Source organism: Polypterus senegalus, chromosome 6 (assembly GCF_016835505.1).
Source record: "Polypterus senegalus isolate Bchr_013 chromosome 6, ASM1683550v1, whole genome shotgun sequence".
NCBI lineage: Eukaryota > Metazoa > Chordata > Cladistia > Polypteriformes > Polypteridae > Polypterus > Polypterus senegalus.
In genome coordinates this window covers 53,943,955-54,067,954 of record NC_053159.1, presented here as the reverse complement: position 1 = coordinate 54,067,954, position 124,000 = coordinate 53,943,955, and the positions used below count along the sequence as shown (strand labels likewise).

At 38.6% G+C, this 124,000-nt stretch overlaps 7 protein-coding genes across 12 annotated transcripts in view; 3 read left to right on the top strand and 4 right to left on the bottom strand.

Annotated features, from left to right (window-relative positions):
* Positions 1–12,419: 12,419 nt before the first annotated feature.
* Positions 12,420–57,327, bottom strand: ssu72 (SSU72 homolog, RNA polymerase II CTD phosphatase). The gene is made up of 5 exons (XM_039756022.1): positions 57,135–57,327; positions 37,173–37,316; positions 14,384–14,523; positions 14,150–14,268; positions 12,420–13,401 (listed from the first exon to the last, which is right to left on the bottom strand). The coding sequence occupies exons 1-5, from the start codon at positions 57,212–57,214 to the stop codon at positions 13,300–13,302; spliced, it is 585 nt and encodes a 194-aa protein (XP_039611956.1). The 5' UTR covers positions 57,215–57,327; the 3' UTR covers positions 12,420–13,299.
* A 3,776-nt stretch (positions 57,328–61,103) lies between these two features.
* Positions 61,104–63,511, bottom strand: fndc10 (fibronectin type III domain containing 10). The gene has a single exon (XM_039756020.1). It carries the CDS (start codon positions 62,824–62,826, stop codon positions 62,035–62,037), a length of 792 nt encoding a protein of 263 aa, XP_039611954.1. The 5' UTR covers positions 62,827–63,511; the 3' UTR covers positions 61,104–62,034.
* Positions 63,512–64,827: 1,316 nt separating this feature from the next.
* Positions 64,828–86,639, bottom strand: LOC120531041 (Golgi integral membrane protein 4-like). Of its 3 annotated transcripts, none has more exons than XM_039756017.1 (12): positions 86,233–86,639; positions 76,433–76,507; positions 76,295–76,344; positions 76,140–76,193; positions 75,436–75,586; positions 75,275–75,372; positions 74,589–74,731; positions 70,210–70,373; positions 69,951–70,015; positions 69,718–69,870; positions 65,369–65,464; positions 64,828–65,239 (listed from the first exon to the last, which is right to left on the bottom strand). In XM_039756017.1, exons 1-12 carry the CDS (start codon positions 86,417–86,419, stop codon positions 65,144–65,146), a joined length of 1,332 nt encoding a protein of 443 aa, XP_039611951.1. In that variant the 5' UTR covers positions 86,420–86,639; the 3' UTR covers positions 64,828–65,143. The 3 variants fall into 3 exon arrangements, with proteins under 3 accessions (XP_039611951.1, XP_039611953.1, XP_039611952.1); XM_039756019.1 differs by having other exon boundaries at positions 75,275–75,357; positions 75,472–75,586; positions 86,233–86,638; XM_039756018.1 differs by having other exon boundaries at positions 75,275–75,357; positions 86,233–86,637.
* Positions 86,640–92,261: 5,622 nt separating this feature from the next.
* LOC120530525 (olfactory receptor class A-like protein 4) lies at positions 92,262–98,249 on the top strand. Its single transcript, XM_039754950.1, has 2 exons — positions 92,262–92,581; positions 97,326–98,249. The coding sequence occupies exons 1-2, from the start codon at positions 92,495–92,497 to the stop codon at positions 98,202–98,204; spliced, it is 966 nt and encodes a 321-aa protein (XP_039610884.1). The 5' UTR covers positions 92,262–92,494; the 3' UTR covers positions 98,205–98,249.
* Positions 98,250–98,860: 611 nt separating this feature from the next.
* Positions 98,861–115,736, top strand: otud3 (OTU deubiquitinase 3). Of its 4 annotated transcripts, none has more exons than XM_039756015.1 (9): positions 98,861–98,944; positions 100,114–100,579; positions 107,026–107,174; positions 107,258–107,370; positions 107,496–107,618; positions 107,698–107,850; positions 107,938–108,031; positions 114,582–114,748; positions 114,956–115,736. In XM_039756015.1, the coding sequence occupies exons 2-9, from the start codon at positions 100,371–100,373 to the stop codon at positions 115,124–115,126; spliced, it is 1,179 nt and encodes a 392-aa protein (XP_039611949.1). In that variant the 5' UTR covers positions 98,861–98,944; positions 100,114–100,370; the 3' UTR covers positions 115,127–115,736. The 4 variants fall into 4 exon arrangements, with proteins under 4 accessions (XP_039611949.1, XP_039611947.1, XP_039611950.1 ...); XM_039756013.1 differs by lacking the exon at positions 98,861–98,944 and adding an exon at positions 98,951–99,159; XM_039756014.1 differs by lacking the exon at positions 98,861–98,944 and adding an exon at positions 99,176–99,908.
* Positions 115,737–115,780: 44 nt separating this feature from the next.
* Positions 115,781–118,070, bottom strand: LOC120530619 (olfactory receptor class A-like protein 4). Its single transcript, XM_039755041.1, has 4 exons — positions 117,852–118,070; positions 116,638–116,880; positions 116,188–116,430; positions 115,781–116,025 (listed from the first exon to the last, which is right to left on the bottom strand). The coding sequence occupies exons 1-4, from the start codon at positions 118,068–118,070 to the stop codon at positions 115,792–115,794; spliced, it is 939 nt and encodes a 312-aa protein (XP_039610975.1). The 3' UTR covers positions 115,781–115,791.
* Positions 118,071–121,636: 3,566 nt separating this feature from the next.
* tmco4 (transmembrane and coiled-coil domains 4) overlaps positions 121,637–124,000 on the top strand; it is a 13,329-nt gene continuing 10,965 nt past the window's right edge. The window contains exons 1-2 of the mRNA XM_039756012.1: positions 121,637–121,742; positions 122,384–122,492. Coding sequence (XP_039611946.1) covers positions 121,703–121,742; positions 122,384–122,492 — 149 coding nt within the window. The 5' untranslated portion in view covers positions 121,637–121,702. The remainder of the gene's footprint in view (positions 121,743–122,383; positions 122,493–124,000) is intronic.

The following is a 124,000-nucleotide window of genomic DNA, read 5'->3' as shown; positions in this document are numbered from 1 at the left end:
AATTTTTACAAAAATAGGATTGAAAACAAATCAACCCCCAAATCTTCTTCTTCTTCTTATTATTATTATTGTACATCATTGGTTATTGACTTACATCTTCCCAGGTTTGCATTCAGCTTGCCACAAAAGTGTAATTGATTGAATGATCAGGAAATAAGTTATTATTTTGTTGTCATCATCATCATCATTGTTTTCTTTCCTCTTTTCCTGGTGAGTGCCGCAGTAACAGTACACTGCTCTGGGGTAACAAGACCAGGCCTCATTGTCCCCTACAAATTTCTCCAGACTTTTCCTGGGAAATTCTTAGATGCTTCCAGGACAATCATCTGCATCTTGGGTTTTCTTCACAATGCCTGTGCCTTGGACACCACCAAGGGAAGCACCCAGGAGCATTCAGATTAAAAGGCCACAACTTTTGACCTGGTGATTCTACTCTCGGGTTCTCCCATGTTGCTGAGTAACTTTATAAAGGAACATCATTTTGGTTGCTTGAACCCATTTGTTTCTCACCACTCATAGCATGTGACCAGAGAGACAAGGACTGGGTGTAGATTAACTAGCAAATAAACGGTTTTGTTCAGAGACGTAGCTGTCACTTCACCACCATAGGCTGGTACAAAATTCATGAAACTGACTCGGCTGGCCCAAGTCATTGGTCATCCTCACAATAACAACTACCTTCCCTTATGAGGAAGACACCAAGGTATTTGAACTCCTGCACATGAGACAGCTGCTCGCCCCTTACCTGAAGGCACTGTTTTCTAGGAGAGGATCATGATTATGAAGGGGATGATTCTAAACCCAACCATATTACAGTCAGTTTTTGCACCATACACCGGAGATAACAGTCTGATGAGGCCAAGAGGACATGAAATCTGCATACAACATAGGTGCAATGCCCAGGACCTCAAAATAGATAATCTTCAAACTTTAGCTGTGCCTTGACATCATGGCCATGAAAATCATGAGGAAGAGAGGAGACAAGACACCCTCTGAGTCAAGTCCAACGACCAGAATTTAGTGGACTCAACACCATGTAAGCCAAAAAATGCTGGGACTAAATGGCACAAAGCAGTGGCCTCCAGGACCCCATACTCATACAACTTATATGGTCATAAGCATTTCCAAGTCCACACAGTTAGGCTGACCAGACGTTCTGTGTAAAAACAGGATTACTATCCATCCATTCATTTTCCAACCCGTTGAGTCGGAACACAGGGTCAAGGGGTCTGCTGGAGCCAATCCCAGCCAACACAGGGCGCAAGGAAGGAACCAATCCTGGGCAGGGCACCAACCCACAGCACACACTAGGGACAATTATAGAATCGCCAATCCACCTAACCTGCTTGTCTTTGGACTGTGGGAGGAAACTGTAGTACCCGGAGGAAACCCACACAGACATGGGGAGAACAAGCGAACAAGAACAAGCGAACCCGGGTCTCCTAACTGCAAGGCAGCAGCGCTACCACTGCACCACCGTGCCGCCCTACTGGATTACTAAATATCCAATTTTTAACTGGCTGGTCATTTAATAACCTGCAAGAGCAACCCCCCTGCTAATTAAGTTGTTAATGAGTTATATTCTGTGAGTCTAAAAATCTGGTCAGCCTAACACAGCACTAGTAGACAGGACTGGCCATGACCCCTGGGCAAGGACAAAGAGCTGGTCTACTGCTTCATGGATCAAGACTAAATTCACATTGCTCTTCCTGAATGTGAGGTTCAGCTCTACAATGGAGGGCTCATTTTCATTCCATGGCTTAGGTTTTTACTCTGTCTTCGCCTTTCTGAAAGTAGGAACCACCACGCCCGTCTGCCAGTCCTGAGGTATTGTCCCCTGCCTGCCATGTTATGTTGTGTTCTAGGCAGAACGACCTCCACAATATCCAGCACTTTCAGCATTTCCGGTCAGATGTCATTCCCCTTACCATTATAAATCATTTTCATCACTGCAGTGAGAGACCCTACTGTGACCGATTGCTCTGGCTCTACCTTCACCAGTAAGGGCATATCCACCAGGTTTAGGAGTTCTTCAGAGTGTTCTTTACACCTCGTGGCAACTGCCCAGTTGAGGTCAGCTTTACACACCCTTGCTGGGGTGATGTTCCACCTTCCCTTCCTGTGTCATCAAATGGTTTGTTTGAACCAAACTCTCTCCAGCCTCAATCCACAAATCGGTCTTCATTTTGGTCAGTTCTGTCGTCTGCTGCTAAGTCTTAGTCATACCCCTTGCTAACATTGTATGGAAGACCTCTTTTTTCAACTCAACAGTTTCCATTAATGTTGATGTCAACCAGCAGGTCCATGACAAACACCGACAAACTTTTCCGCCCTTAGGTCCTTGCAGCAGCCACCACTACTAGGTCATGAACAAGATTTATTTGGATTTCAAACCCAAGATCTCTCCTGAGATGCAGAAGCAGATCCTTCAGATGTGAGTGATGAACACACTTTGAGGCATTTGCTAGCTATTCCCAGGCCACCATCACTACCCATTTGGATATTGCAGGTCTGCCCAGTCTGCACACCAACTCAGCAGCTCTCTTTACTCAAGTGTCCAAATTAGACTTCAGAGTCAGTAGATGGAACATCAAATTCAGTGTTTGAAAAAAGCAAATTCCTCTAAATTGGTGTTTTTGGTACATTTGATGCATGCAAATGACAAGCAGAACTCTTCAACTCCAAGTCACTTTGAGTCCATCCTCTTGTCTTCTGGGGCAATCTCCAGCTAAATAGAATCTGGCCAGGGGCTTCTGAATATACCCACATCTTTCTGAGTAGGAGTTAGACCACCTTTGATCAAAGAGGTTGATCCCAGAGTCAATGCTGTATGTAGCAGCAACTCTGACGATATCCAACCAGTCATTGTCAACCTCTTGTCTGAGCTCTGACTCCTTCTCCTCCTGAGAAATAATGTTCCATGTCCCAAGATCCAATTTTCATTGCCAAGTTCTAGCATGCCTGGGTCCACCGCACTCTTGCTTGTCACTTGACTGGCATTGCACCATCATCCTTCTGGGTGGTGAGCCCACACGACAGTGCTGTGCAGCTTTTCTGGGCTAAGCATGACCAGTCTTTGCAGGTCACCTAGCTTTGAGGCTCTCCCAGGCTTGGCTCCAGAGGTGGTTCCTTTTGTCTCTGGTCCAGAATATTCATGAGGGTCAGATTATGGATGGTCATTTATCAGGCCTCTTCCGTTAGGCAGGTTGCTACAGGTTATCCCATTAACACATCTTCAGGCAACATGGCCCTAAGGATCTTTGAGGCCAACACACCACAAACCACAGGAAGGTATTATTTTAATTAATATCATTATTACTACTGGCAATAATCTTTCATGCAGAGACATGAATCTTTTATCTCAAAATTGTTGTTGGAATTCTAAGAGAAGTAAATTAAAATTGATTTTCTGAGAACAGTAATACAAATTAGGCTGTAAAATGAAGAAACACAAAACACATATGAAGTTTCTGGATGTACTGCTGCCAGAGGGACATTTAGCAGACCATATTTGAGCAAGGTGGGACACGAGATGTTTCATTTATCAAGTGAGGGCCTGTAATCAAAAGAACAAACAATCAAATCCACAAACATCAAAAGTTAACGGAGAGATGTGAAAGTAAGTATTTGCAAAAAGGTTTTGAAAACGTATCCACAAACTTGGACAGTGAGAAACACGCAGTACTGGTTTATTTATTCATGGTCCAATGACGGCAACTTCCCAGGACCACAAGTCCTTACAGTGACTTGTACCAGACAACCAAAATGACAAAAGATAAAATGGCGTGATGATGTTTCAAAATATAACGATTAAGAAACATGGAACAGAAGCAGAAAAAAAATAATAATAGCATGTAAGAGGGACCCTCTGTCCACTCTGCCTTGACTCTGTCACTTGCCCATAAGCATCAGTCATCACTCAAGTCAAGACAACTCTCATTTTGCTATGAAGGAGCAGTAGGCCTGAATTTCGCTAGGTAAAGTAGGCCAACGTTCCATTAGTTACCAGTGGCTTACTCCATTAATGGCCAGTGGGACACAGTCCCCCATATGTGGTGAATTGTAAGTGATAAGCTTCCCTCTGTAATTTAACTCATTGTTAAAATATTTATAATAATCCTCAACTTTATCTTCTTAAGCAGTTTTCATCCAATTTTGCTTAATGTAGCTTATTTAGTACTACATTAAATTGTTTTCACGCTATTTCTAGCTGAGGGACTGGACCCTTTGGCCCTGCAGTATATGGTTCCACATGCACAACTCAAGTTTTCCATTTCAGCAGTGGGACTTGAAGGCTAGCGTTCTTTATTCCTGGCCTTAAAATGAGGGCTAAGCAAAGATGAAGTGTTGGGACACTGGCTGGTAAGGTCGAAAATCAAAAAAAGAAACCAGCAAAGGTTCAATAATGCACAGTTCATAGGCTTTTGCTGTTACTAACGTCTTCCCACAGGCAAATCCAAAATAAGAGTGATTTGTTTTTAAGAGGCTTTTGGAGGAAGAGGCAGAGTTAAAGGGGCGAAGCTTGTTTCCAGAGGCGGAAGTGACCTCGAAACCCTTCTGCTCAACAATTTTCAGTTGTGGAGATGAAAAAGAGCAAGCAGCACCAGACTGGGGCGATGGTTCACTGTTTATCATGGCAATGACTCAAAATTTACAATCAAGTCAAAGCTGGAGTGGCTTTGTGACAAGTCTGTGATTGTCCCCAAGTGTGGCCCAGAGAGACTTAAACCCCATAGAACATCTGTGGAGAGAACCTGAAGATGGCAGTTTACAGACACTTCCCATACAGTCTATGGAACTGCCAGGAAGGATGGGATAAATGGCCCAAATCCAGATGTGCCAAGCTTGTAGACGCAAAGCTGTAACTGCTAGAAAAGAGGCTTTTACAAAGTACTGCATTAAGGATTTGAATACTTGGTACACCATTTCCATTTTAAAAATGTTTTCACTTTGTCATTATCAGTTATCTGAGTTAATATTGAATGGACCTGTGACAATACGCTTAGTTTCCTTTCTGCGTAGAGAGGTGAATGACAGCTTTTAAAAATATTCCAAGAACACCTGAAAAAAGCAAAAGCCATTGCTTAAGTGTGTTTATTGCGATTTATACCCACAAAGGGCAAAGGAACCCGTAAGTAGCAAAAATAGTAGTAAATGACTTGCGGGTAAACGCAGACAGAGGCCATTTATCTGTTCTCATCTTCTTAGATCTGAGTGCCGCATTTGACACCATTGATCACAACATTCTTAGAAATCATCTTATTCAATGGGTGGGCCTCTCTGGCAGTGTCTTAAATTGGTTTGAATCCTACCTGGCAGGTAGAAAATTCTTTGTTAGTTGTGGTAATTATACTTCAAAGACACATGGTATTCTATACGGTGTTCCACAAGGCTCTATCCTGGGTACACTGCGCTTTTCGATTTACATGCTTCCGTTAGGTCAGATTATCTCGGGGCATAACGTGAACTACCACAGCTATGCTGATGACACACAACTGTATTTATCAATTGCACCTGATGACCCCGATTCTCTTGATTCACTAACACAATGTCTGACTTGTGTTTGTAATTGGATGAATAGTAATTTTCTCAAGCTAAATAAAGAGAAAACTGAAATTTTAGTGATTGGCAATAATGGATATATTGAAGTTATTAGAAATAAACTTGATGCATTAGGATTAAAAGTCGAGGTTAAGAATTTAGAGGTAATTGTTGACTGTAATCTGAATTTTAAATCGCATATTAATCAGAACACTAGGACAGCATTTTTTCACTTAAGAAACATAAGTAAAGTTAGACCTCTTATATCACTGAAAGATGCTGAGAAATTAGTTCACGCGTTTGTTTTCAGTCGACTAGATTACTGTAACGCACTCCTCTCAGGACTACCCAAAAAAGACATAAATCGTTTGCAACTAGTGCAGAATGAAGCTGCTAGAATCCTAACCAGGAAAAGAAAATCAGAACACATCTCTCCAGTTTTGATGTCACTACACTGGTTACCTGTGTCATTCAGGATTGACTTTAAAATTCTGCTTATGGTTTACAAAGCCTTAAATAATCTCGCCCCATCTTATATATTGGAGTGTCTGACATCTTATATTCCAAATCGTAACCTTAGATCCTCAAATGAGTGTCTCCTTACAATTCCAAAAGCTAAACTTAAAAGAAGTGGTGAGGCGGCCTTCTGCTGCTATGCACCTAAAATCTGGAATAGCCTGCCAATAGGAATTCGCCAGGCTAATACAGTGGAGCACTTTAAAACACTGCTGAAAACACATTACTTTAACATGGCCTTTTCATAACTTCACTTAATTTAATCCTGATACTCTGTATATTCAATTCATTATAATAAGTATTCATGGTGGCTCTAAAATATATACTAACCCCTTCTCTTTCTTCTATTTCTTTTCCTGGTTTTCTGTGGTAGCGATCTGCGCCACCACCACCTAATCAAAGCACCATGATGTTCCTACATTGATGGATTAAAAGCCAGAAGTCTACATGACCCCCATCATCATCATCAAGTCCTTCCATGAGGACCCTAAATAGGGTGCAGCAGAAATAACTCCCACATTTCTAAGGGGGATTGAAAAAAAAATGGTATGAGGTATCACCAAAAACTTTTTATTTCCCAAATGTAGATATAAAAAAGTTTTTTTACTTTAAGTTTTAAAAATGATATCATCCAAATGGTGGCCTTGACGGCCAATACACATTTGGAGCCATTCTTGGAAGTTTTCCATCACTCTCACTAGCATGTTGGGCGAAATACCTTCAATTTCTTCTTGAATGGCCTCCTTTAGTTGGTCCAAGGACTGAGGACAAGGAACCCCCACAGAAAAAAGTCACAGGGACTTAAATCAGGCGAGCGCGGTGGCCACGGAACTGCCTCGCGTAAGGAGACCACTCGACCCGGGAACATCTCCTGCAAAAGATCCCATTACAGCAATCCATACGTCTTCCCCAGTCTACTGGAGACTACTGGAGACAATTCCTGACCAATTATAATCTTGTATGGGTGTAAATGAAGGTCAGTATGCAAAATTCGCCTCACAGTTCTTTCCGAAATCCGAAGAACTGAGACATGTTTCCATGCTGAACGCGTTGGAGACCGCTCAATCGATGCCCTCACTGCAGCGATCTTTTCGGGTGTTCTCACATTTTTGGTACGTCCGGGTGGTTTTCTCTTCAGTGCAGATCCTGTTGCCCTTACTCTCTGAACCCACAGCAAAATCGTTTTCTGGTCTGGAACACTTTCATTAGCACGTAAACTGAACCACGTGCGAAACACCCTCTTTGTCGCAGTTAGAGATTCGCCATTTTTGAAAAAAGCCTCCACTACAAAGCTTCGATGCTCACCCAACCACGGCATGGTGACGACTGACTTTATTATGTACCATATCTAACGGAATGGACTGCACCCCTCTACCTGCTTTGGGAACCCCCAGAGTGATTTTTCAAAATGTGGGAGTTATTTCTGCTGCACCCTTGTACAAAGAGGACGGTTTCATTTACGTTAGGTAGAATGCCCAGAGGGGGCCGGGCAGTCTCATAGTCTGGAACCCCTCCAGCCATCTGGAGTTTTTTTTTTGTTTTTTCTGTCCTCCCTGGCCATTGGACCTTACTCTTATTCTATGTTAATTAGTGTTGTCTTGTTTTATTTCTTACTTTGTCTTTTATTTCTCATGTAAAGCACTTTGAATTACATTATTTGTATGAAAATGTGCTATATAAATGTTGTTTATTAAGGGGACTATTAAACTCTCTAATCTATCTAACTTATGAGACCACCATAATGGTACAGCTTACAGCCTATGGCCACATATCCCGTACTAAACTTTACATATTCTCCTTGTGCAGATCGTGGACTCTAAATTGGTAATGGACTCTGCGTTGGACTGGACCCCCACCCGTAGTTGCAGTAATTGCAGTCTTCAATCCAGGGCTGCCAGAACACACTACAGCTGTCCATGACCCAATAACGGGAATAACTCGATCTGGCAAATTAATGAGGATCAGTCTGAAGCTCAGTTCACCTGTGAGCACACGTCAGATAAGAGGATGAACAGACGGTGACTCATAAATACATGTCATCCCCATTTATAAAGAGCATGAAGTTTCACTTCCTGCACTTGCAAACAAAGCAAAACACCTGAGTTGCATGACTGCAGTATCTGGGAGAAAAAAAAAAAAAAACTGTGAACTTGGGTCTGCGTGATTGAGTTTAAGTGTTCTGCAGCTCATAATGGATGAACCATTCAAGACTATCTGGAGAGCTGAAACCTCTGATTAAGTGTGAACATATCTAGAAGACTGGCGATGAATTGCCCATCTAAGGCCATAAAGAATGGACCCTTGGGAACAAAAATCCTGGCTCAGCAGTTAATTGCTGAAATGCTCTTCTCGCCTGACTGCAAACCCAGCTTACGTGATTGGTGGATTGTGAAATGCAGGCTTCTGGCACCAGACAGACAGACAGCAGATATTCCTCTCTTTGTAGGCTCAGGGTGTCACTGCTGACTGCAGCTCAATGGTTTGATTACACCAGAGAGCTAGGAGGGAAGGTCAGGAAACTGGGGGAAGGTTATTCTCAGGTCACAATACCCACCTTTACACAATACAAGCCCTAAAGTCCATTCATCTGTCTGTCCATTACTTAATCCACTTCAGGCTTACAGGAGATGAAGCTTTCCTTAGTAGCAGCAAGAAGGAAACAACCCTGGGTGGAGCTGTAGGCAGGGCTGGTGCCACCATTAAGGCAAATTAGGCATTCACCTAGGGTGCCGATCATAATGGGGGGGAACCCAGAGGGAAAAAAAAAACACACACAAAGTGAGAGCATGCAAACCTCATCCACATGGCCATCCGGGCGGAACTGAAATTAGGACTCTGAACTGCATTACTCCCCTCGGCCATACTTTGTAGGTGTGGGCCACTAGAATTCAGAACTGTGAGCGGCCATTACTACTTCTTAAGTGGAGGTGCCATGCACTGTCGATGCTCCTGAAATAAGGGCTTTTTCATGTGTGGCCCACATTTAATTATTGGAAATGGTCCTAAGCTGACACTGGATGGGAAACTATGAGCTCAGGTTTAGCTAAGCAGGACTGACCCCTGCTCACTTAAGAGTGATCGAGTTCCCCTGTCTCCAGTTCACATTACACAATAACATTTATCTATCAAACCAAAACCCTGCAACGTTCTCATAAGAAATAAACAAAAATACTGGCATCGAATCAAATGAGCCATAAAACCTGTCACTACTATGAAGATGTATCTGGCAAAAAGAGAAAAAAAGCAAGCAAGCTTTCTCCACTTTTATGATCGTTTATAATTGATTCTAATTTGGCAAATCCTCAACCTGAATCTCACATACAGTGGTGTGAAAAACTATTTGCCCCCTTCCTGATTTCTTATTCTTTTGCATGTTTGTCACACAAAATGTTTCTGATCATCAAACACATTTAACCATTAGTCAAATATAACACAAGTAAACACAAAATGCAGTTTTTAAATGATGGTTTTTATTATTTAGGGAGAAAAAATCCAAACCTACATGGCCCTGTGTGAAAAAGTAATTGCCCCCTGAACCTAATAACTGATTGGGCCACCCTTAGCAGCAATAACTGCAATCAAGCGTTTGCGATAACTTGCAATGAGTCTTTTACAGCGCTCTGGAGGAATTTTGGCCCACTCATCTTTGCAGAATTGTTGTAATTCAGCTTTATTTGAGGGTTTTCTAGCATGAACCGCCTTTTTAAGGTCATGCCATAGCATCTCAATTGGATTCAGGTCAGGACTTTGACTAGGCCACTCCAAAGTCTTCATTTTGTTTTTCATCAGCCATTCAGAGGTAGATTTGCTGGTGTGTTTTGGGTCATTGTCCTGTTGCAGCACCCAAGATCGCTTCAGCTTGAGTTGACGAACAGATGGCCGGACATTCTCCTTCAGGATTTTTTGGTAGACAGTAGAATTCATGGTTCCATCTATCACAGCAAGCCTTCCAGGTCCTGAAGCAGCAACACAACCCCAGACCATCATACTACCACCACCATATTTTACTGTTGGTATGATGTTCTTTTTCTGAAATGCTGTGTTCCTTTTACGCCAGATGTAACGGGACATTTGCCTTCCAAAAGGTTCAACTTTTGTCTCATCAGTCCACAAGGTATTTTCCCAAAAGTCTTGGCAAACATTGAGACGTTTCTTAGCAAAATTGAGACAAGCCCTAATGTTCTTTTTGCTTAACAGTGGTTTGCGTCTTGGAAATCAGCCATGCAGGCCATTTTTGCCCAGTCTCTTTCTTATGGTGGAGTCGTGAACACTGACCTTAATTGAGGTCTGCAGTTCTTTAGACGTTGTCCTGGGGTCTTTTGTGACCTCTCGGATGAGTCGTCTCTGCGCTCTTGGGGTAATTTTGGTTGGCCGGCCACTCCTGGGAAGGTTCACCACTGTTCCATGTTTTTGCCATTTGTGGATAATGGCTCTCACTGTGGTTCGCTGGAGTCCCAAAGCTTTAGAAATGACTTTATAACCTTTACCAGACTGATAGATCTCAATTACTTCTGTTCTCATTTGTTCCTGAATTTCTTTGGATCTTGGCATGATGTCTAGCTTTTGATAGATAGATAGATAGATACTTTATTAATCCCAAGGGGAAATTCACATAATCCAGCAGCAGTATACTGATACAAAGAAACAATATTAAATTAAATAGTAATAAAAATGAAAAAAATTAAAATAAAATTAATGATAGCATTTACTCCCCCGGGTGGAATTGAAGAGTCGCATAGTGTGGGGGAGGAACAATCTCCTCAGTCTGTCACTGAAGCTACTCCTCTGTCTGGAGATGACACTGTTAAGTGGATGCAGTGGATTCTTCGTGATTGACAGGAGTTTGCTTAGTGCCCGTCTCTCTGCCACAGATGTTAAACTGTCCAACTTTACTCCTACAATAGAGCCTGCCTTCTTAACAAGTTTGTCCAGGCGTGAGGCGTCTCTCATCTTTATGCTGCCACTCCAGCACACCACCGCGTAGAAGAGGGCACTCGCCACAACCGTCTGGTAGAACATCTGCAGCATCTTACTGCAGATGTTGAAGGACGCCAACCTTCTCAGAAGGTTTGAGGTGCTTTTGGTCTACTTCTCTGTGTCAGGCAGCTCCTATTTAAGTGATTTCTTGATCGAAACAGGTGTGGCAGTAATCAGGCCTGGGGGTGGCTACGGAAATTGAACTCAGGTGTGATACACCACAGTTAGGTTATTTTTTAACAAGGGGGCAATTACTTTTTCACACAGGGCCATGTAGGTTTGGATTTTTTTTCTCCCAAAATAATAAAAACCATCATTTAAAAACTGCATTTTGTGTTTACTTGTGTTATATTTGACTAATGGTTAAATGTGTTTGATGATCAGAAACATTTTGTGTGACAAACATGCAAAAGAATAAGAAATCAGGAAGGGGGCAAATAGTTTTTCACACCACTGTATGTGGTTTTCAAAAACTAAGGTTGTTCAGGGCCGGTCAGTACTTGTATGGGAGACCATCTAGGAAAAACTTGGGCTGCTGCTAAAAGAGGATTTGCCGAGACAGCAGGGGGCGCTTACCTTGTGCTCCGAGTGTGGATTCCAATGTCCCAGTGCAGTGACGAGAACTCTGTAATGTAAAAATGGCTCTGGACTTCGCTTGAGGTCCCGATTCTCTGTGGTCATTAAAGATTCCTGGCATCCTTTGTAAAGAGTGGGGTGTATCCCAATGTCCTGGCTAAATTGCCCATCTTTCCCCCAATCATCCCCGATCTCAATCACCACCTACCAGCTATTGTGTGGTTAGCATACTGGCACAAAAATTGCTGCCGTCACATCATCCCGGTGGGTGCTACACACTGGTGGTAGTTTAAGTGGCTCCCCACTCCTTTGAGTAATGAGGAAAGTGTTATATAAAGTCTAAAGAATTATTATACTAGGGGGTTCCCCCCTGCTTGCTTTGCTACTAAACTCAATGGCCTGCACTTTTCTTCTTCCTGGCATCCCGGCTGGGAAGCAAAAAAGATTCTCTCACTCAACCGATATTAAACTTGGCATCACTTGGGTCTTGTTCATTGCTTTAAAATTACCAGCATTACTGAAGGTAAAAAACTGAAAACCGAGTTATCACACCCCCCTTTCCCATAGAGTGGGTGGTAAATGGACGCCACTTCATTGCTTCCGTTATGACAGTGCTGTTTACATTTGTGTCCAAGGTCAGAAGGCTTACAAATTCATGAATGAAATTTCTAATTTTCCTCAGCAAACTGCCACAATCTGCTTTCCTGCAGGAAATTAAACATGGAAATGAAAAACTGTTCAACACGGGACAATGTTGGAGGTCCTAGGCAGAAAGTAGTGCAAAAATGAACCACTGGGAAGTACAAGTGTTTCTGTTTCATAGAAGTTTTATTTATGTACACACACGTCCACATACATTATTCCCCCGCTCGCTATTCTCTTCCTGGAAAGCAGTGAACTGCATGGATATCACTTTCCAAGAAATCCAGTTTAAATATAGAGAAGCCAAGTTTTACAGGTCAAACCAAGCTTCCCTCCACATCTGTCAGCTCAATAGTTCATATATACATGGAGACAGATTGATGGCAAACCAAACACTCAACCTGCTCCAACTCAACTCATTTACTTCTGCTTCCCACACACACAACTTTCAGATGTGCAGAGGAATTCTGCAGAGGTCTTAAAAAGGGATGCATAAATATGAGGCAGACAGTGAGTGGGCCTCACCCTTTCTCACAATTTCATCGAGAAGCCTACCATAGCAGCTGTCTCCTTAGACGGTGTATGAGCTGGTCAACAGAGGTATTAAGTGCTCGCATCCACACTTGATAGTGAGCTGGGACACACAAAGTGCACCAAGGCTGCTCCAAGCTCAAATGTCCACATTGCAACCCGACACAGAGTCCATGCCCACACATGGGGCTCCTTTAGGGGTAATGTTTGAAAATCAACTGCACATTCAATGTGTCCCTGTGCCCACTGAACTTACCATTTCCATTACTGGGGTGGGGAGGGGGTCAAAGGCATTTAGCAAAGTCTGCTGTTTTTGGTCAGATACTGGGGCAGCTCATCTAGTAGCTCACGTGCACCATTAGAAGACAAGGACCACCACCTTCTTTTCACCACAAGACACAGTCCAGCCCAGCCATTCAATTTGAGTTTTTTTTTTTTTTCCTTTTGGTCACAGAGTGCAGAAAGAGGGCTGGGGTCACCCAGCTGGAGAGTGGAAATGGAGCTTGAGGTCACCTTTCAGTAAAAGCAGACCGTGTGCAGGAAAGGACGGCTGCTTTTTTCTTCAAATTCCTGTAGAAGTTCATCAATTTCATTATCCATATCCTCAGTGTGCTGAATCTGGGGAAAAAAAACACAAAAATACAGTTTCACCTTCCACATTAATAAAAGGACAAGTGTCCTTGTAGTTGTGTGTCCATTCCATTTCCAGGATTAGGAAAATTTGAAAAACAGGAAATAAATAGAAGGCTACAAATACAAACAATACAGAATAATAAAAATTCCAAGCAAGAAAAATGGTCTTATCGGCCTATTCTGGTCAACTTTCTTGCACCTCCTCTGGGCATGTGAACCAAGTTTATAGCTGTAATACTAATGACTGATACAGTACCTTTACATAGTGGACAATGGATGAGTAAGTGAAAAGAATGATAAATCAATGCACATGCCAGGAAACCAGCACCAAAAACACAACATTCCCAGGCTATAGTCGCTAAGCCAGGCCAATGCAGTAGTGTTGACCGCCACATTACTCCAGCAAAATACTTCAACTGGAAGAATGGTCAGGATGACAAGCAGTGGCGAGAAGTGGCCAAAATTGGGGGGTCGGTCCAAAAAATGGAATCAGCAACCGCAAGGGAAATGGATTGGACGTGTATTATACCAGACCAAACGGACAAGGCATGCAGCCAAAAAAAAAAAAAACACTAAGGTCTATATTGATTACTTCGATTTCAACCCATCTTAGGTGGAATCACAGCTAGAATTATATAGCAGAAAAAATAAAGACTGAGCAAAAGCAATTTTTTTCACCCATTTAATGCAGGAATACGTGAGATGTCCAAAAGTTAAGGCTAAGACTACTTACACATTGGCAAAGCTCACAGATGAGGAATGCGCCTAATGTGGCCTCTTCATGGTTATCCTGAATGTCTACATTAATGACATGCACCGGCTGAAAAGTCTCCTGTTCCCGAGAGTTCAAATCTAAGAGAAAAGATGGAAAAAAAGAAAAAGAAAAAAAAAAGTAAATAAACAAAAGTAATGCACACCGTCATGAAGCACGTCAGTCTCTCTTCCACTGCAATCTGCTCCCATTTACCTTCTAGCACCTGGTCATAGACTCGCTCTTCACAAGTGATCACAAGGTCAAACTGATCTTTGCAGCTCTGGAAGCGCTCCGGCCGTGGCTTGATGCGCTTGTTGCGGTCCAGCATGTGCAGGATACCATTCTGTGTATATCTGAGAGTTCTGAATTAAGGAAGAAACTGGTACTGTTGACAAAAACAATGAACACCCAGCAAAACCTGTGCACTCTGCTCATTTTGATAGGGCATACCCCCTAAGGAGGGCCATGGGTCACTTAGGTAAGGACTTCTGCCATTCACACAAGTAAACTGCTCCATTAAATGATGCAGGGCAGTCGTGTGTGACTGTGCCCTTCAGGGAGGACGACGGGCTCATTAGACACGGATTCATTCTTAGCTATAAAGTATTGGGCTGGCCTGCAATGTCCACAGTTGACAGATCTATAGATGGCTCCCATATGTCCATACAGAAGACATATTTACAGAACAGAGTGTTACTTCTGGACAACTTTAAGCAGTAACTGACTGACCTCGGGTGGGCCAAGCTTTTATATAATGTGACTGGAACTGCAAGTGTGGTCCTTTTTCCCCTCCAGGCCAGGTAATATTAAGGAATCACAGGCGAACAAGAAACATCATTCCACCAAAGAGAACCTAAAGATGGCTCTTTGAGAAACATGGACGTTTTCTACAAACATCACACAAGGTCAACTGTAGATGAGCTACAGCAATTCACTGTTGCAAACTTAACTGCAGTTTTTATTATCAACAATGGTATACTTCGAAATCTGTGAAAAACTCAAGGATCTGTCATTGATTTGCAGCAGCTAGTGCTATGCTGATGAGCTTTCAATATTACGTGGAGGAGAGTGTAGCAACTATTTGCCTTTTACAAAAATTCAGTCAATTCATCACCACTGGCAGAGAATTGTCACTCAATAGACACATACATATCAGCTGGACTGTTTACTGTCCACTAAAAGTACTCAATCCATGTATCTGTCATGGAACCTGTAGATATCACAACCAAAAGTCCTCTGAAACCAGCAGCAGCAGTTGTTTGGGTCACCACCTGAAACAGAGGGGTCTCACTGAGGACTCATGAAACATACAGGCAGGGAGTGTAGTGGTTAAAGATTTGGACTTCAAACCCCGAGGTTGTTGGTTCAAATCCTGCCACTGAGTGACCTTGAGCAAGTCACTTGACCTGCCTGTGCTCTAATTAGAAAAAGAAATGTAACCAATTGTGTCATAAACATGAAAAGTCGCTTTGGATAAAGGCATCAGCCAAATACGTAAATGTACCAGGGGTCATTTAGGTGCCTGTCATAATTATGAAGTCCCAAGATCTATGGTTAAATATTAACAGTCCAATTTGAGCTGCTGAGTAAATAAGAGAAATTAATCCAACTTAGGAACTTCCCGGCATGTCTAAAACGTTGCGCATTAACCTGTTTCCACACCCACTTCATTTCACAGTTGTAGCACTGCAGGCCTTCATCCTCCTGCCATGAAGAAGAAAAAAAAATCATTGGCTTCTTTCAACTTGAAGTCCTTATCTGCAGTCCACACGGTAGGCCATCATTAAAAGCCTCAGCAGGGTAAGCAGACTAGCGTCATGAAACTCAGCAATGCATTCGACATAGGTCAGACAATGGAGCGCTTTCCTCAGGACACAAAACGTGAATGGTACGGATCACAACAGGACAGGTGGCTTTCTATAATGATCAATGTTTTTTAGGCCTTGTTAAAAGCAGTTTGGACTGTTTAATAGTGGTACGACATGCTTAAAGTGTACTTTGTTGAGTTGGGTCTCACAGGGTACAGATCATCAAGTTTGTGTTTGCTTTAAGGTAGTAAAACCAACTTGAAATTGCTCATCACGCTTAAGCCCGAGTCCACCCACACAGTGAGTGTTGGATGTCTGAACACAGCTGATGCTGAACTGTTTGGAATATTTTTCTGATGAGGGTTTTCTGTCGGTTTAAAAGGTCATTAGAAAAATCAGTACCAAACAGCTATGAATATAAGCCATGCTTACTGAACACTTTGTCCTCAGATGAGCATTTGCCTTTGGACTATTCTTTATTGGCAAGAAAGTTGCCACGGATGACATGCAGAGAATTATCAATCCGCGCAGCTCTGAAATCAAGACTCCTCTAAAATATGAATGTCTTTATAAAAACATACTTCTATATTATGAATAATGATTTATTAAGGACTTTATTTTACAAAATGTTATCACAAAAATAAAATATATATATGGAACACAATGGTATAAGCCAAACACAAACTCCTCTTAAGATTATTTTTTATTGCTTTCAGAAGTAAGGTTTTTAACAATGTGTCTTTCCACATTGGAAGCAGTGGCTAATTTTTCTGCATAATTAACCTATATTTCAGGTTGGAAATTTTACATAGAGTTGTGCTTGAAAAATAATTCTTGTTTTAAACACAAAATAAACCCCAACTTTAGTGCAAAAGGGGATAAAACTCAAACTCCTGAGTCAGTTGCACAATGACCAAACTACCCATTTCAAACTTCCTTACCCAAGTCAAGAAGGTGATGTCTGTCATGGCAGCAGTGTACTCAAGAGGTCCAACACAAGGAGCACTCACAAACATACAAACACTAACCCACTAATTTAGACACGCCAATCAACCTATTGCTTAAGAAAAATACGTGAGAATGGGAAAACTCAACTCAGATTTTTATGAAACCCCCTCATTCTGGAAATAATGAGAAGTTGCACCATTCCACTGGCCAGCATGCCACTCCTAACACTCTGGTCAACATTGATAAAAAATTATTTAATCGTAATGGTAAACCGCATAAACTTATGAAGTTAAATAAAGGCAAGGAAGTTATCAAATGACATTGTAGTAGCACAACAATATACTACTAAAGACGCATACTCACATTTTTTGTATTACATGGATTAATAAACAGAACGACTGATTAAATCATCTCATCTAACAGCAGTCAGTAAACAGAATGCGCCACTGTGAATGTCATCACCCAACATTCAGGCCATCATATTCCGCTCACCAATATTCACAAGGAGCAATACCAATGGTGCGACTAAAAGTAAGAGAAAATGTTACCGGCTAATTATAATTTATATCATGGAGTACAAAGGCACCCACCTTGGTAATAACACAAAAGATCTATCAATTAAGGACACACATTTGCCATGTTGCACTACGATGGCATTCCATGCAGGGTTGTGTCCTCCTTTAATGAATACTCAAAAAAAAAAAAATTCTTTATTATGTTACTTACCCCATGCACTTTGCAGTTGTGACCGAGAACAATTTTTAATCTCATGTTTTCATACAGTATGGAGAAAAAATTATCTGAACTGAAGACAGGACTCTTGACCAATAAAGGGGAGGGAGAGGTAGTTCTTCAATTAAAAAAGTCAATCCCATGAAGCTTTAGATTTCTTGTTTATGTGTGTGTCAATAACTGCTGAGGAAGTAAGTACATCAATTCCAAAAATGTTGGGATGCTGTGTAAAGTGTAAATAAACAAAATGCAATAAATTTGAATATTTCAAACCTATATTTTATTCAGAACAGGACATAGAAAACATATCAAATGTTGAAAGTTGGAATATTAGCTTATTTTGAAAGTGATGGCAGCAACACATCTCAAAAAAAGTTGGGACAATGGTAACAAAAGTGGTACTAAAAGGAAACAGCTGGAGGAACATTTTGCAACTAATTAGGATAACTGGCAAAAGGTCAGAAACATGATTGGGTATAAAAAGAGCATCTTAGAGAGACAGTCTCTCAGAAGAAAAGATGGGCAGAGGTTCACCAATCTTTGAAAAACTGGGTCTACAAATTGTGGACCAATTTCAGAATAATGTTCCTCAGCGTAAAATTGCAAAGACTTTGAATATCTCATCAACTACAGTACATATCACCAAAAGATTCAGAAAATCGGGAGAAATTTCCAAGGGACAAGGCTGAAAAATCAATACTGGATTTCTGTGATCTTTGGGCCCTCGGGTGGCACTGCATTAACAACAGGCCTGGTTCTGTCATGAAAATCACTGCATGGACTCAGGAACACTCCTAGAAATCACCGTCTGTGAACACAGTTCAGTGTGCCATGCACAATTGCAGGTTTAAGCTCTGTCATGCAGAGACCATATGCAAACATGACCCAGAAAAGCCACTATCTTCTCTGGGCCAAAGCTTATTTAATATAGATTGAGGCAAAGTGGAAAACTGTTCTGTGGTCAGACAAATCAATATTCTAAATTTTCGGAAAACATGGACAATGTGTTGTCTGAACTAAAGGGGAGAGGGACCATCCAGCTTCTTATCAGTGCAAAGTTCAAAAGCCTGCATATCTGATGGTGTGGTGGTGCATTAGTGCCTATGGAATTGGCAGCCTGCACATCTGGAAAGGCACCATCAATGCTGAAAGGTATATACAGCTCTTAGCGGAAATACATGCTCCAATGCAGACATCTTTTTCAGGGAAGGCCTTGTATTTTTCAGCAAGACAATGCTAAACTGCATAGTGCATCTATAACAGCAGCATGGCAACTGGTCTTCATAGTTCCCAGATGTTTAAGGACTGTTAAAAGAAGAGGGAGCGCTACACAGTAGTAAACACAGCCCTATCCCAACTTTGAAATGGGTAGCTGCCATCAAATTCAAAATGACCTTACTCTGTTCTTAAAGTGGCACATTTTCTCACTTTCAACATTAGATATTATTTCTGTGTTCTACTGTAAATAAAAGTATGGGTTTATGAGATTTGCAAAACATTGCATTCTGTTTACATTTTACACAGCATTCCAACCTTTTTTGGAATGGGGGGGTGCACGTAACAGTATTTTAGCATGCATATTACACACATTTACAGCATAATGACATGGGGTAACAGACTTCAAGAATTCCTGCCCCCATGGACGTTTTTCACACGTGTTACCATGGTCACTATTGCCTCTAAACTATTCTTTCCATTCCGCATGAGATTAAAAAATTTTCCTGATCAGCAATACAAAGTGGGAGAAAGGAACACAAAAAATCTTTGTGTGGAATATTCCTTTATGGAAGAGTAGCTCTGTTACATATCTAAGACAGGCTAAAAGTAAAGTAATAAATTTAGCCTGTTTGCAATTCACCATCTATTACAATGTATTCTGTAATGCATGTAGTAATAAAAATGCTTTGCATTTGTTATTCGAATAGAAGGAGCCTCACAAACGTGTATTAATAAAATGCATTGCTATGAATGTTTGTGATGTGCCATCTGATGGAATGACAGACACACGGCACCCGGACAGACACATAGTTGTCCAGGAGCTACACTCTGTTGGATGTACGCAGTGAAGTGTGTCCAAGCAGTTGGTATCTTTGTTACATGCCATTGGGTACAGGATTCATAAAATGCAGTGCTAATGTTTGTGATGTGCCATCTGTTTGATTACAGAGACCGAGCCAACACACAGACACTTCGCTAACTGGAGACCCCCTCACAAACTCTGGGACTAAAAGGCTTCAAGAACTGATGTAGGGCTCATGCAGCGTTCTTAATCTAACTAAAAATAAACATTACCCTGCCTCCTTACTTTTATGTTGTCTGTCTGTATATGTGTGTGTATAAATATATATATTTTTTTTTTTTGAGGATAGCAGAGCAGGTTACAAAAAATGGAGAACCAAGTGTGGAGGTATAAGCAGGAATGAAGAAAAACAGAAAAACAGTGGATTAGTAACCCCTTTACTCTATATGTATGACATGCTTCAACTTGGAGCATACCAGGGAATCACATAATAGCACAATATAAAAAAATTCCACTGCTCACAGGCAAAAGTAAATGGCCGATAATGGGGCAAACCTTTGTTGCAGTCTATTGCTTCCATTATCAGATATGGCTCCAATAAGATGTCAAAAAAGGTAAACTATCTCCAAATAGGGGACTGGGATGGTGGTGGATGCTCAGCCCTTATGATCAAATTATAACAGGCTTCAAATCAGAAAGTAGTGGATCATGCAGGCAAATATATTCAATTATTTCAGTCTATGCGACTGTGATAAATCTCAGTCTGAAACTGACACACATTAAATGGTTTGAAAAGGGGTTCTAAAAAGACCCTGAAGAGAGTAAAAAAAAAAAAAAAAAATACTCCTGCATAAAGCAGCACACAAGACAAAGGTCACCAACTTTGACAAATGTTCTATAGGGTGATCCAGATCTAATTATGCAATTTTCATTATGCTATATCTTAATTTGATTACATAGAAAATCACCTGAAAAATCCCGGACCATCAAGAAGTGTGAAAACCGACGACATGAAGAATCATCTTTGTGCTGAACTGGAATCATCCACGCATAAATCACAGTCATCCAGACAATCTGGATCTGCATAATTAGATCTGGACCACCCTGTATTTAAGATTTTACACTTCACACGTTTAGAGCCCCGAATTTGAAATGTAGCTTGGTCACTGCATGGAATTTGCTTGTTCTATGGTTTTCTTACTGAACTGCAAAGATGCACGACTTAGATTGGTAGCATGCAATACACACTCCGAGCCTGGACACAACGAAGAAATGCTTTAAAAAACACAACACTGAATTGAGTATGTGATTTAGCCAAGATTGCACTGGAGAAGCACAAACAACCCTAACAGAACACCTGGGTGATCTAGATAATACAGTACTAGTTAACATCTTGCAGACTATGCTGCATTACTTAACTGCTCAGCTATGGTATCACAAGGTTTGCAGGGGTGTAACTACCATCATATCTAGGGAAATGACACAGGTGCAATAACATTGCAATGGAATTGAAGGTGATTCAAAAAATTTCATGGAAAGGTTAAAGAATTAATCTAAGCCAATTTTAAAGGCACTTGTTTTTTCTTCTTAATCTTATAAATAGTATGTGACCCTTGTATCACACATCAATTCTGTAGTCTAACTCAACTTCAACCTTCGTAGTATATCAAACCAATGGTTTGACATAGCAGCAATAAGGTGTTCCTTCATTCTTCAAGCAACAAAAATTTTAGAGCAAAAAAAATGTAGAGCATACTATATGCATTTTATACTTCACACATTTAGGAAAGATTTTAAATCAGTGAAAGAAACAATACAGGTGCACATAAGAAAAAAAGTGATTGTTTCATTGCATTATGCTTTGCTGCTTGACGGATGGTAACTTTCTGCCTAGTTTTTCCTTTGATTCCATCTTTTTTGGCTTTAAGGGAAAACTACATATTAACATTTACAAACCACCCATTTAATACAGGGTTTCCTTTTCATAAAAGCTACAATCTCCTTTAAAAAGGTAATCACTGAAAATGTTTTTCAATTTATCCATTGTTTAATACAATCTAGCCATTTCTGTTAAGGGTTAAACACAGGGATAGGAAGATGAGCCTATGGTATCCTGAAAGGTGTATTACCTGTGGAGCTGACTGCTGTTTGTGAGACTTGGGCACCGTTTCTGTTATATGGATGTGAGCAACACTGGTGCAGCACAAGGAACATTCCCATCTCCTTCCTCTTCACTCACGACTATTCATGTAACACTTGGTTACATCACATGCATAAAGTCTGAGCTGACTCTGCACTACTACAGTGTCTTAATAAGGGGATGAGTCACAGTATAGAAATCAGATGGAGAACTTTAGTTGTTTTTCAGGTGCAGACCAGCTTGCAACCGATCAAGAAAACCATGGAACTTTCCCAAAAGTGCCTCTACACTCATTCCCTATTCAGGAAGTGGATGTAGATATAGTACACTCCAACAATTACTTGGGTGTCCACATCAATCACAGGTTGGACAGGTCTCATAACACAGAGGAAGGGTAGGGGAGGCTTTTTTCTTAGGCGATTGCACTCCTTTAATGTGAGTGGTGACATCCTTTACATCTTCTAGAACTATGATGGCCAGTGTAATTTTCTACACTGTGGTGTGCTGGGGTCACATTACTTCAACAGAGGCACAATTAATCAACAAGCTAGGCTCAGTTATGGGATGTACTGTGGACCCACTTAGAAGTAGTATTTTAAAAAAAAAAAAAAAAAAAGGAGGAGAGAATGAAGACAAATCCGAGTGCCATTATGAACATTGCTTGCACAATCTCTCTCAGACACATGGAGGACTTTCAGCATGCCAAGAAACACTACTGGGGACAATATGCCTGTATAATGCTTCACTGGGATTGCCAAGTCAGTTTTTTCTTTTTAATTTTATTTCTTTTTAGTCATTCTGGTATGTGTTCTGACCATTGTGGGTCTATACTTTATTTAATGAGCTTAGGTAAAATGCAAAGTTTCTCCTTGAAGACAAATATTGAATTCCTCCTACTCATTCATTTGGTGTCCTTACCAAAATATTTCACCTCAACTTGGTGGGAAGGCAAACACACAGGCAATTGCTTTTTGGAAAGTTTTGGATATCGAGAACGAGACAAATTCAAGGCCATAAGAAATGAACAACTATTGATTAAGAGCATTACAGTTTTACATGGAGTAGGAACGGTGTCTGTTGGTTTCAATGCTATTCATACCTAGTGGCATTAGATGCTCTTATTTTACCTCCATTGACACATGTATCATTTTACATATTCAGAAATGTGACAGTTTAGCAAAGCACTGTATATAACACAAGGTGATCCAAAAAGAAGTATCACATTTCAAATGTTTATTCTACAAAAACGCTACAAGATAAAATTTCATGACAAGAAAGGGTATACAAAATAGATTTTTTTTTTCACCGCATTTTAAAAACGATGGCCTCAAGGTGGTGGCCATAATTAGCAATATACTCTTTTGAGACGATTTCTGAACACTTGCATGACTCGTTCTGGCATTTCAAGTGGAATACTGGCGATTTTATGGCGACACTTGCATGACTCTTTCTGGCATTTCAAGAGAAATACTGGTGATTGTGGCAAATAGCATCCTTGAGGGCTTCAAGGTTTTGAGATTGGTATGTCTACACCTTTGACTTGAATAACCCCAAAGAAATTGCAGAGTGAGATCAGGCAAACGTGAAGGCAACCCCAACATCACCACACAGGGAGATCAGCTTCCCCAAAAACCATCTCCTGCAAAACCTGCATGATATGGTGCGCCATCCTGTTCAAACCAAGGATCCACCACATCCATTTCCTTCAGTTGGGGCCAAAATAAGTTCTCTAGGCATTTTCAAAGTAACGGTGACCGTTGCTCCTCCCTCCTCAAAAAAGCAAGGGCCTACAATGCAATGCAGTGCACCAAACTGTAAAACACTCACAGTCCAGAGATCTCTGATGAAGTTCACAAAGGTTAGTTTCGACCCAGTAGCAGAAGTTATGTATATTTACACAACCATGTAAATGAAAATGTCTTGACTCTGCACATAACAGCATCTCATTTTACAAAATGCTCTCCCAGTGAGTTCCTGAACTACCATCATTTTGTATGGTTAGAAATTAAAGGTCCTCGTGCAAAATCCTTGTCAAAAAAGTGTTGAAAATGCTTAAGGCAGAAGCATATTTGCATGCTGAACATCTAGGAAACTGCAAAATTGATGCCCTTACAGCCTGGATGCTTTCAGGCGTTCATACAGTCCGAGTGTGGACTTGAGATTTTCTGTTCAATGTTGTACCCGTCTGTCTAAATGTAGCCACCAACTGAAGAATTGACATCACCGTTAGAAGGAATGCTGAAATGCATTCAGAAGGTGCGCTGTAGTGATGAATTTGTTGTTTTCAACAGCGTAAGCATGGTGCACACCGGACCAAGGCATGTTGCCAACTGAAAACTAGAAGGGCTTGCCTATCAAAGGACCCCAGTCCACTCAGCTGCCTCTACCGCCCTCAATGACCTTGAGAAATGTGGTACTTCATTTGGCTCACCCTGTACATTATAACCATGCCATTAAACAACTTTTATATAGTTTTTACATATGGCAGAAGACAATCCATTCAATTGCATATTGCTGATACTTAGGAAACACATTTTCTAGTGGCTCCCTCAAAGTGGTAGTCCCCAGTGTAGCAATAAGGAAAAGAAAACACTTGTTGAATTGGCCAAGATGACATCCTTTCATCTGATTAAACAGTTTTGAATATTTAAGTTATAAATGGCATGTGTGGTTGTTTTGTATTTGGAGAGATGCAATGTATGTTTAATGAATTTAATTTGTATTTTATATTGATCAAAAATTAAGGTAAACCTCAATTGCTTTTTAGTGGACTAAGCAGGAAAGCAATGACCTCCTGTTTCTACAAAAAAAAAAAAAAAAAAAGCTGACTGGAAAGTCTTGTGAATTTCCCTGGAAATACACACAAATTTAACAGTGCTGCTAAGATATTGTACAGGCAAAAGCCATTATAGTAAGACTGGAAGAAAATTAAGTCACTATAAAATTTAACGAGGAAGTCTTGCCTTAAGAACTTTTCATTTTTATTCCACATATTCATTAAGTCTGCTCCCTTAATTGCATCCATCTTCCCTTCAAATTGAAGATTAAACAGCAGGCCTCACTGCAAATTACAATTTGTCTGAAATAGGAGATGCTTATTCAGTTCCATTCGTGCCCATGTACTCACCAGGCAGCTGTTTTGATAATAGCCAGTATTCAACATAGCCTTTACAAGTAAGCTGGTGGAAACTCATCTGCTCGTGACATTTGCTACCATTCCTTTGAAACATGAAAGTGGAGAAAAACTTGAATGTTAAAAAAACAAAGACAGTAATTAACCCAAGAAAGGCTCAGAAATCCAGCCAATGGCAGGAATTGAGAAAAAAAAAAAAAACAGCTAGTGCGAGCTAAACCAAGTAGCTGTAAAGCCTTGTCTATTAGCAGTTTAAAATGTCCAGCTGTATCAGTAACATTGGGAATTCACAGCAAATTCCTTGACAATTTGTTGAAAGCAGTAAGAAATGGCAGCCAAAAGAGAAGAGGATTTGGGCAGACGTTATGCTAGACAACATCTAAGGCTTGCACCAAGTTATTAAGTTACTTATCACGTTTCATAATTCTATGATAATGCATTCTACTAAACTCGCCATAAAGATTTTATTGATATTTATGTATAGATTTTATATTCCTCTTAAATGCAGAGTTCTGAAGCATTGCAACTACGGATTTCACTACATATTGTAATGTATGCATAATTTGAGGCGGATAAAAACTACTTAACCAAGAACAACTACTTTAATATATTTCCTTCCCTTACAACAAAAGGGACAGTGCCAATGCACATCAGTAATTCTCCGGAGCTTCAACCCTGTCATTTTGGAAGCGAGTTCTGGAAAGTTCAGTAATTTTAATTGCTAAAACCACTCCAACACAACCATCCTACCGAAGTGCTAAAATAAGCATCTGCTACTTATATTGCAACACCTTAGAATAGGTACCAAATGCATATTACTCTGGAATAAGTATTTAATTGCAGTTCAGATGGAGTGGAACAGTGTGAGGCTTTTTATGGTGGCTGATGTGCCAATTCTGCCAGCAACCCCCAAGTTTTTCCCTACAGGTTGGAGGGCCTACATGCAGGGATGGATGCAGATTAACGTCATACCCAGGACAGAGCAATTGCAGGTTAAGGGCCTTTTGCTCAAGGGCCCAACAGAACAGAGTCCCTTTGGGCATTTACAGGATTCGAACCGGCAACCTTAAGGCGTACTGGGAATTGTGTAGAATACAATGAACATTATACACAAGTCTTTTTTGAGTGGGAGTTAGAGAGAGGTTTGTCGTGTGGTGGGTGCAGCAATGTGCTTATCAGTGCATGCTTCTAATCTCTCTCTCACCCCCCACTCAAAAAAGACTTGTGTATAATGTTCATTGTACTCTACACTAGCCCCAGTACACATGTATGCAATGTTGCCCTGCAAAGGATTAGCACTGCAGGATTGGCTCATGCCTTTTGCTTCATCCTACAAAGACAGTCTGAAATTGAATTGGTTTAAAGAAAAAAAAAAAAAAAAAAAAGGGACAACCTACTACGCTTCTGGTCCTAGGCCATGCTCCATTCTTTTACATATGGCCATTTATATCTCATTCAAATAATCTTTAGCCATCTTAACTCTCACCAGTTCAAATGGAAAATGGCTATTTTTTTAAATGGCCATATTATAAAATCTGTTAGATCTCCAAAGACAATCACAACATTGATATTTTTTGCAAGAAAATTGAACTGATTGTTTTTAAATTTATCAAGACTGTGGTTAAAGCAGCATATTATTAAATAGTTTGTCAATATGGTGCTATTACATAAATGTGTTGTCTGCCTTTTGAGACAAGTTTCAAGAATCAGCTTAGCCCAAGATACAACTTTCAGAGCGTTGAAAGCTTTTCCAGAAGTGTCAGAAAAGTTTAGATGTAAATTCTAATCTCTAACCATAATCTGTACTCAGTTGGTTTGTCTACATTTTTGACATGTATGGCTGTATAATTATGGCTGCTTTCTTTTATAATTTTATTACTTGCAAGCTGCCACGATTCAGCAAGATAAGCAGTCCCTCTGCCACCCTCTATAACAAAGCAATAAACTACCAGTCAGTCAACATATACTTGTAATTTATTGAAACTTACCTTCCAGAATCTGAACTCTGCACAGGTACTCAACAGCTTCAAAAACAAGTGACACTGTGAAGGCTCTCAGTACCTTCTGTTTCCATTAATAGTATGTCTCAGCAGGGCATAACCGTGACATTTACATGGAGAAAAAAAAGTTACCAAAAAAAAAAAAAAGATGCCAAATGCCGCAACACAGTGAGCATCTGGCAATCCATAACAAAACAGATGTGGATTTTACATTCTGGCAAAAATCAGTTAAACCAACCCAAAATGTGTACACAAAAGTATTACTTTACTACAGAGAGCTTTGAACAGGATTGGCCCCATTTCATATTGTTTACAATGATGTCTTTTACACTAGATGGTAGCCAGATGACTCATTAATGGAAAAGATCAACGTATGACATATGAGCTTCACTTACAAGCCTACCAGGGTAAGTGAGCATATGCAGTGTTGGCCAAATTATTATATTTGATCTTTGAGAAGTTTATCATAAATTTTCTATCTGAATCAAATGATGTCGTTAGTATTTTCACTATTATCACTCAGATTGTGTTGCAAATGGATATTAATATGATTAAGAATTGTTTTTGTATGTCTTTGTCTGAAAATATTTTTTGTGACACAAAGGGATTAAAATTTGTCCTATTTCTGTGTTTTGAAGACAACTTTACAACATGACATTTTCGCTATTTCTGCACACCTTTTAAAACGGTTTGAGCTTATATATAAATAAGCCAGCACATGCAAAAAAATTCTAACACACAAATTTAGTTTTTGCGGAAGTTTGACGCGAATCTTCTCTGGAACTTGTACGAAAGCAAGAATGAGTTAAAAAAGCGACATCAGCCCACGAAAAAAAGGCCAGGTTAGAGTTTTGCTGGAAGAAACGACTATGACCCAGGTGGAAATTGCTAAGAAACTTGTTTTTTCTCAAGCATTTGTCAGTATTTGTCGAAGGAAGTTGAAAGGCAACCAAGGATTCTCTCCAAAACGTGAAGGTTCGTGCGGCAGGAACCGCCTATCAACATCCAGAGATGACTGGAGGCTGGTCAACATCTGTCTCCATCACAGGAAAGCCTCCTCAAAGCTACCGAAATAGATGTGGCAGGATCATGGAGTTGCAGCCAGTTCAAGGACAGTGCGTTGCCGGCTTTTTACAGCCGGTTTGAAGGCATTTCGGCCCTTGAAAAAACCTCTTCTTACGACGACAATGAAGAGGAAGAGGTTGGACTGGGCGAAAAAGTATTCTGACTGGACTACACAAGACTGGTCAAAGGTAAGAATTGCTTCAGAACACATCTGGAATATTTTCAATAATTTTGTGACAATTATCTAAAATCTAATTAACTAAATAAATAACTGAACACACATTGAAATTTTTTTTTTTTTTTTAAACAGGTTGTTTTTTCAGATGAAAGTTCGATGCATGTCCTTGAGGACCGTGCTCAATTTGTGCGCCGACGTCCTGGTGAGGAATTCCACCCAGATTGTGTTAGACAGTTAAGTACCCACTTTGATGGTTTGGGATGCCATCAGTGTTCACGGCGTGAGTCGTCTCCACATCGTGGAAGGAACGATGCGCCAGGATCAATGTCTACAAGTCCTGGAAACACGGCTCCTTTCTCAGTTATGGGACTGGACTCAAGGATCTAAATATATGTTGAAAACCTATTTGGTTTGTGTTTTACATAAGTAACTACAAATACGAAGAATTGCATGTCATATAATAATGCACCATATTGGTAATGTTTAGCTTTGAATCGACAAAAACTGCAGAAAACCAAAATATTATAATAATTTGGCCAACACTGTACCAAACCATTTTAATATCTGCTGCTTGAACAAGCAAGCTAAAGCAACACTCACTTTCCTCAAAGAAATTCAAAATAAAAATTACGACATGCCTTATTACACATCTTATTCCTTCTTGTCTATATTAATCCATAGAGACCAAGTGCTGGCATAATTTTCTCAATACTGTTTTCAGCAGCTCAAAAATTTTCAGAAGTAGCATTGTAATTTACATGCAGAGCAATCACTTTACGCACATCTGTAACAGACAAATACTGGCTGCTCTATAGCATTGTATACCTTGAAATCCAATAATGAAAACCTATTCCCCCATCACTGCATGGAAGAGTGAGGAGTGCCAAAATGTGACATGGTTGACATTGTGGCAAGAAATTGGTCCCTTTTAAACTACTGACATTTCAAAAATAGACTTTTTGGGGAAAGTAATGCCAAACCTGATCTTCCCTACATATTAGATAGTTTGATACATTAGTACTTTGCAGAAAAGCTTTAGAAAATCCAAGCAAAAAATACTAAAATGGTTTGGTGCAATGACAATGTCTGGTATTGAGTCTAAATGTCAAGAGTGTGATATTTAACTTGGACATGTCAGAATTAAAGTCAAATGTGTTTGCATAAAGTATGCTGCATAACTTCATGCAACCTCCGGCACCTTCATTAGAGCCAGTTTGGTTCAAAATAAACATCAGCACTATGGACTTTGAAAATGGTTTTGTCTTGTAATTAGACTTAACAGTTGAATATCTATCCTGAGGTAGAATATTCAACAAGTCTAAAACTGAACTGTTCAACAAAGGGATGCTATGCTGCACTCTGGCCAAATATACTAGATTTCAGAAAAGCAGAAGGCCCAGTAAAACCCAAAACCTGGCTGGATGCAGATTTTGAATCTTTACAATTTAAAAAAAAAGTTAAAAGGAGACCAGGGCATTATTCAGATGTGCACAGCCTTAATGCTCAACACCCAAGTACACTGTAGAGCAGGGGTGTCAAACTCCAGTCCTGGAGGGCCGCAGTAGCTGAAGGTTTTCATTCTAACCATCTTCTTAATTAGTGATCAGCTTTTGCTGCTAATATACTTTAACTTGAGTCCAGCCCCTTAGTTTTTTTCCCCCCTTAATTAGTAGGTAAACAATGAGACACAACACAAGCCACCACACAACCAGCTCACCTGTGCCCATCACACAATATCTGAAAATAAAGAAAGGTGAAGGTCTCAGTAAGTTTGATCTCTCAGGTCACCAAAACATTTTGACAGTGTTCTTAGGAAAAACAGAAAATCAGCAGTTTTGAAAATGTCTGCTGTGGCAGAATGAGACCAACAAGTCATGATATTCAATAACGGGCTTAATTAACAGCAAGAATCAGCTTCTCATTAAGAAACTGTTTGGAGTTTGTAGTCCCAATTTAGCTGGTCATCTGGTGGCTCGTTTCACATCTCATTTCTGTTTGGGTACTATTTAATAAAGAAATAAATCAATTCAGAGGACTGAATCTTTAAAAACAGGGCTATTAGAATGAAGGAAAAAGGAGTTCATTGAAAACCTGCAGCCACTGCGGCCCTCCAGGCCTGGAGTTTGACACCTCTGCTTTAGAGGCAAATGCAGCAGCAGGTAATTTCAGGAATGCTTTAATCAGAGTTCAATCCGTCACTTGAACGAAACACTCGTGTTTTTTTATATAAAAAAAGTCACTTAGAACTTAGATGCTACTCTTCTTAAAGACCACATAAAGATTGACAATTAACCCTTTGACAGGCACATTTTACAGTACAGCTATAAACAAAATGTAGTGGAAGTGAACGTAATACTATGCCTTCAAGTGTACAAACACAAAATGTGGTTGAATGAGGACTAAGTCCTCAATGCAGTTAACATTCCTGAACAAATCAACCAAACTAGAAGACAACTTGACATTTTACTGAAACAGTCTTAAGATCACGGCAATGAGCCAATAAAGCTTAACTATAATGAACCTAGGCAACTCTTAACACCAGCTTTGTTTCCAGACAGCCTTACTAATGACATATAGTGTACAAACACATTTGAAATACAACCCTGCAGAACAGGAAGAAAAAACTATGCTACTCTTGCAGACTAGAAAAAAGACTGAAAAAAGTGAAAATTAAGATTTTTTTGTCTTAACATAGCCCAGAACTTTTCCCTCAAATTCCTGGGGGGTCAATGGATAGGGATACTAGAAATACCAGGATATACTTTGAAAAAGTCTAAACACAAAACAATCTAAAACACAAACTAAACATTCTCAGTTTTTAAAAAGCATTACCAAGACAGGATGACTAAACATAAGAAAATAAACCTCAGGCTGCAATCAACGTACCTAAGCACAAGAGAAATTGGCTCATCAAAAAATGGCCTTAGTGTCTAATACTGTTGCAGTCGACAGAATTGGTCCATTAGAAAACCAATAATAAGGGGACAGGCTTCCACTGCCGAGTCTAGTGCAGCATCCACAAGTACTATACACAAACCTACAAATGACAAATACAGAACATTATGAGAGTTCCACTTGTCTTGATCATTCCATTTGTCTCTCAGTCCTTGAAGTATTTTCCACACAACAGCCTTGATTTTGGAGAACAGCCACAAATCATAAGGGGCCAGGTCAGGCATCTAAAAGGTTGACCCCAGAGGCACCAATGAAAAGAATTGTCTTGGTGGCTCAATAAGCAAGAGCACTGTCAGGAAGAAGACAACTAGTTTCTCAATTTGCACTTGGGGCAACATCTGAGATTTTGAAAGACATAACCCAAACATTTTTGTATATACGCCCAAAACTGGGCAAATCACTTCAGGACAGCTTTATATTGTTGTGTGGTCAACAAGACAGACAATCTTCCAACTTCATGAAGTTTTCTGCCCGATGATCCAGATAAAAATGAGGTAGAGCACTTTTTAGTACTCATTCAGGGGTTGGGGTTAGAGAGAGAGTGAGATTCACTCACAAGCAAGCACCAGGGTTACTTTAACATTCATTTGTTGTCTCCATGATGGCCTTTAACTCAAACTTTCAGGTAGATTTTTTGAAGAGCAGAATAAGATTCCGGAGGAGATGGAAAACATCCCATAGGGAACAAAGTCAAAAGTCCATATGAATGGACATTTCAAACCTCCCTCAAATAAATCCGGCAGTAATCACTGGGCCACGAAAAATTTACTGTCATTGACAATGGCATTTGTTGGTATTTGGGTAAAACAAAAATGGCAATTCTTACATTAATCTGGAAGTGAATGAGCAGTTATCACCGTGCCTGTTCCTATGCAGGATACCTTACAAAACAACTCAAAAGCAAAACTGAAATCCAAGTACACGTAAAATTCTAGTTCAGATAGAAATCACATTCATTCTTGAAAGCAGGTTAAAACACACCTTAGACGCACAGTGCTGCAAGTATGAGGCTAAAGCAGAAGCTCCAGAAGTTGTGCAGGTACCAGGGATACATAGTATGTAATTAAGTTAACCTTTTATTGTCCTAACCAAAGGGAGCTATGCTAAGGCATACCTAGGGATGTCAAAATTCGTATACCTTGATAAAACGGATCAGGACATCTTTCAGACACCAGCAGAAATTTAAAAACTGTGTCCAAGGCATACGCTTACATATTGGATGGTCTCCCCACACTCGGTTATACTACCACAATATACAGCAGCAGTTTAACATTTTTTCCTCCAAGGATCCCCAATGTACCATGAGGATGCGAGGCCCCACTACAAAAGCCATAATTACCATTCTGTACTTTTTCTAGTCTTTTGCACTTGCTTGAAATTGAAGTTAACAAAAGCATGCTTGCTATCAATGCCATTACACTGCCCGAATTTTTTATTTTATTTTTTTTTTTTAAAACACAATATAAAAGAGGCCAATTAAACTGCTTGCTTTTACTCAAGTTTTTAAAAACTAGTGCTTGAATTCCCTAAGCTGCTATATAATAAAAACATTTGTTACAACATTGCTAAGAGGGACTGGACAAAATAGGACATTTGAGCTTGAAAAGGACGAGGAGAAGTAAAGGCGCATGGGTCATGCTGAAAAAAGCGCTTTCAAAGGTGAAAATAAAACTGGACAGAAGGCAAGAACAGCATTTTGAAAGAGTGTGAGAGGCAGGCTTTTGGGAATGTGTGGTTGAAAAGACATACAAACACATGCTGAAAACACACATAGGGCAGAAGATAGAACATTTTTTAAAAAATCTGTCATTACAGTGGTGCTGTGGCTAGTATAACATAAAACTAGGCTTTTTGCATAAATAACCATTACCAAAACAATCTGTCTCCACAGGAAAAAAAGTTGCTTATGACTAATTCAGATTCAGCTTAAAATGAACAACATGGATTAAGTATTTTTTGGGGGAAAAAAAAAAACCTGTATCAGTCAGTTTAAACCTAATACTATGAATTTGATGCCACAAACGTTCATGACTACAGAAGCTACATCATTATCCTCTGAATTCAGCATTCAGTCATTTCCATTGGCCACAGCCATATTTTAATACACATGGAAATATTTTTTCTATTCACATAAAACGCAGGGAAAAAAAAAAATTATCATGTAATGCTATGACAGTGCTCAAAAGTCACAAAAGTGTAGCCAGACTTGAAGCCTATGCTGCTTTAAAAATGTGAACCTAACAATTCCTTCATAAAAAACTGAAATATTTGCCATCACACTAACACACATAGCAAGACACCACTAACCCCAAACTGCTGTCAGTATGTGTGGAGTCCATCCAATCTCTGCTGGGAGTTGTGGATAATAGAGACAAATTTCATTGCCAGGTGTAAGTGTAATACAGATAAATTATACTGCACAGATACAATCTATATATGATTGACATAAAGGGGGCCTTTAAGAAAAGTTATTGCTGGCAGTATAGAACATCTAGAATATTGATGAAGCAAGCTGAATTCAAAAAGATCCCCAAGGCCTCAAGTTTTAGATCCCTGCTGTAAAGTTTACGTATTTTGTTGCTATTTCATAATTATTGCCGGTCACCTTGTGGCACCCTGTAACGTGTTTGGGCCGAGAACCACCGGTATATAGCAAGTGTGAACTCCAGCTTAGGTTATGAATGCCATGCTGGTTCTCCACCTCAAGCTCAAAATTACTGGCTTACGGTTTTATTTTAAATATTGGCAAAACTGTTGGAAATAATTACATAAATACTCTTTAGAAGAGAGAGGGAACCCTCCAGGTTAGTAAACCTTGACCTTCCAAGAATTGCCTCCAAAAGCATCCATGACCGTGAGACATGCTGATCATGAATACTTTATCATTTTATCAAGAACTGCTCCTGGCAATCTACCTGAATTACATGCCTTTGCTGCAAGTACACAAAATAATTTCTTAGTTTTCACCAACATAATCCATGGTTGTGCTTTAGTGGGCTGATCTCCATATAAACATGACTGAAAAATTTCAGATTGGCATAAAGAAAAGGTAGAGTATGGAGTTGATAAAAGCTTTTCTAGAATAGTATTTGTACATACTCAACAAGTACTTGATACCTATTATTTTCAAGGACAGAATTTAAAATAAAAAAGATACCTACAAATGAGCTTTGCTCTTGTATCAGTGTCCCTTTCAGCAAGTAGTCACCTAGCAGCATAGGTTAAGCCAATTTTAATTTCCTTCTTTTACTCTCCAAATGGCTGCTCAGAGACAAGACTGAGCACTGCTGTAACAAGATACAGTAAAATGTGAATTTTTCAATCTTTCTACCCTAATTCACGATTATTGACTATACACTGCAGTTGATTGTTAAATGGTAACCTAAGCCTTAAGCAAATTCTTACCTAAACACCTGCAGTTTTTTTAGTTCAAGAGGATTTACAAACAAGGACAGCAAGAAAACAGTGCAAATAGTATCTGCAATGCATTTGGCTCATTAATGGTCATCATTCCACCCTCAAAGCCAAAATCAGTATTCCAGAGGGGAGCTTAATACATATCACCTAAAGAAAAAAGTTCAGAACACTGAAACTTAGGACTGTGCTTTGCATTTTACAGCTAAAGACACCTCATCTATACCAGATTAGTTACTTGATGCCCTAACTCCACAATCTTGACAAAAAGCCAAGAAAAAGTGGGAGCAGGTGCAATGGAGTGGTTAGGATAGAGACAAAACATAACCACAAAATGTTATCTAGAAACCAAAACTAACCATAGAAAACAGTTTATGGAAGAGAAACAATCTGGAGTGGAACATTCTACAATGCTTACAAGAATTTATTTTACAAATAAAGGTTTACGGCAAACTACATCTGTAATCCATTCACTTCCACCACTTCAGTAAAGCAGCGTTTCCCAAACTCGTTCCTGGGGACACCATGTGGCTGTAGGTTTTTGTTCCAACCGGATTCCTAATCAGTGACAATACCTTATAACAGTAATCTCATTAGCTTTTTTTTTTTTTCCTTTTATTCGACATTCAGAAAAGCACAGCAGCATGACTTACATTTATACGACATTTAGAAATATTTCTACTTTTGCTATTGATTTAAATGCTTAAATCTTTTGTTGATTTCATTATACTTTGCCCTTTTTCTGTTCAGTTTCTCCCCTTTGTTGTATCTTAATAATGACAATTTAAAATAAGCAGATCAGACACCCAGGCAAACACTGAATAATCAAAGGCTGCAACTACTTTAGAATCAGACCCACTAATTAGTAAAAAAATGGATTAAACAATTAGATCTAGAAAAGTAGAATGAAAATCAAGATGAAAATACTATTAAAAAAAATAAAATGCGTTACAGTGATCCCTCGCTATATCACACTACGACTTTCACGGCCTCACTTCATCGCGGATTTTAAATGTAAGCATATCTAAATATATATCACGGATGTTTCGCTGGTTCGTGGATTTCTGCGGACAATGGGTCTTTTAATTTTATGGTACATGCTTTTTGATGGTTTGCTTTTCTCTGCCTTTCTCACTCTCTCGGACATTCTCTGCTCATGACGGAGGGGGTGCGAGCAGAGGGGCTGTTTGCTTAGAAGATACGGACGCTCCTCTAAAAATGCTGAAAGACTCCCTTCACATTGATCCCTTCCTTGTGGTGCTTCCACTTAAAAGCCCAACAGCCCTATTGATTTTTGATTGTTTACTTTTCTCTCTCTCTCTCTGACATTCTCTGCTCCTGACGCGCACTTCTTTGAAGAGGAAGGTATGTTTGCATTCTTTTAATTGTGAGAACTGCCATCTCTGTCTTGACATGGAGCACAGTTTAAACTTTTGACTAAAGGCTGTTATTTCATGTCTAGAGGGCTCTAATAATGTTAAAAAATGTATTTAGAAGGTTGTAAAACAGGTTTTCTATGCTCTAACTGCAAAAATATTAGATTTCTAAATAAAGAATCCTACTTCGCGGAAATTCATTTATCACAGTAGAGTCTGCAACGGATTAACCGCGATAAACTAGGGTTTAATGTATTCCTATATAATTGGTACATTATTTTTTTTTAAGCACACTTAGTTTTCTAACTTCTATATTGTTCCCTAAACACAGAACTTGAGGAAATATCAGTTCACTTAATTAGCCCAGGAGTTCAAGTAAAAACAGAAGCTGGTTGGAACAAAAATCTGCAGCCACATGGGGTCCCCAGGACCGAGTTTGGGAAACACTGATGTAAAGTATTTTTACCCACTGGGAACAACGATTTGTGGTAAATTCTAAAGAACTCATAAAACCATTATGATAATTACATGCAAACAGTGTTAAAAATAGCACCCATTTTGGTATACTAATTTAATAGTGCCAAATTATATAAGCAATATAATTGCCATAAGCAAATATTCTGAGAGAGATTTCAAGTTAAGCCAAAATAGGTACTACCTCAACTGAATATTGCATAAAAATAAAATGAGGTAGTCAAAGGGTTAAGAGAACAGCTGCATTTCTGAAAGATGTCCTCCAAGAGGTCATTTGGGTTCCTGCACAAGAAGGTCATTTCCAATGTTGGTACCTACTCTAACAAAGATCTATCACTTAATCTAAAGCTCAACTGTTTAAAACCTTAATGCTGGCAACACTGTGCCTCTGACAGACATTTCAGATTCTAATAAAACTGCACAGAAAGCAATCTCTTCCATACCAAAAAAATGCACGCAATGAGAGAATTCCTCATCTAGTGCTAAACATTCCCATGCCTGGTTGGGCGACTCTGGGCAGTGCAGATGTGACTGCTATCTTCTCTAACCTGTACTGTTTATAGCATCCTCTGAAGGGCTCACCTCTCCTGTATTTGGACATCAGGCCTGGTGACATCAAGGTAGAACCTCACCCAAGTGACAAATTTTATCACACAGGTATACTTCAAAATGAGCAGGCAGAGTGGATGCCAGTATGCCCCTTCCCCTCCCCAAACCCTCATTTTTGTTTATACACCACTCTCTCCTGCCTGCGGATACAGTTCTTTGTCCTTCTTAACAAGGTCATTATACATCTGTTCATAAGTGGTTTTGAAATCATAGACGTTGGGCTTGTCTGGAGCAGGCCCAGGCAGCTTTACATGTGTTCCTGTTCCAAATGATCGCACTTCAAAGCCACGCTTGCTGTAAAACAAAAAAGAGAAAAAAGAAAAACCAGCCATTAGAAAACATGCAGGACAAGCAGGGGAATACTTCATAGTAAAAAATATTAAACTGCAACTCAGTACAGTTTTTCTCTTTTCCATCAAATCATTAAGTTGTAACATTGTTATGGTTATACAATAATCAATTGTTAGTGTTAAGTAATTCTAATCAGATGAACTGGATGCATTAACTAATCACTAAAATTCACTAAACTAAAAATAGACCCTAGGTCGTTTAAATTCTAGGACACACATACAACAAGCTAACTATAAGTAAAGTCCCAAGTGACTGTTGCTGAATTGAATTCATCACCTCATAAAAAATTACTATTAGTATTAGTTACAATTTCTAGGCCTAGCATTAATGTCAGAAATACTTTTATATACAGTGCATCCGGAAAGCATTCACAGCGCATCACTTTTTCCACATTGTTATGTTACAGTCTTATTCCAAAATGGATTAAATTCATTTTTTCCTCAGAACTCTACACACAACACCCATAATGACGACGTGAAAAAAGTTTACTTGGTTTTTGCAAATTTATTAAAAATAAAAAATGAGAAATCACATGTACATAAGTATTCACAGCCTTTGCCATGAAGCTCAAAATTGAACTCAAGTGCATCCTGTTTCCCTTGATCATCCTTGAGATGTTTCTGCAGCTTAATTGGAGTTCACCTGTGGTAAATTCAGTTGATTTGACATGATTTTGAAAGGCACATGCCTGTCTATATAAAGGTCCCACAGTTGACAGTTCATGTCAGAGTTCAAACCAAGCATAGTCAAAGGAAATGTCTGTAGACCTCCGAGACAGGATTGTCTCGAGGCACAAATCTGGGGAAGGTTACAGAAATTTCTGTTGCTTTGAAGGTCCCAATGAGCACAGTGGCCTCCATCATCCGTAAGTGGAAGTTCGAAACCACCAGGACTCTTCCTAGAGCTGGCCGGCCATCTAAACTGAGCGATCGGGGGAGAAGGGCCTTTGTCAGAACCAGATGGTCACTCTGTCAAGGCTCCAGAGGTGCACTGTGGAGAGAGGAGAACCTTCCAGAAGGACAACCATCTCTGTAGCAATCCACCAATCAGGCCTGTATGGTAGAGTGGCCAGACGGAAGCCACTCCTCAGTAAAAGGCACATGGCAGCCCGCCTGGAGTTTGCCAAAAAGGGACCTGAAGGACTCTCAGACAATGAGAAACAAAATTCTCTGGTCTGATGAGACAAAGATTAAACTCTTTGGTGTGAATGCCAGGCGTCACGTTTGGAGGAAACCAGGCACTGCTCATCACCAGGCCAATACCATCCCTACAGTGAAGCATGGTGGTGGTAGCATCATGCTGTGGGGAGGTTTTCCAGCAGCAGGAACTGGGAGACTAGTCAGGATAAAGGGAAAGATGACTGCAGCAATGTACAGAAACATCCTGGATGAAAACCTGCTCCACAGTGCTCTTGACCTCAGACTGAGGCGACGGTTCATCTTTCAGCAGGACAACGTCCCTAAGCACACAGCCAAGATATCAAAGGAGTGGCTTCAGGGCAACTCTGTGAATGTCCTTGAGTGGCCCAGCTAGAGCCCAGACTTGAATCTGATTTAACATCTCTGGAGAGATATTAAAATGGCTGTGCACTGACGCTTCCCATCCAACTTGATGGAGCTTAAGAGGTGCTGCAGAGAGGAATGAGCGAAACTGGCCAAGGATAGGTGTGCCAAGCTTGTGGCATCATATTCAAAAAGACTTGAGGCTGTAATTGCTGCCAAAGGTGCATCGACAAAGTATTAAGCAAAAGCTGTGAATACTTATGTACATGCGATTTCTTAGTTTTTTAATAAATTTGCAAAAATCTCAAGTAAACTTTCACATTGTCATTATGGGGTGTTGTGTGTAGAATTCTGAGGGGAAATAAATTTAATCCATTTTGGAATAAGGCTGTAACATGAAATGTGGAAAAAGTGATGCACTGTGAATACTTTCCGGATGCACTGTAACGTTTGGGCCAGTTTACCCTTTACCTATGGTAACAGCATATAATTTTCACCATGTCTGAAGTTTTCTATTTTACGAGTTTTCGTAGGCTTTGGTAATTCTAGTGTTTGAGAACAAAACTTAACTTTGACTTAATAAAGTATCATCTTGTTTTTTTTTTTTTTTAAAATACAACACTTAGCGAATTTAAAATGGACTTTTGTTAAAAATTATAACTTTCAACCAATTTTAGGTTTTAGCAGCATTTTTAAGAGCTTCAATTTGTTACTGTATTCAAGAGTCTCCATACTTATTTTGTATTCAAGTTAAGAACTTATTTTCATTTTAGGTGCTGTACTTCAAGCAATTATCAAAACACTAGCGGGCAGATTGTTTTCTGCTAAAAAATATATGTAATAAAAAAAGACTCAAATGTCCTTAAAGTACATTATATTTTAAAATGCATTATATTTCAAGTTATAATCTGCAGTGGCAACCCCTAAGGGGAGCCTCTGAAAAAAAGATTACATTTCAGGTTAAGGTTTAATACGCAGTGTTGTTTAAGATTACTACTACTCTAGCGAGAGCACCTATTGTTAGCAATGGGCATGTTAACATACACGCACAAAACTGGAATAAGGCGAGTAACCCAGTTATAACAGAAACCTGATGCGACAGTGCAGGTCCTGCTCCATGCTGCCACTTCTCTTCAGAGAGCCCCACGAACCCAAGGCAAGGGGAAAAAGTGCAAAAATGCTTTTATTAAAAACTAACACAACCAAACAGTGTTCAAATAAATAGTGTAGTGTTCCAACAAACAGTCAATAAATAATCCATGAAACAAGTGCAAAAAAGTGGAGGTTAAAATAAAAAAACCTTTAAAACAAGGTTAAAGCAGTCAGGAAGCGGTCCTTCAAAAAAAGAATCTGCTGCCTTTACCTCCTAACTGGCGGCTCCCCTGCTCATCCCATACAGGCCTTGCAGGATGGAGTCGCTCTATCACCGTAGGTGCAGCGGACCTTCCAAACTGGTCTGGTAGCCTTCCATCCCCTGGCTAAGTGCAGCTCCTACTGGACCGAGACTTAGGTCGTTTCCTCCCCACCCCTGCAAAACGGCCACTTCTTCCTCTAACCGCTGCCCTCTGTTTTTCATTTTTCCCCCCTTTCTTAGAAGCCCATACTTGTATGACTCCGTGGGCACAGTGTCTTAATCACATACCGCAGGAAGCCGATGAAGCAATTGAGAATGATCGCACCCTCACAAGCGACTCACCCCAATTATCTCATTAACTCCCACACGAGCATGCAATTGCACCCACAGAGACGGACATGACTATTTGGATTATTTAAAACTGCCCATTCTTTTGAAGCCATGGTTCCTGCTATACCATACCTGGTTTATTAAAAATCTGCACTTACCCTGGGACAACGCTATTGGTGGGCTTGCACGTGTAAAACACTCTTAATGTCATTAAACTACACAAAAAAAGGCATGGAGCCTGCATCACCCTAGCTGTGTGGGGAATATTTTTAAAACAGTTACATTACTCATTACTTACAAAAAGGCATGTTACCTAGTTACTATAAAATGTAATGATAAACCGTGCACGTGTACCTTCTTTTATATGGAAAACCTGCATACTCTACTGGTCATATTGTTATTAATCCCTAAACCCATATATAAACCTTCATAAACCTGACCAGAAATACAGTTAAATGTGTTTAAAACATAACTTCAGCACTTCACGTGCTGTGAGGTAATTTATACATCTTTTTAAATCCCTCACTCGAGCCATATAACTCTCGGTATGGACATTGCATCATCCTATCACATTGTTTTAAACACATCAAAAGCAAATGGCTTGATTAAAACTAAACTGACACTATCAGTATGTTACCAGATAGCATGCAGCACATGCTTTTCTGCTCAGCTATGCAACCGAGTCCTGCAAAGGAACAGCACAGCAGTAGGTCTACTTCTTGCATTAAACCCAAGGATAAGAAAGCAAGCATTTTTTGCTTCAATAAAATAAGTGATAGGTTACTAGATTCTTCAAGTAGTAATCTGACGACTTACCACACTGTAAACTTTTAATGCGTTGCTCCAACAGTGCTTAGGGGATCACACTGCTGAGATCATCAGCATAAATTTAGCACTTAACACAGAAAAAATTTGAACGTTAAGGTTGTGTTCCCACCATTCATAAATCATGATTTAATACGTGCCAAATGCTCCAATCAATGCATTACTTAAGATAGGAGAAGAAATAAAGGAACAACACAGTTTTAAGTGGGTCCTGAATTGGTACAACACTGAAAACGCTGAATGGTTGATTTCAGTAAGACTGAACAGAACGCAGTTTTACTTAGGATACAAACTAAATTTAAGTTACAGGTGTTACCAATTGTTTCAAAGAGGATTTGTTAATATATAAGGAATGATACTTTGAAAGAGAAGAGGAGATTTTGGAAGAACATTTAACTGTTAATATTCTCATATAAAATGAACTTTTGAAAATCCAAAAGAAAAAACTTCAGTGCTTTATATTAAAAAAAATACTGAACTGTAAGTCCCAAGTATGTGTACCTTAACCAAGATTAAGAAAAATGTTAAAATTTAGGTGTACCAGAAAAGCTCCTCCTTTAATTGAAATGCTGAAGATAAACCATTGTACATGCTGTTAGAGTTGTGTGTGTTAATGAGATGATGCATTCAATTTTCTCATGTAAAACTGATTTGTAAGTAATGATTTATGTAAACTGCACATGTACTTAAATAAATGTCTCGCTCCACTAACAAAAGTTTCCAGAATGTACAGCAGTATAAGGTAATACAACTTAAGGTTTTTTAAAAAAAAAAAACCACTTAACTACAAATGACAGCTATAAAGGCTAGAAGCAAAAACTCAATCACATATTAAAAAAATGTAAGACACAGGTGTGATCATAAAGCAGAGAGTACCAATGACGGCAAGCGTCAGGGTGAATGTGTTTCAAGACTATCCACAAATAGCTTATATTTGACAATTTAATGAATGCCTTTTTGAAGCAATTTTGGGAAACTGCATCTTTACTCACCCCAAGTCCATCACTCGCTGTCACTGATTAAGGCATTCACATTCATAGTCAATCTGCTTTCTTCCGAAGTAGGAGAGGATTCATTACTTTGTTCCAATTTCCAGTTATTTTGGATGCATCAAACACATCTGTATGTCTATCTTAGGTGAATTCACACTTTTCTTCACTGTATTGAGCTAAATGCACCATGCTAACACCCCCACCCCAACTCATTAGGTGTGAATGAGATTCCCTAATTACCAATAGGTGATGCTTAGCATACACAATTTCATGCATAAACCATAGTATTTCATGTAGTTAGATTGGTCCAGTGCCACATTCCATTCATACCTTAAGTGAACCGCTCCAGGGTTTACCTGATACCACACTAAAAGCAGCCATTCCAAAGAGTCTTGGTACTTCTTGGAGTGCGCAAAAGAAACACATAAAAGGTAGACCTTCCCAAACATCACTTTGTAATATTTAATAAAACCTATTTTTCTATAAATAAGGAGTGTGTCATGGGAAGTGCAGGACTGCAGTTCTACTGGAACAGGCCTACACACAGTGGGGTAATTTTTTATTCAAGTCCTTCCCATATAATTAGCTGAATGCATAAACCACCAGATATCTGTACAGAATAGAGTGAAGGAGTTCAATGATAAATGCCAAACAATCTAGGTGCAGCATTCAAAAAGCAACCAACCTACTGCTTAAAACTAAGAATTATTTTCATTACCAAAAGGATAATGAAAAATAGAATGCAAACTGGAACTTAAATTTGAATGTCACAAATCCCTACACAAACACTTTACAAATATGAAAAAATTTAATGTAAAAGGTGCAAATGAAACAGATGTGCAGGTAATCTGTATGGGAAACTGTCTGGGAATCACTAACAGTTATAAACCATGATACTTTATTCACAAAAATCTTTCCTATTTGAAGAGACTCCACTCAGTTTATCAAGTTCCAACAGTTTCACAAGCAGCAAGCAAAACACCCCTGCAAAAGTAAACTGTAAACAGAGGACACACAATTATGTAGGCAGTACTGCTGGATCGGTTCTATAGTTTTGACAGTGGTTATCAACACTAGCTTTCAAACCTCAGTACCAAATTGGTACTGAAGCAAATATCACAACTCCTAATCACTATTTCACAGTGACCTCACTGCGCTTCACAAATCAATATAATGAGCACCACAACGCTCCCCTAGAGTCTCAAGAGCCTTTATACTAATTTATATGGCGAGAAAGTTGGGGTGCTAAAGAACTGCGATTGCACTAATACATGACTGAGTGCGAGGTGCTTGAAAACTAGTTACGGTACCGGAAGTAAATGGTAAAGTGTTAGTACCATATAGTTTTAAAAATTGGGTTTTTCTGTACATTCAAGTAATGGTATACTATGCAATAGGCAGACAAATCTTTAAGTTTTAAAAATTTTGTGAGTCAAACTACATAAATCTTTAGATATAAATTTGAAGGACAAAAGGGCATGCAAATAACACCCTAAAGATCCAGTATTCAGGAGTGCCTCCAATAAGAACCTATGAAACGCAACCATAAGCCTTTAACAATTGTCTAACACACGGAGCCAGCACTGGCAAACTCTACATTGTTAAATACCCAAGAATAAAAAGGATGGGTCAATGTTTAATGGCCAAGATGTTAGACTTCAAGACAAAGTTGGACTGTCACCAGAGTTCTCCTTTCCAGATTTTGGTACTGGCTCTCTTCAGTAGGTTTAGGGGGCAATCATTCATCTGACTATAAAAACAAACTTGCCACCTTACAATAAACAAAAGGCATCTCACATACCCCTTAATTTTAGTACACTAGATTCTAGATCACAGAAATGAAGTCAACTCCACCAATAGGTCTTTCCTTTGCCCCACAAAAATGGTTAAGCCTCCTGAACTTTAAAGTATGCCTTCCATCTTATAATGGGCAGCAATTCCAACTACAATTGCAAAGTAAAGGCTATCCTTTCAAGCAAGCTGCTTTTCATAACCTCAAACCTGACACAAACTTAACTTTTGCCACTGTCTTCTAGGACTGCAAGTAACACTACTGGCTCAAGTGATATCCTTCTGATTGCTACTCCACATGCTTCCCTTGAATTCCTTTAATTCTAATATCAAAAAATCTCACGGGTACAACAGCCACAAATGAGCTTTTTATCATGACTCCTAGCAACCTTCACTACAAAGTTAATACCTCTTTATTCAAAACTTCCAAAAAATACAGCTTCAGACAACCACAATATGACCAATGAAAGCCAAAAGCGCTGAGGTAGAATGAACAGAGTATCAATTAGGGCTGGGCAATACAGACATAAGTTGACATTGTGATGAATTTGACCCCAAATGAGATGACTGATATTTATCAATAGGTTTTCAAAACACCTTAAAACAATGAAAATCTACATTCAAAAATGTAAATATATGCTTGAAACAGAACCCAAAACCTAGTATATGTTCTCAAAATTATTAGACACTTACAAAAACTCCAAAAATGTCCAGTGTCCAAGCCTGGACTGAAAGTCATTGCTGCCTTTATTCATTGGCAAAACATGGAACGAGGGATGTAATGGTGAAAATGTCCAATACAGAGAGAAAGACAGACAAAGCAGCCATACCACATGCACTTCAGAAGAGATCATCCACCTGAAGCTAAGCATGTTTGGGCCTGGCCGGTACATGGACGGGACACCAAAAACCTTAGGCTGCGGCTGGAAGAGGTTTTGGTGAGGCAGTGGGCAATTTAACTGTGGTCTGAATACAGATCCCAATGCCCCAGTGCATGGACAGGGACACAGTGCTGTAATTAGGGAAATGGAAAAATAAAAAAAAGTTGCTGTAATTCAGATGAGACATACAACTAAGGTACTGACTCTGAATCATAAATGACCCTTGGCAGCCTTCCTAAAGAGTTGGGTGTATCCCAATGTCCAGGCTAAACTGCCCTTCATGGCCTAGTCATTCTGGCCTCCTAATCATCCCTTGTATCTAATGGTCTCTCTCTCACCACTTCACCAGCAAAAAGCTAATGTGTGGGAGTGCACTGGTTCAAAAATGGCTTCCATCACATCATCCAGGTAGAGGCCACAAATTAGTGGTTGTTGAAGTGGCTCCCCACTTAGTAGGAAAAGCGCCAAATGTAAAGAACTTAAGAGGACTAGCATACCTGGTGGAGGGGTTCAAAATTGCATGAAATGATTAAAACAGACCGACTTACCATTGTGTCCATTTTACTATGCTAGTATGAAATATTAGAAGGAAACATTTGGATAAAAACTACTTTGTGCCTCAAAGTAACAGCTCAAAGACACCGCATCCCACATGCTTATTTCACATGTGCTCTACTTACTTGAGCTTATTGGATGAACTGTATTTAACATCTTATAGATTTTCACTGATACTGAACTGCACTATAACTAAATTCTAGTAAAAAAGGGAATTGACTTCCTCCAATTCACAAATAATGAATAATTAAAAAATACAAAAAACTATTAAGGTTGCAATTTTCAATACCACTGCTAACTTCAGTACTGCACAGACAACAAAATGGACTGATGGGAACTTACATTGGACTGACAATGCATTTTGAGAGAATTAAATGTTAATATAGTTACCTGAACACTAACAAGCATTTTCATGGAACACATTAAACAGGGAAAAGTGTTTGGCAATATGGCAAATCAATGGAGTTCTCTTTCCACCTGTTACTTGTCCAATCATATGCCAAGTGTACATTTTATTAAACTTTTCTTAGCAGAGACTTGAGACTATTATACTTTTAATGTTTATTTATATCACTGACAAGTTGAAAGGCATTTGCAAATATGGCACAAAGGCCACAACCCGCAAATTTACCTCTTCTACATCAGCACAAACTTTTGAACAGACCAACAGAGTGATGTTCCCATATACCAGCACAAGTACTCACTACAGAACTAGAAATAGTACTGAACAGTGATCAAGGCTGGTTCGAGAACACATTATGAGCACAAGCGCTACTACACCTAGCTAGTACTTTTGCTTCCCACAAAATTCATGCTTCTCTCACCCTACCAGTGAATAAAAAGGTTGCATTTTCAAATGCCCAAACAATGTGGGCATTTCCACATTTGTGTGCTTGTGCATTTAAGGGGACTAAACAAACCAATCTGTGAATTTGTTTCCTTGAGATGTATTAGCCCTAGATAACTCATTATTTCATAACATTATTAAATACATAAATGTAATATTTAGGCCTTAAATTCAAACACTCTTCAATATAAAAATTACCCAATAATTAGCAATATCAGCAACATGCCACAAGGATTACTGCTGTCAGTAAGTTAACTGACTTAACCTTACAATCAGATTACAATGATGCACGTGTAAAAATAGGGCCCAAAAAAACAAAAAGTGAATATCGCTGGCATCAGAAAGACTGACAGCCTATTCATTTCTATTTATCCACTGCACCAAAAGCTATGAAGGAAAAAACACTACACACCTGCAACACAACTTCTGATAAAAATGTAACCTCCTTATCATTGTAGTTTTGTTCGTGGTTTAATATTACGACGTTTGCAACTTAAATATAAAAAAAGGCCACAACAGCATTGCTACAGCCTTCAAACCAAAACTTTAACAGGTTAGGGTGCTAAACAGTAGCCTGATGATTTACATTGACAGTGATTTAGATTAGTAGGCTGTGAAAGATGGGGAGCCAGAGTTAAAATGGCAAGAGAGCTCCTGAATTCATCACAAGAAAGGGGCAGTTGAAAGAGTCAATACCACATACCAAATTAAGGCTTAACTTTTCAAAACCAAACAATATTGAATGACTCCGGGGTTTAAGAATCTAAGTGCAAGCCATGGGTGCTTCAACAGCAAGGATTCCCCATCCAGACTTGCTGCTGTGAGAGGGCGACCACCGCTTCTTACTACAAAAAGACTGACAAGATACTGGGCAATTTTTTTTCACAACATCACTTACTCACAGCACGAGTCATTTATATGATTAACTTTAACACTGTACCCGATCTTCTGCAGAGAATGCATCCTCTTCACATACACACAAACCACATTTTTCAGTAAAATCTTACCCATGAATACACAAAGTCGCTGTATTTTTTTTTTTTTTTTTACTAAGGTATGTTTTAATATTTATATGTAAACAATCAAATTAGAGTTGCTATCATGGTATTAGAAATGAAGCCCACTCCACTGAACTCAATGGTAATATTCTTCAAAGAATACACCACCTAATTTTTTTTTTTTCATCCATTACTTAGGTGTTGCTTGCAGTGATGACTAAAGGGGGGAAAAAACAGTTAATCTCAAGTTTTCACAGATAATGGAAATAAATCTAACAATACAAGTCAATGGAGTCCAACATTAAATAACCATAAATATCAAAACATCAAAAACATTGTCAGGTTACTCAAGAAGGTTAGCCCACTGATCAGGTATCCAATCATGTGCTACATGCATTTCAGCTAAAATATTGCCAATTAAACCATATCTGGAAAGCTTGACTCATGAAAAACTAAGGTGTATTAAAATGGAATCAAACCTTTGTATTGAAGACCTCATTTGTTGGTCATTAAGAGAAATCAGTACTTACAGATTTTTCCATCGATTGAAATTGCAGTGATGAATTAATCTTCCATTTATTGACTCGTCTTACAAACATGGTGCTTTACATTTTCTCTCATTCACACAAATTTAGCTTTTATTCTCTAGCTGTACACATACATCTCAGACCACACGAAGCAGGTGGTAGCACCAATGTATGAATGCTGGTATTTAATTAAAAGCTCCTTTGTCTCAGTGCACTCTACAGAAAGGGGTTTTCAACAAATGGTTAACTTACCAATATACTTTTGCTAAATAATGATTTTTTTAATAGAAATCTTGATATGGTTTTGCTGTCTTTAAGCTAGGTCCCCATTTACTTTTACTGTATCCGGAATTTGTAATTTCCATTCTCCATAAACATGAAAACCTTGTCAATCTACAAATATGGGTTAAATGACAGATCTCTGGGACAGAGAACTCATTCAATTGAGCCCAGCAACTCTTTACACTGTTGGGTACAAGGATTGGACCAGGGGTTTTCAAACTCAGTCCCGAGGACCCACTGTGGCTGCAGGTTTTTGTTCCAACCAGCTTCTGCTTTTAATTGGACTCCAGGGCTAATTAAGTGAATTATTTCCCAGATTCTGTGTTTTGGGAACAATACAGAAATACTAAGTTTGGTTAAAAAAAATGTACTAAGCAGCTATATGGGAATAATGTTTTTTGTTTCCATTTTAATATTTTCTTCTTGAGTTTCATTCTACTCTTCCTAAGTATACTAATTGTTTACTTACTAATTAGTGGGTGTGATGCTAAAGTAGTTGCAGCTTTTCATGATTCAGTGCTGTTTGCCTGCTCTGCCAGTTAATTGTCATTAAGAGCGCACACTGCACAGAGAAACAGCAAAATATAATTAAAACAAAAGAATTAAACATTTAAATCTACAGCGAAAATACAAATATTTCCCAATGTCTTATAAATGTAAAAATCGTGCTGCTGTGCTTCTCTGAATATAGAGAAAAAAAAAAAAACAGCTCATTAAACGAGATCAGTGTTATCAGTTGCCTGAAAGCCTCTGGATTGGACAGCAGCAAATCTATCAGTTCCTATAGGTAACTATGTCTGTTGCCAATGTCAGAAACAAATCACTCTTGAACTAAAGAAAACAAGTTACTACTTGATAAAAGAAACTTGTAGACACAGATTACTTACTATAAACACATCTGAAGTTGTCTAATATAGGAAGACATTGTGGATAAAATATATGTACATAGTTATGGGAGATTTTTTTTTTTTGTAAAACTATGGATACCAGCTCCAATAACTTGAAAATTCAATAAAACAAAAGTTATTTTGGTTGATTACTTCAGAACTGACCAAAACAACATACCTCTTCATTATCTAATATAGGGGGGTTGGAGAAGTATATGAGCTGTAGCAATGGATCACTAATCCAAAATTAAGATTATCACTCCTTAGTACAAAAAAAAAGGAAGATTTGATTTACGATCCATTTAGAAGGTAAATACGGAATCCACCTAGCTGTCTTGCAGGTTTTTTCAACACAAATAATTTTATAAAAAGCTGCATAAAGTATATTAGAAACCAAACCATGCCTTCTGATAAAAATGTAACCTCCTTAACATTGTAATTTATTTTTTGTTACTAGACATTTGCAACTTAAGTATAAAAAAAGCCACAACATCGCTACAGCCTTTAAACCCAAACTTCAACAGGTTAGGGTGCTAAACAGTAACCTGACGATTCACATTGACAGTGATAAACTGTTTTTTGTCTTGCATATAGTGTGCAACATAATACACTACCATTCAAAAGTTTGGGTCACCAAGAAATTGTCCTTTTTGACAGAAATGCAACCCTTAACCAAGATATCATGAAATTTATTTAAAAATATAGCCAAAGTAATACTAGTGTGTTTAAAGGCCATTACTGCTGGTAAGGACTGAATTTTTTTTTTTTTTTTATTCACACATGGCTGCAAAGCTCCATTTTCAGCAGCAAGTCCTTCAGTCTCTTAATGGTAAACTCTCTAAGGTTACCTTAGTTACATTTACATGCATATTGGTTATTAAAAGAAATATTACAACCGATGAAACCAGTTATTCCATTCATTTTTATTGAAATGTAGTGTCATTTAAAAAGTTCAGTTATGGGTTCAAAAATAGACAAAATAAAACAGCTTTCTAAAGAATCATGTCAGTCTATTGTTTGTTTGCAGAATGAAGGCTATTTTATTATTCCCAAAGAAACTGAAGACTTCATAGAAAGGTGTCCATTACTATCTTGAGAGAAGAAGGTAAACTGGATCTAAATCAGTACAGAAAAAGGGGAAGGCCAAGATGAACTAATGCATAAGATAAGGACATCAGAATCTGCAGGTTGCTTCTCAGATGCCTTGCTGGTTTCTCAAAGGACTTAATGATAAACACCAGTGTCATGTGAAAAGACGACTGTGCAATGCTGGATTCAGAGGCAGAGTTTAATAATAATAATGCCATAAATGATTAAAATTGGCAAAATAAGACAATGAACAAACAATGACTGGATAGGTAAATTGTCATTATTCCAGAGTCTCCTTTTCTCTGTTGCAGAGAACACTGATACTTGCTGTGTATTTAATAAAGACAACAGTGAAAGACTAGTAATGAAATTCTAAAAATACACACTCTGATGTCTTAATTCTCTTATGAAGTTGTCCATCTTGGCCTCCTTCTCTATCCTGGTCAGATTCAGTTTACCCTCTTCTGAAGACAGTAATAGAGACCTTTGCATGAAATCTTCAGTTTCTTAGCAATTGTCACATCGAATAACCTTCCTTCTGTAAAAACAGTAATAGACAGACATATTTCTTGTGAAAGCCATTTAATTTTGGGTATTTCTGAGCCCTGACCTGAACTTTAGGAATGCCAGTACCTTTAAACACAAGTTAACAGTGTTATGTGGTGCTAATGCAGTTAAAACTGATTAAAACCTAAATGTAGGTATGATAAAGTTGCCTCTACTACAGTGTACTGGTAATGCTGTCCAATATCCAACTACCATTAACATTTCTAAAACTTCAATTTTAAAAGAACATTATCAAACAGAATAAGAATTATAAAAAAAAATTAAATAATTTGACAGCTGAAGCACATAAAAGTGAAATGGCTTGGATTTCAACAGCAACAAGTCTTGATCACTGGGATATGATATGATGCTGGCAGTAAAACCTTTTAAATAATAATTTTAATTCTAATTAACATTTGCCCAGTTAAAGGATGGCAGGCAGCAGCAATGAGAGGGCTTGAAGCATACATCAGTTGGAGAGAAAATTTCAGTTTTTCTTCCAACAAATGTTGAAAGAAAATATTCTACTTCTGTATTAAAGCAGTTAATTTTTAAGGTATTTGCACACTACTACATACCTCTGGGCATTCTTGAAACATGTAAGGTGTACTAATGGTCACTATTTTTCCTAATTTTTATTTTTTATCTTCACACCAGAAACAATAAGGTTTCAAGCAGTCATAAAATCAAGTAAATATTTAATCTAAAAATTACTGTAGTGTCATAATATTCTGGACAAAATGTCACAATTCAGAACAAAAATACTTTTTTAAATTAAAAGTGTGTACACTCAAAACATTTGCTTATTAGTTGTTTTGTGCAAAAAGTAGCAATCATTTTTCTCAAATCTCATCTTTGGAGTGGTTACATTTCAGGTGTTTCCTTGCAAAAACAATTTCACTTCACATGAAAAGTAGACTCCATACCCACCCGATTTAGGTAGCCACAAGCCATTACTGCTATTTAATATGGAGCATTGCCCATTAAAGAAATGTGTTGTCCCCGAGAGGAGAGATAACCAGACATGCAAAAAGTTTCCTTATTACACGTAAATTATTTTTGTTCAGGGACCAGTGATAAAAAGCAAAGCATGACAGCTAAGAACTTGGCTTTGAAAATGTGGCACAAACACTGAATGATTCTATTCACATTTTCTTAAATTACATACAGTACTCTTATAAAACAAACAGACAAAGACTACAAAATTTCACCATTTTCCAACTCTCTCATCTGCTGGCCTCCAGAAATGCGAGTCAAGCTCAATTTTTGTTTTTATCCACTCTCCATTTAATTCTATGTTCTTTACCAATTTACATGTATAGTAAACTCATAAAGAGCCAGAACTGAGTGTCAATCTGAAAAATGCAAAACATTGAATTGTTTAATTGAATCCAAGCATATCTGTGCATTATTTTTATGCCAAAATATATGAGTGGGTGTATGAATACCGTCAAAAATTAGACTGAAGAAGACTGGCCAAGGAAAGAGGCTGCCAACGTTGTATAGCAGAAGCAAAACCTTTTCATAATAGAAAATTGCACACATTTGAAGGGTGGTAACATTGTGTTCTATAAACTTGTGCAATACAAAGCAACAAGAAAGCATTTAGCTAATCTGAAAGAATGTGGAGTACAATAAAACTACATTTATAAAAGGCATTGCATGTAGCTGTTAAACACACAGTGGACCAAGAAGATTAACACAATTTGCAAACTGTGTATTAATACGTAGTCTAGATTCCACCTGTTTAATAGAGAGGGTTATATCAGAAACAGCTTTCACTTAACACTATCAGCAATTTAACATTAGGGTGACTTTGTTGATGAAACTAGTAACACGAGTTGTGATCATACAGTTCACCTCATGCAGGCTGCCAATTAAAGTATTTACCATATTTTTCTCTCCTTAAGACGCACCTAGGTTTAGAGGAGGAAAACAAGAAAAATATTCTGAACCAAATGGTGTACCAATATATTTAATAAAATATAGCGGAATAATATTTCAACCATGTAAAGGCAACAGCTGTATTAAGAACCATCATCACTGTCATTAACAAATGAGAAGAAACTAAGGTTAAAGCACTCTTCTAGTTTTCTGGAAACCCCAAGATCTCATCACTAGTGTCAGAATTTATGAAGCTCAGTTGCTCACAATCACTGATATCACTTTCTTCGCTATCTTCATGTATGATACTATCTTCAGTTCCATGTAAGGCATTGCTATTGGCAGCTTTCACCTGCAGATATAGACCCTTCAGTACGCGAGCAACTCTCCACATTAGTGCTTAGATCTGGATGGTGCATGCGCCCATAACATTAACATTTATATGTTACTTACATTAATCATGGTAAATAACATTCGATCTGGCTTTTATTTACTTACTTTCTACAGTGCAAAGTCACAAGTAGACTGCAGAGCTTCCTGTGTTTGATTTACAAGGGCATCTCACAAAATACATGTGTAATGCCACAAAAAGTGCACACTGACACTTCAGTTTGTAAGCAATGGTACGAGAATGCAGTCAGACTTCTTTTTTGGGCACATTCACCATCCAGATCTCAAAACTAGCGTGGACAGTCGCTTGCGTACTGAAGAGTCTATAGCTGCAGGTGAAAGCTGCCGTTGCTATACTTTGTATACAACAGCCAGATCGAATGTTATTTACCTTGATTAATTTACTTAATCTTCCTATAGCGTAAAGTCACAAGTAGACTGCAGAGGCTCCCGTGTACATATAAAGTACAGCAATGGCAAAAGGGCGACGTGCCTTCTTTCTCCGATGTAGAATCCTCGTCATCATCTGAGTTCACCTCAGTTGACTTCTCACTCTATACAACTCCAAGCAACTGACATGCAGGTAAACAGACTTGAGCTGAGAAAACTGTGCGTCGGTGGGGTGATGAGATAGCAGGCTACTTGCTGCTTACTGACACATTTACAAGACAGAAGACGCTGAAGGGGAGGTGCGAAGGGATTTAAGGTGGGATGGATTTACAACTTTTTTCATAGTCTTTGGTAATTCTAGAGTTAAGCGTCCCTAGGGGTTTCTCGTGGGCCTACCACTTCCTCTTCCAACAGCTGTCGCTACCACTGACAGGTCAGGTAATACACATCACGGTCTGTGACGCAATATTTGCTCCATTAGACCAAAGACATTTCCACCAACTTATGGGGGGGTGGACGGAGGGGGTTTGATGTACATCTTATGGAGCAAAAAATACGTTACTTTACAAAATATAAGTCATCTCCTTTACTAGCTGCTGCAGTAAAAGTCTGATATTCCATTCCAGACAAAACATAAAAAAAGCACTAATAGACTGGATGTTTTATCTATATACTACTTGCGTAGAGGTGCAATTTCAATGAAATGTTTGCTTACTTCCACTCAAGATCTAGATGCAGTTATTTAAAAACCTTATCAGAAAATATGCACAGAAGTAACAGAATTTGAATTGCATCAATATTATACAAGACTTGAAAACGGTGCTCTGGTGGCTGTATAACTTACAATAGGTTAATTACTCATTTGGGGCTTGAGACTGATGCAATATTCCAATACAAATAAAGTCCTCATTTAATTTCTGATTCACAATTATGCCTTAAAAGTGCAGAAGCAACAGATTTCAGAAAACAGAACTTCATCTAGCACAGTATGACCATGCAGGACCAGACAATATAAAAGCCAAACGCAAGTTGTACTGATCCATGATTTAAATTGGTACCAACAGTTTGCTTTTCCAATCAAAACCCAACTGCAGGTTTTACAATACGAAAGAGCATACTATGGCAAGAAAGTGGGAGGTGACTGTAGTATTGACACTATACTGCCTGAAGAACTGCACTGATACTGCTTGTTGAGAACCAACCATTTACCTTATTGAATAAAAAATACAAAATGTAGAAGATTATAAAACCTTAAATACTGAGATAAGCAAGGAGAATGATGCTGCATATTACATAATCTCATGATCAGCTCTAGAGCATCACCAATAACTCAATGATGTCCTTTCCCTTGAACACATAGATTTACATTTAAAAGGTATGGTAGAAAGTAAAAACATTTATGCTCATGGGACAAATGCTACCAAAACATTTTTTTACATATATACATACATAGGAAAAACAAAATTTGCATTCACACTATTACCTGATCTGTGTCCACTCAGGATGGCTTCAACGCTGTACATTCACATACTGTATTTTTCCCTTAATGAGAACTTTATATTAATCTATCTTCAAGGTCTATCCAGCTAACACACTACTTAATCTTAAAGTTTCACAGTCTAGAGAGCCTGACCCCAAAGCATCAAGCACAAGAAAGGAACAAACTCAGGAAAGAACATGCCCAAGTTTAATTACCAAAACATGTCATGTCTACAGATGAATAAACAAAAATGTTATAAAAGAAATTATTCCATGTGGATGCAGTTTTGTTTATTTCATACAGAACACATCAAAACTATGTACAATGCCTACTACACTGCTAAACAAATTAACAACTAATTGCATTCAACTGGAAATGTTTGCAAAAAGCAGGCAATATGAGATGCAAAATGCCATAAGCAGAACAAGTGCGTGGAAAATTTGTCTATACACCACAAAATATTTTTTTAATTGGGATTCAGCAGTTACCGGAAAATGACTCAACTTTAAAGCTTTCAGACACAAAGGCACCTGGGAAACAAGATCATCCTTCAAACAAGGGGTTGGGGCTTGACCTGTGTGCACTGCAACTGAATTAAATGTTCAGCAGAAGACAACAGTTATCTAATGGTGCAATTGTAACTGCACCGGCAGTCATTTTTGGTGAAGAGAAGTAAATAGAGGGGGGGGAAAAAAAAACACACACTGAAAAAAGGTGAGGAATGTCATTCTTCTGGAAAAATGGGTTTGGATAATGTAATGGGGGGTACCATTAGTGGAATTTTACTCAGAGCTGCTAGATAAAACCCATTATATCCTTATGACCGACCACGAATGTTTTGCACTCAAGCATCTTAGAAATGTGATATACATAGGGATACTGCTGTGGTTCCAACCTCTTCCTTTAACAATTTATGTGTGTACAATCAATTCATATAATAAATGACTTATCTATGAATGCATCACATGGAATCTATTTTCCTGGAAGCAGGTTCAGGACCCTTGATATAATTTCATCATAGGCAACACATGCAAACACATAATCATGGCTGCCAAATACAGTACTCTTGTAGCAGGTCCTGCGGATTAATACTTGAAAAAAGGCAAGTTTTAGAACATGCATGGTCCACAAAGAATATATTTTGTTGGAAAATTAGGTGGTTGTAAATACGGAGGCAACTTTACTCACTGTGCCACAATTACTTCTACTTAAAGAAGGAAAACGTAATAAAATATTTTGTTTTCTACCGTTTCAAATATAATTACCCATAAAAGGTGCTCAATCAAGCAATTAAAAACTGGAAATTACTATCATGGACAGTGGGGTAGAACCTTTTTGGGTGCAGTTGTCACAAGAAAGACTAACCCATATACAAAAAAAAACATTTTATGACAATGACTTACCTAAAGCACCGTTTTATTCAGATGTAACCATTTACTAACGCCTGCGAGGCTTTTAATATAAACGCGTATACACAGTACCATATTACGGTAGTGTACAATTTAAATAACACTGCGACGGTGTTTACCACACATAGGCCATTACGCGAAACAAAGGCAAGTTGGACTTGTTCAGGAAAGTAAAGAAATTCTCGAAATTTCCAATTCCGACCTTCAAAAATATTCCCTTACCACTTAAGTTTACGTACTGTGTTGTGAATTTACAAATCATGCATTGCATATAATTAGAATCCATAACATCTGGCTCATTCAGTACACAACGAATGTTTTTTCCTAAGTGGAAAGGATTTCGAAACTTTTCTTTTGATCTTCCAAAACGGAGAGGTATCTACCCCACTGCATAATCATATTTCGCGACTCTACCGCCCTTCTCTTCTTAAATAACAGATTGTCATTATTTGGTGGTAAAAAAAAGCCGGACCTTTTCGCAAGTCTCGGAAACGCTACCGCCATTTGCCTATCTGCATACAATTACCTCGGATTTGGAGGCCCTTCGCTCATGGCCTACTTTTACATCCCCAGCTCTTGCTTATTTCTGGTCCCGTACGAACGATGTACATGACTCTAAACGACACGCGGTTTGTCTCGCTACTCCGAAATCATATCTTCCGGCTTATTTCGGGTTTTCACACCGTTCGTACTGTATTTCACTTTAGGCCTCTCCCGAACTAGGGGCCCGTATACTTGGCCTATAAAGCTCGGATTTCCTAGTACGTCTTGTTCAATTTCGCCCGCCCCTTTTCACTTGTACCTGAGGATGTTATGCGCCTCCATACTACGGTTCTGGTTGCTGGAGCAGACCACAGCTACTCGCAGCGGGTGAGACGGCATTTCGACGCCGGTGTTTCGGTATTCGAATGCACCTCGTTGAAACAACAACCGGTCCTCTAGAAGCTGAAGGAAATGGCGGCGAGCAAACTGACAAAACCAATGGGCGTGTAATTTCGAGTCATGTGACCGAGTGACGATAAACCGTGACGGGAATCGGTCGCGCCAATCAGCACTCAGCAAGGCGTGTATCAGCGTGAGTCAACGTTTACCGATCGGTTTGTATTAGGAAGCAGTCGTAACCTTATTTTCCTTAACGGCGCCTTTAAAAAAAATCGCTCATGTTTGGCATTATTTTCACTCCTCCTTTTTTGAAGAGGGGCGTGGGAATGGCAGATTGATTCATTCTCGATTGATGACCAAACTACTCACCCTCAACAACGTCCTTGGAATTCACTGACGGACCTAAGCAATGGATACTTACTTAGGCGGTCGCCTAGGGCGTCATTTATGAAAGTTAAAGGGGGCGGGCTCAGTACACCGAAGATTAACATTACTGAATATGTGTTATGGACACCAAGGGGTTCCGTTTCTTAATCCCACTCCTCTCTCCGTCTGCGCTATATACACCGAGGGAAAACAGTCTAGGGCTCCATATGGGCTTCGACCAGCTAAGTATAAACAGACTTTGAGAGGTACGATTCACACCGGATGATTGTGTGTTCCAGGGGTTTCCGAATAAAAGCTCCAGTCAATTCAACTGGCAAAAAATCCGATGGGTGGGATGAGCTTCAGATAAACAATGTGATGCAAAAGAGACACATTACATGTACTTTGCTATACATAAGCCAAGGCACAAGCTTTGAATTAGGTGTATGAAAAACTGAAGAGAACAAAAGAGGGAGACAGAATGTTTTTTTTTAGAATAGCAAGGGCAGGAACAAGGATGGGAAGGATTTTAGTCAGATAAAGCTGTGGAAGGTGTGGCCTTGATTAAGCTTGATAGGATCAAGAATAGATGGAAAAGGTACTTAGAAAAGCTGTTGAATAAAGATAGTCCAAAGATAGTATTTGGGGAAAACGGATGATTGTGTGTTCCAGGGGTTTCCGAATAAAAGCTCCAGTCAATTCAACTGGCAAAAAATCCGATCGGTGGGATGAGCTTCAGATAAACAATGTGATGCAAAAGAGACACATTACATGTACTTTGCTATACATAAGCCAAGGCACAAGCTTTGAATTAGGTGTATGAAAAACTGAAGAGAACAAAAGAGGGAGACAGAATGGTTTTTTTTAGAATAGCAAGGGCAGGAACAAGGATGGGAAGGATTTTAGTCAGATAAAGCTGTGGAAGGTGTGGCCTTGATTAAGCTTGATAGGATCAAGAATAGATGGAAGAGGTACTTAGAAAAGCTGTTGAATGAAGATAGTCCAAAGATAGTATTTGGGGATGGAGTCCCAAATAAAGAGCAAGTGCAAAGAATAAGGAGGGAGGAAGGAGGCACTGATAGGAATGAAAAGAGAAAAGGCAACAGGACTGGAGGAAATACCTACCATCTAATGCAGATAATCTTTGAACAAGAGGGAATACCAGAGGAGTAAAGGAATAGTGTGATTGTACCTATTTATAAAGATAAGGGTAATATTCAGGATTGTGGAAACTATTGAGGAATAAAACTGATGTCACACACAATGAAAATGTTGGAAAGGGTTATAAGAGAGAAGACTTAGGGATCATCATAGAGTAAGAGCAGCTTGATTTTATGTCAAGGAGAGGAACAACTGATTCAGTCTTTACATTGAGACAGCTCATGGAAAAGAATTGAGAAAAATAGACACATTTGCATATAGTGTTGATTGATATGGAGAAAGCTTATGCACCACATCAAGATGTCTGGAGGTGCATGAGAGAGAAAGGAGTACCAGAGAAGTATATGAGGATTGTCCACGATATGTATGAGGGTGAGGACTCAGGTTAAAAGCAGTTTTGGGGTAACAGACAAAATCCAATTCTGAGCAGGTTGGCACCAGCAATCTTCTTTAAGTCCTCACCTCTTTGACCTGGTTATGGATGTGTGAGTCTCCCTGGTGCATTCTTTTCACTGATGACATTGTGTTATGTAGAGGAAGAGGAAGAGGAAATGGAGAGGAAGTTGGAAGAATGGAGAAAGTCGATGTAAGATAGAGGCGTGAACATAAATAAGGAAGAAGACAGAATATGTTAGGTTTAAATGATCAGGATTCAGAAGTTAGCCTGCAGAAAGAGCTATTGAAAAGAGAATATTTTTTTTTTTATATATATTTTTAAATATCTAGGATCAGTGGTAGTCCAAGATGGAAAACTAGATGCAGAGGTAACCTATAATGGGCAGGGTGGATATGACAATTGGAATAGGGTATCAGGGTTATTGTGTGAGAAAAAATTTAAAATGAAGGTTAAAGGTGAGGTTTTTAAGACAGTGGTAAGACCCGCAATGATGTATGGAACTGAGGAATGGGCAGTAAAGGGAGCACAGGAGAAGAAGTTAGATGTGGCAGAAATGAGAATGATGAGATGGAGCTACTAAAAAGGGCAGAATAAAGAGTGAGAGAGTCAGAAACACAACAAAAGTGGAAGAGATATTTAAGAAAGTACAGGAAATTAGGTTGAAGTGGTATAGACAAGAGATGAGGACAGATGATGAATAGATGGGCGAAAGAGTGATGGGAACGGAAGTATAGTGCAAGAGAAAGCAAGAGAGGCCAAAGTGGAGGTGGATTGATAAAGTAAAAGAAGATCTGAAAGAAAAGGGCTTGACTAGTGAAAAGGTTCAGGACCTAGCTGTTTGGAGAAGGTTGATCAAACACATTGACCCCAGAAATAGAAGTAGATGATGAGGAAGAAGATGCCATACATAGTTAAACAGACTTCCACAAGATTATATCATTAGTTCAGGGCTTCTATATGCACAGTTCAAGTAAGGAAAATGGTCCAACTGCAGTGACACCACTCTTGACATGCATATTGATGTCAATCACAACACACCTGGTTATTTCTGTGGCCCATCATGACTGTTATCAATTTATTGATAAAAATCAACATAGTGGACTAAAAAACAGAATAAGATAACCCTACTTAAATCTTATCCTTAATAGTAATTAAGCAATTGCATCCAACCCTGTAGCGCTGAGGGTTTGGAAATGGCATGAGTTGGATCAGATCTGACTCCACCCCTAGGATTTTTGGCTCTGCAAAAAGCAGCAGTTGCAACTGTCTCTTCTCAATCAAGAGGACCTCTAGTATTACTGGATTTGTCACCCATACATAATTACACTGCACAGGCAGGGCCAGTTAACCTTTTGGGCAATCAGGTTAGTGCTCTAGGCACTACAACCTTGGGGTACACCAGCACCACAAACCTAAACCTGAAGCACTGGACACGCACTTTACAAGAATCTCGCTGGCTGTGTCTACACATCTGTATTCACAAATGGGTTCACCAAAAGGGTGAGCATAGGAGAGGGTAGGGAAAAATTATTTTAAAAGCTGTTTTATAAAACAGATTTTTATGCCCCAAGAATCTTTGCCTTATGAAGAACATGCATTACTATAAACCATGTTCACACATTTAAGAGGACTCTCTTGATTATGAAGTCCTTTCATGCATAAATTAATTTAAACAAAATACATGTTATTTTGACTAGTGAATGCAAGATGCCATGTAACTGTGTATGGATACGTGCAACAGTATGCATTTTAGCGTACTGCCAGCCTGTCCAGCTTTTCCATCAATGCTGTCAGGATTGGTGCTTGCTCCTCACAATTGAAACAACAGGTTTCAGAAATTGGATGGATGAATAAACCAGTCAACTTTGTGATATGATCTGACTTATATGAGATTACATTCTAAAAAGTTATTATGTAACAGCACTAGCAATCAAAAAACCTACAGCTCTTTGGTTGTGGGCATCTTTTATATTGTAGAATTTGTAATAATTGACAAGACTTCCAAAAGAACTGCATAGATTCCGCTTCATATTCTGTATTCAGTTCTTCTCTGGTCAGCATGATGGTAGATTTCAGCTTCCCTGTGGAGCAGTAAGTTAAACATGTCTCCAGTTGTTTTGATGACTACACAGTGCTAATGCACAGGACGCAGTTAAACTATATCCATAAAAGTCACTCAGGTCACACCATGCACCTGACTGAGCTGTTTAAATGACAGCTAATAGAACTGGTTAAACAATCAAATTACTCAATACATGATACCACTGCCATGTTTATTTAATCTAATTTGGAATACAACAGTAAAGCTATGATCAATATTACTAAGTCCTACTTCCATACTGGAAAAGCATGCTGATTGGCATGCCCCTTTAAATTCAGCTGGGAAGTACCAAAATGTCAAGAGCTAGGAAAATGCAGCAAGATCCAAAAGCATGTTTCACAAACTCATTTGGCTCACAACTTGTCAGATTTTAAAGAAATTATCTGTCCAGGAAAATTCATCTGCAAAAAAGACAAGTTTTTACTCCAGGCACCCAGTCCAGTTACATGACAGCTGTGTCACTGGAAACCATTCAATGCTGTACTGTGCCAGAGCCAAGAGACAGTTGGCCTGCTTCCAGTATGGTTTCTACTCTATCAGGAGCTGAATCTATTCTAATCTAGCAATAACAAAGCTTGACTGGGCACACAATGTGAGAGAAGGAAACACACACACACTTGTGACCATCCAGGGGCTTTGTGAGGCCCTTCAGTCTTAATGACTCTGTGGCACTGCAGACCCTGAGGTGACAATACCGAGCTGAACTTTCATCCGTTCAAAGGGAGGTCGCTCACCATAGTGGAACACAATGGCGCAATTCTACGTAAGGTCCACACCAGACGTCATACACAGTAACTACAGCATGCCCGCCTTGTGCAGTTCACTGTCTGGCTCCTCCCGCACAACCAGCGCCAGCCTTGCACGTCTGTCCGTCTGGGTGCTGGCACTTGCCCGCAGCGGGCCTCCACCTTTGAATGCAGGATGCATAAGATTTTCCGTGATGTAAGCCACCAACAGGCAAATGATCACCAACATGACGCAGATGGAGCCCCCCACCGCCGTCATGGCGATGACGATATCCCGCATGCCAGCTGGTTCGGCGCTGAAGTCCACGCAGTCTCCGGGTCCGCCGTTGCTGGCGTTCGCGGCGTACAGCGGCCGTAGGCAGATACGATAACGCACGCTATCGTGCACGTCTGCAAGCAGGTAATCGGAGCACCCTGCGCCCAACCACACGCTGTCGCACTGGAACTGTGTATGTGTGCCGTTCCACCAACAGCCCAGCTGAAAACCTCGCAGCCCTGAAATCGCCGGGAACCGCCACTGCAGAAGTGCACTGCCGTTCTTTAGCACGTTGGCTACAAGCGTGCCGCGTCCTGCTGAGCGATACCTGGTACAGAGCTTTTCCTGGCATCGGAAGCCGCGCTCTGGGGTCCGAAAGCAAAGGCCGCCACTAGTGCCGGTATGCAGGAGCTTGTAAGCGCAGGTTGCGAGAGGACCGTCCACATCACTCCGTCGCTGCCGCCGCGGCTCCGAATTGCGCGTCCGGCCGCTCTCCGAGCTGCAGGCCCCCGCAAAGGAGGAGACCAGTGCCCATTCCCGGCACACAGTGGCGAGGAGCAGGAGGCAGTGTAGCGAGGCGGACATCGTGTCGCTAACGGCAACAAAAGCAACCTAGATCACCGGAGACACATCGGTCCGTTACGACGCGCCGGAGCAGAGTCCCCAGTGTCAGCAGCACGACTCACGCACAGGCGCAGCGGCATTGAAAAGGAGGGGCGGACGGGGGGCACGAAGGGTAGAGGACTTTAAGGAGGGGGTACAAACCAAGAGGACACAAAGAATGACACAAACAAAGTAGGGAAAGGAAACATCCAGGACGTGGTACCACGGTACCTGTTTCTAGTACCAGAGAATGAGGCCTACTAGTTAAATATTTGGAAAACAAGCAAAGTGTATATCCTGTAGAAGCCAAACTGACCATTTTATACTTTGGGGTGACTGCAGTCTTTGTGAAAGGCTGTTTAAATTTGATGATTCACACACATACACGTTATAATCTCTCTCTCTCTCTCTCTCTCTCCATATATGCACAAAAAAACTATATAACTGAAATTATTTAAGGGGACTTGAAAGTGCATGGTAATGTGTAATTTGCATTAAAGTCTTTCCTTCATGTAACATTTTGCAGGTGTAAGATTCATATCTGAATGATTAAATAAATGAGTAAAAATATTCAAAAGTTATATTATCCAGACTTTACAGGGAAGGATTTGCATAACATATATGAATTTTGAATTTCATGTACAAGCCAGCACATACATATTTTCTGTTGTCTGTATTAAATAAATATTTTCAAGTGATTTCACTTTTACAGAATTTTTTTTTTTAGCTTGTATTAAATCATTTTCAAATGATTTTACTTTTGTTTTCCTCATAAACCATTAAAATCTTTTAACTTATGTCTATACTTTTATATAATATATTGGTCTGGGTGTGTAGGGGGCATGTATAAATTTATATATATAGTAATACAGAGAGAGACTTTAAGACAGTGTCCCGTACTTCTAATTTTCTAATCTGGCAACCTATGTATGCCACATCCACTGACCCCAGGGTTTGACCCCTAATGGAAAAAGAAGGGTCAAAATGACTGGTTTTCAAATTAATTTTGAAATAAATTTGGGTATGTGAAGTGTTGTTTTTTGCTATTATGAGGTGGCTGATCATGTATATGATAATATTTTTGGCATTTGAGTCTTTATGGTCTTAGCCCTCTAAAAAGCACACCCAGAAGGTTAAAAATGACAAATTTCAAACCTAAGCATTTAAGGTATTCTTTAGACTATTTTAAGGTAATTGATTACAAATTTACAACCCTAAATTAAGGTGAATTATGCTATTTCAGACGTTTTGTTTAGTATGACAGATTGCTTTTATATTAAGTATTAGTATAGCTCACCAGTATGCAACTGACAAATTCTGCTTACCTTATTAGTTTGCTATTATGCATGTGCATTCCAAATTTTAGAAGTTACATAAAGAGGTCTCATGAAGCTCTTGTGCTTAAAGTAGGAAGTGACAAATACACATCTCACAGCATTCTATAGCATCTCACTTACTGAAAGCATAATTTATTAATTCATTTTAAAAGCTGAATGGTATGCTGTTGGTGTTTCAGTTGGCTGAAAACTGTGCTCCAATAGCTCACATCCTGTGACCTACAGAAGTACCAGTTTGTTAAAACGCATTAATAATTCTTTAAAAGTCTGGTAAGATTTTTGACTTCACATAAGACAAGTCTACAATATTGTCAACTTTTATAACACTTCTACTTGATAAGCTATTTTTTTTTACCTTTTTAATTATGAGTGCAGTTTCTGCCATCACATATTGTTATTCAGTAAAATTAATTTTCATATGTGAAGTCACTGACACCTTCATTAATATTAATTTTCTAAATCAAGGTCCAGGTTGCCTGCAAGAGCTGAAATTATCAAAATCTACAACACAAATCTCCCCTGTAAGAAAAAGCACTTCATGAAGGTCACATATATTTCAAATATAACTTACATACTGTATATTACAAGTCCCTGAGGATGGACTTCTAAGACTAAATGGGAAAAAATCCATACAAAGAACAAAACATTGGTTAATACAAAAGTGGTTTTATTTCAAGTACAAAGATGATCATTTGGGAATTGGGATAAACACTATATACACAGGAAGGGGCATCAAATTGTTCTCTAGCCTATCAGACTGGACACTTTAGTCCTGTGAAGTGTCTGCAGAAACACTCAAAACAAGTAGTCAGATCCACAGCATATATGATGTGGCCACTCTCATAAAGAATGTGTTTACAAAAATAAAAGGATGAACTGCAATAGAGAAGTGTGGCAACTCAATGACCAACTGAGCCTTGTTTTTCTCTAACACTAACAAACATTTTGGCTGTTGATAGATATTAGTAGCTGTCTCTCTCCTCAGCTGCTCCCCTCTTTTTCACAGACTTCATCTGCACTACCTCCAAATCCTCGTCAACTTCACCACCATTATCATCCTTCAAAAAAGCAAACGTTAATGGTTGATGGAAACAACAAACAGAACACATCAATAAAGATAAGAATGTGTGAAGTAGACACATTGGTTAAGAATATACTGGAGAAATTTACATTTTTAAATATCTTACATTTTCAATCTCCTGATCCTCCTCATATTCTTCTTCAGCATGTTGGTGACCAACAGGTACAGTAACAGGAAACAGTGGGTTCTCTAAGCCTGCACCCTATAAATTCAAATGTATTTATATTTATGGCATACTTATTCATCTGTGCACTTCTCATTTCTATGAATACTTAATGCATCAGACAACCATTGTTCTTCACGACATCCAAACACATGCAGTAATTACCCAGTCCCTCATATAAGCTGTAACACATCACATACTGTATTTAATTTTACCATTGAGAAAATACAGTATATCCAGAGGGAACATCCATGGTTATAGTGCTTTGTGTTAACTCATGCCTGTAATTAATTGTCTGGACACCAAAAGAATCAGGCACCATTTGTTTTTTTTCTAAAAATGTAATTCTTGTTTAGTCCAACTTTAAAAGTTAACTGTTGTTTCTCTCAATGTGGTTAAAGCTAAGGCCTTCACACTAGGTAAATAAACCAAGTGTCGTTAAAAACACAAAATGAATTGTACAAATGTTTTCCACTGTATTTCTGATTATTTTCAATTAGCAGCTTCTTTCCCATTGTAGTTTATAATGTGACCAGCTTGTGTTTTTTGTTTGAATCGAGCACTGTGTTGCTGCTTACTGTCTGCTGGAATATGATGTATTTAGATTTTTTTTAAGAAAACATGAAAAATATAAGCTGTGATGTTTGTAGAAATGATTCATTTTGTTATTATTTGAAATGTTCCTCACCAGATGGTTTCATTTCATTATAAGTAGATATTGCAACTATAGAGAAGGCAGATTTTTTCTGTATTAATTACATCATGTGCAGCAAGAAAAACTCCAATTATTGAATTAAGTCATTAAACATATGTTAAATTATATGTTGCTCTTATTTTTTCTAAAAAATGTATAATTTATAAAATTCAAAGTTAACAACTAGTTTTACATTGTTAAAGATTGTATACCAACTACAAAAATCCTATTCACCAACAAATTCAGTTTAAAACCTGTACATCTTCTATATGTTAAGCCTGGAAAATGTTACACTATGAGACAGACCATCAACCCCTATGGCCATTTTTGTTCTCAAACTGCACATGCTACTTGCTTCCATGTGTTTTGAAACTGTTCCTTTGTCCCTGCCATTTGGACCTTTGACAAAGACTCTCCTTTCTTAGTCATCTCTTGATGTTCTCTTTCACCCGATGTGTTTCTACCCAAGCACCTCTCACTGGTTGGAGTGACAATGGAGGTCTTCTGGTCTCTCTGTCCAGAGATCAGGCCTTCTCTCCACTGGCATACCAGCAGGCACTCGCTGATGCTAGGGCAAGACACTTATCTAAGTTGCATTATGTAGAAGCAATTGAATTATAGAATACTAATTAAAGTTATGAACAAGTTCTTTTAATCACTCTAAAAGTGCCACTATTTTGTATATTTCTTTCAAGCTAAGATCACTGTCCTCCTTTCCTCTCACAAACAGTCCTATCTTTACACTTCTCTTATCTTGCTCTAATCTATTCAAACTTTCTTTCCAGTATCTCTTTCACATGTCACTGGCCTTTTTCATTCCAGGACAACTTTATGCTACATGGCTGTTAACCTGTTTCATTATTCATACTCTCATTCTGCCTTGGTTCCTGCTACATTTACATAAGACCCTAAATTGTTCTTTTCTCTTAATCATTTAACCAATCTTAAATCTACCTTTATTGTGTAAATCACATTAACACATAATTTCTTTACAGCCTTAACTAGCTGTGCTATCCATCTGAGACGGGTAGTAATTAATGCAGACCTTAGCGTTAACTTTTGCTATGGTCTATTGGAATGTATTTTATAATGCATACAGTAATAAACTGCACTGCATTTGTCATTCCAACAGATTGCACACCACAAACATTTGTAGTAATAAAATGCATTAATACTAATGTTTGTGATGCACCATCTCTTGGAATTACAAATGGAAAGCACTTAGTTATTACACGTTTCTGATGTGCCATCTGTTGGAATGAAAGAGTCACATGAACCGGATGGACACACTGATACAGACAGTTATATTTTTATCAGGGTAGATCAATATATATAGCTAATAACCATCTTTAAATCTTTGTAGTCTAAATTCTGAACTAAGAAGATGCTTGTAACAGCTCTTGGTTAACATTTGTGAAGCAAGTTTTCTTCAATATGATGGACAGCTATCCATCTGTGGTGATACACTTTTCCCTCAATCTACTTTTTACACTTCATGAAAACTCTGAAAATGTATTCTACATGGTCAGGAATCTGCTTATTTTACTTTCTCACCCACATACAGTCCCTTATTATTGATGGGGAATTCAGCGTCATGTAGTGTTATCGTCTGTGATGTTCCTGCCGAACCTGTACTTGTTCCACTTCTTTTTAGCATCTTTATGCCAACACTGGCATTTGGCATATCTGAGTCACCAACATGACCTTACAGTATGCTCAGCTCTTTATGTAAATCACTCTCAAATTCACAATCAACATGGAAACCAAACTTCCCCCCAGCCCCCCCAACACCCCCCATTCCACTCAATCACAGGAATGTCTCAAGTTCTACAGACTTCCTCCAACTCAAAACTTACTGCACTATTATTTCTCAAAAGACTACCTGGTCAAGTCAAGAATCATGAGTTTTTTGGGGTTTTTTTAAGTTTTATTTATATCTTGCCACACCATTCAGTCTCTCTCTGAAACTTGGCTTATACTAGTACTTGGCAGTTTTCCAACCTTTGAATTTTATATCTCATCTGCCATCAAATTCAATTTTATCATTTAAAGTGCAACATAAAATACTTATCCTCTCTGGAAAGGTTATTTAGAGTATATTTTTATCACCTCATAGATGGATTATTACAATATTTTATTTAGTGGTCTTCTTGCAAAAAGTTTGGAGTAGTTTACAAGACATATGGGACACTGATGCAGAGTATTGACTTGAAACAAACACTGTGACTACATTAACTCTGTTTTGCTTATTTTTTGGGTGGTACACACTATAATCTGCCTCAGACCGTACCTTGGTAAATGCCAGTGGCCACCAGTGAACATGCCACATCTGGATTACATTAGGAACAGTTAACTTCTAAATAGTAGAAAAGGTATTTCATAGGTCTCTGATGATTGCAGTCATTTTCCTTTTAGTTTTAAATTCTAATTGCTGCCCTTGACTTTCCAAAATATTTCCAAGCTAATCCTACTATCACTAAATATTGTGGGTTTTTTTGTTTTCATTTCTATTAGCAATTTTGGTTTTGTTTGTACCATTTAGCTTTTATATTTGTAAAAGAATTGTCACCTTTTTGGTTCTAGAAGTGTATGCTGTTATATGTGTGTGTGTGTGGGTTTGTGTGTGTGTGTGCGTGTGTGTGTGTGTATATGTGTTAATGCTAGTGTATGCTGCTAATGTCTCTAGCAACTTAAAAGGAGATGGCAGGACAAAGCAGAGAGTTAAAATTGGGAGTGGTACTTGTTTTCCATAAAGGAAATGCAGTTTTCAGTCTGCAGTTTGCCGGTTTTGTATTAGATAGCATGCACTAATATTTACAAAGAGAATACTGCTGGTCATTAGTGCGGACGCCTTGCAGAATAAAAAACAATATGTACATCATCCCATCAAGAGTCAGTTCCTGTTTTGTGCCTGATTTTGTTAGTATGATCTGAAAATGAACAAAGTGATTGTGGAAAATGGATACATGGATGAATGGATTCCTTCTCATGTAAAAGTGCAGGAACTAGCCTTATAACAGAAATTTCTTATAAAGACTAATCTGCCACTGAAAAACAAAAGATATTAGAGTTGAATATCATTACCTACAATTAATATATTTTTGAGTCAAGGTTTCTGACATTTTCATGAAATAATTACTTAATCTAACTTTTTAGCTTTATAACTTCCTACTATAATAGATCTTGCGGCCAGGATGAGGCTTCGTTTGTGTTACAGAGATCCAGGCACTTCTTTTCCAGATGTCAATAGTCAGTAGTATTGGCTGATTTTGATTATAAATCATTCACATTATTGTAAACAATTACAAAAAATACAAATACAAAAATATGAGAAAACCCTAAACAAGCAATTGAACCTACATCAGTACACATTAATTCAAAGCACTACTAGAAGGGAAATCTCCAGGAACTGCCTTCTTCTAGGAACTATTAACCCTCATTGTAGTAAAGGAATACCATTCTTGTGTAGTCTACCTTCATCGAGAATGTAGCAGTCTAATAGAATTGCTTTAGCAATATCAGGTTTTTCTGTAGCCCTAGTTTGTTAGCCAAGCTGATCCCCTTTTTTTCAGTCCCCACTACAGTATATATCAGTTACCTTGAGATTTGTCTCCTTTTGCTGGGATAGAATTTGCTCTCCTTCAGTCTGTGGATGCTCAAGTTCAGCTTCTTCAAACTCATCCTCACCTTGGTTGTTGGGATCTCGTGCTGGGTCAGCTTCTTCTTCTTCTTCTTCTTCTTCTTCAGGCATCTGTCAAGGTTGAGAAAATATGGAGCATAAACCTGACATGTTAATTCAAATACAGTATCTTTTATGTAATGTTTGTTTACCATTGGTTCCTGAGCAATGAGTTTCTTTTCAAGTGGAAGGTTTGGTCCAGCATCGACTATACCATCTGCAATCGAATCATTATAGAATCATAAATATGGGTTTAGACGCATCTGTCAAGGAAAGCAAAATGCTTACCCACAACACCACACATTATACTGCATTTCAATACTGACTAAATTCAACTACTAAAACTGCTGCAATAATAAATCAATGTTAACACTAACAAAATGTATTCAATTATTCCTGCCTGTTTCTCACCTATATCTACCAATGCAATTTCCTTTAGTTTTGTGTCTCCAGGCCCCAAATTCTGCTTAGACGCCAATGTCCACTTAACTGGGTCGGCACCATTTTTGTGACTGGAATTCAGATGGCTGGTGTTTAAAAATCCTTTCGAGTTAACTTTTAAAATGCTAACATGCCTGTAGATAAAGAAAAACTGAGTAAACAAACAGAGAAATTCAATTTGAAAACAGCCTGCACAGGTAACAGTATGGCATGTCTTATGTGTATTTTAAAGTGTTCTCCAGCTCACTATATTTTGCATTTAGCATACCAGCTTTATTTGTGGACAAAACAGAAGACTGCACTATTTTTTACTAAATGATGGACTTAATTACTTTTCTTTTCTGTGATTTTTCATAATACACAGATTTAACAGAATTTAGGGGAATAATTACAATATGCACATGTTTCATATTTAGATTGTATGAGAGAAAAAAACTGAAGACTACTAGAGGTCTGCCCAATAACTGAAAAAAACTAAAATCCAACCACTTCTCTATTTTAACTATTTTATACATTCTGGGATGTACAAATGGAATTCCCACCTCAGATAATTAATGAGAAAGAACATTTCCAGTGTTTAAAAGTATATCTCAGGTTTTTGGTTGTTTTAGCTAGTCTAAATCAGGCGAAAAAAGTCCCTCTAACTATTATGATAAATATAAAACAAAAAACTCAATAAACAATAGTTAATAAAGGACTCAGGGCTATGAGAAGGGTCAATATTCATATCCATATGCATTACAGGGCTCCACTGATCACCCACACATTTTCATACCCACTTATTTCATGTTTAGGGCTGCTGGAAGGTGCTGCGTGTTTTACCAAAGCTGGACAGGGTGCCAGTATATTTCAGAGATCATTTATCATCTCCTCTTTTATAATACATAAATAATGGTGATTGAACCTTTACCAAAATCACTGTGAGGCTAAAATTCCATAGTTAACCCAGCAAATAATAGTTTGCCTTGCAAACTAATAATTTCTAAATATTAGTATTTTTAAATTGGTCATTAATTGAGATAATATGAAAAATGTCACTCTGTTATGATTACCAAACAGACAAAAAAGCAATGCCTGTCAGATCTTAATTATCTGCAGTATATTACACTGGATTGTCTTAGCACTGCTAACTCCTGTCATGGTAATGATATCTTGATTTAAAAATGAGTTGTTCAGGTTCTTTAGTTGTCAAGAGGTTGAGTTCTGAATGCAGAGCCTGCCTTTTCCTATGAAGAGCTTCACTTGGACACCTGGCATGTTCTTGATTTGTTCTAATAATTTAGTTAGTTAGCTTTGATACCTGCTTGGTTTCCAATTTATTTCCGTGGGAAAGATATGAGATAATCTGTCCTCTTAAGAAGGCCTTCATGGTTTCCCAGAGTATTCCTGGAGAGACCTCCGAGAATATATTTGTCTCTAGAAAACAACTGATTTGTTTTGATATAAATTTTGTAATGTTCTCGTCTGCTAATAAAAGTGCGTTAAGACACCATCTGCAAGATAAGTATGTGGGGCATAATGATTTTAGCTCCAAGATCAGAGGGGCATGGTCGGAAATTACAATAGCGTCGTACTTGCTGGATTTAATTGTAGGCAAGAAATGGTTATCCACAAAAAAATAATCAATTATTGAGTAGCAATGATGCACTGGTGAGTAGAAGGAGTATGTTCTTGAATTTGGGTTTAGAAATCTCCAGGGGTCTGATAAGTTGTGAACAGTTACAAATTGTATAATTGTCTTTGCAGTGTTAGATGTCATCACCCCTATGACATGACACCGATCTAGGTCTGGATTTAAAACACAATTAAAATCCCCACCCATTATAATTTTACGAGTGTTCATATTGTGAATGGATGCAAATACATTTTGGATGAATTCCCTATCATCCACATTGGGTGCATAAGCATTTATCAAAATCACTTTACAATTAAATACATTACCCATAACAATCATGTATCTCCCTTCAGGATCAGATACAACATCTGATACTACAAATGAGACTGTTCTATGTATAAGAATTCCCACACCTCTAATTTTTTTTTGTAAAGCTGGAATGGAACATTTGGCCAGCCCAGTCTTTTTGCTTACTCCTGTAAAAATATTATTTTAGCATTTAGACTTGTTAGGTGAGAGAGTACTTTCTTTCGTTTTAATTTGTGATTCAGGCCTTTAACATTCCAGCTCACAAAATTAATTGTCCCATCTTGGACACAATGATTCTGAATTTTTTATGTCATTTTGTAGTCTTAACCAAATGTGAGGCAGCTTTGACCTTAATTTCCAATTTTCCCAGGGGTTATTGCCATGCAGCCTGTTGTTACATTGGTAATTATAATTATAAGGATTAAAAGAATATATTAGAGGTAGCTTGCTCTCTTTCTCTCCCTCCCTAGTCCCCCCACCCCCCACTTTGCCTCCCCATGTGAGGCTGGACCCCACTTCACAAAGTCCCAGTCCTCTGACATACCTAGAGACAGAGCATGTCCAAAATAAAACAAGCCCCCAGCAGTGGTGTATGTGAATTTAAATTGAGATATCTATTGCCAATACAGTCTGAATACTATAAGCATAACAAAAAAAAAGAAGAAAATCTTCAACATTCTTGAAATGTTAAGATAGTAAACCCAGGGAATAGTGTTAAATAATGGTCCTGGATAAGCATAGTAAACCCTAGTGCAATAATAACAACAATAAACCTTGGTAATGATGTTTAACAGTCTCCTTTAGAATAATAATAATAAAAAAAGGGTTACTAATTTAATTTCTTTCACACGTAAATACATACATAAATGTGTAAAACTGTAATTAAAACAAAAACATACAGTGACCGAGAAGGGAAAAGGATATATAATTACGGTGCCAGTTGTCATTGCAAGTTGATCAGACAGCCAGTTATATCTTCTTTACGATGCCATGACAGGGAACGATTCACGGTCGTATTTCAGGAAAGTGTTGGGATCTGCTTTCTTAACTCTTTATCTGCTTCCTCCCTACTGGTATATATGTAATGTTTGCCTTGAATCTCCACTTTCAGTTTGGCAGGATACAAGAGGCTGTATCTGATATAGGCTTTTCATAAGCGTTGTTTAATAATATAAAAAGAGGCACGCTTAGCAGCTGTTGAGGGTGAGAAATCAGGGAAAATATGAATGAGGTTATTTTTAAATATAATCTCTTGTCTGAGAAGTGACATTACATTTAATTCAAATTGTAACTTATCAAAGCGCACAATAAAAGTCCTAAGTTTAGAGTTGTTCGATCCCCGTATGTGATAAGCTGCAGCTATCTCGGTGTCTGATTTAAAGTCCTCTCCAATTATTTTGGAGAATAGTTCAGCTATGCATTTCATTGGGTTTGGACTTTCATGATTCTCAGGTAGACCTTCAATTCTAATATTATTCCTTCTGTATCCATCTTCCAGAGCAGCAAGTCTGTCTCCGAGTTTTTTGCATTCGGAATTGGCAGCTGTTGGTTTTCCATCAGCAATGGATGCTAGATTTTCGGCTGTTTCAATCTGAGTCGTGAATGTCTGCTTAACATCCTCCAGCTGATCGGCAAGTGTGCTCAGTTTAGAAGCATTTTCCTAAATGTGCCCCTCAGTTTTTTCCAGCATACATTTAAAGGCCGCCTCAAAGCTATATATGCATTTCTCGGAGTCTTTATTATCCTGCCTCAGCTCTTGCAGCTCCCGCCACACCTTCTCACTTGCCTTCTCACTTATCTTTTCGCTTGTCTTGAGCATAGTATTTATTTACTTCTTTATATCATTATCTCTTGGTTGAGCTCAGCGATCATCTCCTTCAGTTCGAACAGATAATTTCTGCTTTCGTGGCGAAGCGGCGGGCTCTATTACAGCCGATGTTCCTGGCTCGCGAGGAGTAGGTGAAAGCGCAGACTGCAAGGCCTTTTCCAGTTTCAAATTACCTTCTCTAATCGGCGAGCTATCGTGACCTGCATCACTTGCACATTTGCTCTCAACTGGAGACGATGCAGCGGACGATGGTCCCGAGGAGTCTGGGCTTTCGCCCGTCTGTTCCATGTCAGTCTCTGACTGGCCATACCATGAACTTGGATTTGCCAATCTAGGCTTGGATGTAGCTTTAGGTTTTCTTTTCCATTTCTTTCTGAGCCCCTTTCTTGCCGACCATGTTTATATATGCTTGCATATACTGTAGTAGAACCCTCAGGTTGGATAAATACAGGATACCTCGGGATAATAAGAAATAATAGAAAAAATAACACCACTGCTAATGGAGCTCCACGCCAGACGTCCATCTCCCTCAACAGACGAAACCAATCGGTAACTCCTGTCATAATCTTATTAGAATTACATAAATTTCTTTCATACCTGTCAACAATTGATCGTTGCCATCCAGGGTCCCACTCTGCTTTCATTGTCACAGAATCCTGGTTTAACTGAACATTATTTATTCTGCCAGCTTGTGGTTCCAAAATACCTTTTACTTGTTGGATGCTGAGAGTGTGTGCTGGCTGTAGCAAAACAAGCCATTTGTCAGATTAAGGCCTGCAAATGCAACTTTGCCTATGTGTTTCAAAAAATACATTTCAAATCAGGAGCACAAATAATGTACAGTATATGAGGCACAGCTGCACAACATTGTTAAAAAATCCAGCTCATCTGAGCATATATTTGACCAAGGCCTGGTGCACTCTTCAGAACGAGTCATTGTAAAAATCTCAAAACTGACCTCTAATGACTCAAGTAGACTTTAATGTGGCACTCTTTACACCTAAAACATGTTCTAAACTAATACACTGCTACTACTACAATCAGGCAGAAAATATCAAATAAACATTGGTCACACTGAAAAGACTTACATAGGAATGCCTCTAATCTTTAAATAGACAGAGAACATTTCTACAGTTTTTAAGAGGCAGTGGATTGGTTACCTCCAAGCCCTTATTTGTGTCCAAGATGCTTTATAATCCAATAGCTATATGGGGCGAAGGAAGATAAACACTTTCCACAAATATCATTTTATCACATTATTACACACACAAGTTTACATTTACCTGCATAGTCAGCTGCTTGGCATGCACTACGTCTTGGGTTCTTCTTAGCGATCTGCTGTCCTCCTTCAATTTCAACAGAGTTTCTGCAAATGTGAAAACTAGTAAAGTTAGGCATACGCCAAAAAAACCCTATTTGTAGATCAACACAACCTGTATTATACCTTGCATGTTTCTAAGCTCATGTTCGTGTTTCTTACGCAATAATGCCTCCTTGTGGCTGTTCTCCTCTTGCACCTGCTGGTGGCTCAGCTGAAGGGAGGCATGCTGAATACGTAGCTCCTGTAGCTGCCTTTTAAGGTCTTCATGCTGATTCTGAAATACAGAGGTAATTTCAGCTGCAATATAAACATTGACGGTGAGTATTTCATAGTGTCTCTAATCAAGGTGAGCCTGTACCCTTAAGACTCATACCATCTGAAAATATATAACCTTTACAGCAATGTTCACACTTCAATACATTTTACACTCATTCTGAGCACACTCTTAACCATAAAGATTTCTGATTCAACAAAATTCTGGTAATTCTCAGATGGATATTTATCATGCGTTATCCTAATAATTCTAAAAATTGTTCTCTTAAATAATGCTCTACTTATGAATCTAGATTTAATTGTGGATATGTCTTAGCGCATTTCTATGCAAAGACTGAGACTATGACTGAAAGAAAAATGAAAATCACCAAAAGTGTTTTGTGGAGCAGCATTGCACACACATTAAGCCAGAGTGTTAGTTTAATGCTGATTGAAACAAAGACACGCACCATTAGAATTTAGTGCTTCAGAATGAAACAAAAAGCATCAGAAGAACACCAGTGGCAGTAGAAATTACAAAGGCTTTAGCAGGAGAAAAGTTCCTCTGTTGTTACCTTAAGTAATTTGTGCTGGGAACTTAGGGCACCATAGCGGCTCATTGAGTCTTGCTGTTAGAAAGAAGAAAGAGTCCATTGAGCACAAGTTGGGCCCATTTGCAGTTATCACAAAGAAGGTAAACTCACCTCTTGAAATGGTGAAGATGACTCACCTTCTCCTTGTTTAAGGCTTCTTGAGCTTCCAGTTTGTACACTAGAAAATCTAGAAGTGGAATTAAATATAAAGAAAACTATAAAGATATAAGATGACTGCTGCACTGAGGCAAGTCAGAAAAGCAAGGTGCTCTCACCTTCTTTGGTCTTTTTGTGTTCACCCCTTTCCTTCTGCAGTGAGCGTTCCAGTCTAGATCTATGTTCATATACCACTGTGGAAAACACTGGATATGTGATTATGCATCAATAAAACAAAAATGTGCATACTGTAGGTATGTCCCAGAAAACCAGAAGGATGGCCCAATGTGCCCTCATTTATAGTCTGGGATTAAAGAGACCACGTCTTCCCACTATAAGCAACCTTGGTCATATACAGTTGTGCTTGAAATTTTGTGAACCCTTTAGAATTTTCTATATTTCTGCATAAATATGACCTAAAACATCATCAGATTTTCACTCAAGTCCTAAAAGTAGATAAAGAGAAACCAGTTAAACAAATGAGACAAAAATTGTATACTTAGTCATTTATTTATTATAGAAAATGATCGAATATTACATATTTGTGAGTGGCAAAAGTATGTGAACCTTTGCTTTCAGTATCTGGTGTGAACCCCCAAAACCCCCAACCCCCCCCCTTTGCAGCAATAACTGCAACTAAACGTTTCCGGTAACTTTTGATCATTCCTGCACACTGGCTTGGAGGAATTTTAGCCCATTCCTCCGTACAGAACAGCTTCAACTCTGGAATGTTGGTGGGTTTCCTCACATTAACTGCTCGCTTCAGGTCCTTCCACAACATTTCAATTGGATTAAGTTCAGCACTTTGACTTGGCCATTCCAAAACATTAACTTTATTCTTCTTTAATCATTCTTTGGTAGAACGACTTGTGTGCTTAGGGTCGTTGTCTTGCTGCATGACCCACCTTCTCTTGAGATTCAGTTCATGGACAGATGTCCTGACATTTTCCTTTAGAATTCTCTGATATAATTCAGAATTCATTGTTTCATCAATGAAGGCAAACCGTCCTGGCCCAGATGCAGCAAAACAGTCCCAAACCATGATACTACCACCACCACCATGTTTCACAGATGGGATAAGGTTCTTATGCTGGAATGCAGTGTTTTCCTTTCTCCAAACATAACGCTTTTCATTTAAACCAAAAAGTTCTATTTTGGTCTCATCCGTCCACAAAACATTCTTCCAATAGCCTTCTGGTTTGTTCACGTGATCTTTAGCAAACTGCAGACGAGCAGCAATGTTTTTTTTGGAGAGCAGTGGCTTTCTCCTTGCAACCCTGCCATGCACACCATTGTTGTTCAGTGTTCTCCTGATGGTGGACTCATGAACATGAACATGAACATCAGCCTATGTGAGAGAGGCCTTTAGTTGCTTAGAAGTTACCCTGGGGTCCTTTGAGACCTTGCCGACTATTACATGCCTTGCTCTTGGAGTGATCTTTGTCGGTTGACCACTACTGGGGAGGGTAACAATGGTCTTGAATTTCCTCCATTTGTACATAATCTGTCTGACTGTGGATTGGTGGAGTCCAAACTCTTTAGAGATGGTTTTGTAACCTTTTCCAGCCTGATGAGCATCAGCAACTCTTTTTCTAAGGTCCTCAGAAATCTCCTTTGTTCGTGCCATGATACACTTCCACAAACATGTGTTGTGAAGAGCAGATTTTGACAGATCCCTATTCTTTAAATAACACAGGGTGTCCACTCAAACCTGATTATCATCCCATTGATTGAAAACACCTGATTCTAATTTCACCTTTAAACTAACTGCTAATCCTAGAGGTTCACATACTTTTGCCACTCACAAATATGTAATATTCGATCATTTTCCTCAATAAATAAATGACAAAGTATAATATTTTGTCTCATTTGTTTAACTGGTTTCTCTTTATCTAATTATTATTATTATTATTAATTATTTAAGCTAAACTTAAAAGAAGTGGTGAGGCGGCCTTCTGCTGCTATGCACCTAAAATCTGGAATAGCCTGCCGATAGGAATTCGCCAGGCAAATACAGTAGAGCAATTTAAAACACTGCTGAAAACACATTACTTTAACATGGCCTTTTATAACTTCACTTTAACATAATCCTGATACTCTGTATGTTCAATTCTTCATAATAACTATTCATGGTGGCTCTAAAATCCGTACTGACCCCCACTCTCTCTTCTGTTTCTTTTTCCGGTTTCTTTGTGGTGGCGGCCTGCGCCACCACCACCTACTCAAAGCATCATGATGCTCCAACAATGATGGACTGAAAGCCAGAAGTCTACGTGACCATCATCATCAGGTCCTTCCATGAAAATATGATGATTTATGTTAGGTAGAATGCCCAGAGGGGACTGGGCGGTCTCTTGGTCTGGAACCCCTACAGATTTTATTTTTTTCTCCAGCTTTTGGAGTTTTTTTGTTTTTTCTGTCCACCCTGGCCATCGGACCTTACTCTTATTCTATGTTAATTAATGTTGACTTATGTTTATCTTTTATTGTGTCTTCTATTACTCTATTCATTTTGTAAAGCACTTTGAGCTACATTTTTTTTGTATGAATATGTGCTATATAAATAAATGTTGATTGATTGATTGATTATCTACTTTTAGGACTTGAGTGAAAATCGGATGATGCTTTAGGTCATATTTATACAGAAATATAGAAAATTCTAAAGGGTTCACAAACTCACAAGCACAACTGTAAAAGAAGACAACACCTCTAGTTCCTCAATTCATTTGTCTTCTAACCAGCAGAAGGAAATCTGAGAAGCTACTTGTCATACCCGAGAAAGGGTTACAATACTATGTTGTCAATATTTAATTGCAAAGGGGTGGTATAGATATTGTTGGACCACTAGAAAGGTTGATTGGGTTATACCTACATTTATTGATAGTTGGGGACTACACCACACTATGCAGGGAAGCATTCCCATTGCAATAGATTTTCCACTGAGATCAATGCAGATTATACACTTGTGTCAGCATTCTAAAATAAATTCATACCAACCAATTCGCCCACTCAGATCATTACTAAGATAAATAATTAGCAAAGACTTTGAAAATAAACCATTTTTGTATGTTTGTGTAGAATTCTCTAATTGATGCTCTTGCAAAGTGTTTCAACAGAATGTTAAAACAGATGTAATTAAAAGCAGTACAGCAGGATGGATTTAAATCAGTTTCTGCTACTTCTCCTGTTTGCATTTTGGCAGGCTCTTCAGACATTGACTGAAATTTCTCCATTGAATTTATTTTATGGGAAACAACAAAGGTATTTCCAGACGTTCCATGACAAAATGCCTCACAAAGGAGTGCCATCAAACACAAGCTCCAGATGGCAAGACGTTGTCACACACGTGTGCATAGGTGGAAGCTGAACGGACCAAATGAAAGTAATTCTACTCCAGACCAGGGGGTGGCGGGATGCACTAAACTTTTCTCTGTTGTCTCTGCATACCAAATATGGGAAATTTTGCCTGATTCAACCTCAAAACACACCACTTCAGGTTCCAGGCCCAAGACCAACGTCACTTCCATTTCTGGCCCAAGACTGATGTTACTTCTGGCTCCGGCCCTCAATGACATCACTTCCGGTTCCCTGCCTTAAATAACAGACCACTTCCTTCTCAGTTCAGTTCAGTTCAATCTTGGACTCCAAACTATTCACTTCAAGTGTGACTTTTCCCTTTTTGCAGCCAGGGATAATACACGGGTTGCTGCCTCAAACCTTTGTGTGTGTGTCGAGGCTAATTATTTCACAATATGTACAGAATATTGTCTTCCCCCATACGCACTAGTTGGCAGCATCCCTAGGCCTTGGTACCTAATCGGACACTAGCAGGGAATGCCAGGAATTGTAGTCTGATAGCACAGCCTTGGTTGGGACCTTGGGTGCTACTTTCGGGTGTTGCAGGGAGATACCCTTCCTATCCTTTGGGACTTCCGTTTGGCACAGAAGTGCTTCCAATGGGCAAAACCCTGGCACTGGAAGTACTCCTGGGTCCCCAATGAAAGAGACAGTACTGTCTTGTCCAGGTGAGTCAGAGTCAGAGGAAGAAGGCAACACTCATCTCAGAAGAATAGCAGACCAGAGAAGAGATAAGAAGAGACAACCTGTATAATTGTTGTACAGAGGTATCTTGCAAAAGAAAACCTCCCTGTGGGTTTCACATCTCTCATCAAGGAACATTTATAATTTGCTTAGTCCAAGCAGGAATGGCTGTATAGCTATAATGCAGCGACATTCTAATTTTAACTAGAGTACCATATATGGTCACATTCCTAGTAACAATTTTCAAATCTAAACTTTTACCACATTGTCAAGAACATTACAAGGTTCGGTGTTAGTGGTGTTATGATTTAATAAATGAGAAAGGAACACACTAATCATTTCAATATTGTATGTCCCAGTAACCACCAGGAATATGACAGGACAGTGCACAAAGAATTGCTGAAAGAAATAAAAAAAAATTAAGTAGTTTAACTATTATAAGTGTCGGATTGGATGGGCTGGCATCCCAAATGTGTCAAGGAAGAGTTCCTACCAGGCCATGAGGCCATAATGGATGGAGCACAAGAATGGAGGTGCAGTTGAGCCGTGATTGTCTTCAATCGAGATAATCAAGTAATAGATGAACAACTCATCCCCCAGCATAAGAGGTGGCAGTGCTCCCTGGCTGGAACCCACTGTGGAAATGTAGTGCAGAGGGGCAATCCTGTTGGGGTCCTTGGGTGCCACAGTGGAACGCTGTGAAGAATGTACCTTCCTATTTCACAGAGTTTCCTTATGACCTGGAAGTGCTTCTGGTAGCAATACTGTGACATCAGAAATACTCCCAGGTTCAAGATAAAAGGGAGCCATCTCGCTGTATCAGGGAGTCAGAGTCTAAAGCAGACACCCTTGGCCCTAGAACTTCTAAAATAATTTCAGAAAACTCAATCAGATGACCGTCTTCCACCAAGTTGAATGAATGTAATGATAGTTGGAAAAACACCCATAACACAGGCACTATTAAAATGACAAAAAATACTTACAGGTACCTCTTGTGAAAAATCATAAGAAAACCGAGCCTTTAACCCCTTGGTAACCAGTTGAACTATAATATACTTCCCTTTCGACAGGATTAGCAGCCAGCAACCTTTTAACAACTAGCAGGCAAAGTACTCAGTCCCTACAATCAATATATTGTAGTACCTAGTCAATATTTTCATTGCCTCACTGACCCATTAAACGTACACTTAGCAGTGATAAGACAGAGCCCAGCATCTTTCAGAGACCTTAGGACCCTTCCCAAATGTACCAAGTACATCTGACATGAAAGAAGCAAATTATCTATGTTAGAGTTTAGTTCAGTCCTCAAATACCCAAGAGCAACAGCTAGTCAACATAGGACAGACTGGCCAAAGAGCTGAAAAGGTCTGAGCATGATATATTAAGACTTGTTTGGTTTTATTATCATTTCTTTTATTTTTAAACATAATGCTCTTGAAAAGCAATATATTTATGATGATTTTCACAAAGCCTTTCTGTGCCACTTAGATAAAAAGCTTTGTTTGGCTTGTTTAACCCTTCTTCTTTAGCTGACATACTTTCCCAAGTAGCATAATGCTTCCTTCTCACAGAGGCAGTCCTTCAGAGTGGAGAACAGGTGGTAGCCACAGGGAGCCAGAACACGGCTGGTGAGGAATCTTTTTAAGCCCACAATTTCACAGAGGAGCCTTTGCAACAAATGCAGCAAGGGTAGAAAATTTGCTCTGAAGAAGGAGAACGGCTAATAGCTTTTCTCATCACTCTTCTCCCGATTGATGGTTGCAAACAGCAAAGCAAATTCAATGTATGACCAATATTGTGTACCTTCTGAGGCAAGTAATTAATATAGGTTACACCCTTCGTTGTCATAAAAATTGAGCACATGATCTTGTTAGCACTGTCTTGGGTCCTGAATTTCTTTGCTGTTGGAGACTCATCATGCTTTCATTGTTTTGATTGTTGTTTGGACTCTAGGTCATATTCTTCTGTAATTTCAAATTAATTACCTCTAAACTCTTCTTGCAGCATTGGATGCAATAATACTTAATTTCAAGAGTCAACACTTTGGGTTCACAGTGTGCTGTACTGACTAGTTCAGGAGGTCAACCCACCAGTGAGGCCGAGTAGTCCCTGCTGCACCCAAGTGATGGACAGGAATGGATATGCTGGCATCCCAAAAGGACTTGATAAAGAATCCTTAACCAGCTGAGATGCCAGTAAAATGGAAGCACAGGGTAAGACAACGTAATTGGGTTATTTACTCCCCCGAAACGCTAGGTGGCAGCATCCCTGGGATACAGTACCTTTATGAATACCCACAGGGCATGTTGGGAATTGTTGTCCCATGGGCCAGCATTATTGGGTTCTGTGGGTGCCTCCAGTGGGTACTGAAGGGATTAATTGTTCTTACTTTATGGGACTTCATCTAACCTGGAAGTGCTTCTGAGGGGCACTTTTGTGACACTGGAAGTACTACTGGATCTTGGATTAAGGAAGCTGCTCTGCGTCATTACAAACAAGTTAGAGCTGGGAGATGAGCTGGACAAAACTCACCTGGAGTGTGTCAGAGAAGATTTAAGAGGGTAAAATTGTGTCTGTACTTGCGCTAATGGATGTGCCGTGAAAGAATTTACACAATAAATCATTTGTTTGAAACCGAAACTTGTGTTTGTGAAATTGTGTTTGGGGTGCTGCAATAACTCCTACTGGTTTCAGTGCAAAGAACTTGTTCTTATTTAATCAGATTTTAAAGAATGGATTCGATTGACCAATAAAATTCTTATTGTTGGGATTCTTGTTATTTTCATCTATGTGATGTGTTTTAGTCAATGGTGTCACCATTTAATGCTTGAATTTCATGGCCAAGACCATGTTATACATGGTTAAGACATCATTTTCTAACTAATAACCATCAATGTCATGAAACCGTTAAGTCATTGCGTATTGAGTGTATTGAGTATTTAAGACAGCCTTGCACCGAGCATTGCATCCAAACTCTAGGGTTATCAAACAAAATCAAACTATATGCAACCTATAGCACATGTTTTGGTTAGTTCTGTTAATTTTTGCCTCTTTACTTAAGATTCCTGCTAATTGTTCTGTGTTTTGATTTAATTCTCCAGTTAGGACCCATGCCTCAATTCAGCATGCTCCATTTTTTCACTCCTAATAAATAAAAAAGTGTCCCCATTTTAACATCCTGTACTCCTATACTGTCAACTATCTCCGTCACCATCACCATTTCATTCTCTATTTTGATTCAATTTACTGTGGCAAAATATTCATTGGTTATTCAAAGGTGTATTGCTCATGCAATGTCATAGCAGTTTTGAAAGAAAATAGAATCTGATGATGGCATGGAAATGTCAGAATTCAAGCAGGACTGGTGATATGTGTGGGGAGACAAGTCATTGGAAGGAAGTGGCAATGGGAGGGAAAATCTATTAAAACAATTTTTTTTTTATGTTAACTTGGATTGGCCTGGATTGCTTGAGTCTAGTAATAATGCCCAGTCCATTCCAGACATCCTTCATGTTATTGTGAGTAAGTTTGTTTTCTATTTTACCTGTGTAAGCTTTCTTTCCTTAACTCAGCTTTTTCTTTAGAACAAGATGCACGTCCTTCAGAGCCTCTTTGTCACCGGATTTGAATGCTCTCTTTTTCTCATTCAGAAGACCTTTTGGCTCCTTAGTAATCCATGTCTTGTTGTTTGGAAAGCAATGCACTGTCTTTGAGAGTAACACTGTGTTGACACAGAAGTTAATATGGTCTGTGATGCAGTGACTGAATCCCCTCAATATTATCCCCATGTGACTTGTGCAAGACTTTCCAGGCACTCATTCTGAAGCAGTCATTCAAAGCAATTTTAGCCACCAGGCTCTATTTTCTCAATATTCTGGTGGTAATAGAATGCTATCTAATAACAGACCTGTAGCTGTGAATAAGAGAGATGCTAGTGTCACTGGGACAACAACAGGCAGGCATATAATGGAGGGCTTGGACTGATTACCAGTATGACCTTAAATCAAAACAGTGTAGCTCCATCACAGGCAAAACAATTCACACTTTAATTTCAATACTACATCGATGTGTTCCACAATTAGGTCTCCCAATGTACCTATACTGAAAATCGAACATATTTTTATACTATAGTGTGAAAAAGTTCTTAGTGCTTTACTATTAAAATATAAAATAAAAAGAAAGCATGCCAGCTTTGCACCTATGATTTTGTGCATGTGCACCTCCGTGATCCCACTAATACAACTCTTTTTAAAAAATATCTTTATGCTAACAAATGTGAAATATAATAAATGGAAGAATACAATATTCTAAAAACCTGCTTAATTTAGTTCTAGTGTCTACCCCTGCAGCAATAGGTACAAGGAAGGTATCAAACCTAGAGATAGCATCAGTCCATCTCAGAAAGGAAGAACAGGATAGGAAAAATCATCAACCTATACATATGTTACCTTAATTATGTTTTTTTTATAGATCTGGATTAAAAGAGGACAGAGCCTATCTTAACTGCACTGGGAAAAAGATAGATAAGGTGCTAATTAATCACTGACCACACTCACTCAGGACCAATTAATATTCAATTATCAATCCAATACACCCATCTTTGACAAGTTGGAGTGTTTTAGCCAGAGGAAACACTACTTAGGTACAGTGAGACCATGTACTCTGCACAAATGGTGAGGATTTAAACACAAGACTCAGGTGCTGTGACAGGGTATTATTGACTACAGCTTCACTATATCCTTGGGTAACAGTTTACAACAAAATAATAAAGGCACCACAAGTGTACAGTATGCATGACTGGAACTACCGGCAGAGTCACTTGGGTGCACACCTTGTGCCACTGCTAACAAAGGGGGCTACACAAACGCAAGAGGAAAAAGAGGAAAAGTCAACGTTTTCACCAACCGTACTGGCACTCACAGCACTGACACCCCTACCCACTAAGAACGACACAGTTATGAGCCTACCCAATCAGACTTAACAAAAGCTTTTCTATGATATACTGTATATGAATCTTGGTTGGTTGCTATGGAAGAGGCATGATTACAGATGTCGCCTAATTGCCCACTTTTATGAGATCGCACATTTCATTAAAATAAAAATTATTTGAACAAGCCGCAAAAACTGCGGATGAGATTACGGGCAATAAATGACCTAACAAAAAGTACGATTGTTGTTACCGCTTCTAGTAGCTTTAGCAGCAATGTGCAGTCCAATTTTGCAGATAGATGTGAACGACGACAGTTAAGTCACTACAAAAAAAAATATACACCAACAACGCCAACTCTAAAGAAACGACCTTCTTTCCTGTCTTTTTATCAAATTTGACCCGAAAACACATAGTCAAGTATCACCTTTTCGCCACAATGTGGCATAGGCCTTTTAAAAACGTTTACATAACTGTGCTATCACTAGAACGTTTTTAGTTTGGATACTTTTGGATTTTTAATCCGGACTTGACAACATGTTTATAACTCAAAAATAAAGTAATCATACAAATTTCACAAAGTAACTGCATCATATTTATTCCGTTTTCGTTATTTCTTGCTTCACTTCAATGCAAAATTAACTATAAACATTTTGTTTACGACAACAGAACAACCGATGGATAAGATGCTGTGTAAAAACTTTCAAAGCACTTAAAATAAAGAACTTTATGGCATTTACGTTACTATCAATATGCAATAACAGTCAGTATTGACATTTTCAGCAAACTATATTTACGCCAACAATAACACACACTCTCAAACACAGAAAACAAGTGCTTTTGAATGCATTCACCAGCACGTCTGCTTATTTAAAACGCTCCGCCTCGTTGCGACACCCTACGTCATTCCGCACAACGGAGCCACGCCCACTCCCCCTCCACTTTTCTTACCTTGCAGCTGTGCGGACAGCGCCTCCTGCTGCTGCCGGAACTTGAGTGACATGGACTCCAGTGACTTCACCTTGTTCTGCAACTGGTCGTACAAATACATTCCGCCGCTGAGGAAGGCAACGGCTAATAGACAAACGCCGGTTTGCAAAAAACCTTTTTGTCGGCGCGAACACATCCCGGAACTCATAGGGTGTTTGGGGGAGCCGCCCAGTAGTGGCCCCGTTCAAAGCTTGGGGTCGAGTTACTGAGGCCTGACCGTAGGCCACTCCACCCGGAAGTTAGCTTGTCTTTTCATTTCTGCATGGGGATGACCGATTTACCACCCCACGGTCGACTTGCTTTTCCGTGGCCGTCAGCGAACTGGCATTCGCTTCAACAAGTTCGAATGAAATCCTACACCCGTGCTACGCTGCATAGTGGAACGCCATTGAGAAACGCGATTGGCTAGCTGTGTTTGAGTGACACTACCGACAGCCATTTGGCTGTGCGAAATTAAATTTAGCCGCTAATCAAGCGGACGCTTGCCGTACCTCTAATTAAAAAAAAGCGCCAGGGTCATTAATTAAAAATCGAAAGTGACAAAGTGGAACCTGAAAGGCCGTTCCAAAAATCCCAGTTGTGTGCTTTTGGGATTTCTGTTGACTGTCTTTGTTTTCTGAGCATCTCACTGCTAGTTGTTGAAAAGTTTTAACTGACAGTTTGTTTCTCTTTGCAACCTCAGCATCTTCCATGAGCAAGCCTGCCCAGACATGTGCCGCTCACACGATAACAGCCTTATCTACGCAAACATTACTACCAATTTAGCAACCATCAATGGCAGTGCCTTTTAATTTACATCATTTTAGTGCCTAACCTGTGGGAATTAAGTGATGACGCTAGTTCAACAAAGGTAAGCTGAGTCAGACTGGTCGAGGTGCCAACCTTTTCTCATACTTTAAACAAATCAGGCAGATTAATGGTCGCTAGCATAATACACTTGGATATGTCAGCTGTTCATAACAGCATTATTGCCAAAAACAAAATATTATAAACAGTAATACACTGATATACATGATTACACTGCACAACAATTTTTTTGAAAAGTCATGCTTCCTGAAAAGTTTTTGATGATTGTGACAGGTACCTACTGGGTATGCTCAAATATTGTTTAGGTTGTACTGCATCACATAGGAACTCTGAGAAATAGACATTTATATGTTTACTGACAATAACGTATTTAGTCATGTTTATGTTTCGCATAAGCTGTCCTGGTATCATTTCTCCATCGTAGCAATGTCCTGGTGAAACCATTCGCCGTGTTCGTCACTGACAGCACTGAGATTTACGGGGAAGAAGTCCAAGTGTGAGTGGAGGAAATGAATCTTGAGTGACATGTTGCACTTCATTGTCTTGTATGCTTTGAGAAGTTTGTCTACCAGCTGAATGTAGTTTGGGGCTCAGTAATTGCCCAGAAAATTGTCAGCAACATCTTTGAAGGCTTTCCATGCAATTTTTTCTGGCCCAACTAACAGATCTTCAAAATGCTTGTCACTCATAACATATCTGATCTGGGGACCAGCAAAATGCCCTCTTTGAACTTGGCGTCAGTTATTCTTGGTAACATCTGTCTTAAATAATGAAAACCTTCACCTTCCTTGTTCAGTGCTTTCATGAAATTCTTCATGAGTCCCAGTTTTATGTGAAGAGGAGGCAAAAATATCTTTGCTGGGTCGACAAGCGATTCATATGCCACATTTTTCTGTCCTAGAACTAATTTTTTATTAAGTGGCCAATTCTGTTGAGAATAGTGCGACTCTTTGGCACGGCGGTCCCATTCACAGATGAAACAACTGTACATTATATAGCCGAGCTGCAGTCCTAGTAACAGAGCAACGACTTTAAGATCTCCACAGATACTCCAGTTGTACCTGCTATACTGGGCGCGCTTCAGCAACAGTTCCATATTCTCATACGTTTCTTTCATGTGTGCTGCATAGCCAACAGGTACTGAAAGATAAACGTTGCCATTGTGTAGCAGAACAGCTTTCAGGCTTAACATTGATGAATCAATGAAGAGACGCCACTCTTCTGGGTTGTGATCACAACCCAAGGCCGAGAACAATCCTTCAATGTCACAACAGAGACTGTTGACTTGTGCAAAAAATGTGGTTATATCATGATGTTGGCCTCGAAACAGAAATTTTCGTACCTGGTGACAGCAAACGCCATTCCTGCAGTCTCGAACCCAGAAGCTTGGCTTTTGCTTTTGACAGATCCAAATCTCTGACCGAATTGTTCAATTCGGATTGTGTTATCAGATGTGGATCGCCTAATGAGCACTGTTCAAAATCTGGGTCAATGTCACTGTCAGTACCCTGCATTGCAGTTTCTTCATCTGGTTCGTCTAAGGTCTAATCCTCTCGTGGTTTCGAAATTGGAAGACTGTCGTCATGTGTCGTCATGTGGCACGGGTCTCATTGCTGAAGGCAGATTAGAATATTCAATTGACTTCTTGTTTTTGGCAGAGAAAACAGACACATTAGTCAAACAGAAATAACAGTCCGTCACATGGTCTCTGTTCTTGCCATATCATCGGAACAGCAAACGGCATCGTGTTTTGAGTGCCTCTGAGCCAGGCTCTCAGACTGACAGCACATGTCGTACAACCCATTCCTTGTCTTGATCACCAAATTTGCAGCCAAAATGCAGATGATGAGCTTTCTTCACAAGAGCAGTTATCCAGCATCTCTGAGACGCAAGTGTATATTCGCCACAGATATAGCAGAATGTAACGCGGCTGTTATGACATTAATGAGACATATCGCCCAACACCAAAATGTCAATAGCATCAAGCTTACTTACTGTTATATTGCTACAGATACTATACTTTACTGATACTATACATACACACTGACTATCTATATTAACCAAATGAGCAGGATCGGTGTATGCATGCCACCTTTATAGCATGCTGAGACATTGTCAAGCTCGTTCAGAACTGCCCAGGATGTCAACTTCCAAAGAACAGCTTCCAACCTAGCCTGATTCCATGCCTGGACATGCCCAGGCTGCACAAACCATTGTTGATAAGTCACTTACGGGAGCGAAAATGTTTGAATACAAATATGAGAAAAAATCATGACAAAACTGAATTGGTATGTGATGGGTAAATTTTGATGTGATATTCGTGATCAGCACCCCAAAATCTATAGGAAACACTCAACAGTGTTCAAGGAACAAAAACTTTGTTGTGCAGTGTTATCAATAAGATGTAGAAGTCTGTGTGCCTGACCAATTATGTGAAGCTTTTCAGCACATATTCACTTAGAATCTCAGTTTAGAAAGGGGTCCCATTGATGTCATTGACATCCTACCAGGTTACAGAGCCAAACAGTTGAAAAACCAGCATACTAAATGACCTGTACCCTTCTTTGAACCCAGTTGAAAACAGTATTCTTCTTGCTGTTTGTCTATTTGGTGCACATTGGGATAAATGACACTATCATCTTTGACATATATAGGGCAGTGCAATGACCAAGTCATTTTAACTTCTTAACACCATACAGCCCTCATTATTTGGAGATTTTCTGATTTCTGTAAAGGTGGATGTTTTCATAGGGGCTGGTTACTTGACAGGTGAGGTGCAGTTTGTTGAGTTTGCTATCACAGTAGTTGATCAGCATACAAGGGTCTCCTAAAGAACAGTTTGAGTTCACTTATTGTTCAGCCTATACATAATTTGCCACCTGCAGAGGTTGTTGGAAAACTCCACAAGTATGAGTTGTGAAAGTGGTTGGCAAGAGGAGGAAGGCAGCGGCATGGAGGGTGATATGTTGATTGGTAGATGTAGAGTAATGTTCTTTTTACATTAACAGAGCTAATGACAGGATGATAGACTTTACGAGGAGCGATGCCTTCCTAACTCCCCTCTACTGTATATACAAGTAGTTGAAGTTGAGGTCAACCTTGGGGTACACCTGGGTCGAAATCTGGATTGAGTCACGAACATAGAAGCCTCATATAAAAGTGCTAGAGTAACTATAATCTGAAGAGGCTTATGTCCTTGGTCATGAACTGAATATTTCTACATATGTTCTACCAGTGGTTTCAAATATCCTGTTACACAGAGGCATGTTGGGTCAGTAACATGAAAAGAGGAGATGACAACAGACATATTGAATTAATTAGGAAGGAAATCTGTCCTGGGCACTAGTCTGGACTCTCTGGTGGCAGTAGCAGTGAGCAGAATGTTAATAAAGCTGACTTTGGTCAACCATAGTACTTTCAGCACAAGGCAAGGCTAATTCAGCCGGGGTCATCTGGAATGTGCTGTCAGAAGTCTTATTTGCTAGCTGTCATTAGATATTACAAAATAGTCAATTTTGTTTTAATATGTTAGTCTTTTTAATTTATGGTCAGTATTTATTTAGGGTTGTGTAGTCATAAGTCTTGCTACCTCATGGATGCAGCATCTCAGAAAGGGCTTTAAGTTTAATGGCTCTTCATGTGGGGGTTTGCATGTTCTGATAATTTTGTGTGGGTTTTCCTTCTGGCATCTCTAAAGATTTACAGGTTTGGTAAATTTTGATTTCAAATTGGCCTTTTATGAGTGTGGACGTACAGTGGGTACGGAAAGTATTCAGACCCCCTTCAATTTTTCACTCTTTGTTATATTGCAGCCATTTGCTAAAATCATTTAAATTAATTTTTTCCCTCATTAATGTACACACAGCACCCCATATTGACAGACAAAAAAAATAATTCTTGAAATTGTTGCAGATTTATTAAAAAGAAAAACTGAAATATCAAATGGTCCTAAATATTCAGACCCTTTGCTCAGTATTTAGTAGAAGCACCCTTTTGAGCTAATACAGCCATGAGTCTTCTTGGGAAAGATGCAACAAGTTTTTCACACCTGGATTTGGGGATCCTCTGCCATTCCTCCTTGCAGATCCTCTCCAGTTCTGTCAGGTTGGATGGTAAACGTTGGTGGACAGCCATTTTTAGGTCTCTCCAGAGATGCTCAATTGGGTTTAAGTCAGGGCTCTGGCTGGGCCATTCAAGAACAGTCACAGAGTGAAGCCACTCCTTCATTATTTTAGCTGTGTGCTTAGGGTCATTGTCTTGTTGGAAGATAAACCTTTGGCCCAGTCTGAGGTCCTTAGCACTCTGGAGAAGGTTTTTGTCCAGGATATCCCTGTACTTGGCCGCATTCATCTTTCCCTCGATTGCAACCGGTCGTCCTGTCCCTGCAGCTGAAAAACACCCCCACAGCATGATGCTGCCACCGCTATGGTTCACTGTGGGGACTGTATTGGACAAGTGATGAGCAGTGCCTGTTTGTCTCCACACATACCGCTTAGAATTAAGGCCAAAAAGTTCTATCTTGGTCTCATCAGACCAGAGAATCTTATTTCTCACCATCTCAGAGTCCTTCGGGTGTTTTTTTAGGAAACTCCAAGATAGAAGTAGCAAAAGTAGTAGAAGATAGAAGTAGCACAATATTGAAAGTTGCTCTGTACATTGTACTGTACTAGACAAGGGAATAGTACAGATAATCAAGTTAGTGCTTATGACTTGGATCCATTCTTTTGTTTTTCTCTTCATACAGTGTGGCTCAAGTGGAGACAGCTCTGAAAGTACGTACCATTTGAATGAGATATGTTGTATTCACTTTCAAAAGAACCCTATTTCTGTGATTTCTCCTTAATATTTAATCATGTTTCTATTCTTGTGATACAGGTCCACTTTGTTATAGAAAGCTTGTAATCATTTGTGGAAAAAAGCACAAATGCCCCCTGTCCCGCTTATTGGTTGCAGCACAATAAATGACAAATACGAGTATCTGAAGTCTAATAGGACACATTTCTTAGTAAAATGTAAAGTTAATTCTCAGAGCTGGCACGTATCTTAGAAATGAATTATGAAGCTTTGGTTACCCAGCAACTGATTTTGGAAGCAGTGGACTATGCAGGCAGTATTAGTCAGCAGTGGTGGGCAATATAACACAAGTAGATTGTTGATAAACCTGGTTCAACCATTATCCAGAAGCCAAATTTAAAATCTGACTGGTAATATGTGCAATGTGAGGCACAAGTAGTCAGCAAATGCCTTCATTGATAACAAAGTATACCAGGATTATTACTACACATACTTGCTACCTAGTCTTCTTTTACTGAGCGATTAAATTTGAGGGGTGATTATTTCACCAGCTACCTGTCTCCTTCATCTTTGCTAACTGTGGTTTAGTGGTTAAGTGCTCAGAACCTCCCACAATCTAAGAATGCCTGAAGTTCTACCAGTACAGGCTACATTGTTTGGAGTGCTTGTCTTTTCTGGAATACTGGGGAATATCCTAGTCATCTTCACGGTAAGGTATACCAAAACTTCTAGTTTCTTAGGAGATCGTTGTGCATTTGGACTTTGTTTAAATTTTTCTTTCTCTGTTTCAATTTCTTTACTTTGTCTGGGTGTCTTACAACCATATGAGTTCCTGTTTGTTACATTGTATGCTGTCATTTGGCACATTATCTACAATGAGTTTTTGTTTCATGGTTTACTTTTCTGTATGAGTGCTGCTGTTAAATTATTGAGACTGATCGAAAACATCCAAAGAGACATCACTGAAGTAATCGCTTGCCTCACATAAGACAATTTTCAAGAATGATTTCAGCAGTGGAAGAAATGAAATGTAATAATGTATAATCATTTTTACAATAACATTCTCTTTTAATATTAGCCTCATCAATTTCATGGTGGACCCCCATATGTCCCTCTATGTATTCTCTCATTGATTTACAAATACAGTATTGTATCTTTCATAATGTGCAATTATGTTTTATAAACTCAACCAGATATACTTTCCATGGTCTATATGGGAGTACATTTGGTCATATCAGTGTTAAAGATAATGAAGTAAAGAGTAAAGTACACATAGGTGTTACTGAATACATTAAAATCCTTTAAATAAATAAAACCCCTGACTCATATGTAGATCACTTTTCTTAATCAATGTGGTAATTTTTTTGTATTATAGTGAAGTATTGACTCTTTTATTGATATTTGACAGTGAAGAAGGTGTAAAGCCAACAGATTAAACTTTAGAATTTTGTGAAATTTCTCAGCAGGTGCACAGGGAAGCAATAAGAGAATCTTACACATCTAGACTGGGACAATTACTCAGTTACTAATAGGGAAGAGCTGTAAACACATGTGTCCGGCTGCAACAGGAAGACCCCACATACTTCAATTGCAAAGCTCAACAGACCTTCCAGCTCAAGAGCATGGTCCTGAAATTTTGCTAGTTGAACAAGATGAGCCTAGCAAAGTTATATTTTCATCCATCCATCCATCCATTTTCTAAAAAACACAAAAATGAAAGAGATTAAATTTGAAAACTCAGTAAAAAGCAAAAAGGTTATCTGAAATAATATAAAATAGTAAATCAAAATGCTGTTGGTCTCCAACCAAAATATTAACTGGCATTACAGCTCACCAAAAACAAAGAAAATCAATTCCTATTCAGGCTAAGTAAACACAGATTGATCAATAGTCCTTTCACTAATGAACTAACTCAACAGCAAAGGAACAAAACATCTGCACTTTAATCAGGGAACGCTAGAAACAGAAATTCACCAAAAAATTAGAAAAATGTACTTCCCAATATTTACAAATTACAAGAGAACCACTAAAATACTGTATATATCAAATCAATTAACAACTCCGTATGGACACTTGCTCTGATATGTAAATGCCATGTTTTATTGGAGGGGACCTTGTTTTTGCCATCTTTGATAGCTAACAAGATTAACATGGTTCTCATGCCAATAAAGCCTTTATCATCTGGTAACATAGAATATGATTCCATAATATATATAGTGTATTTCCTTGAAACAATGTTGACTATAATATCATTTAGCAAAGAACGCAGTCTTTTGTTACATAATTATGTGTAATGTATGTATTATTTTCCAAAAATTAGTAATTAAACTTAGACTGATATTAAAATCATATTATTGCTATAAAATTAATGGGTAAAAGATTTATTCCATAACAGGGTATGAGCTGTAAGGAATCTTCTTAAGAAAATGGAGATAGATATGTTTACACTCATGAACAGAGTTTGTAGGATGGATGCCAGCTGTTATTTTAAAACAAGTCTTTTAATGATAGTAAGGCACATGGGAAAGATAGGGAACAGCAATTTTGCATAAATGTTATAAAACAATCCTTTATACACAACACAGTAGGTAAAAGGAATGTTACACCCAGAAATGTAGTTGGAAGTAATACCTTACTGACTTTAACATCTTGACTGAACATTATTGTGGATACATTAGATATTACAAATCTCATAATATTCTTTCGATTTAAAATAACATGTTTAAATTTTAACCATCCATCTATTTTCTAACCCACTTTTTGAGTTTAGGTCATGGAGGCCAGAGCCTATGCCAGCAAAATACTTGCTTTATTACAGCTTTACAGTAAACAGTTAGCAGTTAACCGAATAGACATAAATTATAGTCATCAGCAAACCAATCAGTGTACAAAACACCATACAAAGCGTACTCAATGAGTAGATGGAAATAACATGTTTTCTGTCTTGATAAAATCAAAGAAAAAAAATCTGTTGCTTTAAGTCTGAGTTTTATACTACTTGCCAGAAGACAGTGTGGCAAAAATTGTGTATTAAGAGTGATCGTTTGGTTCTGGATTATCTTGCCTATCTTCTTAAGGCATCTTTCTGTAAAAATGTTCTTAATTGCCGGAAATCATGTTCCAAAAATGTTCTCAAGAAAATTATGTAATTACTACAAAAGACGCAAATTCAGAATAGAAGACAGTAACCTTTCTGCTCCATACCTATAGAAGTTGCTAAATACTGTAGTTATGAAGACATACTGAATTTTCTTATTTAACTGATTAGGACAAAACTTAAGGATGGCACAATCTCTAATTATTGTCACTATGAAGCTGAACCTAGTCAGCTGACTAGTAAGGAGCATGCCTAGATATCTGAAACTATTGAACATCTATAAAATATCTTCACTTATAACTCTTCTCAGCATCTAGTCTTGTTGTTTTGTAGTTGTTAAGGAATGAAGTACTGTCATGGCCCCAAACTGCCTAGTCTTCAAACCATAGCTGAATACGAATAGGACCTGCTTAGTAATGTTATCTGCAGATTTGAAGTTGGAATTAAAACACAGTCATGTCTAACCACCCAGTAATGGATAAACAGTGAGAAAACCAGTCCTGTGCAAACAATCCCTGAGGGCTTCTTTTTCACTGTCAGTATGGTGGAGATATTGCTTGTGGTTTTCCCATATAATGCCCTGCCAGTCAGCAAATACAACTGTGAGAGTATCAAGATTTTACCTTTCTATCTATACTTGCAATGAAGGTTGGTAAGTTTGCAGTATATATTATTATTTAAATATACAATTGGTAGTATTGTTGTACCTGCTGGCAATAAGCCCATTTCAATTTACGAATGAATATGCATCATCTTAACTATATATATATATATATATATATATATATATATATATATATATATATATACAGTATATATATATATACAGTATATATATATATATATATATATATATATATACTATGAGGCAGCTAGTAAATAAAGTATCAAGTGTTAAGTTGTGACCTTCATCTGCCATGTAAAAATACAAGAAATATTTTAGGCATTAACTTATAGTGCATATAAGTTCTTTTTTCTTCAAAACTGTACTCGATAATTATTGGTGAGTTCCAAGAAGTCAGAAAATTGTGCAAGTAATCTTCATAGATTATTGCAGATTTGGAAGGGCTAGATGTGGTAACTGTTTTTGAACAATTGTTTTGAAATGGAACCTCACATTTATCTTCTTAAGAAATACATGGAAATACCATCTCTAATTATTTAAGTATGTCATATGAAATAAAATGACTGATCTGGTTTAAGGTTGTTATAAAAGACACACTGTAAGCCATCAGTGTCACAAGATAATTGGTTGTCATACTGCTTTTCTGTTTATTGTTATTTCATCGAGATCTAAGCGTGTCATTTATAATGGTGTCTTTTTCAAGCATTAAGTAGTTGCTGAAAAGAAAGCAAAGAGATGAATTAGGAAGAATTGAAAATAAATTAAGAAATGAAAACAAAATTAGACTGATCCTAGCTATGAGAGCTGCTTAATCCAAATAGAATATATTTGCAAGAGGAATCAATACAGGTAATATTTGAATGTATATATTGCAATACAACAAAACATGCTGGTCAGACTACAAAGGAGATGAAAAATAAAGTAGAGGGTGAGAGATGAGAAAATCACTTTTTAAAGTACAGCTTTGGAAAAGGAGGAATCCACCAAAGTGATATGTTTACATTGCAATTAAAGTGCTTCAGAATTACTAAAATCTCATCTCCAAAAGGTATTTTCCACATAAACAGTATAGATAAATGCCCAGTTTTTAGAAATGAGTCAAATGAGCAGCAGTACCTCAAAGATATTACTTTTAAAGAAACAAGAAAGTGGGGTAGTTTGACCGTTTAAGGTGTAGCATTCTGGGACAATAGTGAACACTAACAGGAACGCTGTATTAAAATGTTATTTACTATGGAAACCGTTTTTTTTTTTTTTAATAAATTGTAATCTGTGAATACTTGCTCCTGAGAATTGTCAAGTAAGTTGCTGCAATATTTAACTGGAAGGTACTAAAAGAATGACAAAAACCTTCTGCCTCCGAAAAAGAAAGTTAAGATCAGGCTCACAGATGGCAGAAAAGGTTTTCAACTATGCTGATATGGAAGATTCACATATCAACTCACTGTCAAGGAGCAAAAGAGCAAAGAGCATAGAAGACATTGCCAGGGTTTTTGCTTAGAGAAGAGGTTATGTTACTTCTTGTTTTCCAAGTACAAAGACTTGCATCTTTGTGCTAGTGATTTGCAACGTTTTGAAAAGGCTGACCCCATGAAAACAGTGGTAAAAATTAAAAAAGAAGAATTGTCTGATTGAATGAAATTACTAAGCATGTTAAAGATCAGGCTATTTAGTTTTTGCATTGGAGGATCAGGTTTTTGTAAAACTGCTGATGTCTCTGTCTTTCATCAGGTATTCGGCTCAGTGCATGGGGCACATTCACAACAGCATCTCGCACCATCTGACATCATCCTGATGAATCTTTCCTTTGCCAATTTGCTCACATCAGTTTTTCGAACTGTGCCCATCTTCATCTCTGACTTTGGTGTGGAGATCTATCTGTCCAACAGCTGGTGCAAAATATTCATGTTCTGTTGGGTGTGGTGGCGCTCTGTTGGTGTCTGGGTCACCTTCACACTCAGTCTCTACCAATATCTCACAATTCGACGGAAATTTCAGATATCAGGAACATTGGCGAAGTTGGCAGAACGCCGCCGTGTCTTGCTCTCTCTCTTAGTGGTGTGGGTACTGAACTTTCTGTACTCTGTTCCTGCCTTGTTTTACTCAACCCACATCACAGGTAACAATACTGCTGAGCTTATGGTCATCAGCTGTAATACACGGCCTTTGCTGGGCTGCATCTGGGATTTCCCTATAGAGAAACATGGCATCATCTTTGCCACAACATCTTTGGCTATTCATGAAGTCACACCCACTGTGCTCATGGTAGCCACCAACCTTTCAACGCTCTGTGTGCTGAAAAAATACATGCAGTCTGTGGCAGAGAGTGGACTTACTACACATATGCACTCGGAGAGAAATGCCAGCAAACTGATTGTAATGCTTGTCACATTTTTTCTGCTTTGTTGGGGCACTCAGATTTTGGCTGTGTCCTATTATAACTACAATGGAGGATCTCAAGCTGAAATACTACTAATGCTTGCTCAGTTTTCAGCAACCATTTTTGTTGGGTTCAGCCCCCTAGTTGTCATGCTTGGACATAGTAAGATGCGAAATCAAGTTAAAAAGTTTTTCTGCCACAGCTGCTTTCGTGCTTCTGCTGGGAAGTGAGATTTTTAAACAGTTCACTAGCAGTTACAGGGAAACCTGCAGAACAATGCCACAATACCAACCTGTTATCCATACTTTGACTGTTATGTGATTTATCATTTATTTATTAGTAAAGTGACCACATTTTGTCCTTTACTTCTAGAGCCAATGTACAGTTGCGTTCATCAAGAAGCTTGGATTATAATGGACTTTCACATTCTGACAGATAGAATGCTTGTTTCCTAGCAATCGTATATAGGGTGGTCCAGATCTAATTATACAATTTTCATTACGCTATAACTTATTAAGTTTATTACATAGAAAATCACCCGAAAAATCCCGGGCCATCGAGAAGTGTGCGAACTGACGACATGAAGAATCGTCTTCGCGCCGAACTGGAATCGTCCCCGCATAAATCAAAGTCATCCAGACGATCTGGATCTGCATATTTAGATCTGGACCACCCTGTATTTTTGGTTCTTTCTTGATGTAAATAAAGTTTTGCAATCTTTCATTGTGTTGTCTGTTTGCTGCTACCATGAAAATATTTATTAAGAATATATTATAAGAAGATTTCTGCACCAAGTTTGACATGGACGCAAACTGCTGGCGGTACGCTCCCGCAGTACAAACAGGCACGCTAAATCCTCTTGCACAGATTTAGACCTTCGCGTTATAACGATTTTATTGAGCCTCGGCGGTCACCGTCTAACCCGGAAGCCTGGTGAGGTGGAGGGCTGGGCAGAGCATAGAAGGTGTTGGTAAGTTGGTTGCGTCGTCTGACGTGTCCGCAAATTAATAGGTTCGCATCACTGGATATCGTATGCTCGAGAAGCCGTTTGTAACTTTCTGTAAAGTACACTGTCTAGTGCCTTTGAGAAAATGGTTTTGTACGTGTCTGCATAATCCTGAAAGATGGTGGTATTGAAGCGAGCCAACCCGGTGTGTTTTACGTGAGAGAGCAAAGGATGACTAGGTAGTTATTCATCTTTTAAGTGCAGTGGTTCCAAATCCTCTGTACCGAGGCACTAATGTCGCTAAAGGTTTTTGTGCCAATCAGTTTAAGCATTTAATTGGACTCGTAACGTAATTAAGCAAGCTATTATTTCTCTATTTCTAAGTAGTAGAATAAATCCAAAAATTACCAGACCAGTTTTGCTTCTTTTTTGAACTGTGAAAACCAATTATATATGTTACATGTGGATAATCTGGTGTTTTTGACCTTCGCTTTTAAGGTTTTCATCAACGTCATCATGATTTTCTTAGGTGTCTGGGGTATTTAATCTGTTATTTACTAATGAGCAAGCTAGTGAGTATGTCATTTAAGTAGCGGCAGTCTTTAACACCAAGTGTCATTGGCTCAGGTGTCTGCGCTCGCCATTAACTGTCATTTTTATAATTAGGGTGAAAACTGCAATGAAAAAGGAGAGAGAATTATTAGGAATTTGGAAAAAAGTAAAGATATGTCAAAACAAAATATTTCTAAACTTCTTGTAAATCCCACACTACTGTGCTTTTCTGAATGCATGATAAGAGTATGAACAAATATTAAACAAAAAAGATCAATGAGAGGTAAAGTGATTGTGAAATGGGTGTGAACAAACCTGCAGCCACAGTACGTACCTGGACTGAACTTGAGAAGCAACTGTTCTAGTGGGAGCAGGTCAAGGCACACAAGCAATTTTCAGCATGTCTGATAAGCATTAAATGGATTACAGTTGCAAGGTAAATTTTTTTAAACTAAGGTGCCTTTCAGTGTTCACATGCTTGCAACTAAAAATCAAAGATACAAAATGTTTCTGTGAAGAATGTATGCTGAAAATGCTTTATTATATGCTTATGTGTTGTACCTGTGTCCAAACCTTTAACAGTATGATTTTTCTGAGCAAGCGTTGTTTTTAACTTTTTGATGGGTGTTTCTTCTGCCTAGGTGGTTGGTCTGATTTTGAATTCTGAGATATTCTGGAACCATGACCAGTCTCCTTGGATGATTTTTGCGGCATGATATGTTTTCTCCAAGCAGTCAGTCCTGAACTTTGGAGGGCATGAACACTAAATGTGAATCAGTTCAGGCATATGGGCAACAATGGCTGTAGACAGTGTACTGGAAGTGTAAGTGAAGCACAACTGGATTTTCTTATCAGATGATCCCAGCAGTGACTTTTTATTTTCTGGTGAGCTGGCACAATGTCACGTAAGCAGTCTGTGAAGCAGGGACGACCCAACAAGAAGGCGGATGTAGAAAGAAAACGAGATGAGCGTGCAGCACGACGAGCCCTGGCCAAAGAGAGGAAGAATAGGCCAGGGAGTGCAGTGGAGGAAGAAGAAGAGTTTGTGAGCTTCACCAATCAGCTTCAAGTACTGGGCCTAAAACTGCGTGAGGTTCCAGGAGATGGGTAATGTGATCAGCTCTCTCCCTTTCTTTGGCAGTCTACAGATCTAGTAAGGCACATTTGAGCCAAAGTTTATAAATACTTACTTATATTTGCAGCACTGATAACCTGAATGTGTTGATGGTCTTTTGGTCAATCAGATGTGGTGTTGATTAGCTGTGAAAAATACAGTACCATGAAGAAGCTTTTGCCCCCTTCCTGATTTCCTCTATTTTTGTTTGTTCAATAACACTTAATCGTTTCTGATGTCCAAATTTAGTATAGTACAAAATCCAACCTGAGTAAACACAATACACCGTTTTTAAATGACTGTTTGATTTATTGAAGAAAAAAGTTCACCCAAGTATTAAAGTAATTGCCCCCCAAACATAACACTTGGTTGTGCCTCATTTAGTAGCAATAACTGCATTCAAACACTTTCCGTGACAGGTGGTTAGTCTTTTTGCATCGCTGTTGAGAAATTTTGGCCCAGTTCTGTTTATAGAATTGTTTTAATGCAGCTACATTGGAGGGGTTTTGACTTGGAACTTCCCTTTTAAGGTCCCGCCACATCATCTCAATGGAGTTTGTCAGGGCTTTGACTTTTGTGTTTTTTTGTTTTTTTTCATCTCTTCAGAGGTGGACTTGCTCTTGTGCTTTGGATCATTGTTCTACTGCATAACCCAATTGCCATTGAGGTTATGGACTGATTACTGGATTCTCTTTCACTATGTTCTGGTAGAGAACAAAATTTATATTTTATGCAATTATGGCAACTTGCCCACACTCTGAAACAGCAAAGTATTCCAGATACCATCAGACTACCATTACTGTGCATGACTGTTGGCATAATGTTTTTACTGTGGAGAGCTGTGTATATGTAAAGTTTCACTTTTGATTTATCAGTCCACAGATCATTATCCCAAAAGTTCTGGAAATAATCAAGATTTTTTTTGCAAATGTTAGATGAGCCTTTGTGTTCTTCATTTTTAGCAATGGTTTTCACCTTGCAACTATACCATGAATACTATTTATGCCCAATGTCTTTCTAATGGTGGAATCCTTAATGCTGAAACTAAGTGAGCTGACAGGGGCCTGCAGTTCCTTAAGTATTTGTTTGTGTTCTTCTGTGACTTCCCAGATGAGTATTCTGGGAGCTCTTACATTTAGTTGTTTAGCTGTTAACTTTATCCCAAGCAACTTACAAAAGAGGTCAACATAATCAAATAACATTTGTCTAGGGACTGTTTTAAACAAGTGTTGCAAGGCAGTTTACAAAGGTCAGCCACCAGAAGTGAAAAGCTAAAAAGCTACCATAACAAAAATGTCAAAGTCAAAAAAAGTCAAATAACAATATGACAGATATCCACAGAGCAAAAACATTCATTCACAATTTTACAGATTTTCACAGAACAATAAGGTTTTCAATTCCTTCTTAAACACATTGAGGGAGTCAGCAGTTTAGGTCGAAATGGGCACCTTGTTCCACCAACTAGAAGCTACATGTGAAAAGAGTCTTGTATTGAGACTTGATGGCATGCAGAGATGGCATCATCAGATGCTGTTCACTGGCAGACACAAGTCGGAGAGAAGGAGCATAGTACCTCAACAGTGTCTCCATATACTCGGGTCAATGATATATCAAGGATTTGAACTTAATGTATGCTCCAGTGTAGTGACCTGAAGGGAGTTGGTTGAATGTAAGATGAGATGCTGCTTTTTAGACCATCTTCAGTGGCTTGATAGCACATGCGGGTCCTCCTGCTAATAGTAAGTTGCAGTAATGCATATGTGACAAGATCAAACCCTGGGACAGAAATTGTGCTGCTTACTCCGTCGGATAAGGTTTGATTTGGAAGATATTATACAGAGTAAACCTGCATGAATGAGAGACGGTTGGAATCTGGTCAGAGATAGATAGCGCCTCATCAGTTACTACCCAAAGGTTGAGTACTGACTTGGCAGGTGTTCGTGCCAATGAGCCAGGCTGTACAGAAATGGGGAGTTGAACAGACTAACAGGCCTGGATAAACGATAAGCTCTGTCTTTGCCAGCATGAGCTGTAGATAGTGGTCCTTCATCCAGGTTGAAATATTCATAAGACTGCAGGGATTCCAGCTGATACTGTGTTGTCTTTAGGAAGGAACAGTGGTTACAGTTGTGTATTGACAGCATAGCATTGATATTAGAATATATGGAATTACATAATGGAGCCTAGTAAGGTATTGTAGAGAGAGAAGAGTAGAGGACGTGGCAGCAGTCCTTGGAGCATCCCTGTGCATGTCTGATGTGCCCTTGACGTCTCTCCTCATTAGAACACACGGTAGGATCAGCCCAAGAGGTAGGACTCAAAACATCTGAAGGCAGTGATGCCGTGGTCAGAGAGGGTTACAAGAAGGATCTCATGATTGAATGTGTCTGAGTCAGAGGAGGGGTCTAGAAGGATCAGGCCTGACAAAGTGTTGGTAGCTCTAGCTAACTGGAGCTGGTCAACCACAGTCAGTAAAGTGGTTCCTTTTGAAGCCACACTGGTTGGGATCGAGCAGTTTGCTCTTTACAAGGAAAGAAGAAAGTTGGTTAGACATAGCATGTTCGTGTTTTAGAAAGAGAGGAAAGGGGAGAGACAGGTCTGTAATTACTAACTTGGGATGGATTGAGTGTTGGTTGTTTAAGAACTGGGGTTATCAGAGTGTGATTGAACATGGTAGGATAGGAACCTGAGGTGAGTGAGTTAATGATATGTGTAATTGCAGAAATGAGTGAGGGATGGATAGCGTAAGGCACAGGTGGGCAAAGTCAGTCCTGGAGGGTCGCAGTAGTTGCAGGTTTTTGTTCCAACCCAGTTGCTTAATTAAAAAACAATCCTTGTCAATTATTTAATTTCATGGCTTGCTAGTGCTTTAACTCTGCTTCAAGTCATTCTCATATCCTAGATTTGTTTATCTTTCTAAGGATATCATCCAAGTGATTTGAAGTCTAAAAGAGACCAGTTATTCTCAGTGCTTCACTTTTTTCTCTTGACTTCTCTTGACTTTCCTTCCAAGTATTTAATTAGACCCAATAGTGCATGATATATACACACAGGTGTAAATGGAAACAAGCTAAATGGAGAAATGCTGGTTTCATTTGTCATTTGCATCTTATTGCTAATAAGAAGCAATTAAAAACCAAGACTACAGCTGTTTAAGACTAAAATAAGCAATAAGGGTTCAAAATCTTAACGAGCAAGACAACTACAGTTATGCAGAAGTGTTACTTGAGCAATAACTGCTTGTTATTAAGCAATTGGGTTGGAACAAAAACCTGCAGCCACTGCAGCCCTCCAGGACTGAATCTGCCCACCCCTGACCTAAGGAGATGTGAGGGGAAGTGGTCACTTGGACAGGTAGTGGGGTGATTGGGAAGGATATTGGAAACATCACTGTCAGAGAGTGTAAAAAATGTGGAGAATATCGGGTGATGCTTGGGAGGAAACATTATGACTGGAGTGATGATGAGAAGTGACTGTTTATAGCAGCCACCCATTCCTGGAAAAAACTAGAAAAATGTTCAGCAGTCAAAAGATGTTGGAGGAGGGCTAAGAAGGGAGTTGAAAGTGGAGAACAGTGGGCCTGTGTCAATAGTGTTGTTATTCCTGGTCTGATAGAAAATTATGCTAATGTTGGTGGTGGGAGAAGAGAAAGGTGATAGAACGGATTGATACTTATTTACATCTGCCTGAGTCTTTGACTTCCACCATTTCTTTTCAGCTGTCATAAGCTTGGTCCGTTGGCTGCAAAGTGCTTCAGAGCACCAGTGCAAGGAGGGTATTTCTCATGCAGGCCTGGAAACGAGAGGACAGACATTGCCAAGACAGGAGGACTGAGTTGAGCATAGGGTTTTGTGTGGCAGCATTGGTATTGAGAGAGGACAAATGCTCGGGAGGAGAGAGCAGAGAAGACTAGATAAAAAAATCTGGTGGGATAGAGCAATGGCGGTGACAGCAGAATGATGCAGTTGGGGGAGTAAAAGTGTGAGAAGAGGGAAGAAGCAGAGAGAACTATATGAAAACATGGTCAAATGTATGTAAGGGAGTTTGTTGGCGTATAGTTAAATGAGAGAAAGGGCTAACAGATCGCTAACCTGATGAGTTGGTGTGGTATGGAGCTGTGTTATGTTGAAGGAGAAAAAATGAGTGAGATAGTATGTAAGAGGACTGTCAAGGTGGATGTTCAGATCCCCAATGATTAGAAGTAAGCTGCTGTCAACTGGGAGAGAGAAGAGCAGGCCACCCAGCTCATCGAAGAGGTTATTGAGCAAACCTGGTGGGGGGGATGAATAGTAACACTGTTCATGTTATTTGGATGTGAGACAGTAATTCCATGGTATGCAGAAGCAGTTTAGTTCTGTGCAATACCCACGGGGGTGAATCTCCAGTTGTTTGACACAACAATACCTGTCTCTCTACCCCTTCCAGTGGAATGGCAGGTGCGGCTGAAACTGGAGAAAAGTGCTTTCTGTGTTGCTGTGTTTTCTGGGTGAATCCACGTCTCTGTCTGGGCAACCACTTGAAAACATCTTTGGGTTGTGCAAACTGGAATAAAGTCTGCTTTGTTGACTGCAGACTAGCAATTCCAAAAGCCAAAAGAGCAGGGGGTGTCTTGATGAATATTGTTATTATTCTCTCTCTCCTGTTAAAGCAGCAAGAGAAACCTCTTGTATTAACAAAAATAATGTATTGTAGGCACATGCTGGGGAAGAAGATTAAAAGAAAAAAAAAAAAACATCTTTGTTAAGCCTGAGTGTCTGCTGCTTTGTCTGGTGTCTGTGTTCAGTGGACTTGCACAGGTTGACTCACAGTCTTTACACGGTAGCTGTCTACAAGAGGAGGCTGCATGGAGTAGTTTTGCTAGGCTGGCCAATCCTGATTCAAATTTTCTCCATTTGGAGATGATGGCTCTCAAGGTGGCTCACTGGAATCTCAGTGTTTTGGAGATTGCTTTGTAACCTTTTCCAACTGTTACAGTATACAGTGGTACCTTGAGATACGAGTGCCCCAACGTACAAGTTTTTTGAGTTATGAACTGTCACTAGGTCAATTTTTTGTCTTGAGTTATGAGCCAAAATTCGAAATACAAGCCATCAAAGAGCTTGTCACCGCACATTCTGAGGAACTGATGATGAAAGAGTTGACGGAACTACAGATACAGCAACATACGGAGGTTCTGCAGGAGATCGGCATCGTGGAGGAGGTTATCTCTTCAAGTAAGATAAAGGAAGTGTTGGCAATGTGGGAAAAAGTTTCGGACTTTATTGAAAAGAAACACCCTAAAAGAGTTGCAACTGGTCGTGCAGCGGCACTATTTAATGACACTTGCCTAACTCATTTGAGAAACATTCTAAAGGGGAGGATGAAACAGAGCTCCTTGGACAGGTTTCTATTGAAACGGCCTGCGAATGAAAGTGACAAAAGCATGGCAAAAAAGAAAAAAAAACTAGTGAAGAAGAAAATTAAATTAAGCAAAAGTGAAGTGAAAGAAAAAACATTACAATATGCTAATCGGCTCCACTGACATCATTTCTTATGTTGAAAACATTTAACAAAAAATTGGGGTGGTTTTTTGGGGGCTGGCACAAATTAATCTCATTTCAATTGGGAAATTGATTTGAGATACGAGCATTTTGACTTTCGAAATTGGTCATGGAATGAATTAAACTTGTATCTTAAGGTACCACTGTATTTCAATAATTTTCTTTCTCAGGTCTTCTAAAATTTCTTCGGATTGAGGCATGGTGTTCTGCTTGTTGAGACTGATTAGCCAACTTCACATTGCTGAAAAGGTTCAGTTTAAATGATAGGTTCAATATGGCTGGCAGCAAACATGTTTGGCTGTGTCTAATCTAATTTAACCTGTTATGTAAATTTTATTCATTGGATGATTGAGTGACTAAGGGGACAGTTTCAATTTCACATGGGCAATACAGAAATTGATGATTTATTTCCCTTTAATAAATTAAATGTTCTGTATTTTGTTTACTCAAGTTGCCTTTGTATTATACAAAATTTGTTTGGATATCAGAAACAATTATGTGTTATGAATAAGCAAAAGTAGAGGAAATCAAGAAGGGAGCAAATACTTTTTCATGGCTATTAATATGCTTGGGGTCACATAAAGCAAATGCTTTCTAATATTGCAAGCAGTGTTGTAATCAGTGTTCAAAATTTTTTCTTTCATAAACTCACATTTACATTAGTTTGAAAGCTGATAGGAAAAATGAAAATCGACTTACGTTAACTTCTCAGAATCACACTGCTGATTACTTCAGGAATGCATCATTTGTGGTGGATGGTGGAATTTAGAGAATCAACAGGATCAGATTGGGACTTGTAATATCTCAGCGATTGTGTCCCTTCTTCTTAATTTAAAGATTGCAGTATTTGCCTCTTCAACAGATTATGTCACATGCTTTTACTTTTTTATGCAAAATAGAAACTGTTTGTTTCGTGCCCTTGGTGACCAGCTGGAAGGTCACTCTAACAACCACCTGAAGCACCGAAGGGACACTGTTGAATTCATGACAACCCATCGGCAGGACTTTGAGCCATTTGTGGAGGATGATGTTCCTTTTGAGAGACATGGTGAGTCTAAAACTTTATAACATGCCATTGATCCTTCTCTTTTAAATTGGATATTTATATTTCACTGCTTTTTTTCTTCCAAGTGTCCAACCTGGCCAAACCTGGGACGTTTGCTGGAAATGATGCTATTGTGGCTTTTGCTCGGAACCACCAGCTCAATGTTGTCATTCATCAGGTGAATGCACCATTGTGGCAGGTAAGATTTGTTAATAGTGATTACTGAAGGGCAACCATTAGACACTTGCGGTGTTTGGAGGTTATGATGAAATCCTATAGGATTTGGTTGTACTTGCCAGTTCTATAATGTTTCCATATTTGCAGATTAAGGGATCAGACAAGCCATTTACCCAGGAGTTGCATATTGCATATCGGTATGGAGAACATTATGACAGTGTGCGACATATTGGCGATAACTCTGAGACACCTGCTAATTTACGTACAGAGGTAAGATATGTTCACTAAGAGCCCAGTTTTCTCTTTGACAATGTTAGTTACTCCTGGCCCCTTATTGCCTTGGCCACAGATTTTGAGCCACAGGGGAAATACTCGACACGATAAGTATAGGGATCGTAACCTGCCACTGTCCTCAACTGCCAATAGCCTTGGAAGGCAAAATGAGCAGGAAGAAGAAAGGAGACATTTAGTCGAAACTATACAAAACATCACAGGGTGTATGGTAAGGCCTTGAAGTACCTCTTGGTTGAATGTGGTGTGGTGAGCATCTTGTCAGCAAAGACTAAAGGCATGTAATTCTTACCTCTAGGATACAGCACTAATCCTGCAAAGCCTGGAAGCTGAATGTCTGGATATAGATGCTGCTGCTGCTGCTGTGATGCAGAAACAGGAATCCAATGAGAGTGAGTAATGAGTTCTTCAAATTTGGTGCATGCATTTTGTCTTTAATAGAGAGTGACATGTTTTGCAAGTTCCGCTGCCTTCTCCGTCTCATTGCTTTGATAGAGCTGGAGTAATTCATTATGGCGAAAGATATTTTTTCAGTATTCACTTGCATTCTCATAATTGTGCGTCACTAACGTTTAACTCAAAAGTCCCTGGTGTAGTATGTGCCAGTCATGAGATATGACTCAACAGTTCTTTTATTTCAATAATGCTTTAATTAAAGAGGAACTTTATCCATTGAGGCACATGGGTAAATTGTAACATTTAATAGAGCAAGTGTTCATGTGTAGTACTAGTTTAACATACATGATTTATACAGAAATAACTACTTTGTGTGAGTTTTCTCTATTCTGGAAACCCATTCAATTTCAAAGTCACTCTTGAATACCTTATTAAATTTCACCTCCTTCAGTGACTTTAAACCTAGTTGTTTTATCTTAAGCAACTTCATCTGTTTGTCCATTCCATTTCTTAAATCGTTTTAGTTGCTGTGTCACCTGTCTAAGAAGGGTTGAAATCCAAGTAACCTCAGTGTTAACATTTGCAGTGCACCATCTATTGTAATTTTTTTTGTAGTGCATGTTTGCACATTTGACTTGCATGTTATATACTATGTATCTTTATGCTATGTGTCGTGGATTCTTCGTTGTCATGTGTTCTATGTAGCACCATGGTCCTGGAGGAACATCGTTTCGTTTCACTGTATGCTGTACTACTATATATGGATGAAATGACGATAAATACTCTTGAATCTTGAATTGAATGTAGTAATAAAAGGCATTGCATGTCATTCCAACAGACATAGCAGCTGGACTGATACACAGGCACTTATCATTTTATTAAGGTAGAAGGGTCACAGGGAACTGGTGTTTTTTGAGCAGCATTGGCTGTAAAAGCAGGTGCCACCTGTGATTGAGGTGTCTGTCAACCATAGGGCAAACTCGCACTTAAACATGTTTAGTTGTATTAAATCAAGTCTGTTTTCATTTCGAAATAAAGGATGTAATGTGTGATTGTAAGTGTGGATGTTATGTGACAATGATTTTTCTCTAGCAGCCTTCTTTATAGTTGCTTCCTTTGAGCACAAAAATGTCTAATAAAGACATGAAAGGCCTCCACTTGCTAGGAAGTAAATGGTGTTTTTGAAAACCTTTTGATTTATAGAATATAAATCAGATTTTCAGTATAATTTTAATAGCATAATAAATCAGTATGATTTTGTTGCCCATTTTAGTTTAGAATATTTAAAATCTAAGACACAGCTATAAAGAGATGATTTAGGATAATACCATTGTCCTTGAAGAGTTCTGTCATAATAACTTAACAAATAAATTGAACTTTATCTTTAATCTATTTTGATGATTCATGAGTAGTTGTTCTGCAATTTTAAGACAAAATTTTCTAAATGTGCTGCAAACCTGATGATTTTAGGTTATTAATGAAAGCTGTTTAGCTATTATGCAGTTTTAATGCATAAATAATAAATCTATGTATAATACACGGTATCTCCTTGAAAGCAAAGTTTACAATCTGGGCATCTCATATGGAAATCATATTATTTGAAATGGATTTATTTTAATGAGTATTTCATATATGGTGTTTGTTTTATGTATACATGCATACACACTGTGTTCCGGTAGGATTTACATTATGGTTTATTTTTTTTTTTAATTGTTCTAACATTGTATTGTTGAATAAATTAAAACAACATATCAACAAACATACATACAGACAACTTCTTATACATGAACATTACAAGGCTTGTTGTAACTAACATGGACACTCTTCCTGTAAGGTTCTGATTGGCTTTTCTGGGTTTTTTTATAAGGCTTGAAGAATAAAACATATAGTTGATATAAATGACTGTAGCATTTAGTGGAATTTATAAAAAAATATGCATACTATTATGTGAGTAATGGGTATATTATGACTAATAAAAGATTGTGAAAAAATATGCAAAGTTAAAGAAACCCAGTTCCTTGCTCAAACACAGTGCAATGTTGGTTTGTAAATAGAATAAATCAAAGAGGTGCAGTTCTACTGCAACTGTACTTCTCCTGATTTGAAATAGAAATACAGTACATAATTCATTATATTTAAATAGTGCAGTTATACTCTTGCATAGGACTTATTTTGTGATACAGCAGTAATTTAATGTTGCCCATGGAGTGACAAGAATTTGCAGGTTATACATGTCATCAGTACAATCTTGAGTGCTCTTAAAATATTTTCAGTCTTTTCAATGCAATGTAAGATTGGCAAAAATGCTGGGGACACACGGCTGATGTTAATGGGTTTAAGGATTGAGAGCATCTAATGATTTGGTCAGGCCAGGCAATTCCCACACATGCCAGTATTGAAATAAGCGAGTTCATTATTCTAGTCATGTATTATCACATGCAGAATCCTTGATTTATTTATATATGCATGAATCCCTGTCTATGTTCTATAGCCATTGTTATAGATTACCACTTGGCTTGTATAGTTTTGTGTGTGTGTAGACTTTAAGTGCACTCTTGGCAATTCATTATGAAAGATGTTTTCAAATAACCGAAGCAAAATTGAGGTATCTAAAAATAAATAAGTAAATGGTGGTTCTAAAATTTGGACTCAAATAACAGTAGCAGGGACAGCACTTGTAGAATGTGAAGGGGTGTCTTCTTTGTTAAAAGGTGTAACTTCAGTTAACAAGTGACAAGTGGTATGCTGGAATAATCTTAATAATAACTTCCATTAATGTTTTAGCTTTCCATACTGGTAAATTAGCAGCCTAAAACTGACTGTTGTGCTTGTGTATGTATGTTCTAAAAAGACTTACAGTATTTGTTTTTTACTGAAGTTTTCGAATTTTCATGCAGTACAGCATAAGTCAGAAGTGGCTGTGTCAATGCTGTCACTTGTAACATGAAGATATCTGACTTTATAGTGCAGACATTTATATTGTGCATAAAACACATATTCCTTAATTCATCTGTAAATTCCAGTAGTTCCACTTTCTTCTCACATTAGAAACAAGTGCAGGATCACGAACTTATCTAAATTGCCCTTATATAGTCAATTGTTGCTGTTTAAGTGTGTGTGACTTGTAATGGAGTAGTACACTATGCAGGGTTGGGCTCTACCTTGCATCCTCTGAAGCCAGCATATTAGAACAAGCGCATCCACAAACTACAATGCATGACTGTTCTATTGATTCTTCGCAGTAAAATTAATTTTAGACAATGTATTATTATTACAATTACTATTTTTAAATGATATATATGTCTTTAAAGGCATATAGTCAAAATTACTTCTTCACAATCATGGTATATATTCATTTGCCACTTGAAAGTGTGTTCCAAGTTGAAGCATTTTTGTTAATTTTAAAAAATGCCTTGTCTGTTCTTGAAGTTGATAATGGGGCTTTAGGATCCATAGGTGATAGAAAAAGCCTTAACATTTACCAAATATTTCAGCTTTGAAGTGTTTATGAATCATCCTAGTGATAAAAGAAGGAAACTAGACTTAATTTTATCACAGATTTGTGGTACTATTTTTTTTTTTTGGGTCAGTATACATTACTTCCTCATTTTTCTGCTTGCAGTGGCCATCGTGAGTGGATTTATGACAGTCCAACACCTCTGGCCCATTTTGTTATTTCACATAGCTTTTGGAGCCAAGTGCACGTTGAGTGGGAGCGTAATGAAAAGAACACCTATAAGTTTAATGGTACTTTGTACAGATAAAAATAAATCTGAGCTGATTACACTGTTTTTGTATTATTAATAAAAATCCTTATAGTTTTGAAAGAGCCAAGCCACTTTTTCTGTGCCAAATCCTGCACACGCATGATCAAAAAAAAAAAAGGTAGAAAATGAAAATGCGCAGTGCATACAATAGAGCATGCTGAAGTGCCGTAAACCAATAATTGATTCATTTTTTAATGCATGATGAGTTGCTTTTGCTGAGGATATGGTAATCAAAGAACTGTTAATTTACTCATTCAAAACATTGTGCTCAAACTGGTGATAGATTACAAGGTGTGATAGCCATTTACAGCAGGTACTCCACCTCCAAAACAGAAAAATGCCCCTCTGCAAGCTCAATATTCTGTCACCGAGGCACACATGTGCTATAATAATTCAGTAGCTCACAAAAAATAAAGATTTCTGTATATTAAAGAATGTAAGCGATCTTGTGACATTTTTCAAGTTATTATTGTCTAGTTGTCTACAGAACTAACCAGAGTGCTCTGGGTCACATAACTATCTTAAGATAAGAAAAGCACACAGGGAGCAGGTTTTATGTTTGCTGTGAAAATTGGCACATCTGTACATTTCACATAAATTATCATATCAAGTCAGTGATTACCTTACTTCAGTGATTGCCCATTAAATTTCTTCATTTGAGATTTTTCAGTTGTTACTGGGGGGCATTTTCCACTAGAAAATTGTGGATTTTTCCTTTTTTGCTTGTTAAATGAAAAGGTAGTCGGATACTCTCTCCAACCCCAAGACACCCACACAATGTAAATAAAGGTCAGGGCACAGCACACCCAAAGCAATGCTCTTTCTGAACCAGCATTTTCCAAGGCAGGGTCTCAGGTAGCTGGAGTTTATTCTGGCTGCCGCATAGGTGTAAATTCATAATAATGGCTTACATACAGAGCAGGAAATATTTATCACTATTAATAATCTTTGTAGCTTCAGAGTGGAAGTTGTACGTTCTCAATGTCTGTGTATGAAACTCTAAATTAACCATGTACTTAAAGCAGTCTATTGATGGTGTGTGCAGTGCTTTTAAATGGTGATGTTCAACTCCTCTGTTCACCGCTGATTTAGAACTTACAAATGCAATTCTATTTGCAGTTAAATGCCTGGCTGACATGGTGAATACCTGCTTTGTGCATTTCAGCTGGGCCTTTATGAGTTTTGTGTAGTATATTTGTATTTTCTATTTGCAGCATGTGCATGTTACTCAAGTAAATTTTACTTAAGCATTGTTACTTCTCCTTGTGAATATCATGAATGAAAAAACATTTTAAGAAGAGCAGGTGGCTGAGTGTTTTAAATGTATCTTACACTTAATGATGCATGTCTTTATAGATTCAGCTTTCTGCAGCACAATTTTTTACTTCCATTGATTTCAGTCAATAAATAATTGCCAAATACTTCCTTCACATACACATTAATCTATTGCTAAACATGAAACTAAATGAAGTGATCAGCTCATTTCCTATTGTGTATTTACTTTTTCACGGCACTGTACTGTATATGTTGTGTTGATTTACTCTGCCTTTCTGTACTTAGCATTTTTTGAAAGACTTTAATAACTTGTTTCCTTCATGCCATTATAAACTAATGCTTTAAAATTAACAATGGAATATCCTATTGACATAATCCTGTTTGAACATTAGTCACTTAATATGGAAGTGTTCTTTTCATTTCTGTGTCTTTCTCACAATAAGTAAATGCTCAACAAATGCTGCCAACAAAATCTCAAGTATCACAATGACAAAACTTGACAAGAACAGGCCATTCACCCCAACAAAGCTTGCCAGTCTTGTGCACATAATTTCTCCAAAACAACATCGAGTTTTGAATGTCCTTAAAGTCCTACTGCCCACCATACTACTTGGAAATATATTCGACATGTCTGATGTTTACTGTATGAAGAAAAACTTGTAATGCTTCTGTGAAATTTACCCTTAACCAGTTTTCAACTGTGTCTGTGTTTTTCCCACTGTATTAATTACTTTTATACATTTTAAACGCTTCAGTTATGTCACCTCATAATCTGCTTTTTCTTAAAATGAGAAGTTTCAAGTCCTTTAGTCTTTTCTCATAACACACAGTCTGCAGTCCCCTGGAATCAGCCTAGTCACTTTTCTTTGGACTTTTTCTATCACTTACATGTGTTTTTTTGTAGACTTGAGACTGCACACAGTACTTCAGATGAGGCCTCACTAGTATGTTGTAAAGCTTAAGTGTAACCTGCTTTAACTTGTACTCCACACATGGTGCTTTGAGTTGTATCACATAATTGAAGTATGAGCATTTTTACAATATAGAGGCACAGCATAGCAGACAAAGTAATAAGTGCTCTTGGTCTAAAGTTAAAACCGTTAAAAACAACACACAGATTTTAAAGTCTCTTGTACTTCTTTTTGCATTTAACAGTAAATGTTAAACTTCATCACTCACACAGCTCACTGTGTCTGCCTAAATGCACATTTTCATGTTTGTGGTTTTTTTATTATATATTACGGCCTGCAATGGAGTTATTTCCTGTCTTGCAATCAGTGCTGCCTGAATAGGCAGTGGAACACCACAAGCTTAAACTGGAGTAGCAGTTTTGAGAATGTTGTCCTATTGGGTATTCCGAGAGGTAAATAAGTTGCACATCCTGGAGTAGGTCATGTTCTTTAAAGGTAGTTCTAATGAAAAAACTGCTGCAGCATCTGGGAGCTGCTAATAAGCCTTAAAAGTACTGGACAAGTTCTTATACACTGCTAATATATCGTTTTAGGTGCCAAAAGAGACTGTATCCCTTCGGAAGTTACACATACTCTACATCTGTCATCTCCTCAGTGGAAAGACTGTGGTACAGGAAGTCGAATTTTTGGCAAGATGGATAGTCAGCTCTGTGAGACAGAGAGTACCCAAAGTTCTGATGCAAGTAGCAGCACTTCTAAGGTATCTTCTGTTCTTTCACTACTGTTTTCAAACCAAAAAGTGCATGGTGTCAGCCGCAGGAAATTTCATCCCTGACAGTCAAACATGCTAAGTGATATCTATGATGTTTACATTTAATTAAAACGTCACCACTGTTGCATTGTGGAAGAGTAAGCTGTAAATTGCACAAAGTATTCATTTTTTATTTTTTTTTTTTATTTTTGGTAGGTATCTAGCAGACAGCGCAAAGAACAGCAACGTCTGCAGAAGAAGAAGCGTCAGGAAGAGCGACACCGGCAGAAGATACTGGAGAACAAAAACAAAGCTGATAGTAATTGCAGCCAAAATCCAGATGGCCCTGTAACCTTGGTCAGGTCATTTGCTACCCTTAACATTTGACTGACATTTTTTGAATGTACAGAGCTGAGAAGGGTGTCTCAAACTCACAATGTTTATTGTTCAAATTGAGCCTAGGCCATACCTTGGGATTGCATGGTGGTCTGATTTTTTTTTTGTTATTTCTACATCCTTGTCTTGACTGGAAATAACTTTTATGAGAAGGACAATGAGAACATATATACAGTTAAAACGTTTTATTTTAAGTTGTCAATCTGGATGGCTAGGTTAAAAGACTGAAACAACAATGAACTGCTTTGCACTGTGATTACTGATTCCCTCTGTGCCACTAGGGGGCATCAGATGCTGACATTTAGCAACACACTTCTGTGAGACACACAGTTGGTGCTTGGACACCATTTCAGTGACACTATGCCAGTGTGACAAGTACCGGTTGGTTCTAGTGGAGATTGGCTTGCAGAATGCTGGATTGTCCACATTTTTTGTCAGCAGCCAAAAATAAAGTGGCATAATATTTGCACAACATAGTAAATATTCAGCGATGTTATTGCCAAAAATATTTTTTGGTTCCATTGTATGCTACAAAACCCACTTAAATAGTTTCTGTTCAATAAAGTGGAGAATTTGCTTAAAGAAAAAAATGTCACTGTTCCTTTAATTGCTAACGTGGTTTTTATTAGTTGATTGCATGCCTCCAGTCGATGAATTCAATTATTGAAGAAGCTTCTTTTTAATGAAAGTATGTTCTTCAGCTTGTTCTGTAACTTTCTATGTCCTGCTGCCAGTACCAGGGGACTGAGACCAATAAAAAGGGAGTTGGAAAATCGAGCCACTATCAGCATGTATTCTGAGGAAGGGCCTCGATTGTAATTGTAGTAGTTAACAGACAAAACACTAGCTCCCCAGGACACCACAAATAAAATGATGAGAGACAGGATCAGCTGTAAAGAGAAAAAGGGGTTGGCATGAGCAGGTAGTGAACTGCACACCAGACTGAAATAATCTGGCCACTTGGCACAGGCCTAGGACACATTTTATGCCTCTGCTGCTGGAAATGTTGCATTCATCATGCTAAATATTTTCAAATGACAATGGCCACTAACCTTAGCAGCTTTGCGTTCAGCAGGCACCCGTCCTCTAAAGCACTCTGTACCAGTGCCCACAGATTTTCCATGATTCCTTAGTGTATTTAGAGTTGCAAGGTTTGTGCCCAACATCAACAATATTGGGATAGCTTCATGGAGAACCAGGGATGAAGTAGCATATACTAACCCAATATACTGTGAAGGAAAGTTCCAGACACAACCTAGGAGGGGTCGTGTGGTGCTGCTGATTATCATGATGCCCTAAAGATAAGGGGGAAGATAGTTGGCTTTTCATAAATGATAAACTGACAATTCTTGAAATCTTATTAGTAAACTACATTGATGACATATTTATATTACTGTCTTGCATACAGCCCTTACAGAAAATCATCTATCCCAAACAAAAACTGGTTTACACATCACCCAAACTGCTTGTTCTCAGAGCAGTCGCCATCTTGTTGTTCTTACCTCTGTGCTGTTTTTGTCTCCTCTTTTGGAAAAGATGTAAGCAGGAACTGCATAAATAAGGTTGATTGTCCAAATGAGTGCAAGAGTTAATCCAAGGATATGTAGACCACGTGGAGCATGACTTCTCTGGCGGATTGTAATCAAGTGGAATGTGCTGAGACAAAATGTGACCCAGACATTGGCAGATCGTAGCCAGACCCAAATACACATAAAGAACTGACACCAACCAGCAGAGATGTAGACCTGATGCAAAGAAGAAAATGTTGGAGGCTAGAATGGTAGCTAGTACTCTGCCATGTCCCCAAGCTTTTCTAAATTATTATCAAACCACTTCAGGGTGGGCTGTGCAGATGGAGACATTTTGTCTATGTATATATTTCTATACATTAATCTTTCATCTGTTAAGTTAAATATACAGTAGACCATGAGGAGCTGAATCCTATCTGGTGGTATTGGGTGCCAAGTAGGAACTAAACCTGAATGTGGTGCCAGTCATTCACATGGCTACTTACACTAATTGGGAGGATTTTCCTCCAACATCCCAGTGATTGGCATATTAGGTTGTCACTCTGAAGTGGCCTGATGTCAATTAATGTTGATGTGGGTGGGAGTGCTGTAATAGGTTGTTGCCCATTTCGTAGTTGGTTCCTGCCTTGTGCATGATGTGAACAGCATTGTCATTACTTTTCTGTGACCCTGTAATTGGATAAAGCATATTTAGAAAAATGAATATTTGTGACTGATGGGTATTTATGGCTGATAAGACTTCTACTGTGTCCAGGGTTGGTTGGTTCCTGCTTTATGCTCAGTACTGCCAGGATATGCTGTAATTCCACATATGTTAACTCAGTAAATGGATGGATGGATATTTACCTGTACAACCTGTAATGGACTGTCACCCTGTCCAAGGTTGGTATCTGTGGTGTTTACCACATCCTGCCCATGTAGGTTCTAGCTCTCTGTAACTCTTAACACTGGTTAAAACCAGTTGGGTAGAGAGAGAGAGAGGCATATTTACAAGAGGCTGATTTTTTTTTTTTACACAAAAATAATGCAACAAGAACAGACAAATGCATTCCTTTCTACATATAAACCATCTTATAACCTGTGACTGTACAAAATACCCACTAATTGAAGTCAGTGGTTGTGTGGTACTTAAGTGTGCAATTATGTCAGTTTTTAACTTGAGTCTACTTGAGGACATCAAATCTTACCTCTCTGCCGAGATCAGACTGGAACAGCAAAATATTCCGGAAGACAGATACCAGCATGTTTGAAGTGGCCACATTAAGCAAAATTAGATCAGATGGCCCTATTGTCCTGTGTGGCTTTATAGCATCACTCCCAAGACAGAGAATGACTAGACCATTACCTGCAATCCCCAACAAAACCAGCAAGCCGTAAAATGCATTTTGCACTGGAGATGCTGCCATTGCCTGTGCATGTACACAATTTGGTTGGGTGATTAGGTAGTTGCTGCTGAGATGGTAGAAGGATTTATGGAGTACAGAGGTCTTTATACAAAACGATGTGTAATACCAAACTGCTACAAACCTATCATTTTATCTTGCTAGGGTGTAAGAGCCTTTGACTCCGAACCACTTCTGAGTTGAGTGGTTTGGTTTCATCACTACAAGTTCAGAGTTGAATGAAGTTACAGTCCTTTCGTTTCCAGCCAATATTAATTAGAAAGGCACAGTTTCCTTTTCCGAGTTGCCATCTTTAAGCAGTGTGAACTAACAAATTAGCATTGAGTCTTGCACTCCTGTCCAAGTCTTCAGAGTCAAGGTTTGAATTAGCTGTATGGCAGCCTAGACTATTGTTCCTGTATTCCAATTCCCATTAAAAGAACTCCCTTGTCTTCTTGGTTCCAGCAGAGGAAATGTTGTTTGCAGAGCTTCCCAGCCCAGTATATGTTCTGAACCCCATTTGTGCTGGACTGTAATGACGCTTTAGGGATATTGCTGCTCTTGACAGGCAAATGACAGGTTCCAGTAATTAAAAGTTCCCCTGTCCCTAAGCTTCCAGTGTGATCTCCACTGGGTTTAATGGGACAGTAGAAGTGGCTGCAAGTAGAACCTAAAATAAACATAACTGGCTGTGTCAGCAAGGAGTAACGTCAACAGGGGAATGCAGGAGACTCATGGTACCTCAACCCACTCAGTTGGCCAATTACCACAGTAGTGGTGCTGTTGCAGTTTCAGCACAACATAGTCATCTTAATTGCTCATTAGTACCCCTAAATGTGCTGACTGTGATCCTCTTAGGTTAATTAAGTAGCCTTAATTCCATAGCTTAATGGTGTAGTGGAAGCCATTCTAGGTTGGACAGGATGGTAGTAGAAGGGGGATTCAAAACAAACTCCATAGGATAAGATGGAAATGTACAGAGGTATGAGATACTTAAGAGATTTCCTTTTCAATAGAAGGCAGAAATGGATCGTCAATTAAGACAATACCATTTTTGAGAGTTTGAATTTACTTAGTATTTGCATTTAGCTTGTCCAAAAGTGTTTTGAAGCGCCTTTTTGACTGCAAACAGAAAGCACTATGCAGAAACAGATTTTTTTTTTTTATATATGAAACAAATGGCATAATTTTTCAACTGCACAATCAATGTGGGATGAGTACTGCAGCATGCAACGGTTTGACCACCCTTGCTTAAAATGTCTGTTACTGTGAATAGTTGAACAGAAGATGAACTGATCACCAAAAGGCATAAAGTTAAAGATGTCACGTTTCTTTAATATTTTAATCAAGATTACATTTTTATTTCCATCATTTATAAGTACAAAATACCAAAAAAAACGAAAAGGGTCTGAAGCAAAACTTTGCCACCTGACATGGTCAGCACTTAGTAAGACCCCCTTTTGGCAAGTATCACAGCTTGTACAATAAATGCTTTTGTAGCCATCTAAGAGTCATTCAGTTCTTTCTTGGGGTGTTTTTGCCCATTTGTCCTTGCAAAGGGTTTATAATTCTACAAGATTCTTGGGATGTCTTTTGAGATCTTTCCACAGACTTTCAGTGATGTTTAGGTCAGGGTACTGCAAGGGTCATTGCAAAACTGTTGGCTTGCACCTCTTGAGGTACTCCATTGTAGATTCTGAGGTGTGTTTATGATCATTATCTTGTTGTAGGACCCCATCCTCTTATTCACTTCAACATTTTTACAGATGGTGTGACATTTGCTTCCAGAATCTGCTGGTATTTATTTGAATCCATTCTTCCCTCTACCATTGACATCTTCCATGTGCCACTGGCTGCAACACAGGCCCAATATATGATCGATCCACACCCATCTTAATACGTGGAGTGTGGTTCTTTTCCTGAAATTCTGCACTCTGCTTTCTTCAAACATAGTTTTGCACATTGTGGCCAAAAAGTTCTATTTTCAGTCCACAAGACTTGTTTCCAAAATGAATCAGGCTTGTTTAGATGTACATTTGCAAACTTCAAAAAAACTCCAAACTTGTTTGCATACACTTCAGCTTTATCTGTCTGAACTGAATATATAGGGTGGTCCAGATCTAATTATGCAACCTTTAATGCAATGCAGGAAAACAACACAAAAGAATTTGTTTGACTGACAACCATCCCCCAGCCATTTTGGAATGCAGTGCAGGTGCTGCTATCGCAACAAATATTTTTTTGTGAATTCTCTATATAATAAACTTAATAAGTTATAATGTAATGAAAGTTGAATAATTAGATCTGGACCACCCTGTATGTTCCCTAAACAACCTTATACAATTTGACCAAATCTTTTGCACATATTTCTCTCTAGGGCTATACTGACAAGATAAACTACTTTGGAACACAGAATTTTGAACCTGGGGGTCTCAGTGTCTTTTTCCCCTTTCTGCACATCAATACCACCTGCCATCTTAGAGCAAGTGAAAAATCGGAATGGACTAAAACCAGAGTAGCATACAAAACTAAAAAACAAGGTTCTGCTTCTATCTACTGTAACATAAAATGGAGTACTGTGGGTATTAGGTGAGGCTTGATCAATAGTGGAAGTGCAGGACAACACAAAGGAAAGTCAATGGATTGTTGTTCAACTCCTGCTTTGTCAGCTTTCCTTCATAATTTAAACTCTACGAAATATCCACCTTGAACTAAGGGATACGAGTCAGAAAGGACAGCATTCATAGATACAACCTAGCAAGGAGTTACTGCAATTCTGAAATCCAGTCGGACCCAAAAAGAATAAACTCCCGACTCACAAGTGCAGAAACATTGATACAGAGGCAGTGTGGATGATTAATAAGATAGTTAGCAATGACCATAGGGTCATCATTTTCCTTAAACCCACTCTACAAACATAACTGGGCAACGTCAGGAACTTCGACTATTCTGATACACAAGGTCAGTGTTGGGTGTGTTTGTACTTTATACAATTCCACACCCTTGGTCCAAGCTCAACAGAATTTTACATATATATCCCACCTTGTGACACTGGACTACTTCGTAAACCAATATTTGGACCGTTAAGAGTACTTGTTGGGGGGTATGGGTAGCTTTCTGGGACGGCACACTTTAATTAGATAGCTGTGTCTTAAAACAACTTACCTGTGTTACGAAGATATCTGTGCCCCGTATAATTTGGTGTCTCACAGGACAGCATTTTGCATGGTGCATGCGTTAAATCAAATGAGAAAAGACACGTAAAGATGCGAGAAGACGAAGAGATCCGTGACAATTATACCTTAGTGCTCCTTCGCCAAATCCTCGGGGCACAGATTAACTTCATAACGACTAGACAACGTCGGTTGTTGCAAGTTATAAAAAAAACAAGGCTGTACTGAACACGACCTGCGGCTATTGGTAGCGCCCTTGCATAACATTATACCGCTGAATTAGAGAGCACATCTAAAGCTGCACACCGCAATCTTAACTACTCAGTAAATGCATCTTTGTAGCTTCTTTCAGCGTTTGAATAAGATGTGCGGTACAGCTGAACTCACGTCACCTTACCGGACCAGTTTACTCATCGACCTACTTCCGGTGGCGCGTCTCTCTGACGTCACCATAGGACTTTGTGCGAATGGTAAGCTGGAGGAATGGCCGAGGATGTCTCTCCAGCTGCTAACACCGCGACAGGTGAGTTTAACGGGGCTGTGATGGAATGTTGCTTTTGGTTACAAGACATTAGAGTCTCTCCGTTGAATTCGGAAATGACTGATATAGGCCGTGTTACTTGTCCAACCGGGTCCAATACAGTTATTACCATGTCAGTTTCATAAACACTTAAGTTTGCACCCAGTTGTTAGTAGACTTTCACGGGCTTTTGATTCTGTCGTTTCGAACCCGACGTCAGAGAATTTTATCCGCACGTTCATTTTGTCGAGAGCAATACGAGTCTTCTGTTTTATGAAACGTGTCATTAGCTCTGTTTATCAGATCAGATGTCTTCATGTGAGTGCAGATTAAGTGGTAATATTTCGAAGCCTTCTTTAAGTAGGGAAACAACATTCTTAAATCCGCCTAATCCAATTCTCACTTTTTTATCGTACAGTTAACAAGTCTGGATCTCATTGCAACTAGAAGGGAAATTTTATTGCTTCTTCTCGGAACATGTATGCATTTTAAATATTTAATAATACAGCGTCATTTACTGTTAATACTGTTACTGAGTATATTTAGATCTCCAAAGAATCTCAAGTGTCGTATTATATTTTATTCTCTTCTAATCAAACCCATTTACTCAAGTTTTTTTTTCTCTCCTAATTGTCATTTTCCAGGCATTATTGTTTCTGCACCTTGTAAAAGACTCAGCGAGCCAGGTCGCTTTGCCTATGCAGGGCTATGTGCTGTTTCGCTGGCACAACTCTTTCCAGGCAAAGATCACAGGTTTGTACTATAGTGTGTAAATGAGAACGGAATGTTCTGTAATGCTTGAATGAAAGTAGATACCCCAACCTGCCACGAGTCCCTCTGCATAGAATCCTCAAAGCCGTAATCAGAAAAGCATTAAGAAACTACTTTAGTACAGTACATCAATCGTATAATGCCCAGTGGGGGATTGGCCGTCTTTTGGGCTGGAACCCCTTCAGATTTTTTCTTTCTCCCAGTTTAACTGCAGTTTTTTGTTTTATTTTTTTCTGTTCTTCCTGGCCATCTGACCATCTCTGACTTGAATTTAGAGACTTAAAAAACAATTCCATGGTTAAGAATTCATTGGTTAATTATATAGCTATTGTATGTAAGTGTTCATTATTTTTTGTATACGATTTGTTCATTAATATTCTCATTTAATTTTAAGTTGTTTTTTTCTTTGCTTGAAACTTTTTTTGGCATCACATAAAGCACTTTGAGCTACATCCTTTTTCTCACGGGGACGTGAAAGTGTCTCTCTTCAAAAGATCACGTCTTGTCGCAGGATAAAAACTCTCGTCTCCCAAGATTTTTTTTTTATTATAAAAGAGAGATTCTTTCACAGGATAGTATCTGGTTAAATTAGTTAATTAAGGATGTTTACAAATTAAAAGAATGTTGGCTGAATGATTTTTGTTTCTGTTTTTATTCATCTGTAAATTCTATTATTTGGGTTTATCCTATTAAGTCTAGGCCTTTTTAGATTTGGCATGTTTTTCCACCCTGATCTTGTGTCTGTTAATGACCCATTGCCATAGAGCGCTCTTTGTATTGGTCATAAATTTATACTACTGGTTTTCTTTATGTTTGTATTTCAGCCTCTTGTACATTATTTCCTGCTTGCTTTATAATATTTAGTTTAATATTTTGCATATTAAGTCTCCCAGTTTTTCCAGCAATCTCTTTAGTTCTTCAGTTCCATAGTTAACTGTTCTATCTTCACAGTAATACACTAGGATGTTTAATGAAATATCTGTTTTGTATTTTTTACTACTAGGGGCTTCGCCCCCTGCTCGCATCGCTTGCCAACCACCATTTTTGTTTTTCCAGATACACACTTTTAAGATTTTTTTTTCTTTGAATTGTTGCTATTTCATTAGTTTCACTTTTATTTCAGAACTTCTGTAAAAACAATATTTGGAATCTTTTGAGTCCCAATGTGCTGAATCTTTTTAATGAGGTCAGTGAGACATGTGTTTAATGACTTTGTACCATAATTCAGGATAGGTTTCTCTGTTTGGAATTTCAGCACAGACAAAATGATCTACATCATCAGCAGTTAATAACTTTTTTTGCAAAGTAGCAAATAAATGCATGTGAGGTAAACTACATTTTTGAAATTCTCTTGACTTAAACTTCAAAGCCTTAAAATATTTGCATACTTCTGACATATCACCTATGTCCATATATTCAATCTCTATTCGCCTTTTCGTTATTTCTCCATGTAATAATTTCTCTTTCTTTGCGCTAATGCGATGTTTACT

What these genes read in the sequence shown, in the direction of transcription:
- LOC120530525 (XM_039754950.1), top strand. Translation starts at nt 92,495, where the DNA reads ATGCCTGAAGTTCTACCAGTACAGGCTACATTGTTTGGAGTGCTTGTC. An exon ending in ATATCCTAGTCATCTTCACG is followed by an intron (nt 92,582 to 97,325) that starts GTAAGGTATACC and finishes GTCTTTCATCAG; the next exon opens with GTATTCGGCTCAGTGCATGG.
- fndc10 (XM_039756020.1), bottom strand. Translation starts at nt 62,826, where the DNA reads ATGTCCGCCTCGCTACACTGCCTCCTGCTCCTCGCCACTGTGTGCCGG.
- LOC120530619 (XM_039755041.1), bottom strand. Translation starts at nt 118,070, where the DNA reads ATGGCAGCATCTCCAGTGCAAAATGCATTTTACGGCTTGCTGGTTTTG. An exon ending in GAGACAAAAACAGCACAGAG is followed by an intron (nt 116,431 to 116,637) that starts GTAAGAACAACA and finishes CCTTATCTTTAG; the next exon opens with GGCATCATGATAATCAGCAG. An exon ending in CTGAACGCAAAGCTGCTAAG is followed by an intron (nt 116,026 to 116,187) that starts GTTAGTGGCCAT and finishes TTCTCTTTACAG; the next exon opens with CTGATCCTGTCTCTCATCAT.
- LOC120531041 (XM_039756017.1), bottom strand. Translation starts at nt 86,419, where the DNA reads ATGAGTTCCGGGATGTGTTCGCGCCGACAAAAAGGTTTTTTGCAAACC. An exon ending in AAGCCTTAAACAAGGAGAAG is followed by an intron (nt 76,194 to 76,294) that starts GTGAGTCATCTT and finishes TCTTTCTAACAG; the next exon opens with CAAGACTCAATGAGCCGCTA. An exon ending in CCAAGCAGCTGACTATGCAG is followed by an intron (nt 74,732 to 75,274) that starts GTAAATGTAAAC and finishes GTTTTGCTACAG; the next exon opens with CCAGCACACACTCTCAGCAT.
- otud3 (XM_039756015.1), top strand. Translation starts at nt 100,371, where the DNA reads ATGTCACGTAAGCAGTCTGTGAAGCAGGGACGACCCAACAAGAAGGCG. An exon ending in CTGCTAATTTACGTACAGAG is followed by an intron (nt 107,619 to 107,697) that starts GTAAGATATGTT and finishes CCTTGGCCACAG; the next exon opens with ATTTTGAGCCACAGGGGAAA. An exon ending in GAAACAGGAATCCAATGAGA is followed by an intron (nt 108,032 to 114,581) that starts GTGAGTAATGAG and finishes ATATCGTTTTAG; the next exon opens with GTGCCAAAAGAGACTGTATC.
- ssu72 (XM_039756022.1), bottom strand. Translation starts at nt 57,214, where the DNA reads ATGCCGTCTCACCCGCTGCGAGTAGCTGTGGTCTGCTCCAGCAACCAG. An exon ending in GTTAAGAAGGACAAAGAACT is followed by an intron (nt 14,524 to 37,172) that starts GTATCCGCAGGC and finishes CAGAACTCTCAG; the next exon opens with ATATACACAGAATGGTATCC. An exon ending in TCTGTGAGCTTTGCCAATGT is followed by an intron (nt 13,402 to 14,149) that starts GTAAGTAGTCTT and finishes TTTTTTCCCCAG; the next exon opens with ATTCAGCACACTGAGGATAT.